The 144,179-nt window shown below is 39.6% G+C and overlaps 1 protein-coding gene across 2 annotated transcripts; it reads left to right on the top strand.

Annotated features, from left to right (window-relative positions):
• Window positions 1-53,343: 53,343 nt before the first annotated feature.
• SNCAIP (synuclein alpha interacting protein) lies at window positions 53,344-107,223 on the top strand (the record flags this gene model as incomplete). Of its 2 annotated transcripts, none has more annotated exons than XM_084305806.1 (11): window positions 53,344-53,400; window positions 60,884-60,956; window positions 75,104-75,966; window positions 77,703-77,882; window positions 80,393-80,506; window positions 84,907-85,032; window positions 88,458-88,627; window positions 96,290-96,382; window positions 98,897-99,963; window positions 101,492-101,538; window positions 106,943-107,223. In XM_084305806.1, 11 exons carry the CDS (start codon window positions 53,344-53,346, stop codon window positions 107,099-107,101), a joined length of 2,949 nt encoding a protein of 982 aa, XP_084161932.1. In that variant the 3' UTR covers window positions 107,102-107,223. The 2 variants fall into 2 exon arrangements, with proteins under 2 accessions (XP_084161932.1, XP_084161933.1); XM_084305807.1 differs by lacking the exon at window positions 101,492-101,538 and adding an exon at window positions 101,690-101,760 and having other exon boundaries at window positions 98,897-99,959; window positions 106,986-107,201.
• Window positions 107,224-144,179: the final 36,956 nt, after the last annotated feature.

The raw sequence follows: 144,179 nt of genomic DNA, 5'->3' as shown, positions 1-144,179 counted from the left end.
GTAAAATACAGTTCTGATTTCACAATTTATATTAGGCATTCTTGTTTTCCTAATTTACCAGCACATATAGAAACTTTGAAAACAATGAGACTTGTTTTCCTTCTATGCTCATGCAGTGTTTATGCTGCCTTAGAGTGTTTATCCAAAACGTACTTGTTTGCAAAGGATAATGGCACTGGTCCTCCTTTTCAGTGAAGTGGGCAAACTAAATATTGTTCAACTCAAAGAAGCAGCACCAAAAAAAAATAAAAATAAAAATATTTTAAGGAAAGTGCCTGGTTTCACTGTTTAGGCATCCTGACTCTTTAACTATCCCTCTCTCCTGATTTGAATTTATGCCCATTTATGCCTCAGCTCTGCAGCTCACTCTGTGTCCACACACTAACCCAAACCCAAATGTTATCACAATATAAGTCATAGCATCCCTTTTCTCTTTATGTAGCATTGTGCACCCACAGTAGTCTGTCATATTTGAAACTTTCTGCTCGTGGTGAAGGAATAAGAAGTTTTGTAACTGTGACTGATTTCTGCATTTTGCAAATTTTCAAAAGAATTTCACAAAAAGAAATGGGATTTTTTTTTTTTCTTTCTGCATTTGGAAACCATTTCCAAGTTTGCTGTATGAGAATTTTATATTATGGCCATATGACTCTCACTTAATCTGCAAGATACATGCTCTTACCTTTACTCCAAGTAGTGTTTTCCCCTAGCATTACAATGGCATTTTTGTGTGAGCAGAATCAGACTTAGTGTATTAAACAATAAAATGGGACAGTAAGACCTGTTCTGCAGCTCCTTTGTGTCTGTGTCCTGGTACAGAACAGCTCTAAAGCTCCTGCAGCTTGCTGCAGCCTGGCCTCTTGTAGTTCAGAATGATCAGTCAAGACTTAATATTACCATGGCCTGGAGGGAAGTAAAATAGATGAACCAAAAAAGACAAATACATTTTGAGCTTTTCTGAAAAACAAAACAAAACAAAAACACCTCCTACACAATGCTTAGTATTTAAGGTCTGTTTTGTTTAAAAGGTCTGTCAAAAATGTTTTGTTAAAGGCCTGTCTCTGTTTAAAAACAAAGAAACAGCAGCAACAACGAAGCCCTATAATTGTCAGAAACAATGAATTTCTGTTTCAGAGCACTTTCAAAAAAACAATAACAAAATAAGAAAAGAAATGGCAGATAAATTAATAGAATCTTTTTTGGATGACAACTCAGTTATCAGAAAATCCACCAAGATATGGCAGCTCCAGTCTCAGTCGCTTCCTTACAAGACTTCCAGCTGATACGAAGCACTGAAGAAGCTGATATGAAGCGCTGAAGAGCTGTTGGAAGACAAAGGTGCTTCCTCTCAAGAGACTGTCAAGGCACCCATCAACACAAACAGCTTTTGCAACCTCCTTTGTGAAGGGAGCACTTTACACAATGTGAATCCTCTCTCTCAGTACCTCCTTGTCTGGTTAATTCCTTTCTGAGCTGGAAGGCCCAACTGCAAGTCCATTCCCCACCTCAGTAGTGTCAAGATGGACTTGTCAGTCATTTCAGAATGGCATCTCCTGTCTGAGGGACAAGGACATTACTATTCACCTTGGAAGTGCTACCCAGTTTAAAGGCACAGTGATCCTTGGAAAAGGGGAGAGAACAAGGATGGGGAAGTATTCTGGGTTTTGTTGTTTCCTTTTGATTCTGCTTGACACCAAACATAGTAGAAAACCTATGATCTGCTCTTTTTATCAACACATTACCAAAGATGGAGCCAGAGAAGCCCAGGACAAGCTCTCTTTGTGGCCTCTCCTTTCTGGCTTCAGGGGCAGGAGAGCTCATGGTGAAGGACAGCCTCGGTGCATCTGCAGAAAGTCACTGCTGTTGCTGCGTGCTTCCCACCCCGTCCACCTCCTCTGCTGTCCCTCTCACCCTTCCTGCACTGACTCGTGTGGATCGCTGTCCCTGTGGCAGCTGCGCAGAGGTGTTTCTGGTCTCTGCTGGCTTGGAGGCACTGCAACATGGCAAATAATAACAATACATGTATGATAATGCACTGACTACCATAGAAAGGAAGTAAATGCTGCTTTAAGGTATTCTGAAGTAATCAGGTGCTGTAGAAATCCTACTTGTGAGAACCATAATAACTGGTATTAAAGCTATCTCAGCTAGCGTGTAGTTTTATACAGCATGTATGCTCAAATACTTAGCTAGCCAGAGCTGGGAGAATTATGGATATTATTATTATTATTATTATTTTAGTTTTCCCTTTCTTTTGAATACGGTCTCTACAGTAAAACAAACAAAATGAATAAACCTTCCCCTCCCCCCCGTATTGTAATTATGCCACTTCCAAAATCCAAGAGGATCAGTTATATGAAGCAAAACCCCTGCTGCTGACACTGTATCCTGCCTGCAGCCCTTTTGGATCTGTGGAGCCATTACAGTGAGTGCCTTTTATGAGACATTGCCTCTGATATTACTATCAGGCTCTCCAGACATGATACCACAAGAGAGCTGCCAGTGTGCTGCTGTTGCCTAGTGTGTCACTGAATTTTTCCATAGCATGGCTGAAACTGTCACAAGAAATAGCTTAGATTTGGGTGGTATGTGAGTGCACACAGCTTGTGTGCTGGGGGAGCTGCTTAAAGCAGGAAAAAGCACCGTTTCATAGTAAGAACTAAGGGACTTAGCCCACGTTTTTTTTTATTGTTGCCAATGACAGCTTCCCTTATCCAAAGAGAGTAAAATATGCTTTTAAGTGCTTGCAAAGCCCTGGAATGTGTGGTTTACAACAGTATTAAGAACTGACCTATAATTACAAATAGACGTGGCACTAGTAATTTATTTGGTAAGCTCCTGAAATGCTGACTATTTCATTCCTTCTTATAGATTGAATTTCGGTTGTACAAAACCAGGCAGAGCAGAGGGTCATGGTTTTCCCCTGCCTCCCCTTCTCTCAGGAATTCAAACAAACCATGTTTTCTTCTGGACATGGTCTGAATCTGAACATTTCCTTTACCTCAGAATCCATGGTACCGAAGCATCCTGGGCTCTGTCTGATCCAAGCTGATGCTTATGCTGGTCAGTTGTTCTTATATGGTATTTTTCCTGGCAGGGGTTATCCAGTTTGTAACAGTGGGTTCTGCAGATAAAGCAAGAGGTGAAGAAGGTGACCTTAAACAAGATCTGGAATAGCTTACAGGCACCATCTTGCTAGGTCAGTCTTGGTGGAAAACCCTACCATCTTTGCAAGGATAAGGAAAGTCCAGACACTGATTGCTTTCTCCATGGCATGCCAAAAGACTTTGCCAGACTAGTCAGTGGAAAACAGAGGCCTTTGTCTTCACAGTCTGCTAGATGTACTTGCTTGAGTGAGTCTGAAATATAGCCATCACCTATGCCCAGAGTACTAGCTCTACAATGTTTACAGAGCAAAACCGGGATTTCTCTCTTCTATGAATAAATTAGTAAATGATTTTGTTGTTACTGATAAAAAATAGCAGATTTACAAGTCAGATCATTTTTTGTTTGTTTGTTTGTTTGTTTTCTTTTTGGCTCTTGTTGAGCTTTTCGTCCACCAGAACCCCCAAGTCTCTCTCTGCAGAGCTGCTCTCCCAAGTTCTTCTCCCAATACACGTATGTGCTTGTGTCTGGGATTACCCCAACCCAGGTACAGAACCTTGCACTTGGACTTGTTGAACCTCATTAGGTTCAACATGGGCCCAGTTGTCCAGCTTGTCCAGGTCTTTTGAATGGCATCCCTTCCTTCTGTTGTTTTGACTGCACCACTCAGCTTGGTGTCATCTGCAAACGTGCTGAGGGTGCACTTGTTCCCACTGTCTATGTCGCTGATATTTGTCTATGTCATTTACTTATTCCAGTTCCACACATTAAAAACAAACAAACAAACAAAACAAAACAAACAAACAAACAAACAAAAAAAAACAGTGGGTGACAGAAATAGAAAATATACATACCTATTAAATTTCCATTCCTCCATCTAGACTTACATGCCAAAAGTAAGTGCACAGATAACAAAGTGGATATTTTTATTTGGTCTGAGTTTTTCTACAATACATTTCTTATTTGGTATCTTTTTCTTTATTTTATTTTCTGTTTTTCCTGTGTTCTGCTTATTTTGGCTGGTTATCCCTTTATTCTTCTGTACCATCTCGTGAATACAGAGCCCTTCTTCTTTAGTCTTTAATAACCTAGATGTGACTTCATACTTCATGAATCTTATTTTGAAACCAAGTTAATAGAGAATATAGCAAAAGATACAATAAGTAACTGTTTTTTTTGTTTATTTGTTTTTTGATAGCTTTACTGGATATTTTAAGTGTGTGATTTCCACCTTTACTTTCAGAAAAAGTAATCATGAAGGATAGGTGAACTTTCCATCATTGTGTTGTTGTTTTCCAAAGACACACCATTTTGTTGTGGTTGTTGCAGTGCCCCAAGGAGTATGTAAATACTGCTGTGCTTTCAGCACCTCAATACACTACAGACTATCAACGTTTCAGTAGGGGTACTGGTGGGAGGGAGTAGTTGTATTCCTTTTGCTTTGTCTCATTTCCCCCAGTAGCAATTTGTGCAATGCACACAACCAGCAGGGTCTTCAAATATTTCAGGTGACCAGACAGTACAAGCACTTGAATTTGATCTCCACATGTACATAATCTATTGAAGCAACATGGAATGTTTATGTGAAACTTTTCCTTTATTTACCACAACATTTTATTTAAAGAAAAAAGATAAATGTACTTGCATGCTGAATCATGAGCTGACAAATCTAACTCCTGCCCTAGTTTTCAGACTGTGCTAGTCTCCTTAGTGAAAATCTCATATGATAAACTTTTCATGAATTAGACTTCCAGGATTATAGCTGACAAGAACACTACTTATAAAGGTGTTCTTTCATGCGTTAGGGGAAAGTTTTATCCAGCTTGATCCTATTAAAGATTCTGTTAGCACAGCTTATGCTATTACCATGGCAGTGCTCCCTAACACTTCTGTAGCTAAAAGTCTGTCATTATTTCTTCAAACGGTAATCTCACTGAACAACACCCACCTCTTCTTTTCTCTCCTAGACTTCATAAGTGTACATGCTTTAAAAAAATTGCTTTGGCTAAACAAGCAACAGAGATATCTATAATCTAGTTGCATGAGTTCTTAGGTTGCAATGTGTACATTGGAAACGGGTAATAACATCAAAAGTGTGTGAACAAAAACAATAGAGTGGTGTTGGACTTACTGCTTGGAATTAAGAAAACAGTTTAATAAATGTCTATTTCCATCAAGTATCTGTATTTTTGTATAACCACATAACTTTCTATCTGAAGGTAAAAATATGAAATGAGAGCCTTGGCCTAAGTTCCACCGTAAGATTAAACACTAAGCCCTGTGTTTAAAGTGTTTTTGTTTGTTTGTTTGCTTTTTGTTTTGTTTGGTTTGGTTTGGTTGGTTGATTAGTTGGTTCTTTGTTTTAGTAGAATAGAGGAATTTGATACTTCAGCACTAATTTGCAACCCAACCCTGTCCCTACAAAGCTGTTTTTTTCTTCCTATTTTAAACAGTTTAATACAACAGTATAGAATTACATAAAATACAGTTTTCTTGTATTAGCAGTTGTTACACTCTCTGAGTCTCTCAAAAAGATTTGAACTCTAAGGGTCTACCTCACTGGATATGCAGAAGGAAAATAGGTCAAGTAGCAAATCCATTGACTACTATGGGATGAAAGTGTGGCGTCTTTTAAGTAAAACCCTGACCCTGGTGAAGCCAGGGGAGGTTTTTCTTTTTTCTTTTTGGTAGAGATAAAAATACTCTCTACATGAGAGCTTGCAATACTTTTGCAACACACTTTGAACCCTGTACATTTTTTTATTTTTTTTTCAAAAAAGAGAGACAGCACACTGAAAAAGATTTTTTCAACTTTGTTGGCCCACTTCTCTTTATCAGAATAAAAAGATGTATTGACAATACATAGTTTACTCCAAAGAGCTGTGCGAAAACAACAAGGCAAACAATTAACTCAAAATTAATGATAGGTTGTTCTTGAGAGGTTGAATTAATCCATACATTATTGAAAATGGAATTGCATTACTATGTGTTATTTGCAACAAATAGAAAAAAAAAAACAACTAATCTTACTCTTTGCTGTCAAAGTCTTCCATCATCTTGAAGCCCCAAAATATTCAGAAACAGCGAAATGAAATCCATTAACTGCAGATGAAGAGAACTCAAATAAACATAATAATATCTTTAGCAAACTTACTCTTTCCTTGAAATCTTAAATATAGTAGGGTTTCTGTAGCCAACCATAACTGATCATAAATGCCCATCCACGGGATAGTTTTTCTCTGTATCCCGAAGTTTACTTTATGTACAATACTTTCAGTATTTATGACTGATTATTTTGGAAATTTAGTTTGTCTCTAACTCAGAGAGAAATGGTGGAAAAGGATAGTGCTCTCAAAAGGACATATATACTTAAAATGTGAGAAATTTATGTTATTTATTGCTGATGTAATAGCTGAAATAGCATGTCAGGAATTAAATTCATTGCACATCAGCTTGTTCACCAAATGTTCTGTGTATCCCTAGTACATTTAACTTGAAGCCACTCTGCAATCAGACTGAAATAAAGATTCTACTCTAAGTAGCAAAAACTTTGTTGTTATTTCTTATAGCATCATGACATCATTATGATGCCACTAGAGAAAATGCAGGACAGATCTAGATTGCAAGTATGGAAATGTAGGTCTCCACAACTGAGGTATGAAAATACAAAGAGCTGAAGTAGTAGTAGGAGGAGAAAGGAGATGTGCAATGAATAGATCGTGGCCACCTAGGAGAAATTTTCAAGTAAATTTTTGTTTCCTTTGGGGAACAATTAACTATGTAGCCAAGATTTTAGTTCAGATGCAGTATTTTATTTTATTTTATTTTATTTTATTTTATTTTATTTTATTTTATTTTATTTTATTTTATTTTATTTTATTTTATTTTATTTTATTTATCTGTCGATTTATTTATTTATTTTCCTGATAATATTTTTCCTGATAATATCTGGTTGAGGTTCTTTGCTTATTGTTTATCCCTGGTTACTGTTACATATGGAAGAATGACATGAACTGAAAAAAAGAGGTAAACAGAGTAAATGAAAGGAATGGATGCATCAAGTCAATGATATTCAATCCAAAGTAGCAGCTGACTGAAAGAACACTTGTCAAGGCAAATAACCATGACAGAGATATGCATCTGGATGTTGTGTCAGAATTACTTCATATTCAACTGCATGAAATGTTTTACTATTTCCTTTAAGTCAATAAGGCTTTGAAAAGCCATCCCAGCAGTCCAGGGACGTATGCTATTTTTATGCAGTGTCAGACTAGATGGCTAACAATCAGCTGACCCTGGAAACAACACTGGACTTTCATATAAAAGACTAATGAAAATAATACATGGAAGAATTCCTTTACCTTATCAGTGTCACTTGGGCACTTGCTTGGGCACTACTCCTTGTTCTCACCAATTAAGGAACAATACGTTTTATACACGTGGACTGTAATTCCTTTAAGGTATTTATCTTGCATTTAACACTGGTCTGACCCATTTTCTGTGGATCTGCTGACAGTGTTCCCATTCTTCTCACATCTCATAATCAAGTTCTCATATAGACACGTTAGACCCTGTATAAACCCTTTTCTGGATTCTTGTTACAATGCTTCCTATTTTTCTGTATTTACTGTGCCTTCCTTTTCTGTTTTCAGGTTTGTACCCACTTAACATGTTCCAAAATACATCTGGAAAAATTTTGTGAAGTTGGGATGATTAATCTTGAGAGGTGCTGAGACTCCAAACTCCCCTGCCTTCCTTAACTTAGGTGGCTTCAAAGGGAGATGTAGGGTTCTGGTACCTGTCAATGTCAGATCACAATTACTCTTGCTTTGTCTAGGTTATCCTTAAAATTTATAAATCCGTTCCTAGCTGGTTAGTAATTACCTTCATGATCTCTCCAATGTTGAACTATTGCTTATACTTGCTTTTGCTAACATCATTCTTAAACAAAATAAGTGACCTCAAACTCTTAGATTCACTTGTGAACTTGGCCTTTTCAAGCACCTGGAATCTACACACCAGTCAGCCTCACCTCCATCCCTGGGAAGGTGATAGAACAGCTCGTCCTGGAGGTCATCTCCAAGCATATGGAGGATAAGATGATGGTCATGAATAGTCAGCATGGATTCACTAAGGGGAAATCGTTTAACCAGTCAGATACCTTTCTATGATGAGATGACCTGGTGGATGAGGGAAGAGTGGTGGATGCGGTCTACCTTGACTTCAGCAAGGCTTTTGAAGCTGTCTCCCATAACATACTCATAGACAAGCTCAGGAAGTGCAGCCTACATGACTGGCCAGTGAGGTGGGTTGTTAATTGGCTGGATGGCAGAGCTCAGAGGGTTGTTGCTTAGTGGTGTGGAGTCCAGTTGGAGGCCTGTAGCTAGTGGTGTCTTCCAAGGGTCAGTACTGGGTCCAATGTTCAACTTAGTCATCAGTGACCTGAACGATGGAACAGAGTGCACCTTCAGCAAGTTTGATGAGGACACAAAGCTGGGAAGAATGGCTGATACCCCAGAGGGCTGTGCTGCCGTTCAAAGGGACTTTCACAGACTGGAGGGTTGGGCCAAGAGGAACATCATGAAGTTCAACAAGGGCAAGTGCGGAGTCCTGTACCCAGGGAGGGATAACCTCAAGCACCAGTACAGGCCGGGGACTGACCTGCTGGAAAGCGGCTCTGCAGAGAGAGACCTGGGAGTCCTGGTGGACAGCAGGCTGACCATGAGCCAGCAGTGTGCCCTTGTGGCCAAGAAGGCTGACAGGATCGTGGGCTGCACTGGGAGGAGTGTTGCCAGCAGGCCAAGGGAGATGGTCCTCCCCTTCTACTCAGCCCCGGTGAGGCCACACCTGGAGCACTGTGTCCAGTTCTGGGCTCCCCAGTACAATAGGGACATGGAGCTACTGGAGCGAGTTCAGAGGAGGACTGCTAAGATGATTAGAGGGCTGGAGCACCTGTCTGTCATATCAGGACAGGCTGAGAGAGCTGGGCCTGTTTAGCCTGGAAAAGAGAAGGCTGAGGGGTGACTTCATCAATGTGTGTAAATATTTGAGGGGAGGGTGTCAAAAGATGGAGCCGGTCTCTTTTCAGTTGTGCCCAGCAATAGTACAAGAGGCAATGGGCACAAACTGAAGCACAGGAGGTTCTGGCTCAATATGATGGGGTACTTCTTTACTGTGAGGGTGACAGAGCACCAGGACAGGTTGCCCAGGGAGGTTTTGGAGTCTCCTTCTCTGGAGATATTCAAAACCCACCTACATGCCATCCTGCACAACGTGCTCTAGGTGCTCTTGCTCAGCAGGGGAATTGGACCAGGTGATCCGCAGAGGTCCCTTTCAACCTGCCCATTTTGTGATTCTGTGATTCATGCTTCGCCATTATAAGATATCCAAATAGCAATAGCTGGCAGAAGTGCCTTGACTATTGTGACTGGACAGGAGACAGCCTGTTTTGGCAGATGGAGACTTGGCTATGATTACCAATGAGCTTGTGAGCCTTCAGGCTTCATTATTGCAATGTACCATATCTATCCCAGAATAATTTCCTACAGGGTGAAGGAGGTGACAGCCTATCTCTGTACAAATTCTGGAGTACAGATACAGCATCTGATCCAATAGGTTAAACTCCAAGTTCTTGATGTAGATTCTCTGAAGCATTCAATTTCAACTTGGCAATCACATAAAGGGGGGTGTGGGGAGGAGGGCGGAATAGCTTGATCCTCATGCTGGTCCACTGCCAGCTGCCAAACAGTTTAAAGCAACCAAAAGGCATTTCTAAACTACACCAGCTGCTAGCAGCTCCGGAGGAAGCATCTGCCAGTTTAGCACATCCCAGCGCAGTCATGGCCTGATTATGCAGCTTCCAGTTCTTAGAAAGGGGTGATAAATTGCATGTAAGACACCAGCTAGATGTTAATGTAAGGCTTCCTTGGAAATTAGGAAATTTTGTCCTGGCAGCTGACAAGTTTCAAGCCCCTTTATACTGTTCTAGTATGGCAAAGAGAGTGGAAGAAGAGAGAGAAGATACAATTCCACATCTTGCTTTTCCAAGCTCTCAATAGGCTAAGTATTCTGGAGTTGTCCTCATTACTCTAGCACACCACAATAACAACAAATATCCAGAACAATGGAGTTGTCACTAAGGCTGGTACTTCCATGGTGGCCCAAGGGCATGCAACACGCTGCCAAGAAAGATTTAAATAAATCTGTTTTCTTCTGGAGAGAAATTAGGAACCAGTTTCTTTGCCAGTTTGAATAACAATAATAGCTCAAGGGGAAAGACACAAAAGAAAGAGGAGGAGAAAGGAAACTCTTCTAGAGAAGAAAGAAAAATAACTGTAACGTAGTACACAATACTAAAAAGACAAATACAAAGAAAATATGAACACTGTGTAAGCCAACGTGTTATCATTGGCTACTATTAAGATCCTTATTGACTTATTGGAAGGGAGAAAATGAAAGATCAGAGCTGGAATCTCCACGGGTGGAAATCAACATCATTCTTCCTTGACTGCAAAAAGCTAGGCCAATTTAGAACAGCTGTTATTTGGCTGGTATTTTTTTTACTTACTTTTATTTTTGTAAATCACAGTGATGATCATGGGACAGAAGATGGATTGACAATATGAGCTGTGAATCTCATGGGACATGTCTGCTGTTTTTAGTTTTTGTAGTCCTTTGAATGCCTAATGCAATGCTATTTGAATAACTAACAAGGTTTTCTTTGGCAGAAACCCTATTTGGTATCAGAAGAACTAAATGAGGACTTCAAATGATAATTAGCTAATTGTGTTATTGCTGGTTCATAATTACATGTTTGAGTGTTGTGAGAGAGAGAAATTAAATTCTGTATTATTGACCGTGTCAGGAGAATTGTTATTCTGAGTTCAGGGGGAGTTAGTTTAGACTTCAACTTCTGCTTTGAAAATATGTTGCTGTTTTTTTGTTTTGTTTTGTTTTGTTTCTTTGTTTGCTTTCCTTAGAGAAAATAACGTGTTGTTTCTTAATTTCCTTTTGGTCTATTTTGCCCCCAGTCCTTATCTGATTGTCAAGGATCCATACAGAGTACCATCATCCAACACATCTTTATAATTGTGATTCTTTTACAAATGAACTATTGCAAGCAAATAAAAGCTCATATTACTTAGTAACATTGGCAGAGTTGTAGAAAAAGAACACAAATAATTTCTTCTTTACTTCACAGTTCTTTAAATAGCTATACGCTAGACTTCATAGATGGCAAACAGATAAATAATTAGATTAGAGACAGAAAACAACAGTGAAATAAAACATACCATAGCCAAAAGAAAATGCTGTCTGAAACGACCTGTTTCTTATCCTCTGTGCAAGGGTAAGAAAGAGGGGCTTTCCCTACACAACTGTCAGATACCCTATACAACCCTTAGTCACGTTAAGTCAGTGCTAAGAGTCACAAAACAATTCACTTTATCCACCAAAAAATTACAACATTGCTTAAAAATCTTTGATTTGAAGTGTTAATTATGGTATCGGCTGCACCGATGGGCTGAGGTCAACTGCATGAAGTTCAACAAGGCCAAGTGTCGGGTCCTGCACCTGAGGCGCAATAACCCCAAGCAGACCTACAGGCTGGGAGAGGAATGGTTGGAGAGCTGCCAGGCAGAGAAGGACCTGGGAGTGATGGTGGATAGTTGGCTGAATATGAGCCAGCAGTGTGCGCAGGTGGCCAAGAAGGCCAACAGCATCCTGGCTTGCATAAGAAGCAGTGTGGCCAGCAGGGCTAGGGAGGTGATTATCCCCCTGTACTCGGCTCTAGTGAGGCTGCACCTCGAGTACTGTGTTCAGTTTTGGGCCCCTCAGTACAAGAAGGACATCGAGGTGCTTGAGCGGGTGCAGAGAAGAGCGACGAAGCTGGTGAGGGGCCTGGAGAACAAGTCCTACGAGGAGCGGCTGAGGGAGCTGGGCTTGTTCAGCCTAGAGAAGAGGAGGCTCAGGGGCGACCTTATCGCTCTCTATAGGTACCTTAAAGGAGGCTGTAGCGAGGTGGGGGTTGGCCTGTTCTCCCACGTGCCTGGTGACAGGACAAGGGGGAATGGGCTAAAGTTGCACCAGGGGAGTTTTAGGTTGGATCTTAGGAAGAACTTCTTCACTGAAAGGGTTGTGAGGCATTGGAACAGGCTGCCCAGGGAAGTGGTGGAGTCACCATCCCTGGAGGTCTTTAAAAGACGTTTAGATGTAGAGCTTAGGGATATGGTTTAGTGGGGACTGTTAGCGTTAGGTCAGAGGTTGGACTCGATGATCTTGAGGTCTCTTCCAACCTAGAAATTCTGTGATTCTGTGATTCTGTAAATGAAAGTATCATCCTCATTCTCCTGTGCTCTTCCTTGTTCACGTTACTGTTTCAAATCTTAGACCACATAGAAGAAAGGGAGTTGGTTTTAGCAAGTTCTGGTGAACAAAGATTTGCTAAATAAGTCGTTTGAATCAGAATTTCTGGGGCTTGATCAACCTGTAGAAGAGAAGACTCTGGGGAGACCTTATAGTGGCCTTCCAGTACCTAAAGGGGGCCTACAGGAAAGCTGGAGAGGGTCAGGAAATGTGGTGATAGGACAAAGGGGAATGGCTTTAAATTAAAAGAGGGGAGATTTAGAATAGATGTTTGGAAGAAATTATTTACTCTGAGGGTGGTCGGGCACTGGACCAAGTTGCCCAGATACATTCTGGATGCCCAGTCCCTGGAAGTGCTTAAGACCCACCACCTAGTATTCTCCATGGAGTAGGTGGGGGCGGTGGTATCATTCCATGATTTCATGATTCTATTAATGCAGCTTTAATGTTCAGTAGTATCTTGGTTGTGTCAGCCACATAAAAGGAAAACCACAGCACCTGATTACAGAAATGAGACTGTTTTTTCTTTGACACTACAGGTGAAGTGGCTGCTTTCTAGGACAAAGTAGCACATTTAGTAAAAGTTTCCATAAAGTTCTGCCAACACTCATCCATGAAATGCCTGTACTCTACTTCAGTGCTATTGCCCTTGATATCATCCTTCTCAATATATTGAAACTCAGTTATTTTTACCCAAAGTAGCATCTTTGACCTTTATAGGAGTATTTTGAAACATTGTCTAAGAGATCATCACAACGTGTGATCTGTGAAGTGACTATTAGCATCCTTACTGTTATTAGAAGCAAAGCAGACCTCGAAAGATGAATCTTACTGCATCCTATGTGATACATGGAGAAGCAAGAGAGAGAGAAAGAACTGGTGTTCTCTTCCAGGAATCAGTTTTCACAGCTAGTGTGTGTGTGTGTGTGTGTGTGTGTGTGTGTGTGTGTGTGTGTGTCTGTGTGTGTGTGTGTGTGTGTGTGTGTGCGTGCGTGCGTGCGCCCTCCAAGTTGCTTCCACCCAGAACAATTGTAGAGTTCTTCATTTTAGCAGGGATATACCAAACTCCAATGCAGGCATTTGGTCGACTCCCAGAGCTGAAGATGTTCCACCCTTAGATTTTTATAAGAAATGCACCTTCTTTCTCATGTAGAGCATCATTGTGAATTAGTGTGGAGTCCTCCTTTTTTTCCTTTTGTGCCTTTTTTACACAGTCAGCTGATTTCCCGAGATTTCTCCAGAAATGTTTTTCATGTCATTACTTTAGCAGTTACTTAAAAGATTGTTTGAAATGTCTTACTTTGACCTAATCCAGGAGATGGGACCTTCTGCCAAGAGACTGACAGTAAGCATAGGTTTGAAATTTCTCAGAGTCATGTTATTAATGGGGGCGTCTTCAAAACAGCTTAATTAGTAGCAATGTATTGGTTATAGCTGTAAAAAAATCATTACTTTGTAGAATTGCTGTGATCAGAATTCACTTACAGCTCTTACAACAAGTTTATGTGAGTACTTGCTTAAGGCTCAAGTGAAACATAATATTTGGCCATAATCCAATTCACAGTGTTGCACAGTCAGGATTTCCTCCAATGACTCATTCATACCCCTACTGAATTGAAAAGGATACATGTGTAAATCAACATTAAACTTAAACTCCAAGACTTTTGACTTTTTGTCTTATGTCTAAATTGGCAACACACAACATCTATCTGTATATTCTAATCACACAAAGAAATACCTCCTCCTTTTTATTTTCCTCTTTTTTTTTTTGTTTTTCTTTTTTCTTTCTTTCTTCTCCAGTGAAGTCACATCAAAGAATGCATATCTCACACACAAGAAGGGAGGAAAGCAGAATGTAACTCTGGACAGCCAGCTACATGTGTATTCCTCGTATGATACAGTAGCCAAGCAATCCCACAAGCAAGCTCCGATTATTATCCAAGTCTCAGGAAATTCAAGTAAATACTTGAATATTTTGAAAGGGGGGTTAAAAAAGTACTGGAAATACATGGATGGTAAGAAAACCTGTGAGAGTGGAGAGCTCTTTTTTTTTTTTTTTTTTTTTTTTTTACAGCTGGCAAAGGTAGAGCTAAAGACAGCATCAGAATTTGAACACACAAATAGACAAATGAGAAGCTGGACAAAGCACACAAAATTTAACAATGAAACTAATTATCTATTAAAACAATGTTGCAAGGAGTGTGATGATGGGGATTAGATCACTTTCTGAAAAATATTCTCCAGCTCAACCAGGAATGATGGGCTTTTATGCCAGAAGCTAGAGTAGCTGATTATGGTAATTTTTTTTTCTGACCTTTTAATCTGAAATGCCATGTACTAGCTTTCCAACCATATGTGTTATATTGAATTATTCTGCACAGTTCTGCTGAATTTGTGAATTTAGGACCTTGGATGTCCCATTGTGAATAATCTGACTGATTCACCCAACAGAACAGACCAAATCAGTAAGCATTTAATAAAGCCCAGGCTTGAGACTTTTCTCCCCTCATGATAGCTGCCAAGTAAATGGCCTCTGGAGACTGCAGAAAATACCTGCATGCACAATCCCAGAAACAGAGCCGAAAATGCCTTCAAATTAATTATTCAAGTTTTCTTAATCTCTTCTTGTCTTATGGGTGAGGATCCCATCTGCTTTCTTTTCAAGGCAACATTTTGCTTTCTGAAATTCATTGACAGCAGAGTGATCCAATGTGGGCTAACAGATCAGGTTCAGACATCTGAATGCTAAGGAGAGGAGCAGAAAAAGGGGAAGGGAAAAAGGGAAAAACTGAAAAAGGGGAAGGGAAAAAGGGAAAAAGGGGGAGGGGAGGGGAGGGGAGGGGAGGGGAGGGGAGGGGAGGGGAGGGGAGGGGAGGGGAGGGGAGGGGAGGGGAGGGGAGGGGAGGGGAGGGGAGGGGAGGGGAGGGGAGGGGAGGGGAGGGGAGGGGAGGGGAGGGGAGGGGAGGGGAGGGGAGGGGAGGGGAGGGGAGGGGAGGGGAGGGAAGGGAAGGGAAGGGAAGGGAAGGGAAGGGAAGGGAAGGGAAGGGAAGGGAAGGGAAGGGAAGGGAAGGGAAGGGAAGGGAAGGGAAGGGAAGGGAAGGGAAGGGAAGGGAAGGGAAGGGAAGGGAAGGGAAGGGAAGGGAAGGGAAGGGAAGGGAAGGGAAGGGAAGGGAAGGGAAGGGAAGGGAAGGGAAGGGAAGGGAAGGGAAGGGAAGGGAAGGGAAGGGAAGGGAAGGGAAGGGAAGGGAAGGGAAGGGAAGGGAAGGGAAGGGAAGGGAAGGGAAGTTCCAGGTACAGAGTGTTATGATTTTTTCAGATGTAGCCATTTCATAAATCTAAGGTGGTATATCTGGTACTCTTTGTTGTAATCTAAGCTGAACAGTAACTCAGTACTTTGAACAGTTTATGAAACATCATCATTCTCTCAAAGGGAATGCTTATATTTGCTACATGTTTGCATGGTTTTCAGAAGGAAAATACTTTCACAATTTGAGTAAAATGTAAGATATTGTAGGGCAAACTGAAGATTGGAAACCTAAGAATGATTTTTGGAACGCTAGAAGCAAGGTAAACTTGTTTGGTGTCCCATTTATCTCCACTTGGTAGGAACAAAGGTAGGAACAAAGCACCTGGTTTGGGCTCACTCTTTTGAAACGAGTACATAAATTCTGTCAAGCTCTAAAAATTGTCATTACCCTTGCCCCTTGTATATATATACATATATATATATATTTATATATATATATATTTTGAAGAGAACATTTAAGTGCCACAATGGCTGCTCTGAATGACTGTGATTCAACATGAGTCATCCTCTGACCAATCTAAAGCTTGTTCTTTGTTATTTCAGGAGATGCGCTTTCTCTGTAATTGCTAGTTTTTCCTTAACATGATACCGTCTGCGATGTTCTGTGGTGGGGATATCACACGCCAGCAGTCCTAGGTCACCATCTGGGAGTCCACTGGCTGCTTTTACATATGAAGTACTTAAACCCTAGAGCTTCACCAACTGTTAAAACATTTTGTACAGCAGAACACTGCTTCCCAGCCTTGCTGCCCTGGAGAAAAACAGGGATGTGCTGCACCTTCCTGGGCCCATCTCTCCCAGGTTCCTGCTTTCTCCTTGCTGTTCCTGCCCACTCTTCCCACCTCAGGAGGGCTGCACATTTCCTGAACAAACACAGAGAGCTGGTCCTGCACAGGGCAACAAAAGCTTGTGCAGGACAAGTCTCTATGGGCTTCACGCCTTAACTGGAACACAGCCACATCTTTGTGAGCAGTCTTATCAAACAGCACGCTTCTAAACCTGGCTGGAGGTCACCTCTCATAGAAGTGTCAAAACTGATGGAGAGTTTTTCTCATATCATCACAGAGACATAGAGCCACAGAACGGCGTGGGCTGAGTTGGCCTGCAGGCCCCTTTAGACACTGGCAGGCCGCTATGAGGTCTCTGTGGAGCCTTCTCTTCTCCAGGCTGAACAACCCCAACTCCCTCAGCCTGTCTTCATAGGAGAGGTGCTCCAGCCCTCTGGTCATCTTCGTGGCCCTCCTCTGGACCCACTCCAACACGTCTATGTCCTTCTGGTACTGGGGGCCCCAGAGCTGAACACAAGGCTCCAACTGGGGCCTCACGAGAGCAGTCACCGACATCACTGGATGTGACCAGCAATGGATGCTGTCATCGTCACAGACTTCCACAGACCGGTGATAACGGGCACAGGCTTCAGCTTTTCAAGATGCTGCTGTCCCACGCAGATCCAGCCTCTCCTGCATGCACCCAGCCGATGCTGCACAGCTCTTACCCAAGCACCAGCCTCCGCCTCACCGCGCAGTGAACCGTGAAACGATCCTGCAGAAACATGCTAGAAAAAACAACATGCAACACATTTCCAGTCCATCTTACTCCTTTGGGAACAGAGTGACCAGTAAGGAGAAGTTTCTTTTTTTTTTTTTTTTTTTTCCGCAGGCCTTGTGTCTGCAGGCATTGAATGAGCAGCCCTGAGCATGCCCTTATGCCAAAACCGGTGATTTAAGGCCTTTTTTTCCTGACTTTTCCCCCTTCCTGGGCAGTTTTGGGGTGTTTTAGGGCTGATCTGCACTGTGCTGGTGGGATGTGGCCCCCCCAGGGTGGCGGTGGAGGTGGTACCAGTGGGGGGGCTCAGAGGAGACTGAAAAAGAAAAAAAAAAAAAAAAAAAAAAGGAAAAAGGTGGTAAAGGTGGTGGGTGGAGGGAGGGGGATGAATTATCAAAAAAAAAGTTAAAGGAAAAAAAAGTGAAAAGAAAAAAAGATAAAAAGAAAAAAGATAAAAAGAAAAAAAGATTTAAAAAGATAAAAAGAAAAAAAAAAGATGAAAAGGAAAAAGCTAAAAAGAAAAAAATCTAAAAGGCTAAAAAGAAAAAGATAAAAAAAATGAAAAAAGCTACAAACAAGGTAAAAGCTAAAAATGAAGCTAAAAAGCTGAAAGAAGCTAAAAAAGGTAAAGAAGCTGAAAATGTAAAAACCTAAAAAAAAAGGTAAAAGAAGCAAAAGAAAACCTAAAGAAGCTAAAAATGCTACAAGAAGATTAAAAAAAAAAGCTAAAAGAAACTTTTTTTAAAAATAAGAAAAAGCTAAGAGAAGTTTACAAGGCTAAAAGAAACAACCTAAAAAAAGAAAAAAATAAATAAAAACCTTACAAAACGTAAAGACACCTGAAAATGTGTTAGAAAAGGCCAAAAATAATAATAATAAAAAAAAGCACAGAACAATTAAAAACGACTAATACATAAATAAAGCAAAGCCCCCCCAGTGCCCCCAGCCCCAGCCCCACCCCCCCCCCCCCCATTCCCGCAGCGCCCCCTCCTCTACGCCCCCCCCCTCCCCTCCCGCTCCCGCCGCCGGTCACGTGGCACCATCCCCGTGCCCCCTCCCCTCCCCTCCCCTCCCGCTCCCGCATTGTGACGCAGCGGCCGCCGCCCCGGGAGCCGCGGGCAGGGGCGTGGCCACGGGCGAGGAGGCGGCCGGGGGGGCGTGGCCAGCCCCGGGAGGGGGGCGTGGCCGGGTCCCCCCGCGCGCCGTGCCGCGGAGGCGTCACCTGGGCCCGGCGCCGTCCCCATCACCCGGCGGCGGCCGTTGCGCGGCCGTTTAACGGCGCGGCGGGGGTGAGGTGAGGCGAGGCGGGGCCGGGGCAGGGGCCGGGGCCGGGGCCGCCCTGTGCGGGCAGCGGGGAGGGGACGGCGCTGGCCGGGGGGCTCGGATCGGCACCGGCACCGGGAGCGGCACCGGGAGCTGAAGCTGAAGCTGAAGCTGAAGGAGGCGGCGGCCCCGCGTGGTTGTGGCGGGCGCTGCTGAGGGAGCTCCTCCCGCCGGGAGCCCTCAGCCGGGCACCGGGTCCGCAGGGACCCCGCGGTGGGTAGCGGGGGAAGGAGCGGGGCGGCTGATCCCGAGCAGCTGGGGTTTGACCCGCCCGCCTGTCAGCAAGAAACTTGGTCTCTCGCCGCTTGGTTCCACAACCAAATCGCGATATTTTTTTTTATTTTTTTTTTGCCTTTACAGATTCCTCCCCCCCCCCGGTTAACGCGCAGCATCCGTGCCTGGTGCGACAAGGAATGACTTTCAGCGCTCCTCGCAAGGCGTGGTATGTTTCTCCGTCTGCACATTCCCCGGTGTCAAAAAACTGGCTTACAGGCTGCTGCGTTTCACCCGGTCGCTGGTGATACCGTCAGCCAGCAGATCCGTGAGGGTGTTCGGGTCTTTGTGATTTCTGGTCTATGCCATTGGCTCAATGTGCAGCAAAAGGGGATGTGGCTTGCATCTGGTTGAGAGGGTGGGTAAAACAGGCATGTTTCAGGGGGCCAGTGAAGAGTTATCTCCCAATCTGGGAAGCCTCCAAGGGACTGGCCTGTCAGACAGTAGCTGGTTTCAGTGGGTAGCCCGGTGTGGGCTACTCAAAATATTGTAACTGGTATTTTGGCGTAAGGAGAAAGGTGGTCTTTCAGGTAAGGAGGTCATGTAGAAAGTGATAAACTAGGTAGGAATGGCTCCTGTCCTTAGCAGTGTTTTTTCTCTGAGGACACACAATGATGTGGTAAGTATGACTTGATTTCTCTGGGACACAATTCTGAGCCTACGAGCCACATGTGAAAGGTAGACCAGTTGGACGAGGTGATGAATGGTATCTTTGGAGATGCAGAACCTCCCCTGGGTACTGTGAAGAAGTGACGAGTAACTTCTCGTTTATTTTTTTTCATGATTGGGGAACAAGGATCTCAAATATCTACATTCTTTGTAATCATATTTGGCAAGGCATCAACAGAACTTCAAGGAGGTGTGAAGTCTCTCCTACTTCCCCTCTGCTTCCCAGTTGTCCAGCCTTACTGGGAGCTGAAACCTGTCCCCACACAAAACCCTGTAGTACAAGGTGGCCATGGTATTTTGGGATCACTTCTTCTTCCCAAGCAAACCTGATGTGGGATACTGCCTGCGGTGGTACCATTCACCATCTCACACAGGACATCCCTGTTCTGTCTGCGCTCATGGCAGCTTCATCCTGTGTGGATGTTTGCTTGATTAGAAGCAGGAAAGGGAAAGCGTGACAGCCTTGCTGCAGCTGCTTTAGTTTGTGTCCTCTGCAGCAGGGATGTTTGAGCAGCTCTGTCTGATGCTGTGGTGAGATGCCAGCAAGTTGCTGGAGTGCAGAGGCAGAAGCAGCCCTGCGTGGGACACACAACTGTGGTGGAGAACAGCACAGAAGATGTGTTGGGAATAGTGCGGGGGTGCTGGCACTCGTAGCAGTGGCATCATTTGGTGTTGCGTGTACTTGGAGTGGTGACACCAGTGTGGGCGTACTGCACTTCTCAGTGCACAAGCATAAAGACCAGTAGTTCCAGCAGTCCTTGGGGAATGCAGCGCGTTATCTCCCCTCACTCTGTTTTTGGGTGTTTCAGCTGACCAGAAGGAATGTGCAGCAGAGCTCTGTTCCCATGGTTGGCTGTCTCTGATTACCTGCCTGAAGCTCCAGAAGCCATCTGTGAATCACTAGCACGGTTACAGGAAGGAGGAGGGAAAGAGAGAGGAAAACCTACCATTTTGATTTCAGTTTTATTTACGGCTTGGTTTTTAAATCCAATTTAAATAAATAATTTTTGATTTATTTACCGAGAGAAAGTCTGTATCTTTTCTGGGTTACAGTTGAAACTGGCAGAATGGGAATCTTCTTCTCTTCCCTTATAAAGCCATGTTAATTGCTGTTAAGTAAAAGAATACTTCTCTTTTTTTTTTTTTGGGGGGGGGTGGTTAGAGTTTTTTGTAAGAAGCCAGTTTGCCAATGTTTCACTGTGTTTTACCTAGAAAATAGAGGTTTTATACAGTTGGTGTATATTTTCACTGTCAAGATGAAAAATATGGTAAGAAAGCATTGGGAATTAATAGATTTTGGAAGGGTGTGTAGCCATTCTTTTCACTCATCAGAATAGGCTCATAGCTAAACAAAGGGAAATAATCCTGAGATAACTGGCAAGAGGACTTGTAAGAAGGTTGTGTCCAGGCTTGCTCTTTTTCTGGCAGATATATCTGCTTCTCAAAGGAGGCAGAGAAGATAGGCTTACATGGAGCAGGTGCATAGTAACACAAGGGAATATCTCTTTCAATGCAAATGTAGCTGTGCAATGGACTTGTGTGCACAATGGAATGAACTGGGGAACCATGAGGATAAACACATACATCACATACCTTGTTGATTTAAGGTCCCAGGAGAGTTTTTAACCAATGGGGGAAAAATAATTAATTAATTGTTCCAGTAGAAATATCACCTGCTGCTTACCTGTCTGAGGCAGAACTGTAAGCTCATCTTCCAAAGTTATAAGTGATTCTGAGGTGTGGAAATCTGTCAGTTATTAAAGAGAAGAAAAGTACAAATTAGGTGTCCTAGCTTGGCAGCTGTGACAGTCATTCATTAGGTATATTTTCTTGTATATTAAGGAGCATTTATGAAAGCTTATTTTGAATATGAACTTGGCCTATTTGCACTTCATATAGAATTATTGAGTAACGCTTGAAAATGTATTTTTCTGGTTAAAATGCTGCATTAGCTGTGTAAGGTTTGCCCCAAGCATTTCCTTTCCAGTTCCGTTTCCTCCCCAGCTCTTGATTGCAGTTGAAATGCTGGCATTATTTTTCTTTGTTTATACCGCAGAAAAAGGCATTGTCTCACTTATCTTTTAAACTCAATACAATGTATTGCATGACCTCTCCTTGTGTATAAATCCCTCCCTCCCCATCTGCTCTATTGTTACTCTATCAGTTTGGAACTTGTCCTTTAAAATGAAATTATAGTCAGGAACTTAACACTTCCCTTCAACTCTACCATTTTAGCAATCTGTGTTTACATCTGTGCTGCATAGCTTTCTCACATGTGCATGACAACACTATGCACATGATTATAATTTGGAGTTATACTGCCCTGCTGGTTATTCATCCATAAGGTCTTTTGTGGGATCTGGCTGTAATGGTGGGCATTTTTCTTAAAAATGGGAAAAACCTTTAACTATCCAGACTAACAACATAAAACTGCTGGCATGTTTCAACATGCATGTACATATCTCATGTTCTCTTTCGTAAAATACAAACGTAAATATTCTGCCTTTTGTATGCTACACTGTCAGTTCCAGTTGTAGTCACAGTAGTAAATTTATAAAAAGCCTAAGAATTACTTTTGATTTGGCCCAAGATTTTGAATATTAAAGCTGTCACCATGATGAGAGATTTATGTGAATGTTTGTAAGTACTGTGTCCAAGATTTAATTAAAAAAAAAAAAAAGAGAGAGAGAGAACAAAGCACAACTGGGAAATACAGTGCACTCAGAAGCAGAAGAGTACTACCAAGGTAAATAGGCTGCATGTCATACTCTTTGACCCGCAATTCTGTTGTGCTTAGGCTAGACATTTAATTATTTTTTTTCCCCCATTTGTGCATTCAGGTAGTCCTAAGATGTATGTACTAATTGCATTGAATATTAGGAGATTGTCATTCTAGTAACTCACATGTTGAGCGCTGGATAGAGCACAATATTTGCGCTTGTTGCTAGGACATGGGCATAAATTTACCTTTAATTACAGAATGGAATCACTACGAAATGGAGTTATACTTAAAAAAAAATAATTATTTGCTTTTGATTAACCTAAACCAGACTTTAAATTAGGGGTGAAGGATTTTTATGATGGATAAATACAAGCAAATGTGAATACATTCTGCAATCTTGAGCTCTGTCAATGTTTTTTAGCTCTATATCTGTAGAACCCTGGACCCTCTGGCTAACATCACTGATGTCTAAATTAACGGGCAGTCTTTTGGCAGATGTGAACAAAGAGGAGCAATGTACCTAAGAAACAAGCAACAGGTTAGACAAAGGAGGATTCAGCTGTTCACTGCCCATTTGAATATGATACACTCTATAACATCTTGATGCAGTACTTCCTTACAGCAATTTGATAGCACAATTCTCAGAAGGCTGAGTTTGTTTTTATCACTCCATATACATGCTTCTATTAATTATTCGTGTATGGCATCTTAGGGCACCCTTAGGAAAGGGAGAACCACCTCTTAAAGTCTAATTATGATAACAGGAGTTTCTGTTTTGATTGAACAGGACAGATCTTGGAGAAAAAAAATGCTGGTACAGCAATTAGTCACAAGGTAAAATAGAACCAAATTTGTGATGCTCTGTTAGCGAGCATGTGGTGCTGTTCCAAAAATTAAATGTTGAAATCTGTGCATGTAGTTCAATATGTTCCTGTTAATGTTCATTTGTGTTAGTGTATCATGTTGTATCTTTGGTGAACGGTAATGATGCTACTTTTGGCATTAAATTCACTCTTTAGTTCTAGGTGCAGGAAGGCCTTGTTTACAAACAGCTCAATACAGCAGTTCTTCAGAAGAGTTTTGGGAGCACCATTATCTCAGAAATTAATATGAAATCATTACTTATTGTTCAGCATTTTGAATGTGCTGCAGGCATATGTGACACAAATTTAGCAGTTTGAAAAGCTTTAATAATGTGTTTCTGTTCATACCGCATGTGCCAACTTAAGGTGTCATCTCCAAGACTGAGGAGAGATAGGAATTAAACCCTCATCCACTTCCTCACAGTTGTTTTTGAAGGTCACAGATGAAGCACATGAGCAAATAACGCAGTGGGACTGTATTTCTGCTCTTTACTGTGGTGTTCCCATTGCAGAGGAGTTAACTCACTGCCTCTCTGCACTTCTTATTAAAGTTACCTCACAGAACAATCCTTAGATGCAATGGCTTGAGCAGTGCTGCCCAAGCGTCTGGAGTTTTAGTTGTGACCGTATGCTGTGGTGCCTGGGTCTGAACAGCGAAGTGGAGCGTGGCCATGTGTGTGCTCAGGGCTTCTGCAGACAGACAGCAGCACTGGATTCTTATCCGTGTGCCCAAAACTTTCTGCTTTTCACTACCTCACTTCTTCCTGTGGTAAATTAGCCCTGATGTAATCCCTGCTGCTGTGAGTTGATTCCAACCAGAAGTGCTATTATCTGAGGCAACACTAGCTTGTTTGTCTTTGCGCTCCACTCTTAAGGCAGCTAAGCATGCCTTAAGACTTAACACTTAAAAGTGTTCCTTCTTAACTCGTGTTCTGGCTGTGATTTAGCAAAATGGGCACAAAATCTCCCTGGAGTGTATCACTCAGTATACAGGTTATGAATGTGCATAAATCCTTCTGGTCACTTCTGGACAAACTGTCATGAGCAGTCCTTGAGTGGCCTCTGTCTCCTTAGTGTTTGCGGCTCCCCGTATGACAAACCACCATTTGAGGGGATAAGGTCCTGAACTTAAAGGACTTTATCAGCTGCTGGGTTCCTGCATTGCAGTAAGTTCTGCCTCTGTTAACAGCGGTTATGGTTGAAGGCGTTATTGATGTCTTGATATGCTTCTGAAATAACTGGCCTTGAAACAGCAGATAACGAAAGTGCCTCCCTAGATTAGGATTTAGGCATCTGGCATTAGTCCTTTATGAAGATGAGTGAGTGCCATTTACACGTAATACAGTTGCCTCCAGCTGCCTGGAGAGTATAATAGTATCTCTGCATTACACACTAAAACCGGCTGAGTCACTGTACCTGAACATTTGGATTAATCTGTCCTGACTCTGGCCAAGAAAGGCCAACCAGCAACTTCTCATGTCCTCCAGCAGTTCAAGGAAAGCAAGTCGTGTTAAGAGAGATCATGCCCTGCTGATACAATTTAGTAAAATGGACACTCTCTCAAGCATGTGTTCCTCATCAGGTCCCATATGCTTTACACTGTGTTCCCAGGCTTTTCTTTTTGCAAATGCAGTTTTTAGATGAATGTATCTACAGTAGCACATTTTCTGGATGTGTCTACGCTGCAAGTGACTAGCGTGACTACAGCTTCATGTGGACAAATCTGTACTACTTAGGAGCAGATGATGACAAAGCTGACAGTGACTACAAGAGTTCTCAGAAAAGGAAAAAAGCAAAACAAGCTGAAAAGGTCCAAGGTCCAAAAAAGGTCCTCCTCCACTGAAGAAGTTTAAATTGGACACTAAGAGGAATTTCTTCAAGAGGAGGGTTGTCAAGCATTGGAAGGTGCTGCCCGAGGGAGTGGTGGTGTCTCCATCCCTGGCAGTATTTGAGAGGCGTGTGGACAAGGCAGTAAGAGACATTGTTTAGTGGTGGGACTTGGTAGGTCATGCTGATGGTTGGACTTGATGATCTTTTCCAAACTAGATGATTTTGTAATTCTACCTTTAATGTATAAATGGTTTGAAGACATGCCAGCCTAGACGTAAGAGCAGGCTGTCCAGCCCTTCCAGACAGATCATTAAGCCATGCTGATGGCCGCTTTCATCTGTCTTCACTGCTATTTTTAACTGTGCTGTCTAGATTAGCACTACCATGGATACTCCTACACATGTTGAAATCAATTCATGACTTCATGCCCACTACTTCTCTGCTATGTTGTCTGTGGATGCTCTGCATCTGCATGTGTGTCCCTTACTCTTTGCATGGATACTGTCTAATTTTCTTTTCCACTGATTTTAGTTGTTTGTTTTGGAATTCCTTTGCAGGGAATTATAGGGAGGGCACCAAAAGATAGGAGATACTTCTGGCAATGTTCCACTACAAAATTCATGTTATAGTCCATTTTCCAAGTTAGATTATTTAGCTCAGCCTTAACCTCCAGTCCCAGGCCACAGGTTTTTCCAAGAGGTAAAATCAATACAAGAGACCGGATTGACAGAGCAATGTCAGAAAGTTATCATTGTATAATATTCTACATGAAAGCATTGAATTTAGAGCAGAGTTATATGAAAAAAAATAATAATTTTTGTGAAAAATATCAGTTACTACAGTAACGTGGCTACTTGTGAATCTACATAACACACATTTGTTACCATATATAAAACACTGTATGTCTTTTTTGAAAGGACTTGCATATTCAACAGAAGGTGTTGTTGTGTACGTATTTTTTTTATTTTTTTTAATATATATTTCAAGGAAGAGCCCTGCCCTGCTGAGCTTTCCTTGGAAATTTTATTTTATTTTATTATTTCTTTACTTTGTCAGATTAATTATTAAGTTAATCCACAGCCTTCTCAATGAAATGTGCTTCCACTTAAGGTAGAGAGAGCAAAGTTTGGCAGCAGCAAGTGTACTTCCACATTAAATTCTAGTAATTTTTATTCGGAAATATACTTCCCTTCTGACTTAAAAGCAAACAAACAAACAAAAAGCAACAGAAAACAACAAAAATGATCTGTATCTAGGGATATAGTCTGAAAAGATCTGCTGACTGTGTCAGTTTCTTTTTACTGTGTAATTTCCATATTATTTAACTAAGACCCTTAGAAAAGATGTCTTGAAAACTGAGGTTAGGACGTAAAAAGATGTTTTCATGCAAATTTTTTCATGCCATGAAAATATTTCACATTAAAGTGAGTATTGTCAGACAAAGAGGAGTACAAAATAGGCTCTAACAAGGCATATGTTTCTGTGACATGAGGCATGTTGTAGAAGAATAAGGTGAAGCTGAGCGTTTCAGCCTGGTGGAATGTTGCACTTACTTATCTGCCAAGAAAATATTTTGTCTCTGGATAAATGATTGTACTGAAATAAATACTCATCTTTCCTTAAATGGACATACTTTCCTTAAGTATTTTCCTTAATACTTATCTTTTCCTTAAAATATAAAAAAAGTATTATGGTCATACTTGATGCCCTCCAGAGGAAAATGCTTTGGTAGATTGGATGGAGCACAAGACGTAAGCATATACCTGCTAAGTCTGATTGTAGCACCAGGGGAGCTTGAATGAGTTATATTAAGCTTTTCACTTATCCTTCTGTAAAATGAGGAGAAAATGTATTCGGGAACCGGGGTAATAGAATTGTTTATGGCAGTATCATTTTGTAATATGGAAATCTAACATTACCTATTATTTTGCATTACGAAAAAGATTTAGCCCTTTCCTGAACAGCACCAGCACCTTCACGGTTTGAAGGTGCTACAGTTTGAGTACATCACCAGTGGGGTGCTTTGTCTTCTTCATTCCCCTTACTCATCCTGCATAATGCTACAGGAGCCCTCCTGCAGGACGGTGCTCTACACACAAAGCTGGCTATGTGCTGGTAGAAAACTCAGTGTTTCATTGCAGGTGAAGCTCCTGAGGAAAAAACAGCCATCATTGGAAATCACATAAATAGGTAGAAGATGTTGTGATAGTTACAAAATCGGGTGCTCTCAAATTAAAAACAAAACAAAACATGAGAGAGAGGGTTTACTGTGCCAGTTTGTGCTGCCCTCACTCTCCCTCCTTTTGGCAGGTTGCGTAGTGGTCAGGGATGTTTAACAGGTATCTTGACTCATTTGACAGGGGAGCTGGCAAGTGCACAGATAATGGGCAAGGAAACGCTGTGCAATAAAGAGATGTCATTGTAATTAATACAGACAAGGCAACATTGACCAGTCTGTGTCCCTGCCTCTGTGGTGGTGGTCTTGTATGATGCTAAGCAAGAAACCCAATTTATTATGTGGCAGATGGCCACAAAACCTGTAAGCTGTCACATTCAGGTTGCCTAAATTAAGTCTCTTGGGTGTTTGCTATGTAAAGGAAATGAACTGCAGTGAGAGCTGTCTCCCATTTCTGGCAGTGATCAACACGATCTGGAGATACAAACAGATACACAGGTAATGTTATATGCTGTTTCTGATCCTATCCCTTCTAGTGCACTATTCTGTGGCTTCGTATAAGTCCCTTTGTCTCTGTTTCTAGTTTCTAGATGGGGTCAATAATGCTTTACTGTCTTTTAATTGAGATTGTGGATGAATTAACAACTACAGGTGAGATAATTGGACAATACTGATGTGCATCCCTTAAAATGCTGTGAAGATGTAAATGATCTTCCATTCAGTTTAGGTCTTAGACAAACTAAAATAAACAAGACTTGGCTAGGTGAATGCTGGAAGAGGGAAAGAAGAAATGAAAATAGCTTCCTGATTTTCCGAATAGCTTTGGTTGTGCCCTGTATGAGGCAGGTATCCCTTTGAAAAACACTAAAGTGTGATAATTCTGTTAGACTATATCAAAGTCAATATGAGTAAAGGATTGTCCCAAATGCACACATTATATAATATGGTAGGTTTGGATGTAGTGACATTTATTAATTAAATTTCAGTTTTGAAACTGTGTTAAATTTTTAGAGGATTTTAAGAATCCGTAAAAGAAGACACTACTAAAGTACAGCTTAAAATAATAGCAATACTTCTACAGTTAGAATTTATTTTTGTTATAGTTCTAATGTCTGTACCTCTGAGTGTTAATATTATGTTGTACTTGCTGCCCATATGGTTTAAAACAAGTAGTATTCGTAGCCGTGTAGCAGTACTTTATCATAACACAGCACAGCATTGCAGAAGTGCAGTGGCAGTCTATTTCCAATTATTCTAATTAAAAAAGAGCCAGGACAGTTTAAGAAGACTACTTCCTGATCTCAGGGGCACACATATCTCTCAAGAATAATTTGGCTGTTCATTTCTGAATTTTCCAATTTCCATGAAACTACTGGTTTGACTTCTAATAATTTTAATCTGCAACATCATAGGCTCTGTTCAGGGAGTAGAATGTGAAAAAATGTTTATGTTTTTTGTCCTTTGTCCATTTTAATTTTATCAAAATGAAGACATTTGCATAGACGTTAATGGTCAAGTTCCAGGGTTAATTGTTGGAAATGAATGCCTTGATTTGTGGTAAAATTGTTAAACGGTTTTCAAAAGTACACGTTTATTTTAAAAGTATGTACCTGTAGTAATACATGCATACAACCAAATTTGTGTAATTCATTCTGTAGTCTCAAATGAAAGCGGGGTGGTCTAAGTAACAAGAAAAGTGAGTTTTTGTGGAAAAGCTTTCCACTTCAGGGTTTGGGTTGGTTTTCTGTTTGGTTTCTTTTTTTGTTTAGTTTTGTTTTGTTTTGGCTCTGGCCACAGTATACTTAGATACATGCTTTGCATAATGTGCCCTTCCTGAGGCTGACTCATTTACCAAATACAAGGGTATTGCTGGTTACTCACCAGTGCACCAGATCCCAGCTGAGAGCAAAGCCCACTTTACATCACTGGGACATTTCTCTTTGCATTTGGAGTACAGTCTGTATCTGCATGTACTCTTGGTTGGCAGAGTTTAACTGTTGAACATCCTGGTGAATTTCAGCATGCAAGTGATGGGGCAGTAGACATGATTCTCCAAAGGTTGTTGGTTTTGTTTGCTTGTTTTGTTGATTTTTTGTTGTTTTGTTTTTGTTTTTAAAAGGTATGTGTGTGTGAAGAATTGGTAGTAGAGTATAGAGAACAGAGTGGGAAAGTGGTTTGGCCTGGGCCAGGTAGCAGAGAAAAACTCCTTTTGCATGTGAGCAGTGCAGTGCATGGGCTTTGTACAAACGGTGGATACACTCCACATACTGTGACCATTGAATGGGATGTTACTTACATAGGAGTTTTCCCTTGAATTTATAATTAAAGCTTATATGAAGCAAAAAAAATGTCATGGAACTAAATTCAGGATATATATATATTGGCAGGCAAATATAAATGAGGCAAGCTCTAAATTACTGATTTTTAATACAGCGTTTGAATGTTATAAACTTAAGAGAGTACCATTTGGCATTAGAACTTTCCCAAGATATTTCTAAAAGTAATTGAACAGACCACTATGGGACTACAGGGTGTTGAAATTCTAATGGATGATTATTGAATTGAGCTGAGGAATTTTAATGAGAAAATGAAAGATGTAGGAAAGTGTTTGGAAAAAAAAAAAAAAAGCCTTTTTCTGATCTTAAAAATAATAATAGTAATGAAAAAAACATATCCTAAAGATGCTGTCAGCATTCAAAATATGTTGAGCAATGATATCTCACATTACTTGGTTTATTGAAACAACAGTTATAGATGAAATGTGTTCTTCAGTGAAAAAAGAAGCTTAGGAAGATTTATGGGGATAAAATTAGTTCCATATTTTTCTGTGATCAGGGCCACTGTGGAAGATAAGTTGAATAAGGGTGTTGCATGGCACTAAGGAGACAAACAAAAGTCGGGATGTGAATATCATGTCATGAAATGTCAGTGTCAGACACTATGACTTAGCTGAACTGATTTTACTGACTATAGAAATATCTTCCGTACAGTTGCTACTGCAGTGCTAGAGCCCCCAGTGCTTCTGCCATTGATTCAGTGGAAGAAGGAGAGACCTGAATTTCTGATTTTAAATGAGAGTGCAGTGAGTCACATCTGCTCTATAAAGCCATTGACACAGAATTCCCCACCTTCCCCCAGACCAACACATGGTTTGGAAAGACTGAGTTCTGCGATGCTTGATTTCATCCTAACGTGAGCCTACTTTAGCCGTGGTACTTGAAATAAGCCCTCTGCTGCTCCATCTTATTTTGGGGCCAAGTGTCTGATTCCTGGTGGATGCCATTGCTAGGGTGTATTATTTTTGGATTTTTGCACAAGAGCTAGGCTACCAAAAGAAGGCATCTTTTTTATTTCTGTAGCTCATGAACTTGCAACAGCTCTACAGATGGTAGATATTCATTACCTTTGCCAAATACTTTAGAAGTTACGAACGTTTTTACAGCACAGTACTTTTCAAATTGTACCTGGAGTACTATTAGACTACTGTTAAAACCAAATGTCATGCATATTTCTATGTATCCCTTTCTTCTGGAGTTGATTGGGAATGATGTGTCACCATTAATTTTCTCAGTGTTACGTTCAATTTTCCTGAAAGTTCATGCTTCTGAAGTTTTGCTCAAGGAAATATCGCCATGCTCACACACGCTTTCTCATGTAGTATCTCTTTACTTTGGTAAAGTTTTATGTTGTTGTGGAATGGTGATACATGGGCTATGCACTTCTAGCAGCTGTTGAGGGTGTAGTGGTTGAATTTTCATTTTCCTGTGTTTTCCATACAAGGAAGTCACATTTGTTGTCTTGACTAAAGGTCTATGGTGCATTATGGGACTTGATGTGGAATATGTAAGAGGAGCAAAGCAAGACTGTGTTGGCATTCAGATAGTTAACTCCCTCTTATTTGACACTGTTACTAAATAGCTGCCCAAAGCTCTGCTGTTTCTTTGCTTGCATTGGGAGAGTACCCATGGCATCAAACAACTCAGGAGTTCTGTCAGCTGATACCCGAATTGCCATTTAGTAGTTTGCTTCCTGAATTAAGGAAAATAAATAAGCATTATCTTTAATGTGGAGTGTGCTGTATTTCAGTCACTAGTGTTCTTTGAAATAATGAAGTGAACTGCAAATAGTCTTGACCTGAAATAGAACAACATTTTATGCCTCTGTTCCAGTGTTCCAAGCAACCATGACTTGATTCATATAAGTCTTTGGTTCAGTCTCAAATCTAAGTTTAATGGAGGATTTACAGAAATGTTGAACAGCACTAGTACTTGTACATGATTGATGCAGTGTTCTATATATATTTTACTGTTCTGTATTATAAATTATTTGGTGTTTTAGTATTAAAAACAGATGACAACCTATAGCTTTAGTACTATGTATGCATAGAAGATGGATAAATACCCATACATACTCTTTGTATTTGATTGTTGAACCCCTATACTATATTAAAATGTATTATTCATTTCTGCCAACAGCCATGAGTCAGTGGAAAATAATGAGTGCAATCATTTGAAAAATGCGCATTCGCAATTTGCTTGTATTCATCTCAAAGCTCAGACTGCAGATGTGTAACTATTCATTTTACCGTTCTCAGTGATGCGTGTAAGCCTCTAGAGTATTCACATTTATGAACTTCCTGCATTGCCATTGGTATTTAAAGTAGAGCAGATAGGTAACATGAAATAAAATTTATTTGTGCCATACACAGAATTTACTGATATAAGAGGTTGTTAGTTCAGCAACTATATTTTCACTTGTAAAGTCATAAATTCAATTTTTAGTAGGCTTTTTCTAGTAATCGCAAATGTGTTGGCTTCTCCCCCTCCCCAGCCTTCCCCCCTCAAAGGAGTCACACTTTGGAGGAGAAAGTGTTTGTGTTTTTTTTTTTTCTTTTTTTTTTTTTCCCTAAAATTGTGCAGGAATTGAAGAATAAAACAGATGGAATACCTTTTTTTTTTTTTCCTTCTTCAAATTTCACATTTCTAAAATGGAAGAATTGAATTGTTAATTCCTGATATTTCTGCTCAATCATGATTTTCCAGGGAAAGCTTTATTGTATGCAGTCATCCAATCTGTATGCAAATATGTGATTTCAACCTGGATTTATTGTTAGTATTAAATTATGGATATTCGGAACAAACGTTTTTGAAGACTACTTTGGGTAGCTCTGCTTACAAAAATACTTCTAAAGCACAGAGGATATACAATGAACTAGTTACTAGTTGCCCAATTGAAATGTGAGATTTTTTATATTCAATGCTCCTAAATTTATCAGTGGCAGATTTCTCACCCTTATGCGTGTTCTGCTTTATTACTGATTGATCCAGATTTTGCTTCTGGTCTAAATTATTCATAGCTTGACGGGAAATGTACTTTTTTTCCTTCAGTTCAGTTGTTTTTGTTTAGTTTTGCTCCATTCATTGACCTTACTGTTTTTATTCATCACTTCTGTAAGAAAAGAAAAAGCCATTCTATAGGCCTCCTTAACAGAACTGCTTTTTACATGTTATTGAAATCTTGCAATTTCAGAGGTTGTTTTGCTTGTAGGGATAGTGCAGTGTGATTAATCATAAATTTAATCTTATGAGAACCTGCAAAAGAAAATAGTGCAGTATCAACCGGTTGCTGTAATTTTGGCTCTTTAAGCAAGAGGTCGGGATCTAAGAAAAAAATAAATCCGTCTTTTATAATTTTTGTAACATGTTGAGATTGATGGCTGTGATGAGGAAGAATGTGAAACAATGTTTTAACTACAGGTATCATGTAATACTATGTTCCCTAAGTGTATTTTAGATTTCCAACTGCAACATGAAAAATGCAAGTTTCGCTAGGACCAACAGACTCAAAAATTCTTTTGCCCTATATGGAGAGGTTTAAAACAAACAGTATGCTTGAAAAATTATAGCACTTGCAAAATCTTTTAAAAATATTTGCAGATCACAAATTTTCCAAGACATGAGCCTCCTGGATGGCAGCATAATAAATAATTGGCTTTGAGGGAAATTACTTCCATAAAATTAAGAAAGTGAAAAACAAATTGCCAGTATTGTATTTACATCACTGTAATTCTGCAGAGAGAAGGAAGTTATTCTCTTTCTTGCTTTGAAGTCTAAATTTAGTTTATATTAAGAAAGCAATAGTTACCTTTTTTATTCCATACATCATTCTTGCCCTGTGGAATACTCTAAGGTGTCTTGTCCTGGCTGGGAGAGGTGGCGAAGCTGAACTGTCAGCCAATGCCAGAGCTGCTGTGTCCTTCACTGGTTGAAGCATGAGGATAATCAGAGGGAGCTTTTCAAAGTTCTGAACTGCAAAGCGGATGTATATCACCACATCTAGGGTCTCAGTTACCTTCCCCTGAGTTCAACTTTTGAGACTGGTTGATTTGGCATTTCTGTTTTGCAGGCTGGTAGGTGAATCTTGGTTATATTAGTGGCAAATCCTTACTGGTTGTTCAGTGTAAATCTGAATTCCAGGCTCTGTAGTACATTAGACATTGCATGATATTAAGTAAAATACTTGTCATGTGCACTCTTGGTTTCCATATATACACAAGTACACAACAGTGTGTTTTCTGTCCTAGTGGGCCTGCCAGCTGATTCTGAAAGAGCACATGGATCTTATTTAGATTCAGTTTCCACATCATGGAAATAACTGCTTAAAAGGTTCTGCTACATTTTTAGAGAATTTGTACAAGCTTTAACTAACTTGCAGGCAAATAGGATGTTCAGTCATCTTGCAGGAAAAAATGTGGTTTAGTAAGTGTTTTTGGTGATGGGCTCTGTCACCATTTGAATGGTGACAGGGGACATTACAATCTTTACAATCATTACAATCTTTACAATCTTTAGCAGTTACAGTTTTACAGAAGTGACCTTGTATTGAAACTGTCCCACAAGTCATAAGCTTAGTAATTTCTTTGTGTGAATCTCCAGCACACCCTATGGTTCTGCATGTGTGCAAAGCTCAGTTTCTCATCTGCATTTGCAAATGTGTTGGATCTTCAACTGTTTGAACAGCTGAAGAGGGTAAAATTCTTCATAAATGGTCAGAGCATTGAGAACTTGGCTGTTAGAGATGAACTCTATTTTGGGACCAGAATTTCTGTGGTGTGTGGAGGATGACTTCCTGACACAGGTGGTGATTGAGCCAACTAGGGAAATTTTCCCACCCGACCTATTATTGGCAATTAGTGAAGGACTTTTGGGTGTTGTGATGACTGGAGGTTGTCTTGGGCATGGCAATCCTGAAATGATAGTTTTCACTCTTTGGTGAAGTAAGGAAGGTGGTTAGCAGACTTCGGCCTATTTACAGACTTGGTTGACAGAGTCCCTTTGTGAGGTGGTTCAGGAAGGCCAGATCTTCTTCAAGAACAAAATCTTAATGGTAAAGGAGTAGGCTATCACAGTGCTCTGAAAGTCAAGCTGGCAGGGGAGAAGACCAGCCTGGATGAACAGAGAGCTTCCTCAGGAGCTCATGAAGAAAAAGAGTTTATGAATTGTAGAAAAAGGGGCAGGCAACTCAGGAGGACAATAGAGTTGTCATGAAGTTGTGTGGGGAGAAAACGAGAAGGGCCAAAGCCCACCTAGAACTCAGTTTAGCTAGTGCAATAAAAGACAACAAAAATGCATTTATAAATACATCAATAGCAAAGGAGAGATTAGGGTGAATGTCCATCCTTTATTGGATGTGAGGTGAAACAGTGATGGAGGCTGAGAAGGCTGAGGTCCTTAGTGCCTTTTTTGCCTCTACCCTTACTAGTAAGGCCAGTTGTTCTCAGGGGAAGAACTGTCTGGATAGCTGGACTCAGAGTGCTAGTGAAGGGAGTTCAATCCACTTGACAGCCGGTTACCAATGGCATCCCCTAGGGTTCAGTCTTGGAGCCAGCTTTGTTTAACATTTTAATCACAGTCTGGGTAAGGGCATCAATGGTATTCTCAGTAACGTTGTGGATGATAAGAACTGCAGGAGTGTCAATTTGCTAGAACTTAGGAAAGTTCTGCAGAAGGAGCCGGCTAGGCTAGAGTCTAATCACATGGCATTCAACAAGGTTAAGTGTTGAGTCCTGCACTTGGTGTGTAACAACCCCATGCAGTGGTATAGGCTTGGGGAAGAGTGGTTGGAAAATTGCCCAGGAGAAAAGGACTTTGGAGTGCTGGTTGATGACAGACAGCTGAACATGAGCCAGCAGTGAGCCCAGGTGGCCACGGAGGCCAACGGCATCCTGCCCTGCATCAGAAATAGTGTGGTCAGCAGGAACAGGGAGGTGATTGTTGCTCTGTACCCGGCACTGGTGAGACTACACCTTGAATACTGTATTCGGTTTTGGGCCCCTCACTACAAGAAGGACGTTGAGTTGTTCAAGCATATATAGAGAAAGGCAATGAAGCCAGTGAAGGGACAAGACAGCAAGAGTTAAGAGGAGTGGCTGAGGGAACTGGGGTTGTTTAATCTGGAGAAGAGGATGCTGACGGGATACATCATCTACAACTACCTGAAAGGAGGCTGCAGCCAGGAGGCTTTTGGTTTCTTCTCTCAGGTCACAAGTGATAGAAGACGAGGAAACAGCCTCAAGTTTTACCAGGGGAGCTTTAGGCTGAATATCATGAAGAACTTCTTCACAGAAAGAGTGGTTAGGCTTTGGAACACGCTGCCCAGGGAAGTGGAGTTGAGTGAAGTAGAGTTGCGGTCCCTGGAGGTATTTAAGAGACGTATGGACAGGGTGCTTAGCAACATGGTTTAGTGGTGGGTTGACAGTATTAGGTGGATGATCTTAAGGGTCTTTACCTACCTAAATTATTCTGTGATTTAGGGTCCACTTGTTTCTGTTATTCCACCTATAAATTCAGTATCATTTTAAGGCGGTAAAGGTACAAAATGTATACATCTACATAACTGCCTACTCAGCCCAGAATCTGTACTGTAGTTCACATATAGTATTATAACATTGTGACTATTCACAAAAAAAAAAAAAAAAAAAAAGGTGGTGGTAATATAAAGGACTTTCATATTTTACATGAGTTTGAATCACTGACAAGAAGAGTCTGACAGCTGCAGGTAATGTCTTTTTTTTTTTTTCCTTCTGCAATTTTAAAGACATCATCTTTCATCTCCTAAAAGCATTTGTAAGAGTTACAATTGACTTTTGAGTATCAAGAGTCCTTCTTGGAAGACAGATTTTTTTAGATAGCAAGCAACCTAAGATCGTATTCATCATTGGCAGTTAAATGCTGAATTGACATTGCGATGTAGAGTTCTCTTTCAGACTATGCAGCTATGATAAAAAGCAATGAATCATCTGTGTAATTGAAACACCATATGAACATTCTAGCCACATAAGATTCCCAAAGTCTACAGTACTCCACAATGCAAATTACGGGATTGGCAACACTTCCATTTGTGTAGTAGGATGTATGAAACAGGAAATCCATGTTTCTCCCTGCTTTCCAGATATAATGGTAATATACCTTTACGTTGTAACAAGTGAATGGAAGAAATTGGAGCTGGTGTAAAATGAATAATCTCTTAAAACAGTTGCAACTGGCACTGATTTGTTCTGAACGGTATTAAAGCTGTCTTTCCTGGAACTGGGACAGATCCTATCTGGAGTATTGTTGCTTGTTTCAGTGTATGTATATGTGGGAAAAAGATGTAGTAAAAGAAATTTTTCTTTTCTGGAAAACTGGAATAACTGTCTTACAACATTGCCTAGCCAACTGCATTTATTTCCAGTGAAGTGACTACACTTGCAGCTTGGTCACATGCCAAGGCTGATGATGTGCTTTATAGATGCAGAAAGTTATGTTAATAAAACTAGAAATTATAGTGCTACTACCCACACAAGCACAGACTTTCCTATGACAATATTGTTTACTTAAAAACTAAATATTATAACATTAGTGCTTTTTTTTTTTTTTTTTTTTTTTTTTTTTTTTTTTGCAAATCACTTGCCCAGATTTTTAACCAAATCTAACCAATCAGTGTTTCTGCTTACTTGTCAGTTGTGGATAACTGGATAACTAAATATTTGCTTATGAAGCTAAGCTGCTGTCTGCCAAACATTTTGAGTTAGGTTTTTTTTTTTTTTTTTTTTTTTTTTTTTTCTTGTCTTATTCTTTTACACCCTCCTAGAACTAGAAGTAGAAATATTGCTTGTTCTAATTTTTGGTGAAAAAACAAATATTATGGTATTTGGTCATGCATAGAATCATAGGACCATTCAGGCTGGAAAAGCCCTCCAAGATCATCTGGCCCAACCACCCCCCTGCCACCAGTGTCACCCACTAAACCATGTCCCCAAGCACCACGTCCAACCTCTCCTTGAACACCCGCAGGGACAGTGACTCCACCACCTCCCTGGGCAGCCCGTCCCAGTGCCTGACTGCTCTTTCTGAGAGGAAACGTCTGCTCATTTCCAACCTGACCCTCCTCTGGCACAACTCGAGGCCATTCCCTCTAGTCCTATCACTGGTTACCTGTGAGAAGAGACCGACCCCCAGCTCCCCACACCTTCCTTTCAGGCAGTTGCAGAGAGCAATAAGGTCTCCCCCGAGCTTTCTCTTCTCTGGACTAAACAGCCCCAGTTCCCTCAGCTGATCCTCACAGGACTCGTGCTCCAGGCCCTTCACCAACTCTGTAGCCTTTCTCTGGACATGCTTTCAACAATCACTGTTAACATTTTATACTAAACATAATCGTTGTTTTGGTAGGCCCAATGGTCATTACCACAGATGAGTGCAAGAGTGCCGTACGGATTATCTCAGTGGAGGTGGAGATGTTGGGGGAACTGGAAATGGTAGTTCAATAGTGATAGCTCAATCCTACTCTTGATATGATAAACAACTCAGACACATAGTTCCCGTGTCTTACAGTACAGCCTCTTTCAGAGGTTCTCCTAAGTGATATGGTTGCATAATTTGACTTGTGAAGGCTGGTGGCTAGGAATCAGAATTGGAAATTAGTTAAGGGCAATTTTAAGTTAATTTTTAGTTAAGGGTATTTTTATTTTCCTTTCTTTTTGCATTAAACAGAAATGTAGTTGGTATGGAGCAAAAGTGAAGCAACCAGTGAGTAAAAAACTTAGTTACAAATCAGTACAAATCAGATTTGTAACTGTATTACTGATTAGTACTGATAACAAATCAGTACTAATTTGTACCTATTCTGCTTTATCATTAAGCCATGTCTGCTCATTTTTATTAAACTGCCTAGTTCTCACTGTCTGTCTCACTACATAGTTTGATAGCTTTATGAATGATTTACACCTTGTTCAGTTTGAATAGACTATATAAATGGAAAGTAAAATATGTTTCAACAGTTTTGAAAGGATCGTCCTTTTTAATATTTTTAGGTTTTTTTTTCTTCATTACCTTTGAAACTCTGACATCATGGCCCCAATTTTTGATCCATTTGAGGATGACTTTTTAGTCATTCAGCTTCTTCATATGCTTCAGTAAGAGGCACTTGACTGTTTTTCTCAGCTGCAAACATTGCCTTATCTAGCACCAGTTTTTCCTACTGTTGTCACCCATATCCATGTATGCTGGTGATTTTTCCAGACAACAAGGCTGCTTTTTGGCTTCTTCATTTCCTTTCCATGTGTCCTTAATTAACAGTGACACCCACTGAAGTAGTTGGAGTCCTTTAGGCAGAGCAGTTAAAATCATGAGCTTTAAGAGTCATGTGTAATGGAGCAGGGGAGTCTGAATAGGAGTTTGGAGAGTAAAATCCTGTATGGAAAGTAACAAAAGTGCAAATGAAAAGTTTTTCTGTTTGTTTAAGTAATTTATAGCGTGGAGTCAAACCCAAGAGATAGATTTAAAATTTAGCAGTAGGACGTCTGTGGTCTAGTTTCCAACTCTAGTAGCAAGTCATTGTGGCCAACTGACATCCAAAAAGTTAAAAATACTGCTGCAATATCTTTGCCTGTGGTAAAGGAAAGCACAGTGGTTTAAAAACTAATCTTACCATCTGTGGTATTTCAACATGGAGGGCATAGGTTACAAATTTCTGTACATTCATTAAACGTCTTTTTTTTTTTTTTTTTTTTTTTTTTCCCCTGCATTTACTGCAGCTATTTCCATCAACATAGAGTAAGTGCAAGTAACAGTAAAATACTGGTAAGTCAGAATGTAGAAGTCCTAAATCCATGTACAAATGTAGTAAGTTACTCAAGACAGAAGTGCTCTCCCTCTCCCCCCAGTTACCTGTATTATCTGTGTAGTCTTTCAAACACATGATTGAAACATGCACAAATTGTAATGGTCAATGTTGCTCCAGTGAGTGGAAGACAATGAGGTATGCTTGTTTATCTCTCTGGTGAACAATTCTGAAAAAATATCAGTTGAGAAAGGATTTGATATATTCTTTCAGACAGAATATGCACAGTAGTCCTAGCAGAGTTCTGACTGATAGTGGTTCTAGTTTGGGGTAAAAATAGGTAATTACAGTAGATGATAGTGGATGCCAATGATGATAGTGACAGAGCTCTTCAGGAAGACTAATTGCTAGGTGTGTAATTTGAGATATGAAAGGAACACATTGAGAATAATTAAAAAAAAATGTATCAATATATTTTCTGCATATTAATTTTTCTCCAGTTGCATTTAGACTGTTTCCATGTCTTGTGTGATTCTTGTTTTCTTTCTTTAACTGAATTGTTTTGTTTGATGTGAGAGGATGAAAACTCAGAAAAGTAGCAAAGAGGAGAACAGCTGAGAGAATCATGCTGTCCATTTTAGATTATAAAGAGTGATCTGCATTGTTCAAATGGTGACTTTTTAAAAAAATTTCATTGATGTTATCATTTCCCATCTAGAAATTTGTGAATTTTCTATGTCCCTAATGGCTTATAGATATTTATCTGAATGACAATTAGTAAGGGAACTGTTGATCTGTTTGTGTTCTTTTTGATGTATCGGTCAATAGTAATAAAAAAAAAAAAAAAAAAAAAAAGTACAGTCAATTTCAAAACCTCTTCCTTCCAACCACATAAAAAATAATGTCTATATTGATTTCTCTGATAATTGTCCTGGAAAAATGGTGGGAGTTTAATGATATGAATGTATTGAAATGCATTGAAATATGAAATCAATAGACTATGTATTGGATATACTGCATTAGAAATAGGAGGTCTGGATGTGAACATTAATGGCCTCTTTCAAGTCTTATAAAAGTGCAGAAATCATGTAAATAGGAAAAAAAACAAACAACAACAACAACAAAAAAACACAACCAAACAGAATACCTGTAGGAAAAGGCAGACATTTCAGAGGAAATGCAAGAGCAAGGTCCTCTGTGTTAATCTAGCAAGTTCCTTAAAAGGACAGAAAACATAGTCTGTTGTACATATGTTCTAGATTTTATAGAAGAGACTTTGTGAGAAATATTTTCAGAGCCTGCTGGGATATAGTTGAGATTATGGCAATTTCTCATAAGAACATGTGTTTACCAGCTCCAGCTTCCTTTTGAAACACTATAAAGAATTGCTTTCATGACATTTTTATTTTTTTTTTGGGGGGGGGAGAGGAGGGGTAAGGGGTAGGGTGGAGTGGTGGTGGTTTTGTTTCTTTTTGAACAGGCAGAACAAACAGGATATCTTGGTCATAATGAGCAGCATAATGCAATGATAAGTGCATCCTAATTGCAGCTTGTTTATATAATGATTATGCCCACAATTATTTCAATGGGTATTCCTGTTTCTACACAACCTAAGAAGTTTTTAAGCATTATCGTCTCTCTTTTGTTCTTTTTTTTTTTTTTTTTTCAGTTGTAGACTTCCATCTAGGAGAAGGACACTAAAATTAGAAGTACTGAAACCATGTCAATCTGTAAAAATGTATATGGAAAGAAAAGTTGGTGTTTATCTCTGCCTTGGTTTTAGTTGTCAATGTTGGATATCCTACATTACTAGCATTATGATATCCAGTAAGCATTTGAAATCATAGAATCATTCATATTGGAAAAGACCTCTAAGATCATTTAGTCCAACCATTAAACCAGTACTAAAGTCTACCACTAAACCATGCTACTAAGTTCTACATCTACATGTTCCTTGAAGACATCGAGGGTTGATGACTCAACCATTTCTCTGAGCAGCTTATTCCAATGCCACAAAACTGTTTCAGTAAGGAAATTTCTCCTAATATCCAATCTAAACCTCCCCTGGCACAAATTGAAGTCATTTCCCTTCATCTTACCACTTGGTGCTTGGGAGAAGGGCCTGTACCTTATCCTGCTGTAGCCTCCTTTGTGGTCATCGTAGAGCACAATGAGGTCTCCCCTGAGCGGCTAAACAACCCTAGTTCCCTCAGCCACTCCTCATTGGATTTGTTCTGTAGACCCTTCACCAGTTTTGTTGCTCATCTTCGGACGTACTCTAGCACCTTGATATTCTTGTAGCCCAAAACTGAACACAGAGTTCAAGGTGCATCTGCACTAGAGCTGAGTACAGAGGGACAATCACTTCCTGAGTCCTGCTGGCCACACTATTCCTGGTACAAGCCAGGATGCTGTTGGCCTTCTAGCTACCTGAGCACACTGCTGGCTTATGTTCAGCTTGCTATTGACCAATAACCTCAGGTTCCTTTCCACCATGTCCATTTCCAGCCACTCTTTCCCCAGCCTGTAGCATTGCTAGGGGTTGTTGTGCCCCAGGTACAGGACCTGGCACTTGGCCTTGTTGAACCTCAGTTGGCGTTAACCCATTGGTCCAGCCTATCCAGGTCCCTTTGTAGAGTTTTTCTACCCTCAAGTAGATCAATGCTTGCTCCTAACTTAGTGCCATCTGCAAACTTACTGAGAGTGCACTTGATCCCCTCATCCAGATCATTGATGAAGATATTGAAGAGAACTGGCCCCAATACTGAGCTCCGGGAGACACCACTAGTGACTGTGGTGAATGGATTTAAATCCATTCACCACAACTCTTTGGGCCTGACCATGCAACCAATTTTTAACCCAATGAAGCCTACATCAGTCCAAGCCTTGAGCAGTCAGCTTTTTCAGGAGAATGCTGGGGGAAATGGTGTCAAAAGCCTTATTGAAGTCTAGGTAGACCACATCCACAGCCTTTCTCTCATCCACTAAGCACATCACCTTGTCATAGAAGGAGAGTAGGTTCATCTAGCAGGACCTGCCTTTGGTAAAACCATGCCGATTGGGCTTGATCACCTGGTTGTCCTGTAGGTGATGCGTGATGGTACTCAAGATAATCTGCTCTGTGAGCTTGCCCAGAACCAAAGTCAGACTGATAGGCTGGTAGTTTCCCAGACCCTCCTTCTGGCTCTTAATATAGATTGGCATCACCTTTGCTAGCTGCCAGTCAACTGGGACCTCCCCTCATAGGCAGGACTGCTGATAAATAATACTGCTTTTTATTTAATTTCACACAGATTTATATACCAGCAGAATAACGAAAAATAAATACTTGAAGAAGTAATTGTTAACAGAACAGCCTCCAATACTAATTTGTACACCTCTTCAGAGATCTGTTTGGAGGAATCCAGTGTTATGGCTCTGGAGAGGAGAGGGGTCCAAGAGTACTGGTCAGTACACAAGGATTACCTCCAAGCTCAAGTAATGAGCTCCCAACAATCAGGAGTTCAGGAAAAGGTGGCAGGAGGCCTACACAGTGCATAGATGAACCAGGAGCTCCTGAGTGAATTCTGACATGACAAACAAATGTAAAAGAGGTGGAAGCAGGGGCAAATAACCCAGGAGAAATGCTGAGCTGCTGTCTGAAATTGCAGAGGTAGGGCCAGGAAAGCCAAGTCTGACTTGGGGTTAATCTGACAAAGGATGTGAAAGGCAAGGAGAAAGGCTTCTGCAAATAAATAAGCAGCATAAGGAAGGATAGGGAAAATGTGAGGCCACTGCTGAATGAGATGGAGAACTGGTGACAAGTGACATGGACAATGCCAAGGTACTCAGTGCCTTCTTCATCTCAGTCTTCACCACCCTGGTTGGCTGCAGGAATCCCTGGCTACTGAGACCAGAGTGAAAGTCTGAAGCAAGGAAGACTTGGCCTTGGTGGAGCAGGACCAGGTTAGGGAGGACTTAAACTGGAAACACATAAGCCTACAGAGTCTGATGGTTTGCACCAGGGAGTGCTGAGTGAACTGGTTGATCCCAGTGTGAGGCCACTCTCTATTATCTTTGAAAGGTTATGGCAGCTGAGAGAGGCTCCTGATGACTGGAAGAGAGCAAATGTCGCTCTTGTCTCCAGGAATGGCAAGAAGGAAAATCTAGGAAACAGCACTGGTCAGCCTCACCTCAATGACTAGGAAGTCAATGGAGATAATCTTCCTGCAAAGCACTTCAAGAGAGATGAAGGCCAAGCAGGTGATCTACAGTAGTCAGCATGGATTTATGAAGGAGAAACCACGCTTAATCAACCTGATAGTGTCACCTACAGTGAGGTGACTGGCTTGTGGATGATGGGAGAGCAGTGCATGTTGTTTACTGAGACTTATTGACATTGTCTCCCATAACATCTGCACAGAAAAGCTTACAGAGGGTGTGTTAAATCAGTGGGCAGGAAAGTGGGTTCAAATCTGGCTCAATGGCGTGGTCCAGAGGGTTGTGATCAACTATGCATAGTCTAGTTGGAGGCAAGTGATTACTGGTGTGCTATCAGGGCTAGTACTTGTGCCAGTACTAAGTTTGCAGTTGATAGAAACTAGGAAGAGTGAGAGACACACTAGATGATTGTGATGCTGTTAAAATCGACTAAGGGACATGCGTATAGTTGAAGACAGCGCAGATAGGAATCTCCTGAAGTTCAGCAAACAGAAATGCAAAGTCCTATATCTAGGGAGGTATAACCCTACGCACCAATACACACTGGGAGCTGACCTGCAGGAAACACACTCTGCAGAGAAGGATCTTGTGGACACCAAGCTGGCCAAGAGCCAACAACACGCCCTTATGGGGGCAGAAGCCTTCTGAACTGCACTGGGACAAGTGCTACCAGTAAGTCAATAGAGGTGCTCCTTCCTCTTCGCTCAGCCCTGGCAAGGCCACACCTGGGGTACTGGGTCCAATTCTGGTCTCCCCAGTGCAAGAAGAACACAGACTTCCTTGAGCAAGTCCAGCACAGAGACAAAAAGACAGTTAAGGGACTGGAGCCTCTTTCATGTGAAGAGAAACCGAGAGAGCTGGGACCATTCAGCCTGCAGAAAAGGAGGTTCAGGAGAATCTTACCCACAGGTAAAAGACCAACCAACAAACCAACCAAAAAAATCCAGAACAACACTGGAACATTTCATATGAGAAAATCAAGTATATATTACGGTGAAGTGGCTGATCTTCTGAGGAAAAAGTGACCCTTTCATACTTGAATGATAAGAACTTGATAGTTTGAGTAGAATAGCTTTTTTTTTTTTTTTTTTAATATTATTATTTCTTGTGCCTCTACATGTCTGGATTTTAAATTTCCAAATAGATCATTTTCAACTGATATCAGTAGTTCACCTATAGCCTAGATTTGGTAACTAGTTCCCCGTTCATCTATCAGAAATGCTTCAGCATTTTAATGTCACACTGTCACAAAAAGTTTAGTGGGAAGACCCTAGAAAGAAATTTTGAGAATGAATCATAACTGAGGACAACATGAGGTTAAATACATATTCGTAGAACAGTTTAAAGGAAGAAGCAGAAGCTCATTACCATTTAAAGACCCTTTCTAAACAAGTGAAGGGAACAGATGTTGTGCCCAAATAGGGTCAGTGACTGGCAGGAAGTAGTTTTCTGAAGCTTAGGTGAATGGAATGAAAGCAGCACTGCAAATCAGCTAGGTAAAACTACAAGATGATTTCTACACTTGACTAGTTTAGTACCCTTTGACAAAAAAATGACTGAGATGAATGAACAGTGCATTGTTTCGTTCTATCCCCCATTATAGGTAAAATCTCGTTCTTTCCCTCCCCTTTCCCCCCTTCTTAATATGGAAAATTACTAAGGAAGGAAGGAACATGATTATTAGTTATAATTACTTTGTGGTCTCTGTGTACAAAACATGTAACAATATCTAACAGGGGGAGAGGAAAAGTATGCTGCTGCAGCGTGCTCAGTAGAAATTACACCTCTGTGCTTGGCACATCAGTGAAAGCACTGCTTTTCTTACTAGCACAAGTTGTCAGGTGGATAAGTGGCTGAGCCAGGCCAAGGTCAATTTCTAGTGCAAAAGTTAAGATTGTTAGAAACTGAAGTAAATCACACCACCTGCATTTCCTGCAGTATGGCTTTGGACTGCATCAAGGACAGCAACTGTACATTTTAACCCAAATGCACTCTGAGTTCAGTATATGCATTGTCCTACTATGGCCTCTGTTTTTACTTGATCACTGCAAACAGTGGCATTATAGAAATAAGTTATAGTAAAGGCTGTGGAATAGTGTAGCATGTAATATTGCTGTGTACTCTAGAGAGGTTTCTGTCTGGTCGTTCCCTCCATTTATAGGTACATGTGCAGATGTCATATAAAGAGGTGGGTTGTTGGATCTAGTTTTGATCTGCATATCAGTGAATCTTAAAGACGATAGAGTTAGCTGGTGGGAAATATCTGAAGCAATTGCCATATGAGCTAGAGTACCATGGAGTAAACATTAATATTGAACAACAGCATGGTATTTCATATTACGAGTAAATAGGCTTGTAGTAGTTCAAAGGGGAAAAAAAAACCACAACAACAATCAAATACAACTAACCAAACATCTCTTTTTAATAAGATCAGTTGACCTCTTATTTATTTTGATCTTTCTGTTAAGATTAAGCAGACAGTGCATTAGCTTTTGTACAGTGCTTGAATCACGTATGCTGTTTCAGTTTTAAAATAACAAATATTAATTTCCAACTCCAAAGGTTTCTTCTTCAAGGATAATTGAAACAAACATACTTATTTTTCTAGGCCTCATTCCAGAAAACTCAAGTGCATGCATTCTTGCTTAATGCCTGCAGTCCATTTTTCTTTCTGCTTGAATCTTGAAGGAAATATAAAACTGTATGCTGGAAAGGATGGTTTTATTATGAGAAATCTGGAGTGTTTCTCAGTGAAGAGATGAGATGCCTTCCAAGTTTTTTTAGAATACAAACAACTATTCAGTAAGTCATGTTGCTCAGTAGCCTGAATATTGACCTCATATTTGTTAAATTGCTGTTTACTTTTTCGTCACGCTGCGGATCCTGATACATATGTGCCTGGTACAGTGCCAGTCACTGTAACTGTTAAAAATACTTGATGTCAAAATACCTCAAGCTGTGAAGAATTTTCTGTTCAATTCATAATATGATAAAGCAAGTGAACCACACGCTATTACCTGTCTTCACATGACTTCTTTAAAATAGTTTCCTCTGAAACTCCATAAAATTGTTTTATATGCATTGTTGGATAAATTTCGAGATCTAGAAGTCTGGTTACATTTGACTAGAAAAAAATACATTTGTTCTCATCTAAAATCTGTGCTGAACATGCATTGACTGCATTAGGAACAGGACTGGGCTAAGTATCTGTGCCTCTTTAGGGTTGCGGGTGCATTGTTTCTGCATGTCTGGAATGCAGGGTTTTTCTGAAATTGTATTTTAAAAATAGCATCTTTTGCTTGTTGGAAAATCATTGTACTTTGCTGCATTCCTTCCTCCTGTACTATCAGCATAGCTTTTGCAATAATGGTACTTGCATGCTGATTAAAAGCAGCGCTTTTACTTTGACTTGCTGTAGAAGTACCATACTGTTATAAATTGCTGCTATGAACTTTTAAACTCAGGAAAACTTCTGAATAAACGTGATAAGGGATAAGGTAATCCCAGTCTCAGAATTCATTCCTTCACTGAAATAAATCACATCATTTTCAGCCTCACTGTTAACTTCTCATTTTTCTTACAAGATGTTCTTTAAAATTCATCTTTATTTTTTAAAATCTCCTCCTGCTCCTATTAAGCTTTCCCCTCTATATATTTTTTTATATTTTAAAGTTGACTAGACATATAATTTCCTTTGCATGATATATTTTTCTTGGCTTACATAGAATGAAGAAAAGTAAATAAAACAAACTAGTACAAAAGAGGTGCTCAGTCAGAGAGCGACAATCCAGACACTGAGCAGAACAAGTAATAGAAAAAATGTTATTTAACATAGTTAGAAAAAAAAAAAAACAAAACACTTTGGGAGCCCTAGAAGGTAACAAAAAGTGGCTAACACTTCAGACTGCATTGTGGATCACAAATCTTTGAATGACTTAATAGTGTTAACACAGTCTAACCATGCCAGGTTGTCATTTTATTTCAATGCATGAACCTGAAGTGATACCTTTCAGAAACAAATAAATCTCTGTTTGTGCTACAGCGTTTCCCTTTACATTCTTAGGTCTGCTTGAATTTTTACTGATCATATTCAAGTAATTTCCCCCTTAGTGTTATTGAAGAGAATGTTAGTATGAATGAGGGGTTTTCTAAAAGTGCATGTTTGTATACTATTTAAGGTTTTGCTCACACATATGACATAAAGATGAAGCTGCAAGCTTTTCATGTATTTGATGCTTTCTTCTTATGTTCTGCATTTATTACCTGCAGAGGTGCCATCTGTATTTAGTGAATAAGGATTTTCAGTTGTTCTGGGGAGCTCCTACACAACTTCATATAGAACCTCCGCCAAAGTCCATTGCACTGTGTTTGCATCATGTTCATTAGCTAATTGAATTACTCTTATACTGAGGGGCTCTGTTAATTGACAAGGACACAGACTATGCAAAAGGCCAGACAGACACAGAGAAATAGACCCAATACCTGTCCCAAAGAGTGTATAGTCTTTAACATAAGACAGCACGCAGCAGACAGCAGTAGCATAAAGCATTAAGACCGGTGTGATGGCTGGAGAGGCAGTGGTCTCAGCCAAGACTAGCTGTGCTAGGACCCAGTGACCAAGCTTTTTTGCTTTCATTCAGTAGTGCAGTTCCCATGTTCCCTAATTATGGCAGCGTTATAGTGCTTTCCTTGTGCTTTATAGTAAAATAGCTAATACAAGGCCAAGTTCATCTGGCTTCACTCACTGTTAAAGTGGAATACAAAGGTGGAGGGACTGAATTCAATATTTTTGGTTTTTTCTCCTGCTGTAAGATGTTGTGCCTTCCTGAACTGTGGGCTTTAATTGGGTGCTAGGCTTTTCCCTGTCATTCAACATAATGCAAAATTACACTGTTCTACTTTTTTGATGGGGGAAAAAAAAAAAAGTTTTTTTTCTTTCTTTCTTTTTTTTTTTTTTTTTTTTTAAGTTCTTCTGACATTTCTTAATGCTAGAGAATAAAGTTCAGACAGTTGAACATATTTCAAGTGTTATTTGAAACATGTACATTATTTTAAATATGTAAAGCCTTCATTTTCCTACCCATGAATCTTGAGTTACTATAGCATCCGATGCATGTGAAAGGGCAACATGTTTATTTCTTTATCTCAAACATATAATTGTAAAATGTAACAGTATCCTCTAATTAAAAAGCAACCATCATGGCATTCTAGGATTTAAAGTTCTAAGTCTTTAATATTAACTGTGCTTAAGGAAACAGCCTTTTCCAACCACTATAGAAGTATTTACATCTGATTTACTTTACATTTGATTGAAAATTTAAGTAAATCCCCAAATATTTTGGTATAGTTGTTCTGAGATGTGGAAAATAAAATCCCAAGTGGCATTCAGCGGGATTTCTTAGTTACAGCTGAAGTAGACATTTAATCAACAGCAAATCTTTATTGTTATTTGTTCTTGCTATTTATATATCCATAAATAATTAAAATGATACATTCTCAATTACCAGCGATCAGTTGTTTTGTTTTGGTTCAATAAAGAACATTTCCCTTGTGCACCCTCTTGGATTTAGTCTTTCATGAGCAACGCTGAGACTGTTCTTGGCTGAGGTACTGGGTCAGATTCCTTTCCGAAGCTACTGAATTCACTACAACCTTGTTACTCCACAGTTTCGCACTGAACAAACAGAAGAAGAAACTGAACCTGATGCTTATTTACTTTCTGCCTCCATACCCGTCTTTTCATTCACTCAGTTAATTGACAAACAGGCAACTGTTCATCTGTGTAGCCTTCTTCTTGCTTGATGTGTATCAGCATGGATAAGACAATGGCCATTGACTTTCCAGTGCAAAATCAGTGGCAGGACTGGCTTTTAAAGCATTCCCAGTGTTCCCACAGTGAGTCTTCTTCATCCTCATGTGGCAGTCCATACCAGTCCCTTGGGGCTGCTGTTGGTATGGCTGTTTTCTGAGTCTGTGAGCTGAGACAAATCCATGACTTGATCTGGGTTCAAGAAGAAGCATGAACAATGTAAATTTTCCACCTGTAGGCAATGTCTGCCATCAGCATAGGGTGGAGTTTTAGTGTTCGCAGAAATTATCAGATTTGTTTCCATTATCTATTACTTCATTGCTTTTTTGTTTTGTTTCATTTTTACTGTAAATTGCTTTCTTTGGTTTATTTATTTATTTTTATTTTCCTGATTCACCTAACTGTATTTAATGTTTGTAACAGGATTTGGGTTCAGACAAATAGTTTTAGCATAGAAGGACAACATCAGAGGAAATCTGTTTTGGAAAAACAGCTACAATTGCTGTTTGAAAAGGATAGTGGTTTTCCTATTTTGTTCTATTTTGCTACTTAATCACTGTTCAGTATCTGTTGCAATGCAACATATGCAAGATATTATTATGCCAATACAACTATTGCCACATTTCTGTGTGGTAATTTTTAGCTGTATGACTTCTCCTAATGGAAATGTCTCATGCAACAATAAAAAACACTTTTTCTTGAGTACTTTTAGATGATGTTTTATGCTGTTTTCTCCTATTTGCTTTGAATACATTGTGCAGACAGGATTTCTTTTACTTGTATAAGTATGTATGTGTATGTCTCTCTCCTGCAAGCCAAATTATCAGAAAGGAAATACCTTTTGGGGGTTAAAATTTTATAAAATGTTTAATGTACAGCTTCCAAAATACAGTTAGGAAATTTATTTTGGGAATAAATTATTCATCTGTTATCATCCATTGTTGGCAGGTGCAACTTTGTAATTATTTTTACCTTTAATTTCACCAGTTTGCTTATTGTCTGCTTGTGAATGCTATTCAAATTGTGTATACCTCTGATGATATGCTGGATTCAGCCATTGCAAAGGTCTCAAAACAGTCACAACCCTGGGTACTGTCTTTACCATGTGTTTTGCATTATATATGGTGTAGTTCCACCCTGTGAACTTATTTCAGAAAGTGCACCTCCTGAATAACACTCTAGGTACTGTCATGGAAAATCTTATTTAGTAATAGTATTTGTTCACCCAGTTGATGTCCAGTTTCACTGCATTGAGAAAAAACTGAAAATCTGTAAGTATAGCAAGCGAAGCATGAGTTTTGTTCCCTGTCTTTACACATAACCAAGCACCATCTTCAGAAAGAGAATCTTTCCACAGAGAAAATCTGTTTGTTTTGGTTACTGACTTTCTCTTCAACCCTTCTGTGTCTCATAGTCTTTTTCTTTCAAGGAGACAGAAGACACTATTTGGGGGAAATAATGTTACAAGACTGTGGACAGACATGATGAGGTTTATACATCTCCAGCTGAAATGCAGCCTTTTCATCAGCACATATGGATGCAGTGTGGTTTTTGTTTTGTTTTGTTTTCCTCTATGGCTTCTTGTAATTTAGGATTTAAAAAATTTCAAAAGGAGGAGATCTTTTCATTTGAGAATCTTGAGATATGTGGTAGCCAGGATTATAGTTATTTTATCAAAGTTATATCTTTTTCTTGTTTGGGCAGGTGTATTTTTCCAAAATAAATCAGTTTTAACAGTAAAAAATAAAAAGAAAAAGAAAGAAAAACATAATGTTGAGATTACACATTAGGATGGTTTATTATGTGGCATGTTTAGAGTAGCTTTATTTACCTCTTCCATTAATTTTTAAACATACTGGGATTAATTTTTTTTTAATCCATTTAATATTCATGAAAACTTGTAACTTTGTTCTGTGCTCCATACCACTGAGCACGTCATTGTAGCCTTGTTCCATACTAATTGTTTTGCCTCATTTCTTTGTCTTGTTCTGCACTATTACATTATAAGGGCGATTCTAGTAGCTCTGCAGAAGCTATTTTGGCTCTTAAATTGCTCACTTTAAAATGGTTAACAGTGGAGATTTTGTGTCATTTGGCCGAATCTAAATTGTGCCTATGCAACAGTGATCACCAAGTGTCCACATATATATGTACATAAACAAACAGAAATTGTTTTTCTGGGGTCTTGTGCTTGTACAAGCAACTTAGTTGTTAGTGTCCTGATGGTATATGTGATATACAGCACTTTGCCACAAGTAAGCTGTAATGTTGCCCAAATACATGCTAAAGCACAAACCTTAAAAAAAAATAAAATTAAATTAATTTAAAAAAGAGAAGTATTCTGAAATTCTATGCTTCTTTTAAGGAAGCAAAATTGGCAATGATAAGAAATATCTGTGTCACCGTTATTCACAGCTAGTTCCTTTCATTGCAAAGATGTTGTCTGATTTTAGTGATTCCCTCTAAGAATAAATTTAGCATTTTGGAAGTTTGAAAAATGAACACCTTCTGATTAGTTTTACGTTATAGCTCCATTTTCTCACATAAATTTGGAATGAGGGCTTTATACTGTGCTTACCTTTTGTAGCTATCTCATTTCCCTTGCTTCACTCAAGACTAACAGCCAGAGTAAGAGACAAAAATAGGTAGCTGAAGTTGTTCGTTCACAATTATAAAATTATACTGAATACTTTGCCTTCAGTAGTTCAGTGAAAAAATAAAAAAAAAATGTTTTCCAGCTCTTTCAGCTTAAAACTATAAATGTGCTTCTTGGTTCTTCTTTCAACAACTTTTCAACAACATCTGTCTTAGGATCAGCTTTGTGCTTGTCGAGGTTGTTATCAAGGAGAAGGAGACTCATGATTAAGATTTTGTCTGCCAGTAAGTTTAACACCTGCAGAAAAGTGGACAGTCTTACCCACATATAAGTGACTCATACAATGATTTTATTTAGACCTACACAGCTGACTTGTCAGTATTCATAAATGTATTTCTTGGCAATTGCCATATGGATAATCTGGGCTTGCATTTTTTTCTCTTCCTTCAGGCATTTCCTTTTGTTATGTACAAGTACTAACAGGATTAATTTCCTTCCATAATAATACTTAACACTTACGTAGTGTCTCACATCATGTAAAAAGATTATCACTTTTTTATCATCTTCTTCTAAAATAGCTTCCTCTTCCACTTTAACTTCTGCTTTTATACTTGTCTTTAGTGACAATGCAAGACTTCATTCTACTTGGGATTAAGAAAGTTATGAGTGTTTTATCTTTGATCTTCTGAATGCTTAAACTGCAATTTGTTCATAAATATGTATTGAATTTTCCGGCCAAATTTCTTGTTTTGGAAGAGAATTTTTTGCTTCCTTTTCCCCTTGCAGTGAGAAAAAGTTGAAGAGCCCTGAAAATCAGTGCACGTAGATATACTTCTGCTGTTGCCTTGGTTATTGTTCAGGAGGAAGTGAAGTTGCAGGCTGAGGACAGATAAACCACCAGTCTATAAAGCACTGTCTGCATTTTGTGTCTGTATGGAGAAGTGGAGATAAGGTGTGATAGGACTGTGGTTTCTGTGCACAGCATGCTGCTCAGTTCTTTTCTGCCTTCTTGAGCAGAGGAAAATTGTAATAGCAGAAGTTGCTGTGTTCTGGCCAGTAAAGTAACAACATCCTTAAGAGAAGATAGGTCATTAATGTCTGTGGTTAAAGGGTGGTGAGTATGCTCAACAGCTTAGGTGTTTATGCTTATATTGAACTTCTAGAAAGACAGAGTGATGCTGGATAAAGTATTTATGACTTCCATTTCAAGTACCACTTAGCTATCTTTTCTAAAAAATCAAATGACTTCTACCTGATATGCAGATTAGAGTTGAAAAAATGTTTAGCTTTTAGTATTAATTTATGGAAGATGTGTCTATGCACCCTATATGTTTTCAACAGTCTAGTAACTATATTAAACTATTTATGTGAAGTTTTGACTATTTAGTAGACAATCCATTTTTCTTTTCTTAATCAGGTCTTTACTACTATGCTGAGGCACGCAAGATGTCCATAGAAGAATAATGGAAGCCCCTGAATACCTTGATTTGGATGAAATAGATTTTAGTGATGATATATCAGTAAGTACATGCATTTTTATTTATTTATATTTATAATTTAATACAAATTGAGGGATTTTTAGGTATCTCATTCTGGATAAAACAAACAGAACTATCGTTGCAAGTCACATTTCTTTACACTTCATAGAAGGGGATGTTTAAACAGGTCGATTATTGAATAAAATAAGGTATTTTGTAAGGGAAACCTCTAATCAGCTTAAGGCCCTCTCCTTCAGGTGGTAAAAATGATTTGCAAGTCAAATTAATAAATGAGTTTTATTTCTGGATCGCTTATGTACTCTAATTGTCCTGAATGAATTACGCGCTAAGGTTAGCCATAGTCACTAAAATGATGTTTTACTTCTTTTTTTTCTTTCTTTTTTTTTTAATCAAATACATTTCCATTAAAAAAAACAACAAACAAACAAACAAACAAAAAACACCTCATACCTCTCATCTGTGAATTTCTCCTTCTTCACGTAAGTTGTTGTTTTGCCATTACTGACAGAAGCCAGCTCCAGTCCAGCAAGATTTTATCAGTAAGAGTCATACAGGTTCTTGTGACATGGGAGTGATGTCTGCAAGAAGCAGAAAGACTTCCATAGATTCAAAGTACTGATCTTTAATGTCACACCTAAAATAACTGCAACTGTAATTGCAAGCAAAAAGGCTGTTGTTCTAAATTATATTGTTAGTGGTTCTTAGAGAAAGCACTGATGTAGTGTATTCTGTTACTCATATAAATGTTGCTCCTGCCAATATTCCTGCTTTTTTGAGTTGCCAGTATGCTGAATGTCTGATAAACAAAGGACTCGAATACACAAATTAAATACACCGTAAGAAGAATTTATTAATTCAGTTTTCAGGTCAAAGAAAGTATGCTCCTGTCTCCTTCAACATTCTTCATAAATTTAGTTTGGGATAGTGTTGTAATGTTTTGTTTGACTTTTGTTGTTATTTTTTTTTAAAAACAAAACAATACGAAAGGCCTATTTTTTCCTTTAGTATTGGGGACTCTTGATTCATTTTAAAACATTCCAGATGCTTTATTCACAGACAGATTCCTTTTGGAGAGGATTTTACTTTTACCTATTGTAACATTGAAATTTATTAAAGAGGAATATGGCAAATGCCCAAAATATTACAAGACAATAAGCCAGTCTCGAAAGAATACCTTATTCAGGGCAACTTTCTTTTTATTACTGTTATATAGTAGATCATGTCCTGGTATCTGTTTCTATGCTCAGTTTTGCAGAACTGTAAAGCATAATAGATGTAACCTCTCCATGTCTCTCCCGTTGTGACTGTTGCTGCATACTGCTGGGTTAGGTTACTCACTTTTCCACTGAACAGCTCAGGCTGCCTGCTTTAATACGCTGTTCTGTCATTGGATGCTGAACAATGAATTAAAAAGCAGCACAAATTATAGAGGTAGTGGTTTTATTCCCACTTCAGCAGGTAAGGGAACAAAGGATTTGTTGCCAATAGCCAGATTAATAAGAGAATCTGGTTATTCTAGTACTCTACTCATTTGTTACTGTGTACAATTTAGAGATACCTGACCTTCACACTTTACCATTAGCCTGCCATGGAAAGAGCAGCTGCACAGTACTGGAGTTAGCAATTTAAATTGCTCCTTTTAGCCTCTGGTTTTAATCCAGAGCAGAGAAGTACTGGCTAAAAATAAGGGCAGCATGAAGGTTGTTAAATGATGCGCTCATAAAAGTACCTAAGTTAGAAAGCCACTGTGTTAGCAGAGGTCCTTGTAGACCATTTCAGCAAAAATGTAATAGGCATAGAAAATGGACTAGGATTTGTTTTAAAAGGCAAATGGACTTGTAAGTGTTCTTGCTTTGTTTTTTGATTAACATTGTAAGTAAGTAAATGAAACTACATTTCTCCAAAATAACATGTTTCTTTGGAAAACTAAGATGATAACATTTGCAGACCCATCTGGTATAGTATATTTGAGTGTAATTTAGACAACAGAATAGATTTATGGGACTCTTGCTTACATTAAACAAAAATAATATTCTGTTCACAGTGACATTAAAAACCAATCTTACTATTTTCTTTTATTACTTCATGAATAACTATTCACAAAAAAGTAAAAAAAAAAAAAGCTAAGACCTTTGTTGCATTAAATGACAGTATGTTTTAAACTTTCCTTTTTCCCCTTTACTAGTCCTGATTTTCCCCATAAATTCATCCCTGCTTCTAGGTTGTATACCATTGTTATAGCTACTTGAAGTTTTCCTCATCCTTTAATTAAAATGCAGAATTTCTATTGCATTGGCAAATTAAGCAAATTGAAACTAGTATAATAATTTCTTGGTTTACAGAAATAATACCAAATGACTATTCATAATATATATAAACCAGAGTTCCTGGTGCTAGATATTTGTAAGCTACCTGAAACTGAGTTTGTAGATCATTCAAATAGCTTTGTAAGGAAAAAAGCCTTGCTCCGTGGAGCCAATGCAGGACTGGGTCTAAAGTTTGTGAAATGTGAAAGCAGCAAAAACAATGAATGAGTTAAAACACAATGAAGAAGCTGCCTAGTTGCCAAATATTTCAAAATACTTTAAAAAACAACTCCACGTCCATCATCACTTGGCAGTGCATCAGTAAACTATTTATAGTCAGGATTATGGCCTATCTCCTGACTCCCCACCTACCAGGTGCAGGACACCTCCTGAGCTTGCTGTAACCTCACCTTGGCTATGGTCAGAGTTGGTGCACCCCTCAGACTTCCACAAATATGCAAGTGATGCACAGCCAGACTTCCTCTACCCAGCAATCAGGACTTCAGGGCTCAGCATGGAGAGTCCTACACAGCTGTGCAGAGACAGTCACTGACTGCAATGGCTTGATTTGTTTCCCAACCATGTGATTAACACCTACATAATTGTCTTTTTTCCACTCTCTTCCTTCTCAGAATTTAAAAAATGCAGATAGCAACTAAAATGTACTTAGAAGATATTAGATGCAGACAGACATTTTGTACCTTTAACAGAATTAGTGTCAATATAGGTATCCTTTGAAGTTAAAGCAAGAATAGCATTAAATATGTATATAAAATTGTATTGCATAGCCCAAATAACTGAACTGGTATTCTGAGGATGCTGATTGCAGATATGAAGTAAGAAACTTTTTGAAGGGGGGGGATCAACTATTGTAGCCTTACTTTTTCTTGATGTAGCTAGCTGCTCCCAAATAAGCATCTAGGACAAAGGTTAGTGTTACAGAGTTATAAATGATTAAGCTAAAGTAATATAAAGATATTAACTTAAGGGGATTTGAATATTAATTATAGAATCAATTAGGTTGGAAAATACCTCTAGGATCATCTATTTCAACCATTGACCTAGCACTACCAAGTCCACCGCTAGACCATGCTACTAAGCTCTTCATCTGCACGCTTCTTGAATACCTCCAGGGATAGTGACTCAACCACTTTCATGGGCAGCCTGTTCCAGTGCTGCAAAACACTTTCATTAAATACATTTCTCCTAATATCCAACCTAAACCTCCCCTGGTGCAACTTGAGGCCTTTTCCCTTCATCTTATCTCTTGACGGTTGGGAGAAGAGCCCGATCCCCACCCCACTATAGCCTTCTTTAAGGTTGTTGTAGAGCCCAATAAGGTTTCCCCTGAGCTTCCTTTTCTACATTCTAAACAACCCCCGTTCCCTCAGCCACTCCTCATTAGATTTGTTCTGTAGACCCTTCACTGGCTTTGTTTGCTCATCTTTGGACATATTCCAGCACCTCGATGTCCTTCTCGTAGTGAGTAGCCCCAGAATGAACACAGTGTTCAAGCTGCAGCCTCACCAGAGGTCAATCGTTTCCCTATTAATGAAGTGGTTTCTTTTCCACTATAGCAAATAAACTGAAATGAGGCTATTGGATGGCATACAGTAGTAACAGCACCTAGGAATGTTATGAAGAAGGAGGGTGTCTGTTTTCTCTATCTCAGTATAAACAAGGAGCTGTGAATTTCAAATCAGGACATAATCACAAGGGTCTTGATCCAGTGGAGGTAAATCAGATGAGCTTTGGTACTGACTCTAGCTGAACCAGGACATAGTGCGTAGTATTCTGGAGTTGTCATTGTTCCGATGACATGGTCTGAGGTTCGTGCTATCTGTCCAACTTTGCCATTTGACTCTGTTTCAGGAAATATTTAAGGTGTTCTCGACGACAGAAACTTAAAATGTCATTTTCACTTTTTTTTTTTTTTTGTTTTTTTTTTTTTGTTTTTTAACTCTCATACATGCATTTCTGTGCCACGATTCATGATCTGGTATTTCTTCTTTCTGCTACTTCACAGGTAAAAGTGAGTCTGCAAGTGGCAGACAAGTTGCACAGCCAGAACAGCCTTGCTAGAGATTAAAGTTTTCTTTCTCATATCTTGTTTTAAAATTCTTTGCATTAAAATTTGAGAACCAAGTGAAATGTAAAATGTTGACATTTTCCATTCATTCAAATTCTGTAGCCCAGTTTTACATGACTTATAAATATTTGTATGACAAGGGAGGTTCTGTTTTCCCTTGAATTGGTAGTGTCTGTTGAAGAAAATTGGGAATATGGGAATATTTTACATTTACATGGAATAGTTGTTACTGCCTCTTGACTTTTATTTCCTGTTAATACTTTTCCTCCATCTTGCAAAGTTCTTAAGGGTTTTCTAAAATTAACTATGTCAGGTTGGCCATAGGAATGCCTTAAAAGCAGGGGAAAAACAAACAACCCTCACACAGCAGTCAAAAAGGCCATTACGTGCATTAACCTGGGAAGAAGCCTGTTACTGAGTTTCACTCTGAACCACAACACACTTTTATAAAATAGCAAAGAGCACGGATACGTTAACTGGCAAAGCAGCCTGATGTGCTTACCTCTCACACTGTCACCTACGCCTTTAGTCATGGTCCTCAGCTCTTGGTTGACTTGGTTACTTTAGTGGGGAACTGTGAGAAATTAGGTTTATTTTTGTATGTAGAACAATTTAAGATTATGGAACAAGTGGGAAATGATGAATATTAAAAGCCATTGAATAGGCAGTGAATCTCAGTGATGTTCTGGGGGAGAGCTGCAGTCTCAGCCTCTTTTTCTGTCACTCTGGTACCCATAATAACCTTGAAATTCTGGTTGAAGAAAAGCTAATAGACATTACTGTTAGATCAGAGCTGGAACTAGAATATGTGAGAAAGTAGTTAGAGAAGGAAGAGCTGGCAATGTATTGCACTTATAGTTGGGAAAGATCCATTTTAAAGAGCAATTTTAGTTGCTTGCTAGACTGAAAGCCAGTTCTCCACAACTTGGCCACAAAATACAGATGGCAGAAATGTAAGTGTGCAAAGTCTTTGTGAGGACAGAGGTGAGTGGGAGGAAATCTGTTAATGAAATCAAACCAACATGATTAAAATGCATAATCAAATTTATAACATTAAATTTTGGTAGTGGGGAGGGTCAGACGTAATTGAATACATTTTAGTGCAGTATTGAAGCAGAAAAAAAAATATTTTTCCAGGACAGAACGGGAAAAAAAGACAGAAAGAGAAGAGGCTTTCTTTTTTTTTTTTTTTTTTTTTTTTTGAGGGTGCCTGACAAAACACATAGCAATGGAATACAAAAGGCCTCATTCTAATTGAATTACAAACTGTGTAATAGTTTAAACTGCACCAGCTGGTCTTATGAAGCTACCATATTCCTTGGAGACATGTTCCTTGGATTTTCTTAAGAATCTTACTAGACCAGTTCAACATTGCCTTCTGAATCTTTGTGCTGAAATAGCAAGATGTATAGCTTAACAGCTCAATCTTTATTAAACAATAACTACAGTGAAGCAAAGCACATGGTGTTTGTGAATGTGTGTGTTTAACTTGTATTAATTTGTATTTAGTAGCATCTTTCTCTGTCTCAGTTCTTCTGTTGTTTGTTGCTTTAAGTTGTCAGATCCTAGAGCAGTCACAGCCTTATAGTCAACCCCTTGTTTAATGGGGATTGGAGTCACCGAGTAGCTCTGCTACAAGTACTAATTAATAAGTTCAATGTTCATCCTGGGAATACTTATGAGAGATTCTTGTTGTAGCTGAGGTTTATCAATACATTTCTGAATCAGGCCAAAAAAGGAAAAAGTGAGGCATGGGAGGTTTTTGAGGCTTAATAAAGTATCTACAATCAAGTGAACAACAGCCTTACTTAAACTTCCACCAGAAAAGTAAATAACTTCTGCAATTGATAATGAAGTTAGCTTTAGATTATTTTGAAGTAGGGTGCCAGCTGTGCATTAGAAGCAAATCAAAGTCTGAATGACAAACTGTCAGCAAAAACTAGGACAATGTATGACCATTTATGTTTTGTGCAAAAAGCTGATGGGGTTGTGGTTGTATAAGTAGTTGTTTTGCTTCATTGGTCAATCACATACCAGCAAAAAAAATGTTTCCTCGAAAACATATGGTGTTTATGTATTCTTTAAATTTTTTCAGTTGTGCTTATCCTAAGTGCTTTTTTATGTCTTAGTTTCCAAAATACTGTTTTAATAGGCTTTTTTAATGGGCAAAGCCATTGATCTTTCACAGGCATAATGATTTCATTTGCTTAAGTGAAGATTCCTGTAACATTTAAGTATTAGGTTAAAGAAGGCAAAGAAGGCCTCGTATTAAGTAACTTAATTTTTGTTTGTTTGTTTGTTTGTTTTTGTTTTTGTTTTGTTTTGTTTTTCCCAGAGTTTATAGTTTTATAACTTTGGATCGTATGTATTACTGAGTAATGATCGTATGTGTTCCACAAGTTTATTAAAAAAATAAAAAATAAAAAATAAAAAATTCTGTTTTGTAAAATACCCTTTTAATGCTAAATTCAGAGACAAACATACTGATCATTATCAGTCATATACTGTCACATCACAGTAACAATGTAAGATTATTTCAGTAAAGCCTGAATGACATAAATTAGTTTGTTGTCTGATAATATGCATGTATAGTATCCATCTCTGAAAACAGATGTCTTAGCTGTAAATATTCTTCATTAATTTTATATATTTCTTTGTGAAAACTTGAATTCTAGTTTTTAATTATGAAGAATCTTGCAGTATAAATTCCATAATACATACCAAGATGGGCAAAGTCAGACCCTACATCTTTACTGTGAAGTCTAAATTTATTCTTACATTTGATATATCTGTGCATTCCATGGAAAGAATATGTAAAGTACATTTGTGACTTGAATAATGGTGATGTACAGGAAGGAGAACTCTCAGGTGGGTAGATGCTTTGCTGTGGTTTTGAAAGTCTCTTAGATCTCTTGAGGTGGGACACAGAGGCAAACGTCATCTGCTTTTTTCCAACAAAGATGAGAAACCATCAGGCCACCCAAAGTGCTCTCAGCTTGGTAGATATAGACAATGCCAATGGTATCAGGACCTCTTGGAAAGTCTTACTTTTTATCTTTTTAAAGAAATTACTTCTTATATTTTTTTTCTTTTTTTTTTTTTTTTACAGTATTCTATAACTTCTCTCAAGACCATCCCAGAATTATGTAGAAGGTGTGATTCACAAAATGAAGACAGATCAGGTATGATTCCTACTTCTGTCCACCCATCAGTTTCTAGGCTGCTTTTTATCATGTACAACTTGGCAACAATTGCTTCTTGGCAGTGTTCTGTTTTGTTTTCTCTCATTTTTGTACAGCTTTCTGGAAACATGACTTTTCTTTTTTTTTTTTTTTTTTTTTTTCAACAGATGTTAGTTCATTAGAAGGAGAAAAAAAAAAAAAAGTTCCAAAAAAGGATTTGGCTGTATACTGATAAATGTAGGGCTTCATCTCAGCAGCTCCAAACCACAGTATATGCAACAATTTACTTGAAAACCCGAGAAACCATTGGTGACAAGACGTAATAATGTAGGCGCCAATGAAAAAATGTTGGATACATTTACTACCCATATGGCCACGACCAGTTTGAGGGATGATGTTTTGCCAGAGTCTGAAACTGTATCAAGGATGCTACATGATAGAATCCACTCTAAGGCATACTGTACTAGTTAAGATTAAAGCAGAGTTTTTGAGTTTAATAGTGTAAACTAAATGAAGAATCATGGCATATAGATGAGAACCAGCTGGGGACCTTCCCCCTTCTTTCCCTCCCCCCCAACAAAAAGTGCATTCAGTGTTGTTTTTCACTCTGTAAATCAGATTAATCCCTTTTTGTTTTTCTCTTCCTGATGGAGGATAAATGAATTGGTGAGAGGAGCATTTTTGTTGAGCTATGAAAAAGTTTATTGTGCTTTCATCTGATGCTTTAATTGAATTTTCATTAATGTTGTTGAATCAAAGACTTTTTATAACAGAAACGGCAGACCTGGAATTTATGGGATGATAGAAGGCTTTAGGAACTGTGCTATGCTTTGGCAACTTTCATTTCTATATTTCCTTTCAGAGAATTGTAAATTTTCAAGGTGCGTAACTAAGTTGAAACTTTATATGAGCTAGTTTTTCTGCCAGAGTCATTAAAGACCAGGTCACCATAGCCCTGTGCCACTGCCCTTGACCAAAAGGGAAGTGAAGCTTTCCTTACCATATGTTCTTGCGGTGCTTTTGCCCACACAAGGCTCAGTGGTTATTGTGCAACCAGCATTACCTGCTGCAAGCAGAAAAGCAGGGAATAAGAGGAAAGGGAGAGGGTCCCCAGTCTCCCCACCACATCAGTTTTCTCTGTCCCATCCTCTCCCTGTCCTCTCTCATTCTCTGCCTTTACACCCTCCATCTTTGCAACCCCTTGCATGTGTCCTTGGCCCCTGTCCTCCCTCCTGTCCTCATTCCCAATCCATCCTCTACCCCATGCCTTTCTCACCTTGTCTCGTCTCTGCTGTTGTCTCCTCCCTGTTCTCCTCCAATTTCTCCCCCACATTCTCCCTCATATTCTTGCCCCTATACTCCCGTCTCTTTCCTCCCCTTTTCTCCTTCTTTCCCGACTTCTTTCCCAAATATTTTCCTTTCTAACACACATTTCCTCCCCAATATTTTGCCCTCCCAGTCCTTCCCCTGTCATCCCCGCCATCATCCCACCAAGTCTTTCCTAATATTCTTTCCGTTGTACTTCTAGACCATTCTTTTTCCCGTTCTTCTTACCACTATTCACCACTCTCATTCTTGCTCCCTTAATTCCATCCTCAATGCACTTTCTCCTTTCCCACCCCTCATTTCCCCCCTTCATTTTCTCCCACAGCGCAATTTTCCTCCCTCTCTCTGCCTATCAGAATTAAGAGGTGATCATGTGGCAGCAGGACATTGCCTCATCTTTTCACAAAAATAGACAGTCATTTATTCACTTTGTTGCTCCAAGAGTAAGAAAGATAGAGAAAGAAAGCAAGAATATCACGTAAGACATATTGTACTCCTAGGTCTATTCATGAGTACTGCTTAGCCAGAGTGACAGAATCAATGTCTGCTCTCAGGAATGAAAGAGTATTCTTTTAAAAATATAGATAGTAGTCTTAAAGGAAAATGCCCACAAATGGCAAGGATGGGGCGTTGGTCATGAGTTCTTCTTTAAGGCCCTAGGATATTGACAGCTTATTGTGTAGTCATGTTTCATGATCGCCTCTGCAATCAGCCATTTTTCAGTGATGACTTCAATTACATCTCCACTCATCCATTGGCTTGAAAAGGAGTTGACAGAAGTAAATACAGGCATTGCTGGAAGACAGTAGCAGCACTGGGGAGTCTGCCAGTGGAAGTTAATTCAGAGCTTTGTTTAAAATTCTTGAGTCAAAAAATAGGTCTTTAGTACTGATAATAATATCAGCAAGCTGGAAACAGTACTAAAATCTATTTTTTCACTCTATTTATCACTTAAGAGTTTTGGTGAATTGAAAATAGTACTAAAATCTATTTTTCTTTTTTTTTTCTCTTTATTTTCTTTTTACTCAGTCAATAAGTACACATACATAGTGTTGTACAGGAAAGTATCACTTTACATCCCTGCACAGACTTCGCTGAAATATCAATGAAACTGCAGCAGTCAATGCTGTTTAAGGCCCAATCTGCTAATTGATCATTGTTACTTCTGCTGCAGTCTTCTGCCTTCCTCATATCATAGAACATTAAAAATAGTTGCCCAAATTACTGTTGTTGTGTGCTATTTCTGATGAAGATATATTATATCCTGCACTGAAAGATATGTAAACATATATATATATGTGTGTGTGTGTGTGTGTCTGCACCAATATATATATTTTTTGAGACCCCACCTGGAGCACTGTGTTCATCTCTGGGATCCCCAAAACAAAAGGGACATGGGCCTATTAGGATGAGTCCAGCGGAGGGCCACAAGGATGGTCAAGGGGCTGGATCACCTCTCCACTGAAGACAGGCTGAAGGAATTAGGGTTGTTCAGCCTGCAGAAGAGAAGGCTCCGTGGAGACTTTGTAGGGATGGGCCTTACAGTACCTAAAGGGGGCCTGCAGGAAAGCTGGGGACGGACTCTGTCAGGTCGTGTAGTAATAGGACAAGGAGTAATGGCTTTAAACTAAAAGAGGGTGGGTTTAGGTTAGACACTAGGAGGAAATTCTTCACTGAAGGTGGTGGCACAGGCTGCCCAGAGAAGCTGTGGATGCCCCATCCCTGGAGGTGTTCAAGGCCAGGTTGGACGGGGCTTTGGGCAACCTGGTCTGGTGGGAGGTGTCCCTGCACACAGCAGGGGGTTGGAACTGGATGGCCCTTAGGGTCCCGTCCAACTTAAACCATTATCTGATTTTATGATATCATAAGTTATTAGTGTGCATGATGTTCCTCCTATGTTGTATCTGTAGTCCAGTAGCAATTTAAGTAATTGGGCATAGAAAAATTCAGAAGTGTTTCAAAGAGCTGGTATAGCTTTTTGCCTCATACTGACTCCTGTTTAGCTGAAGTAACATTTTTTCTCTAAAACAAAGAACGTGGAATTAGAACCATAGAAGAATTAAAACAAAACGAACAAACAAACAAACAAAAGTTAAGAGTAAGTTAACTGTCAGACTAGACATGTCAGTACCCTAATAATCTATAAAACAATTGTCTCTTTCAGCCTTGTCTTGGAAAAAATATTTAGTTCACTAAGACAGTTAAGACTGAGGTATAGAGAAAATAAGTTTCAACTTTAATATATATGTAAATATGCTGGCAAACATTTTCACCATGAGATTGTTAGAACAGATTTAAACCACAGTTCCTCTTTCTGGAATTACATTTTTTAATTACATGGCTGTTCTTACTGTTCATTGTTCACAGATAAGTTTAGTAAATAGCCTTGTAAGTCCCATTTTCTTTCCACATTTCATCTAAATGTTGAATAATATGTTAGTAATGTATGAAAGTGTTTGGTTACATTGTTTCAAATTGCTCTAAACACTTTCAACCCTAGGCAAACATACCAGTGTTTACCAGTCAGCACACTTTCTCATGCATTTCTCATAAACCTTTCACAAGATTTATTTTTTTAACTATTTCTTTCTGCCTATAACTTTTGCTCAAATTGTTCTTTTCCATGAGGAGAAATTAGAAAGTCTGAGAAAATGAACTGCTTATAGTTCTTCCTCCCCGAATTGATCAACTCCACACTGCCTGCTCTCTTCCTTAAACTGCAGTGGCCATGATCTGTCACTACGGGAAGGTGTTGTTTTTTTCCCTCAGTATCTTGAAAGATGTGTCTGAAAGTCATGCAGTTAATAGTCTCACTGCAACTCCTCCATGTTCGTCCTCAGATTGAGGGAATTCTGACTGGGGAAAATTCCAGGGGATTCCTGGAACCAAAGTATATCTGTCAGCAACCATGGGCTACAAGGTAAAATATTTACAGGACTGGAGAGAAGGTGTAGGCCAAATCCTGTTTTACCCACAATAATGTGAGAATAAGGATAATCATTTTTTCGTCCATCATCCTTCAAGAGAACAATCTTTTTAGTTAGCATAATAACCACTAAGAAGTGCATTGTTCTTCTTCAGGGACCGAGAATTAAAAAACATACTTTAAACAGGGATCTAGCAAACTAATTTTTCAGGAAAGAAGTGTTAGCCAGCCTGCCCACTGAATTCTGGCATCAGAAATCAGTCCTTTATGTTTTTGTTATTAAGCATGAAATTAGTTACTTTCTTTCTGGGCAGGTTTTCTAAGGCCGCTTGAGTAAATGGTTCAAGGGACCTCATAGGGTCATGGAATATCCTGAGTTGGAAGGGACCTGCAAAGGTCATCGAGTACCACATCTGTGTTCAACAGGCTTCTCTAAACCATATCATTGTGCTGAAGTATATCTGCCAGCTACAATGACTTTTGGTTGTCCTTAAATATTAGTCTCAAATAAGAAAAATATTCTGCTTTAGATCTTTATTTACATGTTGATAAAAGCAGGTTTATTTTTAGCATCCTTATGCAGTGCTTTATTAATTCCCCACAGAACCGTTACTCATGAAAGAATTCAGAAGATCAATTTTCTATTTGAGAAAACTAAATTAGTGCCTGTAAAATGTCAGGAAATATAAAATTGCAGACAATTTTTATCTCAAGCTCTTTGTAATTTTTTTAGCTATAACTGAAATTAAAATTTGATTTGGAGGCAGTGTCATATGGCATTTATTTCTAAGTGCCCACAGAGTTCCAGATACCTCCCAGGTAAATATGTCTGAAATAGTACCAAATTGATTGGGTAATCCTTGGTAGAATAGTGAAGAATTATCTCTAAATAAATAAATAAATGAATAAAGGAAAACAAAATTAGAATGATGACTATGCACTGACGCTGGTGATAGCTATTCAATTTCTTCTCCTACCTCATTTTCACATCCTTCCTCTTCCTGTTTTACATATTTGTGCCAGGAAAAGCTCTTCTGATTTTTCAGTAGAACTTGACTTGCTACCTCCCTTTTACATCCTTAGATCTGTCTCGACAAGGGTAAACCCAATTTGTTCATTTTGAAAATTTCCGTGCCTCTTCTATATTATTTACTTTAAAAATGACAGCTTTTATAGTGTTTTTCCTCAAGACAAGATATGAAAAATTATTCATTTACTGATGCTCATATTAAGGTTTGGATTACCTGGAAGTAACGTATCATTATTTAAAAGGATGAATTATTACTTTTCTTTCTTTCTATCATTTCCAGACCCTTTCTTTCTTCTTTACAATAGCTTCAAATTCCACTTCAGTGGGAACAAACCCACTCTGTTTGTGCCTGTGCAGGGTTGTTCTTTGATTCAGACTGTCATACATAGCACTCACATAAGAACCGTAAAATGTACTCTTGGAAGTTATTAATATATTAAAACTGTAAAACAGTGCCACCTTCAGTTACAATTGTTAAATATTATTTCAGTTATATTAATGAAACAATAAATAGCAAGTTACTCATAATTGCTTTTTATTATCCATTGGTATGTAAGGGACATCCCTTCCTCCCTTCTTTGGAGCTTCAGTATTGCTGCCTGTTTTGTAGACAAATCAGTGTTAAAAAGTGTGAGAAATTTTCTAAAAACTTCCCTAGTGTAGACAGCACCTTGTTGCTTGTATACAAAGTCAGAATTACAGTTCTCTAAATGGATCTGCAATGAGTCTTTAGTGATTTAAGACTATTTACTGAAGTTCTATCACGAAGATGATCAGGTGTTTATTTCAGAGGTTGAAGACAGTAAAACTCCAGATGTGAAACTTTATACATACTTAGTGATCCGAAATAATTACATAGTTCTTGAACAATATGGTGAAATACTGCATTTTAAAAAATATATGTATGGGCATTTGTAAATTGCCAGACTTCCTTAATGACAATGATGGAAAGTAAACTGCATAGTCACAGAGTTTGTAAAACATGGAGGAACTGTTTTGGATAAGACATTAGAATGCATTCATCCTTTGGTGGCAATAGAGCCAACTTAACAGAGTTTGTTCTCATAGAGTCTACATGGTAAAGAAGCTTGCTGTTATGTTCTCAGCAAGGGCGGAGAGTACCTTCCTGTATTTCGTACTGGAAGACTTCCAAATATGTAGTGACAAGTTGTTGAGGCGAAAGCCCACAAACCATCTCCTCTCTTGTCTCTTTGACAGTTTTTCACATTAATTCCAGTCTTGCTGCTATGTGCAAACAGATTGTGTTCTTTCAAGGTGGTTACATCTTCATCATGGGATAACTGAAGTCAGAAGGCACATATGAATCTGAATCGTCCAACTCCCTGCTCAGAGCAGGTCTAGTTGCACAAGATTGCTCGAGGATCTTTTCTCTAAATGACTGATTCATAGACCTTTAGGAAATCTACTAGGCATGGTAAAATCAGCAGATAAACCTGCCATACTGTAGGACTATCAGCTTCATTGCTCAAGCAGAATATTGTTCTTCATTACTCATAATTTTTCTGTGTTTTGTGACTGTGCAGATATAGATTTTATAGAAAACAAAGGTTGAAATACAGTGAATTTAGAGTTAGCACAGTCTGGATCAGGTCATTGGACAGAAGTAGCATTAATAGCATTTATGACTGATAGCTATTTGCATAAACGGATGTCAGGCAGTTTTTCTCCTGGACAATGGTTCAACACAGTTGACCATTAAGGTGTTGCTGTCTATCCAGAGAAAGAACAGCAACAGCAGGCTAAAAATGCTACGTAGTGATATAACAATGATGAGGGTCACCACTTTCCACCCACAGAAAGGGAATGAACTAATACTCTTTTTCAGTCATGTTAAACAGAGGTCTATCAGGTGATCTGCTAGAACAACATGGATTCAATGCCAGCTGATCTGCAACTGACTCATATCTTTTCAGCCATTTCCTGCTTGCCTATACCACTGCCTGTTGTATGTCCCAGCTGTTCAAGAGCAGCAGTCATGGCTACAGAAATCAGTCAAAGTATAAACTAAATGAGGCTGTGGTGATGGTGACAGAAACACACTTTTAGAAGTTTGGCCATTCCCCCCAGATCCTCAGACAGTCAGTGCTCTGAAAATGTGAGTTGTTCTGGGATCTTTGTTAGGTGTATCCATGAAGATCTTGCATGGCAGCATCTACAAATTACACTCTGCAGTATGTTCAGTTCATTTTGTCATGGTTCTGATGCTTGATATATAGCTCTTTGCCACCTCTTCCTTGTGTTGCAAGTGCTGTAAACTTCATGAAGCTATCAGCAGTTACAGAATGTAATTGTACCCTTGTGCTAGGGAGACGAACTCTTGCATGAACATCAGAAATGAATTTCAGCAGTAGTTTCCCTGAAATAAAAGCTGAGCTCTTTATTTTCATTTATTTTCATTTCAGCTCTTTATTTCAGTCAGGACAATTTAAACATAGTCTAATATCTGACATTGGGTTGCAAGAATCATGGAAAATGCCTGTCAGAATTCATCTGTTCATAGGGTAGTCTCAATGGCTGGACAAAACTCATATAATTACTATGTATTTCCATAGATGCTCATATACTAGATAAGATTCTTTCACACATCTCTCCCTGCCCTAGATACTTAGGTAACATTGAAAAAATGTCAGCAGATCCTGCAAATTGGAAACATGTTTTAAGGATCTCTCTCCCTCTCTCTCTCTCTCTCAAAGTTCAAGGTAAATTTTGATTCTTAAAATCAAATATGACAAAGTGATTGAATTGACCTATAAATTAATAAAACTGCAAATATGCCCACAGGCCTCTTTAATCAAGTTTTGTGCTTCTTCCTCACAAAGGTCACAGAGCATAATATATGGTAAAGAACTACTTTTTGCAAATCTGACTTTTGCAGATTTTCTTCAGATAATATTTTCTGCCAAGGAAATGCTTTGCTACTTCAGACGTGTCAGACCTACACATCTTAATTGATGGCAATGAAAAGCTTTCCTAGTTTTTATGTTATTCTTTCTTAGTACTGAAGCATCACAATAGTGAGATTGCCCAAGCCTCTCATATTTGTGATTAAAAGTTAAAGAAAGAATTTTGACTACACTGTTACAAAAAAAAAAAAAAAAAAAAAAAAAAAAAAGGTCTGGGAGAATGAAGAAACACCCACTGTACATGTAGGAGAAGGTCAGCTAAGGAACCTGAAGGTGAAAAAGTTCATGGGACCTGGTCAGATTCATTCATGGGTCCTGAGAAAACTGGCAGATGTAGTTCCTAAGTCACTGTTCACCATAGCTGAGAAGTTGTGGCAGTCTGGCAAAGTACACAATGACCAATGGAGGAGAAACATAACCCCCATTTTTAGAAAGGGAAAAAAGGAAGACCCAGAGAACTACAGGCCAGTCAGTCTCACCTCTGTGCCTGGCAAGATCATGGAACAGATCCTCCTGGAAACTGTGCATGGAAACAGGCACATGGAAAATAAGGAGGTGATTGGTGACAGCCAACATGGCTTTGCTAAGGGCATATCGTGCCTGACAAATGTGGAAGCCTTCTACAACGGAGTTACAGCATTGATGGATAGGGGAAGAGCGACTGACATTGTCTCTCTGGACTTGTGCAAAGCATTTGACGCTGTCCTCCATGATATCCTTGTCTCTAAATTGGAGATACATGGATGTGATGGTTGGGCCACTTGGTGGGTAAGGAATTGGCTGGATGACTGCTCTCAAAGGATTGTGGTCAACAGCTCCGTGTCCAGGTGGAGGTCAGTGATGAGCGGTGTTCCCCAGCAGTCAGTACTGGGACCTGTGCTGTGCAATGTCTTTGCTGGTGACGTGGACAGTGCGGGTTTTCCAATGCCACCAAGCTGTGTGCTGTGGTTGATGTGCTAGAGGGATGGGATAGCATCCAGAGAGACCTGGGCAGGCTTGAGAGGTGGGCCTGTGAGAACCTCATGAAGTTCAACAAAGCCAAATGAAAGATGCTGCACCTTGGTCGGAGCAATCCCCAGCACAAATACAGGCTGGGTGGAGGATGGAAGGAGAGCAGCCCTAAGGAGAAGGACCTGGGAGTGCTGGTTGATGAGAAGCTCAACATGAGCTAGCAATGTGTTCCTGCAACCCAGAAAGCCAACTGTGTCCTTGGCTGCATCAAAAGAGATGTAGCCAGCAGGGTGAGGGAGGGGATTCTCTCCCTCTTGTGAGACCTTACCTGGAGCACTGCATTCAGCTGCGGGGCCCCCAGCACAAGAAGGATGTGGACCTATTAGAATGAGTCTAGAGGAGAGCCATGAAGATAACCAGAGGGCTGGAGCACCTCTCCTATGAAGACAGGCTGAGGGAATTGGGGTTGTTCAGCCTGGAGGAGAGAAGACTCTGGGGAGACCTTATAGCGGCCTTCCAATATAAAAGGGGCCTACAGGAAAGCTGGGTAGTGAGTCTTTATCAGGTAATGTAGTGATAGGACAAGGAGTAATGGCTTTAAACTAAAAGAGGGGAGACTTAGATTAGGCATTAGGAAGAAATTCTTCCCTCAGAGGGTGGTAAGGCCTTGGCACAGGTTGCCCAGAGAAGCTGTGGCTGCCCCATCCCTGGTGGTGCTCAAGGCCAGGCTGGATGGGGCTTTGAGCAACCTGGTCTGGTGGGAGGTGTCCCTGCACATGGCAGTGAGGTTGGAATCAGATGGTCTTTAGGGTCCGTTCCAACACAAACCACTCTATGATTTTGTAAATACTGGTGCATGGAAGAGATCTGTTTTATCCAAGATTGCACCAGACTTATTTTTCAGATTTGGGAATCATTTTAGCTGTTCCACATTCTAGTCCACTGCCTTAAGCTTAAACCATCCTTTATTGTTGTTTATAAGAGAATAAAGCACTATTTATTTGACCCAGACTTTTAATGGCCCCTGCCTGCGTTCATAAGTATGGAGAAATGAGCAAGGCACTTATCCCCTGGAGCAGCTGTTGAAGACTACTTGCATAACTCCTGCTGTGCTGGTGTTTTGGAGGACATAGGCATTGCTTGCCTTTGCTTCTTCAGAGAACAAACGACTGAAAACAGAAGAGAGGAGATTCAAGCAATGCCCTGGACTATTCTGGCCAATGTACTCGGTGTTTTGTAGGAGGAAACCTGCTGTAACTGCCTAAGCAGTAATGCAGCCTATACAGCATCCAAGTGAATAATTGCACCAAGGATTGCATCTACCAATTTGATTAGCTTTCCTTCCTAGTGCTTCTGTGGTTAAACGCCATGTTCTAGTCCTTTATTAAATGCAGTGTGAATTCATCATCCCAATTAAGTAAAGAATATGTTCATAAGTCAGTAAAAATATTGCTAATTGTTCTTAGTGTCCCAGTTTGTTTTTCTGGAGCTAGTATTTGTAAAGAGATGCTCCACCAATATGTTGGGAAGGAAAACAATGAAGAATGCGATTACCTTACGCCACTCTAGATGTAATGAAAGAGAAATATATGACTGTGCAATGATCCAAGACAGATTTGTAACAAAGGTCATTGCTTCTTTGCGGTGTCCGATTTTACAGTTTTACCATCAGTGGTTTCTGTAAATACTTGTTGTTAAGGTTAGAAAGTAGAAAAAGCAAAGCAACAAAATAAATGAAAGCTTAAAGAAAGTGACGACAAACAAAATGTTGATGCCTTTTCCTCTGTCTAGACCCCTGTGTTGAAAGCAGTGTTTTCATAAAATGCAGACAGAATTCATTTCCATACTGAGTGCTTAATAGTTCCTGTCAGAACCAAACAGCTGGGAAACATATGGTATCCATTTCCCTGTATCACTTGGAAAAAATTTCACATGTAAATAAAACCAACATAAAAGTGTAGGCCTTTGAACCTAGAATCTTATACAACACATAAATAAGTCAGTACAGTGCGTTCTTTGTATTGGCCCACTAAGTTACATGCCTTCTGATTATTATTATTTTTATTTATTTTTCGGAAATGCATTCTTAAGCACTTCCAAAAGTATTAAGGTAATTTTCAGACATCCGTAACTACTAAGCTATACTAATCTTTCACTTCAAACACTAATGTTGCACTGAAAGTGTATATATCTGTTTCCTTAGGAAGGTGTTCATGGCAAATTGTGTGTTTTGACCACGAATTAGATCCCCCTGATATGCAGTTAGCATGTGTAATAAATCTGCTATGTTTAAACTGCATTCTTGAGTTTGAGAATGTATTAACTCTTAATGTACAGTAAGAGGAACATTGAAGGAGAAACTGCCTAAAGGCTTTAGTGTTTTTAGCACTGTGTCTCTAATGAAAATAAATAAATAAATAAAATTCTTTACCAGAGTTCACTGATTAATGAGAACATAAATATCACCAACTGGGACTGTAGGAAAGAATGCAGATCCAATAGGACTAAGAGCTCAGGTGTCTTAAGCTCCTTTTCTTCTCTGTAAGTCAGACTCACTGGTCAAGCTCCAATGTACTGAAATAATTTTCTGGAAGTTCCAGAGCTATAGGTATGTGTATGTGTGTGTGTATAAATGTATGCACATTAACAGATGGAAAGTTGGACCAAGAAGCCCAGCATACAGAGGAGAAATGGAAAAAGAAACATTGCAGCTGAATAAGTAGGCTTAATTTTCAGATCAGAGAATAGTTTAGGTTGGCAGGGACCTCTTGAAATCTGGCCCAACCTCTCTGCTCATGCGGGGTCAGTTAGAGCAGGTTACTCAGGACCATGTCCAGCTGAGTTTTGAGTATCTTCACAGACACAGAATTTACAGAGTCATATAATGTTTTGAGTTAGAAAGGACCTTAAAGACCATCCAATCCCAACCCCCTGCCACGGGCAGGGACACCTCCCACCAGACCAGGTTACCCAAAGCCCCATCCAGCCTGGCCTTGAACACCTCCAGGGATGGGACATCCACAGCTTCTCTGGGCAACCTGGTCTAGCTCTTCCAGCCCAGGACCACTCCTGCCCAGCTGCTGGGGCCCAGCCTGGTGCCTAGGGACCCAGGGTTTCTGCCCAGGCTGGGGGATATAGCTGCGGCTTTCCCTTTTGCAGGTTCAAAGAGTACCAAAGCTGAGCACATGTCCAAAACACACAGACGCATTTGTATCTCCTGGTTGTAGAGGAGATACAGGTTCACTGGTACAGGACTGCACACAGCACTCTGCAGCTTCACAACACGCACATTTGTGCAGCACACACACATTTGTGGATCCTTCAAACCCCTGGCACAGCCCCTTTGTCCACCCAGCACCCTGCCCCCTAGGCCTGCTACCTCCTTCATGGGTCACCTACTCGCTATCTGGTCCAGCTTGAGGCTCGCTGCAGACAGGCAGCACTCACACGCTTGCCATCATGCACACCACGCTCTCCACGGGCACACAGGCAGAGACCCCCGCCATGCCTGATACCCTAGCAAGGACCCAAGGGCCCCACTACTTGTCAGCAAGTCCAGCTGAAAGCTTGCAGGTGAATGCACATGCACACCCCAGGCACACCAGGTGATCAGGTGCACGGCCCAGCTAGAAAAGCACACCTACTTAATTTATACTGCACTCTTTTATACCCTTTTCTTCTTATTCTCTTTGTTCCTCTTGCTCCCCTTTCCTCTTACATACCCCCATGGATTTGCAGAGGTCTGAAGTCTCTGCAGCCTCCCAGTCGAGGCTCCCCTCACCCTCCGGTTCACAGTATTATCATCTGTAAAATCCAGGTTGATCTTCCTGGAAGCTGCACCTGTATTTAGATAGTCCATCCACTAGTGTGACTAGGAGGTTTATTTCTTGCTATTGTCCCAATTTTTGTTTGTCAGGTCTGTGTCTCAGCATTTTGCTCATGGTACTTTACTTCTTATCAACTCAGTCAACCTTGTTTAAATAACATTCCCACATTCCATCTTTCTTTATCAACTGTTAAAACTGACCAAGTTTTGGTTCCCACCACCTCCTCCCTTATCCCTTGTTGCATTGGAAAAGGTTCTTCGCCAAATGCCCTTAAATGCCCTCTGCTTCTATACAACCTTACACTTCCCTTCAGCTGGAATTTCGTGTGTTTCAGTTTGTGCCCATTGCCTCTTATCTGGTCAGTGGGTACCACTGAGAAGAGCCCAGCTCCCTCTTCTTCCTTACCTCCCAACATGCCTTCATACCTGTGGGTAAGATTCTCCTGACCCTTCTTTTCTGCAGGCTGAATGGTCCCAGCTCTCTCAGCCTCTCTTCGTATGAAAGAAGCTCCAGTCCTGTTGTGTCTTTGTGTCTCTGTGCTAGACTTGCTCTAGGAAGTCTGTGTTCTTCTTGCACCGGGGAGCCAGAACTGGATGCAGGACCGTAGGTGTGGCCTTGCTAGGGCTGAGCAGAGAGGAAGGATCACCTCTATTGACTTGCTGTTTTAATGAAAACATGATTTCCACTTCCTGTGTCAAAAATACATCTTCCAGAGATAACAAGCCTTAAAAGAATAAATTGTTGCTGTTACTAAAACAATCTCACTTAAAACAGTTTTAACCAGGGAGGTTGCCCTTCTCTTCTTATGTATCTCTGTTCAACTAGAAATGTGCAAAAAGTAGAGTTCCAACCAGCATAGCTGGGTAAGGCCACTGTGAATGCTACTGGACTCTTACAGGTTCCTATTACTTGATTAAAACTACTTTATTTGTAAATGATTTTAATGTATGTCCTGTTTGAAGATTTCTGTTCTAGAATGTGAAATTCTTCAGCTGTTTTCTTAGAGTTGCAGTTAAATCTGTTTAGATATGAATCTGGCAAGGTGTCATGTAATTCTGGCTACCAGTGCTTATCCAGGTATATCTTTGAAGCATGCTATATATATCATGTCACACATCTGGCAGTAATCAGCAGTTCTAAATCATATTCCTCTATTTCTTCAGTTTCCAGCAGCAGCTGGAACTGTGGAGTCTCAACTCTTATCGGAAATGCACAGAAACCAACAGGCATTGCAGATGTGTGCAATAAATTCAGACCAGTGAAGAGGGTTTCCCCACTAAAGCACCAGCCAGAGAGCTCTGAGAACAATGAAAGTGATGACCAAAAGAACCAGAAGGGAGAATACCAGAAGGGCAGCGAATCACAACCTGCACCTCCGAATGATGACCAGAGCCCAGGAGAAGGAGAGAACCTTAAAAGTAAAAACACTGAGCCTACTGTTCTGCTCGGGGAGCTGGAGCACTATGACCTGGATATGGATGAAATTTTGGATGTGCCTTATATTAAATCAAGCCAGCAACTCATTCCCTTCACAAAGGTAGCTCCTGAGAAAAAAATTTTGGGTGTATGTTCAACAGTCAATGGTGTTAGTGGCAAGACCTGCCCTACAGGGAGCACAGAGAACTCGCCTTCTGGGGTGACACAGTTCTGTGTTCTCTCTCCTGTGAAAGGCTCTCAGCTGAGAAAAACGCAGCCCATTGTCCTTGATCAGCACAAGCATATAACAGAAGAATTAGAGCTTTCCCAGCCTTTAGTTAAGTGTAGCTCAGTCCATGAATCTGAAGCCCAGGGCAAGGGTTTCCTCTGTAGGACATTTGTTGATCCTCAGGCTCACAAAACTGAGAAGACTATGCCTAACTGCCACCTGAGGACTTTTCACCTGCAGACAGCAGTGGCAGAAAACAAGCAGCTTGAGGAACTGAATATGAACTGGAGCAGTGCAGGGGGCCCAGAAGAGAGGAGTGAAGAGGTGAAAAAATTTAAGAGCATCTTAAACATTGTAAAGGAAGGCCAAATATCATTACTGGTAAGTATCATTTTTTTTCATAAACTGTGTAGAATAAGAGGGTTCTGTGGTGTGGTTCGTTACGTCAGCAAAATTTATGAAGTGTGTATTTTGCATCACCACCCTTTGTATCTTGTATGCTCCTTATAAATTGGGTAAATTATCTTCCAGGTAGAAAGTTTTCATCTTTAAAACAAGTAAGTAACAAAAACAGGATACTAGTTTTATGTGAGCATGGGCAAGATTGCTAGTTTATGCAGTAAACTGGAATAATATAGAAGGTAGGCATTTTAACTCTTGAGATCATTTGAATATCAAATTTAAATCTTAAATGGGCTTTGCCTTTCACAACATTTGTGGGTTGTTTTGTTCAGTTATTAATGGTTTACCTCAGTTGTTATTTAGAAGCTGACAGTGGGAACAGAGGGGCTTCTGTTGTATTCTGATTATTATTCAGGAGTGTTTATGCTGGCTTGTTGCAGCAGCATTCTCAGGCAGGGGCTTTCTCTAAAGCCTCAATGGCCTCTGACCCATATGAAGTTTTCAGTAAATTCTAGCACAGTGATCAGACACTATCAATGATGTTTTCCAAAGTAACTAGATGCAAGTGAACACAATGATGCAGAGCATGTGATCTGCAGTCAGAATGGCTGGTGGAGGCCCTGTGTATGTATAAGAACTGTTTTTGTTAGATTTTTGTTTAGCTTCTCTGTTTACCAGTCTAGCTCAAGCACAAAGGCATGCTATTAACATAGCAGTAAAAACAAAGACAGACATTCAAAGACTAGACAGAGGCAGAAGAGTATATTAGAATGCTCAGTAAGAAATAAAAGTAGATGGAATTCACCCAAAATAGGAATTGGTAAAAATAATACAAACAAACAAACAAAAAAAGGTCATAATAGGTAGGCAGGTGGGCAGAAAATATGTATTTATTTTCCAAACAGATCGAAATCTGTAAGTAAAGTATATTCATCAAACAGTACTCTGACAAGCCTGCACTACACGAGAAACTTGTCGTTGTTACTGCTTAACTCTGTGTTCCTTCTTCCATTTTCCTTCTGGGGTTTATCAGTCTAATTGTTTTGCCTGAAAATTAGACTTGGGCAGGAATAATGTATTAAGTCATTGTTATGAATTACTTTGTGTAAATATTCCAACAAATTATTTTTTTAACAGAAACAAGCTACTAAATAAGAGTCTTCTGCCTCATGTTTTAAGTACAATTTAGATTGTGCTGAACAATACAAGCTACCACTTTGTGATGAGCAAAATTAAACAGGAAGATTTTTAAGAGTTGTGGATGATTTCTCTTGAATTACACATTATTATAATGCCTTCTGTCCCTCCTCCCCTCCCTCTCCTCACCCCCATCCCTTCCAAAAAAAAAAAGAGAAAAGAAACCAATCACAAAATTGACAGAAATTATGAAAATGTATTTTCTTACATTGCACATTTGTTATTGTAGAACAAACTAGTACAAAGACTTAAAACTATTCAAGAACCTTGCACTTCTTTATGGCATTTAACCTAGATGGAGAGAAATTAAGCAGTGAATGAAGCCAATGAGCATACTGCCTCTATCCTTTCACTAATGGTAGCCAATTGCTGTACCAGGAAATTAAAAGCTGCTGGTTATGAGTTGTAAAAGAATGTGACTATGGGAAAATGTCTTTTGTCTTGTATCTTGGGTTCCGAGGCTTAGAGTTCTGTGTTCTTATCCCTAGTTGTAACTAACATAACGCCTTCTTTATCAGCCACATTTAGCAGCAGATAATCTGGATAAGATTCATGATGAATGTGACAACAATCTGTTGCATGTAGCAGCATCAAAGGGACATGCAGAATGCCTGCAGCATCTCACTTCTTTGATGGGCGAAGACTGTTTGAATGAAAGAAACATTGAGCAGCTAACTCCAGCTGGATTAGCAATAAAGGTAATTTAGTCTGTCTCTACTGTAATGTGGCATAAAGGTGATTTAGTTTCTTTCTGTGACAGCAGTAGGTATTACATCCATCAGGAAGTCATTTTCAAGCCTTTTGTTAAATGACATTTTTATCCATTGTTGTCAATGAATATATGTTCATTTTTAAATCTGTTAACTGTCTAAAAAATTGCTGTATTCTGAGGAACATTCATCAATCAGGCTCAGTTGTGTCTTCAGAAAAGTGTAAGAGAGTTAGAAAAAAAAGGTGTGAGACCATGTTTACAAAGCATGAAATAAATCTGATCCGCATCTGGAGATGAAACGTCTCGGTTGTCTACAACAATTGCATTGAAGTTAAAATGTACATATTGCAGAGCAACCAGTCAGAAAATGTGATAATTACTGTCAAAACTTACAGAAACAACTATTATATAGGGAAATGTGAGGATAATTGGTGTTGCTGCCCTAAAGTAAAATCTAGAGGTGTATAGGAAGGCTGATAATTTTGACAAACTGATTCTGGGTCTTCAATAAGATTGGATGGTTGAATGCCATTCATCTTAGTCATGGAGCACCTTAAGACAAAACAATGACAAGGGTTTCTGATTTTTCAGATATATTTTTATTCAATTGCTATTTACTTCTTGGGAAAACTTTAGAAACTGGCAGAGAACTGGTGGACTCCAACCTGCAGGTTTGCATTCTTCTCTTTGTGTAAAAACAAATCTGAAACTTGAAATTGATATTTATTTCCTTTCCAAAATAGCTTTTTCCTTTCTATGAATGCAGAGTATTTTATGTTTTCTCTTTTGTCCTGTATGAGGTTTTGACTGAGGGCTTGAAATGATTCTTTTAGCTATAAAGACTATAATAACGTTTATGAAAAAGACAGTTGAATAGTGAAATAGGAGCAGGTCATGCCTGCATGTAGTGAGGTATGATTTTTGAAAGAGAAGACACTGCAGCAAGAGAAGCTGCTAAAAGCTGTTGCTTTTAAACTGGGTCACAAACATGCTCTGAAGAAGATGTTCATCTGTCTTTCATAGAATCATGGAGCAGTTTGGGTTGGATGGGACCTTAAAGACCATCTGGTTCCACCCCCCTGCCATGGGCAGGGACACCTCCCACCAGCCCAGGCTGCCCAAAGCCCCATCCAGCCTGGCCTTGAGCATCTCCAGGGATGGGGCATCCACAGCTTCTCTGGACAGCCTGTGCCAGGGCCTTACCACGCTCTGAGGGAAGACTTTCTTCCTAGTGTCTAATCTAAACCCACCCTCTTTTAGTTTAAAACCATTACTCCTTGTCCTATCACTACATTACCTGACAGAGTCCCTCTCTTGCTCTCCTGAAGACCTCCTTTAGGTACTGGAAGGACCGCTCCTACAAGGTCTCCCCAGGTCCTTTTCTCCAGGCTGAACAACCCCATCTCCTTCAGTCTGTGTTCACAGGAGAGGTGCTCCAGCCCTCTGATCATCTTCATGGCCCTCCTCTGGACCCATTCTAACAGGTCCACATCTTTCTTGTTCTGGGGGCCCCGCAGCTGAATGCAGTGGTCCAGGTGGGGTCTCACAGGGGCAGTGTAGAGGGGGAGAATCCCCTCCCTCCCCCTGCTGGCCACACTTCTTTTGATGCAGCTCAGGATACAGTTGGCTTTCTGGGCTGCAAGCACACATTGCCAGCTCACGTTGAGCTTCTCATCAACCAACACCTCCAGGTCCTTCTCCTCAGGGCTGCTCTCAATCCATTCTCTGTCCAGCCTGTATTTGTAATTGGGATTGTCCCAGACTAGATGCAAGACTTTGCACTTGGATCAAGGTCTTTGCAGCATCTACATCCCACTTCATAGAAACTTGTAAACCTCCCTGAGTATGCATAGTAATTTGGAACACTTGAGAATGGGCTGTAAAAGGAGTTCAGGGCAAGAACCTCTCCTCGTTTGTGTTTGTACAATATTTATCACACGTCCTAATCTAAGAGGTTTAGGTGTTCAGATACTACATACTTAATAATAACTTAGGAAATATACACTTAATTATTGAGTTTGTAGGGAGAGTGATTGTTCACTCTGCTCCAGTAAATGATCTTATTAATTTTAAATATGGAGCCTTGTTGTATGCGTGATAAAAGCAGAGCTATGGTTTTGGTCTAAACAATTGAACAATAGGGATCAGACTGTGTATGTAGTACTCTTTCACTGCCTCTTGAGCTGGTGTCTGCTGTGACGCCATTCAGCAAACATTCTGTGCCAACACATTTGCTCAGCTGTAGTTTTAGGAGGGAAAAGATGGAAATTACAAGGTAAGCTTGAGGCGACTATAAGTTATAAGTAGCCAAATTATATTTGATACAGGACAGCAAGATAAACAAGTGCAATACGTGAGGACAGATAAAAGAAAAACTTCAAAAAAAAAGTGGAATTTTGTGACATACTGCATTTCTGATACACTTTTCCCTGTTTATTAGATGTGTTTGGAATGAAACAGCTGGAATTTAAATATTTTTTTTTGTTATTTGTTTAGAATGGTCAGCTGGAATGTGTTCGGTGGATGGTGAGCGAAACAGAAGCTATTGCAGAATTAAGTTGCTCCAAAGATCATCCGAGCCTTATTCATTATGCAGGTTGCTATGGTCAGGTATGGCTTTCATTTACTTTTCAAAGAGATTATTGTGATGCTTATACAGGAATTTTAATTTAAAGCATCTTTATTATTTTATGGCTTTTAAACACGGGGGTTCATAAACAGTTTAAATATTGAAAGATCTTTTTCCCATTTAATCCGTGTATTTTTTCAGTATTCTCCCTCTTAAGTCCTTTTTTTTTAAGCTTTAAATAATGCCTCAGAGAAGATTAGATGCCATATTATGCCAGCCTTATAATTCCCAAGAGCATCTTCTAAATTTAGCCTTTATGATCCCTTATGGGTCCCCTTGGATATTAGAAAATCATCAAACATTTTGAATAGCTCACATTCGTTTTCCAGGAGAGACTAATCTCAAAAAAATGGCAAACTGTGGCAATTTATTAATTCAGTATATTGGCAGTAAAATGAAGTGTGACAGAACTTAATCATCTGCCTAACTCTAGCCAGTCCTATTAAGAATTACATATAAAATATGTTGTAAACCAATCCTGTTCCACACCTAACTTATCTATAAATCTAATCTTGGGAAACCACAGAAGTACAGCATTTTGGTGTTTTGCTACTGTCTGGGGAAACATATACCGCTTGATTAGACCAGATTCTCCTCCCACAGTCTGTTTTTCCTAAATAGACCTTGCAATAACCCCTCTTCAAAGGACCTTCTCCAGGATTTACTATACAAGTAACAGTGATTGGTTATTCTTCTCTAATGCCTTTGGCAGATGGACTAGTTGTATCATCCAGTTTCTTCAACAAACATTAAGGATAAATGCAGAAAAAATACTATTTTTTGTGCTAATGCTGTTTTCTCTCTTCCTTGGTAAAAGAGAGGACAAGCAAAATGTATTCCCTAAGAAAATTTGCCTTTTCTTTCCTGTACAAACATGGTTATCTTATTCAATGCTTTACAAATATTGTGGCATGTTTTGGCTGTTAGTTGATTCTTTGCAAGGGTGGATTTGCTGTAGGGGGACGGAAGGAGAGGAGCAGATCTGGAAAGCTATGGAGCTGGAAGTCTACCCTTTCTCCTACTGTTACTAAGGCAACACAGACACCTTTGTTCTTGGCTGTACAAACACCTCCATTACTCTTCAGTCACCTGCTATGCAGATGTTACTGGTGCAAATTAGGAACCTGCTGGATATACTGATTGATTTTATTCTGCTTTCTATAACTATAAAGGCTTGTAAAGTTACAACTGATACAAGGAAGCTGGGAGCCCAATCAGTACTGGATTTGAGAAAGAAATGTTTACTACCGAGAAGAAACTTTGGAAGAGAAAGCTTCATATGAACTTATGTTAATGTCTTCTTTTCATTAGCCTAATTTTGTCCTCATCTCTAAAGATGTTTATACAAACTAAATCCAGTCAAGATTTATTTTTTTTTTTCAAGCTCTACTGTCTACTGCCAGGAGCAGATCTGGCACAGTTTATCTAGATATTATTTTCAGAGCAGGACGGAAGCTCCACCGGTTAAGAAACACCAGCTACAGTCAACCATGCATGAAATTTACAAAGGTGATATAAAAATTACTGCCAAATTTTCTTAGTTAGATGAATGCCAAAGAAAGTTCATATGTAATGTCAACTATCTTTTTTTTTTTATAATCTATAAATGTCTTACAAACACGAAGGAATGTTGAGGCTGAAGGGAAGCCAGACTATCTTGCCCAACTGTGTTAGGAAGAAAAAAGAGTTGAGATATTCCAAAGCGTAATTGGCACTATCCTCAAAGTTTTAATTTATTTTACCATTACTTACATGAGAGATAATCCATGTAAACACTGGTCTTGGCAGAATTACAAGAGTAATATTTTTACAAGGAAGACCTGTTATTGAATCATTTTGTATCAGAGTCAGCCCATCCATTGTTTCCCCAGGCATTAGGCATGCATACCATATTTGTCTTCAATAAATATCATTTAGAATGGGCAACAAAAGTGATTTCATAGCAAAGCTCCTAAGTTAAAGGTCATCAAACCACAGTCATGACCAGACTCCAAAAACATCTCAACAATACTGTATTTTGTCAAATGAGAGAGGAACCACATAAATTCATCTGATGAAAGAGAAGAAGAGCTTAAAGTCAACCAGTAGCCTGGTCTGCATACCTCCTACCTAGGGCTTCTTTAACCATGAGCTTTTGCAAGAAGCAACCGTGGTGGGCAGGTCTCTTCACACCACGTTGTTGGTGCATGGTAGATCATATACCAGCTGCTCCTGAACAACAGGAAGGAGTGATGGTGCAATCCCAGATGTACATAATAGGTCCTGACTAAGAGCTTCAAAGGGCTATAGCTTCTTTCCAACATGGATACTATCATAGCATGGGCCACACTGGTAACAGACAGAGGGTGAGGAATGCCAAGTGTTTGTTCCCTGCAGGCTCAAGAGAGTCAAGAGGGACTTTGGGGAACCAGAGCTACAGCATTACTGAGAGCCTCGGGGGGTTTCTGTGTGCCTCTCAGCAGTGGTGTAGTGCAAGAGACCACAATGTGGGCACAGTATGTGGCATTCAGATATGTAAATGCACATTTATGCACCTCAAGATGATTGTTTTTTTCGTTTGTAATGTCATTTTTGTGTTCCTTTCACACACCTTAGTCTTTTATTCAAAAAAACTGGTATCTATTTAATCAATTTCAAGTAATGGGGCAAAGATTGACTGTCGAGTCTGTACTCTTCACCATGCTAATCCTTCCATTTGTAGTATATTTAATCATTTAAATGGTCTTTGCTAACTGCTCTTTCTGTTTCAAAAGCTGATGGAGCCAGTCCCAAAACAGAAATTATGTATTGTGACATTTTCCCAGAATCTTTTTTTTAGAGAGGTTTGCATAGTTGTAGGTGTGGAATATGCCAGAGGGACAATAACCACTGCTACAACGTAAGTCCATTGAAGGTCTTAAAATTATCAGCTGTACTGAGTAATTTGTCAGTGTATATCAGGTCCTGTTACATAACAAGTATGTGACTATTTTCCATTATCTTAACCTTCTAAATAAATTTTATTATTCTTCATTTTGTCTGAGTAAATAGATGATTATAAACCTTTTCCTAGGAAGAATTTTCTTCCAGGTATATCATATGAGTGTTACGAAAGGGTTGTATAGTATATTTTGATAAACGATTTTTCATTTTTCCATATGAAAGTGAAGAAAACTGAAGTTATTTTACCTGTGTTTGTCATGTCAAGGATACATCTGTTAAAAAACATAGTCATCTGAGAGAAACACAAACTGTTTCAGTAGGTTTCTAATGTTGTGCCTGTGATGAGTTAATACACAGACACTTCTAAGTAGAGATGATGGCATTTAGTCGTACAGGTGCTTGATTTCTATGTTGATAACATAAATGACTGGAAAGCCTAATTTTCTCCGTGCTGATTGTGATCATAAAGTTATAGGCCATGCTCAGCGTTTTGGTCACTTTTACATTTTGAAGATATATATAATTTCACAGCTATAACTGTATTCCAGTTCCGCAGAGGAATGTCTCTAAAATATTTTTCTTGTTATTATTAAAACATAAGGGAAATTTACAGGAGTAGTGCAATCCTTCTCCACTGCTTGCCAACACCACAGGCATCTCCAGAAATTGCTCGAAAGCATTTTAAGAGTGATATGTGATCTTAAGTCATTCCTCCATGCTGGCTGTCATCTATATTTGGCATTCAGCCAAGTATAAATACCTATTCCTTCGCCCTGTAACAAAAAACAAAATTGCTGTTAAAATGGAAATGCAAAGAAGATAAGTTCCAGACAATTTGTCCCTATGAAGTAGAAAGCAGAGATCCTGAATGGATGGAATATTCTGGAGGAGACCTAAAGAATTCGAGGTTCCATCTCCTTTTCCTTGAAAAATCGGCGCACTGAGAGCTCAGGATGGACAGATTTCCTGAGTTTAGTTGCCTTGCTTCTCTTCTTGCACATCATGGAGCATGATGATAGATTTGAAGAATCTAACTGCTCATCTCTGTGATCTGTACGTATTCCTGTTGTAATTTTCCAAAGAAGCTTGTGAAGCTTTCAGAAAAAGATTTTCAGGCTGACACACAAGCTGTTGTACTTCAGGAGTCCTATGCAAGATATAGGCATGCATGCTTTCCAGTGTACAATTTGTCAGAATGTGTTACAGTGATGTAACGTCTTTTTATAAGGCAGATTAAAATACTTTGGTATATTTCCTTAAAAAAAAAAAAAAAAAAAAAACAGTCAGAGACAAACTCCTGATATACTATGTCCTACAAAGTTAAGAGAGGCTGAAAGCAAGGTCTTATGAAAGGAATTATTGATCATTATTGATGCCAGATGACAGTACCAGTATTCCTCCTGTACCTGTAGCTTTTCGTCATTTATCTTTTGTGGCATCTGTTTCCCCCTTCTCTTAGGAGAAAATACTTCTGTGGCTTCTTCAGTTTATGCAAGAACAAGGGATTTCACTGGATGAAGTTGACCAGGATGGAAATACTGCTGTTCATATAGCTGCTCAACATGGCTATCTAGGATGCATACAGGTAGAGTAATAGCTACATCAGAAACCTAATTTAAATCAAATTTGAATAACAACAACTATTAAAACATTTACAGGAGGTCTTACAAGTAGGAATAATTATTGATACCCTAAAATATACTGCAAGAAAGAACTTTCAAACAAGTAGGACTCAGACTAAAATACCAGAAAGTTCTACTTTCTCGATTCTATTCTGTTGGATGCTATTGTATTGGTGCTATTATAAATCTAAAGTAATCATACTGCAAGAAGAAAGCATGATTATATAGTACATAGTATATACACAAAAATACCTAATATATGTTTTTATGTTAAAAAAGAACATCCGGTGTAGATAAGCCTGCTCTTCTTACTGTTATGATATTTTCTTTCTGTTTCTTTTTCTGTTTAGCTGTAGCTCTTCATCTTTTCCGTATGAAAGTCTAACAGTTGCAGTTTGTTTTGCTTTGAAGGACTTACACTTTTAGCAAATCATCCCTTCCAGACTTCTAATCTTTAAACCTATCTATGCTAAACAAAATAGTGTGATGGTGATTTCTTAACCAGCTCTCAGTGAATCAGGTTGGCCACTGAGTGGCCAACATACAGTTCTGCTGTACAGAGCTGCTGTAAAGGATAGTTTGGCTTGCTGAAAAGGTTTACACAGCTATAGTGCTTTTGAGAGTCAGATCTAAATAAACCAGTTTAGATACCTTTGTACAGTACCAGTGTTCAGTGTAGACATAAAAAAGCTCTATGGTTGAACTTGATGGCAAGGTACAAGTATCTTGACTTGAGTTGAAGAACACGGATGTACCCTTTGTCCATCAGAGTCACTAGGACCATTAGTCATGGGAGTACATTCTAGTATTTGGGGTTTGTGATAACTTCAAGTGAAAGCTGTTTGGAGAAGAAATAATGGTAAAATTATTTCAGATGATTGCAGAAAGGTGTTTCATGAACAAATTAGGCATTGGGAAAGAACAGCTAAAAAAGTAGATGAAGCCAAGAAATAGAAATCAATAGAAATAGAAGTCAAGGTGATCAAGTCAACATGGGGAAGAAAATATGTCAAAGGAGGAGTATTTCTCAGAGTCTAAGCACTCAGCTTATATCAATAAACATGTTAGTCCTGTTACCACAGGTGAACTGACCCACAGCACCTCTTAGATCACTGCAAACACAGAAGATTTGTAATAGTTCAACCCTAAAAGAAATACACCTAGTTAATTCTTGTTAGCTAACCTCTCAGGGAGCTAAAAATATTTATGTACACTGTAACATTGAAGCTACAGATGCATAGCTTCTTATTATTACTATAACAGTTTATTTATATGTCTGGGCTCAGAGAAGACCTAACTACATACAAGCCAGTTTAAGAATCTGACACAATTAAGAAAAAAAAAAAAAAAGAGAGAGAGAAAGAGAACAAGGTAGCAATTGAGCTGAATGAATAGACTTGGGGAAAAAAAAAAAAAAAACAGTCAAGTAAATTTAGAGGACATGACCACCTCTGCATTTTCTTATTGATGGAACATGTTTTTTTCGTTTAAAGTTGTCAGGAATGGACTCTATACAGACTCTTATAAGAATCTAATAAATACATCATAACACCTGTGCAAAATTTAGTGTTTTTGTTATTGTGTTCCAGACAATTGCTATGATCAGCTGGAAAAAAAGTTGATAGAATAGATATTTGTGATTCACTAATGGAAGCTGTTGTTGTAGATCTAGGCTTACTGTTGTTAACCTCAACAAGTCCTCATCAACATGTACAATGTACTTAGGGGAGAAATGGAAGTAAGTTATTTTGAACAGAGTGGTGACATCTGCAGGCTGTTTTCATGGATGAAGCTGAACAAGAAAGAGAATTGCCTTGCTTCCTCTATGAAAAATGAACCTTAATAAATGGCTTAGAATTTCTAAAACTATTTTATTGTAGATAAATATGAAAATCAAATAGTGATTTCTGTTGATGTGAAGCCACAAGGAATAAATCATGAAAACATCTAATGACAACTAAAATAAACAATTTTAGTATATGTCACTTCATTAACACCTCACAGTGCTAAATGCAGTTCATGTTTTGCTGTGCTGTGAAACCAAATAAGGCCCCTGCCCAGTGAGATAACAGTTTAGTTTTAAACAGCGTGCAGTGTATGATTTGGTAAAAAGAAAGAAGCAATAAAGAAAGCAGAGGGAGAATGAGTACTAGTATAGAAAATTGAGTGTAATAGAGAGTCAGTGATTCCCTTTCTCTCTCATTCAAAGTTGTTATGAACAGGCAACATGCCTATCATTTTCCAGACTATATGATTGCTTTTTGCAGGTTCGTACCTCCTTATTATTGGTAAGTTAACCCCAAATTTTTGACATAAGATGCAGTGCAAGACTGTTCATAAGTTTCTTTCATTTATAGAGCTAGCAAATAAGATAGCCTACCATTCCTCTTTTCTGTCTGCAGGTGTAAATGTCTCTGTGCCTGTGATTCTGCATCAACAAGGCCATTCTAAACCCTGGTTGGCTTACCAGCTCTGCCTGAATAAATCAGCCAAGAGCTTAGCCACCCACTTCCTCTGATGATGCTCTAGTTTTTGGACACTTTATGGTTTTGTTCAGCACTTTTTTCAGACTGCTGTATGCAGTGTGTATCTGAACACTGCTGCAGGCACTTAAGTCTTACTGTAGGCATGAATAGTGTGTAACACTGATTATCACAAACAAACGACAAAGAGTGAAGGTTGGGTTTCAGTTCTTGCTTCAGTTATTGGATGTCTTGAAGTCAGCCTGACATAACTTCCTTTGTCTTTACAATGCTCTGGATTCAAGTTCCAGGGGTAACTGAGAGACCATACTCACAGCCTGGACAGTTCTCCAGCAACAAGCTAAGGTTCTGGGCTATTATAGTGAGTAGCACATCAGTATCCACAGAACAAGAGGCATTGTTTTTCCTAAAGACTAGGATCTGACAACTATTTCAGTATCTTAAAAAGGTAATAGGGGGTAACCAAGCAACTATAAAACGAGACTTTTTTCTGCATTAAAAAAAAAAAAAAAAAAAAAGATTGAAATTATCATCAAACAGGTTTCTTTCTGCAAAAAGAAATTTGTGCCTGCTCGACCTGAAGGATTTTTTGGAAAGTATCTACCGTAGTTTTCAGATACACATATTACATGTCTAAAGGCCATTGAAACTGCAGCAATGGGTGTAGTATAATTCTTCTGCACCACAGAATACTGTTCTGTTACCCTTGCCCCTGAATAATAGATTTTAGTAGTATGTATTTTGAATTCCAAGTGCATACAAACTTGTCAAAGTGATTGGTTTTTCAAATTTTTCAAGCATTTTATTCAGGAGTGGTTTGCACCCAGAAGTTTCTCGTGTTGATGAGAATTCACAGCAGAGATTTATGTTTACAAATGTCAATGTTTTCTTTTGTGTTTTTACAGACATTGGTTGAATATGGAGCAAATGTCACCATGCAAAACCATGTAGGAGAGAAACCTTCACAAAGTGCTGAGCGACACGGGCACACCATGTGTTCCCGCTACTTAGTGGTTGTGGAGACATGTATGTCATTGGCCTCTCAGGTTGTGAAGCTAACTAAACAACTAAAGGAGTAAGTGTTTAATTCTTAACAGAGGGTTCATTCTTAAAACAATATTGTTGTCTTCAGTTTAAGTGTCCATTTTATGCTTCTCATATGTGATCTTTTCAAATCATGTTTCTCCCTTATGTCAACACACTTTCTTGCCCCTTCACCTTTAGCAGCTAGTTTTTCAGGCAGTTTGCTGTGAACACAGATGAAGGGAGTGGGAGTGAAAAAAGGCATGCATGAGATACATACATGTATATAAGCAGTACTGTCCCTTTTCCCTTGAGTTAACATCTTTGCTGATCATAATTTCATTTCACACAGCATTGTTTTCTATATAGCGGGAGTCTCTTCACAGTTACAGTATTGTTTTCTGATGTTGTGAGGAAAAACAAAAATAGTAGTTTCAGGGTGTTTTTTCAACTCAGAAGACAACTAAGCCTACAGCGACCACGCAGGATATATTCTGTGCTCTGCTTTTTCTTCACAGAAACTGGCATGAATATTTTAGTGTGTTTTTTTACAAGTGCTCTGTAAAGAACCTATTATATTGAAACATTAATTTAGGCAATTGCTTGCTTTTATTATAGGTGCAGTAACTGTGATTTAGCATCTAAATAGTCTTGAGACTTTTAGAAAACACCAGCACTGATCTAGCTTAGTTCCAACTTAGATACATGACCAAGAGCTTCTCACTTAAAACAAGCCATGAAAATGCTGGTTGAAAATAACATGTTTAATGGGACTGTATCATATTATGCAAACAGCATGTGGACAATAGTACTAGCTGTAATCTACAAGGTTTTATTAGCATGTGATCTGCAGAGGTGGCCTCTGCGAGAAGAGGCTAGGGGCTGCTTGGCAGCAGACACAGATGGTTTCAGACAGCGCCACAGCAAACCAACTAGAGGACGCGGCTGAGTCTATCAGCCAAGCTGAGGGTGCTTCAGTGGAAACATTTTAATAAGGGCAGAAGATGACAGAGAGAGAGGAGGAGAGTACAAAAGAGGGACAAAAAGAGGGAACAGCAAGGTCAGAGGAGAGCAGGTGCTCCCCAGTGGAGCAGGCACACCCCCAAAGGGACTGTGACCCATGGAGCACTCCTGCTGGAGCAGGTACACTCCTGAAGGGACTGGAGCCCATGCATAAGCCTATGCCATATCAGTTACAGAATCACAGAATCATCTAAGTTGGAAGAGACCTCCAAGATCACCTAGTTCAGCTTCTAACCAAACTCTACCAAGTCCTCCACTAAACCATATCCCTAAGCTCTACATCTAAACATCTTTTAAAGACCTCCAGGGATGGTTACTCCACCACTTCCCTGAGCAGCCCATTCCAATGCCTAACAACCCTTTCGGTAAAGTTCTTCCTAATGTCCAACCTAAACCTCCCCTAGTGCAACTTTAGCTCATGTAAAGGACCCACACCAGAGCACAGGAAAGAGTGAGAAGGAAGAAGCAGCAGAAAGAAACTGCTACTCACTGACCCTGACCTGTGTCAGTCATTACATCACTGAAGGGGCCTGTATAACCTGCAACAATAACAAGAGGATAGGAGACCTGCCTGGAGGGAAGCCTGGCAATGAGGCAGGAGAGGGGCTTGGAGTGTAGATGAACCTGGGAGTGAAGCTGAACCTGGAATGGCGGAGGATAGGAGTTTTATATGCTTGTCTTTTTTGTTTGTTTGTTTATTTGTTTCCCAATACCTGAATCAATAATTAAAAATACATGTTGATTGGCAATAAATTTCCCAAGTCCAGTCTGTTTTACCTGTGATGATAACTGGTAAGTGATCTCCCTGGGTTTCTCTCAACCCATGAACCTTTTCACTTTTGTTCTTCCTATTTTCTACCCTTGTCCTACTGAGGGGGTGAGGGGGAAGGGAATAAGGAACTGGATATGTGGGTGCTTAGTTGCCAGCCAGAGCCAACATGCCACAGTGATACAGTTTTTATTAGAATAATAAAATATAAAATAAACTAGATAAAACTATTTTATTATAATCAACTCTCTGTTTTATCCTGTTTTTAGAGAGAGTGTGTAGTAGTAGTCCTTTGTCTTTGCAGAATAACTTACTGCACTTAAAGTATGCTTTTTATGTTTATGCCTCAAAGCTTTTATGCTATAAAGGCATTTTCTCTTCAATAAATCATCAGTCTTGTTTTACATTTATACTCTTGTAAACACAAACAGTGAATTCAGGAGTATCATAATTTTCATAATTTTACTTTCTGGCACTGTGTTCACTAGGCTTTTTGAAATAACAGGTGTTTTGTTGTTTGTTCATTTGCTAAGGAACACTAAAATATACAGATCAACTGATATAAAGAAGAAGAAAAAAATGTATTTCCTGAATAGCCTGCATTAACGCCTGAGTCATCTCAATATCTAATGATTTGTTTTCCCCATAACTCAATAGGAAAACAAACAACAAGCACAGGAAGTAGCAATGGCAACCATGGATTCTCCATGTTTCAGTCTCTTCAGTGCTCACTCAGTACGTGATACGTGTTACCTCTCATATGGAAAATAAACCTCTTATGTCAGATAGCAGGCTATTTACCCCCATAGACACAGTGTGGTTCTGACTTTCCTGACAAAAGCATTATCATTTTTCCAAGCATCCCCTCTGTCCTCCCACAGTCTACATGCACAGGAAGTCATTTAAATGATTCTTATCTGACTCCTGATGTGTTCCTTTGCTTGTCTCAGCTGGAGTTAAATCTGCTTCCCTTCAGCAGCCTATTTTTTCAGGCTTCTTATTTACATCCAGTAAGTGCCACAGCAGCTTTTTCTTCCTCTTCTACAAACACAAAGAGACGTGAATCTGCTGTGCTACCCTGCTACAGTTTACTGAGTCAGTGAAACACTCTATTTTCTGCTTGAAAGCAGAGGTACTGCATGGCTGTTTGGGCTGCATTCTTCAAGCTGTGAGTAGGCTCCTAAAGAAGCACTGCACCATGTTTAGAGGCCTGTTCTCAGGAGTCAGGGGAGATGATGGAAGAAGACTTTTACCATCGGTAGAGGATGTTTAAAAATCCAAGTACAGCGTGAAGCATGTGGCTGGGGCAGTTTCTTCACCTTCTCAAGGAACCTTACCTGTAACATAGCAAAGGAATTCATTGGTTGCAACAGCTCTGGAGAAACCAAAAGCATCAGATTAAAGTCCAGTTTACAGTCCAAGTCACTTTAAACTTCTTTTATGTGGGAAAGGTTCCCACAGCTGTGCTGGCTTTGCTATATTTTCTCCACCTACTTCTGCTGGTGTTAATTGTTTTAGATACAGCTGGATCATGATGAATCACTTGAACGGAAGGGTAGTAGTATCAACACACCAAGTGCTTATCTGCTGCTTTGCAACTTTCTCTCAGCTGCTGTAAACATGAGCTGATCATGAAAGCTGCTTTTATTCTGGGCTTCTTATCAACCAGAGCCTCTCTCTGCTATGTGCTCAACCACAGGAAGACTGGAATGGTTGACATTGTGCAAGAACAGCAGCACAGAAACTGTCTCAGACTGACACCTAGCAAGACCTATCTTCAAAAGTCTGAATCCAAAGAACAAACCTTCTTTTATTCTCTTCTGAGCTGTTCCAGTCAAGACCACACAGAGTAGTTCTAGACAGAAATTATCCCAATCCTTCACAAGCTTTGGAGCCATTCCTGAAAAGAAGGCAGAAAACAATAACATCACAGTCTGCCAGAGTTTTCACATCTTGCAGCTCTTCGATCCAAAGCAGTTCAGATTAAAGATACAAACATGAGAAGATAACAAAACCATCTAAGTTGGATCGAAGTCTTCATTCAGAAGGAAAAGCCTTGATATTTGAAAGAAGGAAATAAGTTTTAACTAGAAATTGTCCATCAAATCATTACAAGGGGATTAACTGAGATTGCCCCCAAAGAGCAAAGGAACCAAAAAGTCCTTTCCATAGCTAAAACAGGAAAGCAGACCACAAAAAAATAATAATAACAATAGTAAATAACAATAATAAATCAATGAATAAATAAATGAAATGCCATTACTAACTTGAAAATAAAATCTTTTATTTGCATCTTTTGTTAACTGTAGAGGTTTGGTCAAACCAGTAAGATTTTCTGAAGGAGAATACCCAATGTTGTCACAAGTTTTTCACAAATCCTATCAAAATACTGGTTTTCATTTTGCTTTCCAACATCTCTGCAGGCCTTACAATCTTACTTATTCTCTCACTGATTTCATGAGTCTATAAAAATGTCAGCTGCTAAAGTAGAAAATTTCTGCCTGCACAAGTGTATGGTTTCTATCACTGATGACTATAGCCGTAATGACTTGTATTGTTTGGGCTTTCCTGGCCTGAAGAGACCAGGTCAGAACCAATGACATAAAATTAATGCTTGCCTAGGCTTCTTTTGCAATGCTGTTTGATGACAGACCTGGATTCCTGAAGGGTCTATGAAAGGGTCTTCCTGTGTTTATGGACCTGGATTTACAAATCAAATAATGAATCAGACACTTACTAATAACTTACTGATACACTATCAAGCCAAAATCTCTGACAAGGCAAAGGTCAAAGCACACCATGAGACAAAAGAAGGTGAGAAAAGGTTGAATGCTCTCTGTTGACAACACTTTTCTGTGTTCTGTAGACAAAAGCCATACTTTTCCTGAAACTTCATAGGAATAGTTGTAAAAGTGATTGACAAAAAAATATTTTAGTGGTGGTAAAGTAAGGTGTGTACAAGTTGACGGGAGATTTTTGTGTGGTAATTCATGTTGTATAGAAGTATAATAACAGACGATATAAACTTTATAATGGTTGTCTGTTTTTGTTTGTTTGTTTTCTTTGGTTGTTTTTTTGTTTGTTTTAACTTAGTTAAGATGTTTTGGTTTTGCTATATAGGGTTGTCCTTGTTTGTTTTATTTGAAACAAAGGAGTAAAGCAACAAACCATGGAACCTTCATTAGAGCCTAATTCCTTAGCCTGTTCCCTGTTCAGTTACTGAATAACCTTGATTTCATTTGGAGGTAGATGTGGTCCACAGTTATTTAGGTATCCTAAAGTAAATAGAGCCTCTTACTGGGAGAAACTAAGTTTTCTGATTCTGAAACTGATTTTCAGTATTCCAAGGTAGTTGTGTAGTAATAATAAGGAGAAATGCTAAGCAAATAAGTGGACAGTAGAAGGCCTCACTGTTCCAAAATAAGGTGGAAGCTTGAGAAAAACAGGATGAGCAGTGTGAGAACAGTAAAACAAAGATCACATCTTCTCAAAACATAAGAAAGGAGAAATTAAATGGTTGGAAAAAAAGAAAAATTGTACATATATGGTATAGAGGAGAGTAGAGTAGCTTGTGAACCTGTAGTACTCAGCCAAAGAAGAAACAGGGGAGGTGATCAGGCGTTGGGTAATAGGGAATAAAAGGTTATGATTTGTTTACTAAAATGTGCTCCTGATTGACAGGACACCTGCCATTGCAATCGCAAAACATCTTCACAGAAAATCCTGTCTGAAGAAAATTATTTGAGATTTTTCTCACTTTACCTATAATGTTACAGTGGTCTTGTCTCCTGAATCAGCCCATTTTTAATACTTAGCAATATTGCTGTTCCAAGGAGCTGAGATCCCTTATTTTCAATGTTATCATAGATACATGTGTATGTTATACATCCTTAGGGATCCTACTGGCAAGATGTGTAGGTTTCCCTACTGTGAGGTATTTATTAACTAGCTGAACTGTGAAAATGGAGGAAACTTTAATTCTTTTATCACAATCAAATTTTTAAATGCAATGAGGATCTTAATCTGCAGAAGAGCTGTCAGACATTTCCATTAAAGCTAAAGGTTTAAGACATTAATTACATTATTTAGATATTCAGAAAATAGAAGTTGAAAAAATATAAAGGACAAGTAATCAGATAAACTGCATCACAATCAAATCTCAAATCAAAATTTCCCTATCTGTCAAAAGAGAGTGTCTCTGCAAAGAGTTGCAAGATAAGCCAGTGTTGACAGATGGTAGGAGTGATTTTAAAATAGTGTAAGGAAGTATGTAGGCAAGAGTAAGGAAGATGGAAAATTAAAGGAAGCCAAGATCTACCTAAAGCATGATTGTGCTGTAAAACATAATGGCAAGGCAGTATGTCAAGATCACTCTGTATTTCTCTAGTACTTTTAAGATTCATGTTGATATAAGTAAAACATTTAATTTTGTTAGCCCTGCAAGTACAAGCCCATAGTCTGAAAGTCATCTGGATTCTTTCTGGCTTTGACATTGCCAGTTATAAAGACTGCGTTTGGAACATAGTTAGATCTTCTGCTGTTGGTATGTGAGCTAGGAAAGAATCCAGCTCAGTGCTGGAGAACTGTGTTAGTTCTGCAGGTCTAATAAGAACAGAAGTACTGAAAACATATTACTTCTCCAGCAAGAGAAGTAGGGCTTGGAAGAAAAAGATAAGAAGTCACTTTCATATGTTCATTTTTTCTGATCAGGACCAGGGAATAAAAACAAATGTGCTGATTATATTCCAGGTGAAAGACAGTGTATATACGCTAATGAAAAGCTGGAAGTCTCTTCTTTTCCAGTAGTTTCCCAATAATTCTGTTTGTGCAGTGTTTAGAGGCACTGATTCCTACATATGTCACTAAACAAGATTGAATGTTATCTGTTTTGATAACAAGCTAAAAACATATTTTGATTTTAGAATAGAGGGTCAAAATTAGACAGGGGCAGGGACAGGGATAAGAACTTTTGTAACAAATTCATTTTGGTTGAACTTCTTGAAGATTTACAGTTTACTTATTAAACTAAATCCTATGGAAATAACCACGTTAGCAAGACAATAGAGAATGTTCTTACAGTTCTGTGGTAAATGGAGTTTCCAGTATGGATGTCACTTTCGTACCGCTGGTAATTTGCATCTACTACTCTAATTTTTTTTAACATTGGATTCTAAAATTATTTACAGAGTAATGTAGATCACAACACCACACTGAAAGTAATAGACTGCAGGATGTACAGCAGTACTGAATATAATGTGGGTGCAGAGCACAGGTAGGACTTTCAGGAAGGTTGGGCAGTAAGTAGATATGTTTTTATTGTACTCCCTTGGAATACGTAGCTCCATCCTGCAGCTGAGTAAACTTGGACTTGCCCTTCCCAGTAGTCAAAGACTCCTCCCTGAGTCCATTTGCAGGGAGAAAAGGAGAAAGCAGTTGTCTGAGCCATTGTCTGCTCAGCAAAGGCCATCCACCAAACATGGCAAGTGACTTCTTACTCTGTCCTTTTCCTTTCCACAAACAAACAAGAACCAAGTGGCCCTATTTTTGCTCTGATGGATCTTTGTTTCTGGAATATTACTTTCTGTGAGTGACTCAAATCCAGTGAACTGCTGCTTATGATCCCACTTTTGTCCTTATATGAAGTAAAATAAATAATCTTTCATAAAGGAACATCTTTATGTTGTACCTTTATATTGTACAGTGATCACAAAATGCCCTCAGGATTTCAGAGACAGCTTATAAAAGTACGGACTCTGCATATGTCATTATTTAAAATCTCCATCTTTATTTACTTTCTAAATTATAAGTTAACAAGGTTTCTCTGTGGAATGCACAGTTGAACAAATAGTATCATTTATCCTGTAGCTTACTAATGCTGACAGCTCTGAAATTCAAGGTAAACAGTCTTACATTTTCTTGCAGGCAGACATTAGAACGCGTGACATTACAGAACCAGCTCCAGCAGCTTTTAGAAGCCCAGCGGTCAGAGGGCAAGTCACTGCCCATGTCCTCAAGGTAATGTGACTGGAATTCTACTGTAGCATGGATTTACAGTTCGATGGTGTAACGCTTATCAGGAAAAGCTGTGACCTGTCAAATAGTAGATGTGTTCTGTCAAAGCAAATGTGTTTCTTTTACCTTGTGGGCTTGAAGCTGAGCTTTTAGAACTTGACAGTGTATAATACTGTATAAATATTGGACATTTTGAGTATGGTATTAATAGTCCCAGTTTCCCACCAGAGTAAAAATCAGATTTATAGTGGAATAGAATATATTTTGTATTAGATGAATTGCAGAGAATCCCAGAACCCCCTAGGAAAGTTGTAAAGTTTGACCTTATGGTGGTCCACCATACATTACTGCCAGCTGTGATTCATAAAGCCAGTTACCAGCAAAACCTGCTTTCAGATTAATAAGACTCCTTACACTTATTAAATCTTTTGCCTGCAGTAGCTTGTATAAAAAGTCAAAACTCCAGAAATTTTATATATTGTTTATACTCTGTCAGTGCAAGTCCTGGAAATAGATACAAAATGAGCAGCCTTAAAGAAGAGGAAAGAGGTCCTTCCAGTAGAGGCACATGTCTGGAGCCTATAGTCTCCTGACATTTCTCTCTGACTTTTGCCATAGATTTCCAATATGGTGCATGGTAATCAGGTAAGCACACAACTTCCCTCCAATAGCAATCTCAAGATGACATTGAAATAAATTAAGTAACTCATGTACAAATACAGCATGGTGTATCATGACCTTCTAATTCAGTTTCCTCTCTGGAAGATACATGCAGTGTTTCACAACATTTTTAGGGAATTAAATATATATTAAAACAGAAAGCCAGCACAAAACCTTCTTCCACTGGCATTGGTGGCCTGAACTTTGAGACATCATGTGTAGGAGCAGTGACTGCTTTCTGTTCTGTTTTTACAGAATCTCATGCACTGAGTAAGTACACCATGTCCGTGAAGTTCATGTCAGTGTTTCAGACAAGTTCAAACAGTTACAGCAGTAGATAAAGACACTGGGATTGGTGATGCATTTCTTTGAAAGAATTTTGGCTAGGAAAGGGCTGAAAAATCTGAACTCCTTCTGAAGTAGTTAAACCACACTGGAAAGAGTTGTTCTGTTCTTTTTTTTTTAATAGACTCATGGTCTTTGTATTCCATGTCTGCCAGCTCAGCAGGGGCAATGGGACCAAACGCTGTCTTCCAGCTCATTTGGTTTCTGTGATTTTTGCTGACTGGACTTCCCAAGTGGTCTTTCACCTGTGTGCTTGTGAGCACCAGGACTGTTTCACTTTCAGTATCAGATAAGATCAGGTGAGAGCAGACCTCTCATCATTCATTATTTCTGTAAAAGAGTAGGTTTCAACATCATTTTAGTTAAATGAGCAAGCCTGAAAATTATAAACTATTATTTTAAATTTGATTTCATAGTTGGCTACTACTTTTTCTTCCAACTATAAATCCCTTATGGATTTTATCATCTTCCAAGCAGCCAGAAGCTGATCTAAGAGAATGTAACCATCTTGATAGGATTATCTATTTTAGACATATGCATATTCTTCAGTGACTGTTTTGGTTTGCCTGTCTTCTGGCAGGGAGGAGAACTCAAAATGGATTGAAGATGAAATGGATAGTATATACACGTGAATTTTGTACACTGCCTATGGACTCAGCAGGGTAGAAGTTGCCTGCAAAAAAAAGAAACAGGATTTATAGAGTCACTGCCTTACACCAACCTTAATTTTGTCACTTTACCATTGCTTAGAGAAAAAGTTGCTTAAAATAAGAACTTGGATTATCAAGAGCTCTGACATATGTCATGGGGAAAGAAATAGCCTGTGTAATTTATGTTCTTTGCAAATGAGACTTAAGATAACTGTTTCATCACTATATAACATTTGGAGTTTTAAATTTAATTCGTCAATCTAATTGTTCTGAAATGAATCAATGTCACTGTTCACATGCTTTTCAGTATTTCATATCTGAGAAGGTTTTGAGTGTGAATGGATCTGATTTTTTATGAGGTCTTACATGGCTGTTACTAGTACCAGATGAAGTTTAGATTTATGAAATCATTGCTATCCAGAGAGATGATACCTTGTCCATATTTAGAATAACCTACTTTTGTATTATGATACGACTTCCAAGTAGGCATTTGTCCTTGTGGCTTTTTTTCACTTTCTAAACCATGTCAACTCCCACAAAGAGGAGACAGTAGTTTCTCAAAAGTTTTCCTGAGAAACTCATCTTTGGCATTGAAATAATGATCCTAAGTTTTTGTTTTAAGGAGTTTTCTTTGTAAAAGAAAGTAAAGAGGCTCAAATCCTCATTAGGAATGGAAGCAGGGTTGCATCCTTCTCTTTGTGTTCTTCACTGTAGCATCATAGTAATGAATTCCACGTGAGTAGCAAAAAAGAGGATAACTAACAATAAACTGAGACAGACTTGTAAACTGGAAATGGCAGTTTTGCATTTTATATGTGCATTAATTTGGCTGTGGTATTTCCTCCTCTTTTTTTTTTTTAAGCTCGCCATCATCCCCTGCCTCTGGCAAACCCCAGTGGAAACCATCTGAAGCAGATGAATTGTCTCCACCAAAAAGTAAATTGAACACCCAAGATGGGATTCAGATTCTTGGCAGCTTGGGAACTTCTAGTCGCACTCGAGCCAAGATAAAAGATGAGGACTCAGATAAAATCTTGCGCCAGTTGTTGGGAAAGGAAATCTCTGAAAATGTCTGCACGCAGGAAAAGCTGACTTTGGAATTTCAGGATGCTCATGCATCCTCCAAGAACGTGAAGAAGATTTTGCCAGAGAAAAGGGAGCTGAAGTTAGCCAGACTGAGGCAGCTTATGCAGAGGTCTCTCAGTGAGTCTGACACGGACTCAGCTATTTCTGAGGACCATAAGAACACCCCTGTGAAAAGAACTGACAAGCCAAGGCCTCAGCCCATAGTGGAAAGTGTTGAGAGCACAGAGAGTTTGCACCTGATGATTAAGAAACACACTTCAGCAGCAGGACGCCGCTTTCCTTTTGGCACCAGAGCTTCTAAGTCAGTGGATGGCCACAGTCCTTCCCCTACTTCAGAGAGCAGTGATCCAGATAATGAAGCCCAGTATCAGTCTGGTACTGTACCTCAGAGCCAGTTTTGTGGAGACAGCTCTCCGTCCAGCACAGACAGTGCCACTGCTCAAAAGGTTGCCACAAGCCCTAAGAGTGCTCTCAAGTCTCCATCTTCAAAGCGCAGAACCTCCCAGAATTTGAAACTCAGAGTAACTTTCGAGGAGCCAGTGGTGCAGGTGGAGCTAGCAGAGTCAGAACTAAATGAGGAAAAGGACAAAGATCGGGGCAAAGCACTCTTGCGGGCTCCACCCAGCACTGGGGAACCAGCAGGAGACCAGCTAAAAAGGCCTTTTGGAACCTTTAGATCCATAATGGAGACGCTGAGTGGTAACCAAAATAACAACAACAACTGCCAAACAGCAAACCTGATCAAAACCTCATCGACGCTGCCTTTTACGTCATTAGGAAGGAAGACAGCAGACAGCAAGGGAAATCCAGCAGCTTTCACAAAAGGAAGAAACAAGCCAGTGAGTGCACTGAAAGGAGGAAGGGCCCTTTTTTCTTTTATTTTTTTTCTCTTTTCTTTTAAAGTAATGAATGTTTGACATCTTCTTCTTCCTATCTTTCTATAGCAAAAGGATATACGCATGTAATTTATTTGAGCAATAGAAAGCCAGTCCACTGTTTTAATCTTTGAAGGCTTTCTCGGGGAATGGTAGACATTGCTAGTCCATCCTTTTAGTGCATGCATTCTGTGTTGAAAGCTCTCTACAGAGACATGATTCATCTGGAAATGATGTTTAATGTTGCTCTGAGTGACAAGTCATAAAAAGAGAATTCCATACTTGAATCCTTGGTATTTTCTGAGGAGTAAATTCCTGAAGGACTCGTCTGTTTTTGTCCAGTAGGCATGACTGACAAGGCCGACAGGATAAAAGTAAGTGTCAAAATATAAAGAGTAAAAATAGCAGAAGGGGTTCTCCCTGCTTCTGTTGCATTTACTGCCATCCTCTAAGTATCTAAGTTGCCAGTACCCACCCTCTCCTCAGAGCACATGGTCTTCTCTTTGCAGAGTGTATGTTTGGTCTGTAGCAAAACGTACTGGGTCCAGATCATCCCCTCTCTGTGAAGAACAGAATTCCCTTTTGTGGATCACAGCAGAAAAAGGAACATGTCCATCTAGTAGGCTGGCTCTCTTGCTCAAAAGAAGGGAGAAATATACTTGAACTAATGTGTCTTCCAAGAGAAAGAAAGAGGTATTGAATGAGAGAGACAGGTAGAAAATAGTGTGAGCATAGTGTGTGTGTGGAACAGAAAGAAGTTTGGATATCTGGAGATATAATAAAGGGTTGAGTGAAAGAGAACAGTAGATCATTTAATCTTCTGTGAAAGACAGGGTGAAAGGGGAGGAGTGGATGGAAAGACATTAGGCAAAAGGATAATTTCAAGATAAAAAAAAGAGAAAGAACATAAAACAGACTATGTGTAGGAGGAGGAATAGTGAATTATATACTGCAAAAAGTATGACGAGGTAATGGAAGAAAAACACAGGAAAATCTTAAGCACAGAGCAGGCAAAATGAGTATGGAAAAATCAGAAAGAGAGAACTGGGAAATAGTAAGCAGTCCGTATTAATGGGTACTGCTAAAACACTGTGATATTAGAACATGAAATGAAATTAAGAAGATCTAATGGGCCAAATTAAAGTGGAAGTTGATTTATTAAGGTTTAGTCAGAATCACAGTATGGACTGCTGATTTCAGCCTTTAAAGACACGCTGTCTAATCAAAGTGCTGATTTACCATGGAAACATTTTCATAACCCAATGGCACTTTATTTTTTTTTTTAAAGGGTGGTTCAGATTTTTTAGTGATAGAGGAAAAGACAATATTTCTTCAAAGATGTTCTGATAGATTGCAAGCTTATGAGTGTTTTTTATAGTTCCAGAACAAGTTTAAGGATTTAGATGAGGTAATTCTAACAGTATTGTTGCTTGCACTGTAACATGCATGTTATCTGTGAAAAGGTCATGTCTGCATGTCATTGTTATGAACATCAGAACACGGAAGGTATGCATTTTGGTATCAGCCCAAAGAGCCACAACTTGTATCTTGAAGAGGTAACAGATTCAGACCTTTTACTAACTTAAAAAGAAATCTGTTAAAATGTTACCATGGCTATTTTGATAGTGTTCCGTGTTATGCATGTGATAAGCTCAGTGCATGTTTCTAACTGATTTGATGTTGTACTTCCTTAGGGGCCTTACTGCAGCCACACCAGTTTTTCCTCTAGCACATTGAATGAAGAACATCTGTGTAACTATGCTTGGTATGTGCATGGTGATATTTAGCATCTCTGTCACTTTGTCTTCTCAAATTGCATGTATTTGCTAACATTATTCATAACTGAAATAGTAGAATTGATTGATGTAGAAGCAGGGAAATACATGAGTAGATGAACATCTTGATTCCTAGAAAAGCAGAAATTTATGATGGATTTTTGCTGATGTCACCATTGAACTGGCTACAAGATTTCAATTCCAAGTGAGTATAAAAAGTAGTCATAAATCCACCAGGGAGTATAGTTCACTTTGGCTGAGTATTCAGCCTCTGTTGAATGGAAGTGAAGTACCAGATGAGAATGGAAATTAAATTTCCTCTCACGAGGAGACCAGAAATGCCACAGTTCATCTCTAAATGGAGAGTACAGAGAACATGAGGCTTAATACTGCACTTTAAGTCTAGTGCTCTCCCGTTTTTACAGATTTTTCTTACTGTCCTTCAAACTTTGACATTAAGTCTGTTTTTAAAAGATAACTTTGACTCATTTGAACTGCTTAATGACGACGTATTCCAGGAAGACTAAAAAGGCAGATAGAGACAAGTTCCTCAAGGTCTGTAAAAGCAATGTGGAAAAAAACATTTGATAAAATGTATGTTCATTGTAAAAGCAAATGCTTTGTAAAGTTTACCTGTCATTGCTTTTCAACTGGTAAGTTCGAAATGTGATGATATGGGTTTTTTTTGGTTAGTTGGTTGATTTTTTGTTTGTTTGTTTGTTTTGTTTTGTTTTTGTTAAACTGAGATGTAAATCCTAGAATCATTAAGGTTGGAAAAAACCTCCAAGATCATCTGGTCCAACCACCCCCCTACCACCAATGTCACCCACTAAATCACATCCCTAAGCACCACGTCCAACCTCTCCTTGAACACTCACAGAGACGGTGACTCCACCATCTCCCTGGACAACCCGTTCCAATGCCTGACTGCTCTTTCTGAGCAGAAATGTCTCCTTATTTCCAACCTGAACCTCCCCTGGTGCAACTTGAGGCCATTCCCTCTGGTCCTATCATTGGTTATCTATGAGAAGAGGCTGACCCCCAGCTCCCCACACCTTTCAGGCAGTTGCAGAGAGCAATGAGGTCTCCCCTGAACCTCCTCTTCTCCAGACTAAACAGCCCCAGTTCCCTCAGCTGATCCTCACAGAACTTGTGCTCCAGGCCCTTCACCAGCCTTGTAGCCCTGCTCTGGACTTGCTCCAGGCATGTCCAGAGAAGGCATGTCTATGTAGTGAGGGGCCCAAAACTGAGCACAGCAGGCCAGGTGCAGCCTCACCAGAGCAGAGTACAGGGGGACGATCACCTCTCTGCTTCTGCTGGCTACAGCATTCCTGATACAAATCCTTTCATTGGGCCTGGAACTGTTTGTTATTCACACCAAAGTTACACATTTCAAGATCCTTCTGGGAAAACTATATATTAGTCATCCTGCAGTTCAGGAGCCTAAATTTCTTTCAAATTACTTTTTTCTAAATGTTTAATATTATTTTTTGTTCACTTGTTTTCTAATGCCAGGATCTTCCCATATTTAAAATGTCAATTCCAGTAACGCAAAGGAAAGTCTTCTTTTTTCTGAAATCATTGGCAAAGTGTATGTGAAACAAAGAACTGTAAAGTTTCCAAGAAGTTTCATTCTGTCTTGGAAACAGGGAAATTCCAGTGTAGAAAGCTGCCTGTACAGCAGCAGTTTGAGGTAACATCAGCGGGCAGTCTCCGGTCAAAATGCCCAGCTGTGTGTCCAGTCCTGGAGTAATGAAACAGCCATTAATCGCACACTTATGTTAGAGCCATCTCATGGATTTAGCTGGTTGCTGTAATTTGCTGTTGCCTTGTGTAAACGCTCTTGTGTGAGAAGTCCCTGGCAGGGTGGCATTTCCCCTGAGGCAGTAAAAGATGGTGCAGGTCTGGCTGCAGCTACTAGAGTCTCATGAGGACTGAGCTCTCACATCTCACCATCCACATGGGCACTGCTGATCCATGCACCATGTCCTGAAGCTGCTGTCCTTTTTCATGCTCTCATGGCAGTGGAGCATGTGAAAAATCAGAGCAGGAAACAAGGAGAAGAATGCACTTGGAGCAGAGCTTGAATGGGCTGTTACTGTACAGAGTAGGACAGAAGTGGGCAAATTGTATGCCAGATTAAGTGGCATGAGATTTACAAATTTCATGCAATATATTGTGCTTTTCACAAACCAGAACACAGGTATCTGGTCTCTCAAGAATTTCTGAGCCAACCCTTGATGTACATTTCAGCATGTGTTGTGATTTTTGAAAGGGCACAATGTGTGCCTGTCATTAGTCCACTGCATGCTGCTGTCTAGCCTGTGAAACTTAATTAATGGAAAATCATCACCATCAGGTGTGCTGTGTGTCTCTGTACATAGTCTGAACTCTTCCCTGGGTGTTCTGGGGAGGCTGTGTGATTACTGTTTCAGAGCAGTTTTGGAAAAATAACCTTTCTGGAAAACAATGCAGTCTTTGGTGTTTTAAACCTGTGTAGATAGTTTTATTCAGGGGCGCAGTCCTAAACCCATTTTAACTCTAGACCTTTATATAAGGGATAGTATTAGAATCTTCTCAAATCTGAAATCATTATACAAAATTTACCTGGAGTCAAATGACATTCTTTTCCACCCATTTCCTGTGATTTTTCTTCAGCTTCTATTGCATTTTTTTATTGTTTCATTAAAATACCCAGGTACATCCGGGCTGTGTAGTTTATATTTTCATATTGGTTACAGCTTAATCATAGAGAACTTTATTAAATTTCCTAGGGTCCTTATAAAATTTCAGACACATTATTTTTCTTAAGGTTCTAGCATAAATTTCAGATGTGTGGGCTATCTTGGGATATTTTTTCCCCTGTTGGAAAGATCAGCTAGTTTCTTGTGTATTACAATTCCAAGCAAATGCTTGTAGTTTTATCCGTCTTTCATGTAGGCCAATGAACTGTTCTTCCCCACACTTTAACTCATCTGAGATCTGCAGAACATTAAAGTAAGCACTAACTCACCGTATCAATACAAAGCCCTGTATTAGCTGCAGCTATCAACAGCTAAAATTGCTTCATACATCAGGGGCAATCAGCAGAATCTACCATCAGGTTTCTGTCAGATAGTAAACTGGGCATGCCTCTAAAATAGTAAGTGCCTCTAACCTAACAGATTTCCCACTGCCAGATACAGTGCGGGATAAATTGCAGCTTCATCCCAAATATGTGCTCTAGAAAAAGGATGTTTATCTGTATGTCTAATAAAACAGTTTTGAGTCAAACTAATACAATATAAAATCAATATAGAAATAATTTAGGTCTTGTTCCACAGAATTTACTGTTGTTCTCTTGTGAACTGTTATGATTATATATTGGTGCCTGTTGCATGAAGGGATGTTGGATAGTTCTGGGGATATTTCTGTTCCTACAGGCTCCAGAAGATACCAGAAATTTGGTTACTAGTTAGTAATATTACTAGTTAGTGATATAGTAATATTAGTAATATTACTAATAGCAATATGCATAATATTAGTAATATTGGTAATAGTAATATTAATAATATTAGTAATATTACTAGTTAGTAATATAAATGTGACCCTCTTTAAGATCACAGTGCAACCGTAGAATGGCAGAGTGAGGTCTTGAAATGCCTGGCTGCCTCTAAATGTGGGGACACAGTGTCTGTCACCACTGCAAACCCAAGCTGATTCAGTAGTTAATTGATCCAAATTATCTTAGCCTTAGAAAGCATCACTTCATAAAACTCCATATTTAACACTAAATGTATTTCTGACAAGTGTAACACATGCTAAGTGCCAAGACTTTATGGCAAAGAGTTAAGTGCTCCTCCTCCTCTCAGTCCTGCAAATTCTGCCTCCCCTAATTCTGTTCTAAGTCTTTTGCTCTTATGTTGGGTATGTAAGCCACAATATGTGTGGTGAATGCAGGGGACTCAAAGTAAAATGCTCCCTTCTACCCTCTTACCAGCATCTGCAAGGGTAGTCCCTCAGAAGGTCAGCCACTGCTGAATCCTGAAGTAACCAGAAGGATACCTAAGCATACTAAGAATCAGCCTTTTGGGGATGTTTGGTTCTTTGTAGTGATAGTAGACTGGAATAAATGAGAGTGAAATTCTGGTTTGCAAGAATCAGACTCACAGATCTGTAAGCCTAAAACAAAAATTGTATTTATTTATTTATTTATTTATTGCTGTTTGCTGTGGATTTTTAACCATCAGGATCTGTTCTTTGCAGCTACCAACCAGCTAGTCGTGATTATTGTAGGAGTTTCACCATTCAGCAGTAGTAACTAAAAATGAAAGCTTTCTGTGAAAGTTGCTGTGGGCTGGATGCTTAATCCAAAATTCTTCATCTTAAAGGTTAATTGACAGGAAGGGGAACCATCTGGGGATTCAGAATAAAGGCATATGAAAGGAACTGAAGAAACTTAACATTGCAAATGTTTAATGTTTAGTTTTTCTACCTTCAATTGGAAAGTAACATTTGGGTCAAATATAGACAGGTTTCTTTAATTAAATTTTACATAATGTGGAAAATAAGACATATTATAGAGAAACAATCCTTATCTATGCATTTGGTAAAAGTCTTAACCCTTACGATTAAGATATTACCTAATGACAATGTCCAATAAGGTATGGTGCCTGTCTTAGAAAGAAGCATAGTCCTTATCATTTTTCCTATTGCATGTGCCACCATCTTCTCCTGAAGTAGACACATAAAGTAAGTCCAGTGAACTACCTTGTGAAAATGCTTATTTCTCTCTGATGATTTTCGATGGAATCTAAAAGATTCCCTTTCAGGTAGAGTCAGGAACAAGCAGGATAAGTGTGATGGTTGTGGTAGTTGATCTTTTTATCACTGCAGTACTGTATTCTAAAGGATTTAGGGCATTTGGGACATTCTATCCATTATTACCAAAAATTTTTGACAATTTATTAATTATTGCTGTGTTTTTAAAAAAATTTCTAATCTTTTTATTGCTTTCCAGTTTTGATTGCAGAATAGGAACTATGGGAAAGTCAGTAGCAATCTACAGTATTAAGAAGTAATGTATGTAGTATCTGTGTAGAGAAATAAGTCCAAAGAAAAAGAGTAATTCAGACTTCAAAACTTGCAAATCAGATAAAACAGGGTAAATAAACACAAGACAAATCCCTTTAGTTGTCACTGTTACCAAGAGTAATTTTCTTCTTTTTCTCTCCAGGCATGATGACATCAGTAAGAAAAGCCAGAAATCCTACAGTCAAAAGAGTTCTGAAGAGCCAGAGCTGCAGGAATTTTTCCTCTAAACCACATCTCACGATGTCTCACTTTGTTTGAAATGCCTGAAATAAATCCTTTTGAAACACTAATACGAGACATATCCCTCACCAGCAAAACAGCAGCTGTTAGGATGCCTTAATTCGTAGCAGTTAGACCATATACAAGACTTTTTTTATGATATGTGTGTATATGTAACTTGTTTGTAAGCTGTACTGTGTAAAGGCATGGGTGAGCAAAAGTAACAATTTGAAAATTGTTATGACACAGGCAACCTCCAAATGTTTGTTGGGCCACAGAGCACGTTTTGTACTTTGTCTTTTGCATGGATATATTGTCATATATCTTTAGTTCCCTTTGTCAATGAAATATACTATCAAAGTTTCATCCAGGACTCTGCCTGCTCAGCTTTTCAATGAGACTGAGGCAAAAGCATTGATTTTTTTCAAGTAAGTTTTGTCTGTTGTTATTTCTACTTTTGTAAAAAGGAAATAAAACAGTGTTAATAGGACACACTGAGTGCAAATACTTCTCATATTTAACTCTTCTAAGCTTCAAGTGTTTTGTTTCTCTTTTCCATGTTCATTTGATAAGAAGGCAATGTCCAATATCAGAATTTCGGTACAGTCAGTTGAGTCAAGAATTGCTTGAATGTTCAATGGTTCTTTTCAATTTTAAAACACATAGATTATTTTTTTAATGCAATTTTAAATTACAGTTTACTGTTAACAAGCCAAACACTGGCAATTTGCTCAAGTCTGTTCAAATCACCAGGTGATCTGCTAAGACTCTGACCGTACGTTTTCAAAGTTGTTATGATCCTTGTACTAAATGCACTTGGAACCTTTGAGAGAAAGTGAATCTTCAGTGGCTTACTGAATTCACTTTGTTTCTCGTAAACTACAGTACTTTCTATAGATGTGTCACATACAGCATGGCATCCAAAAGCAGACTAGGAGGCAATCTTCACTTGAAGCATTTATTTATACCAAACAATTAGGTATGTATTTGTTTTATTTATATTGAGCCATTTCCATTTTGAAGACTGCTATGGCTTGATGAGAAAGATCCAGATACATGAGGATTTCTTTTAATGATTGTTATAATAAAACATATGGAAGACAGAGAAAGCTTGCCAAAGACATTTTTTCAAAAATGTTCCACAGAAGATGTACCACAATGCTGAAATTATGCAAATTAATTTCCTACAATTTCATAACTTGTCAGTGAATAATGTGGGCACCCAATAGGATTTTGATTATGGGAGTTACTTTTTTTTTTTTTTTTTTTTCAGTTTTTCTTGCCTGTTCTTTGCTGTGCACACCTTAACCTTTCGGCTTCCATTCCATGAAAATAGTTAAGAGGCATCCTGAATATGATTCATGTGAGCTTTTTTAGATGCCAGCACCTTCCTACTTACTGCAGGGGAAGTGGAGGTAGTAGAGCTGTTGGAAGAGTTACTTAGTAGTTGGATACCTATAATTAAGTGATATGAATGTACTTACTTGGTTCACTCTTCGGAGTGATGTCATGTTTGGCCATACAGCTGCCATACACCAAGATGACCGAATGCCCCAGACACCCTACTTAGGGGCTTTGGATAAGCACAGAATACTACTGGATAAAATGGAGCCAATTTAGAGATCAGAAAAAACTACAACTTGAAATAAGAAAGGCATCCACTTACAGAAATGAAATTCTGAGTTTCTTTCCACAGTTCTTATCTGTCACTTGGCAACACTCTGGTTTTTGAGCTAAAGTAATAAACTTAGCACTGTAGCTGACCTGAGCTGTGTTGTTTAAAGAAACAACCAAACCTCCAAAAATATCTGTCAGCCAGGAACAGCAGTACCTCTAACTGGGCCTCCCATCGTCTGTGTGTGCATGAAAAATCTAAATGCGAAGTGAGAAGAGACACATGTGCTGCAATTGCCTGTGTGCTGAAATAGAGCATTAGAAAGAGAAATCTGGTGTCAGTGGATGGGCTCAGGATGAATTTGTAATCTGCCGTTTTGAGAACATGAAGATCATTGACTGTGGTCATGGCAGAAGCATGAGTTAAATAAAGATTTGTGAAGGACAAATATTCAATTCGAAAAAGCAAATATACAATGTGCTTGAAAGGTCTTAACCCTCACAAATCACCATTAAAATGACTCACCTAATTTTTTTTTTTATTTTTTTTAATTTTGTGTGTGAGAGCAGTGAACAAAGGCTTGAAGGACAGTTTCAGTCTTAAGGGACACTGTGCAGGAAAAAAGATAAAAGCATGCCTGGTGATCTTGAGTTACTGGAGATTTGTGAAGTCCACCATAGCTATCTAATATCTAGGTGCAGCAGGGGATAAATCTGAACAACTGTGAAACGATCCGAAACAGGTTAAGGTGTAAATATTGTCAAATCCTGGAATAAATAAATTACCAGATGTGGAGAATGAGGATTTAAAAGTCACCTGCTTTCTGCTGGGTTTCAGTTTCTGTAGAGTGTATTCTTACACAGCACACATTAAAACAAATTACACAAGAAATTGTAGGGCAATAAGAGATTACTACATGAGATAGGATTGGGATGCCAGAAGACACTCAGGGTTTGTGGTTAAAGATATCTGCTAGGTAATCAATGTTGTGTCCCAGATAATTGGATAATTGCATACAGCTGGAAAGCCTGGGTGTTTTCGGTGAGAGCTGCACATGCTGCTTCTATGACTCCCCACTGTTCTGAGCACGCTGGGGCAGAAAGCAGTCGCCAACTTGATGCAAGCATGAAAAGTAGTGTCTGGAGGGTTTTATCCCTGGAGAAGGTGAACTCATGTATAAACTCCTGGTTTTATTGTTCCTAATTTGTAGTTTGTTTCCTACCTAGGGCCCCAAAGCCTACACGTGGTACACTCTGATGTCATTCCTATTAGAGAAATGCTGATTCTGTGATCTTCAGCTGGCTGAAGCGTGTGCTCTGTATATTTGTATCTTTAGTAGCTATAGAATCCAGGTGCCATAACTCCTTCTGTTTGGTTTATAATCCTCCAGGCAGATCCCCTTGGCATGGGTCTAAGTCAGGCTTCTGTCAACGAAGTATAAGCATTTCCCAGAAGAGCTGATCAGGGATTTTCCAACATCTTCAGAAAATATCAGTTGACCACAGCTTTCAACAGCAGCACAAAAGCTTTTAAATTACAGCCCTTGCCAGAAAAGGTCTTTGACTGCCCACTGGGAAATTTCTGGTCAAAAGGAGGCAGTGGAGTCATTTGCTAGTGAACCTCTCTGTGTCCTAGTAATGCTCTTATCTGTGAGCACCATGGACGTAAAGAACAGCTTTTCATGTTCACTGTCTCCCAGAGATTGCAGAATAAGACCTCTCTCTGTATGTCCTGCAGATCTGTATCAAAGCCAGTTGATAGGGCATTTGAGAGCCCTGAATTTACAGTTTCATATTGCATGGCTCTCCTAATTTTTGAAGAATGATACCATTCTTCAAAATGAGTGAAAGACATTTGCTGGGAGCTTTGTTTTTTGTGCTTGTCTGATTGTTTTGTTTGTTGCGGGTATTTGGGATGGACAACACCCAGATATGTGCAGTGTTAGGATGTGACTCTTTCTGTCATCAGTAGGATGGTGGGCTATGCTTTGTCCTGTATTAATAAAGAAGCATTTTAGTAATATTTTATTTATTTCCCTTTCAGTCTCCAGGATAGTTGGCACATACATTGGTGTACTAGGTTGCAAATGAAGAAAATAACTATATTCGGTAAAGTTGGTGTATGAAGGAGATGGAGACAAGTTAAGGAAACAGTTTAGATCTAATGTTCACTTCACTGAGACTGTCATTCAGAAACCTTCTTGTAGCATCAAGCTGGCATAAGATCAATAATGTGACAAAATATGATTGACAGCATAGCCGTAAAAAAAAAAAAATCCACTTATTTATAATAAAATGGCAACTGTCTCAAAATGTGTTGTCTGAGAGGCAATCCATTGCATGTTTTATCACCTACCATTACAACAATGTCAGAATACGGCCGTGCAACACAGTTGAAAGTAAAAATGTCAGCACGTCATCTGCTCAGTATGAATTAATGTATTAGTGAATGGATCTCATGGCACAATAACTTTTGTCTGCTTGTGGAATGAGATTCAGCTCCCTTGTACCACAGAAATATTCTTTTGCCTTTTAAAAACCTACTTGATGAAAATCTGACAGAATGGACTGTGAAAAAATATGGTCTCTGCATTCATAGTATCAAACTACTAGACTTAATTTTGTGCCATGAAGTAGTTTCTTAATGACATAGTAGGAATAATTTCTCAAATTATTGTGCATTTCCTATTGTAACATCAAAAATGTCTGACTGTACATCAGCTGTGACCAGGTGCAGCTTGTTACCTAACTGGATTTTGTGCAATCTTGTTTCATTGTTATAAATGAATTTTGAGGTACAAATACTAAGTTGCAAGTAAGTAGGTAATTGTGCATGAGGACCAAGTAATGTAGGTGAGCACTGGCTAACCTGCAGTTGTCATCCCCTGCTTCTGCACAGTATCACAGTTAAATCACCTCCTTGCATACACCAGACATTACCACTGTCTTTACTCATCTTTTCTTCATTATATTGACCAGTGAATGCATAACTTCGACGCAAGTATCAGAGACTGCAGCCAGGAGAAACAAGGTAGATCCTTAATATGCCACATAACCTCTTCAAAATAAAGAAGGGGTAGTACATAAACAGCATCCACCATCCAGCCCCCTAGTACACATTTATAAATGCCTTGCCAGCTTTCCAGATACTTCAGCTTTTGTACCATGGTCTGTTTTTGTCTAACATATATGGAGTGCTATAAATACCAGCTCAAGCCATCTGTTTCCTGAAGAGAACATTACTCTTTGTCTTTGACATCTGCACAGCCACTTCCTTTCCCACTCTAACTGCTAGGTGTTTTGGTATTGTGCTTACCAGCAAGCAGTGTAAGCAGGAAGGAAAGGATTTATTCTGGGTATATTTGGGAAACTGATAAGAAATCCAGAGGCTGTTAGAATACAGAGCTAGCTTTTATGTATCTCTTTTGTCAGAGTCAGTAGTACTGCTCCAAGAAAAGATGAAATAAAATCATCTGGGTCTGCAAGGGAAGCAAAGAGGCCTGGAATGAATTTAACCTGCTTCAAGTATAGATGTGAACGTAAATGTTGATGGTGTAGAGATTTCTGTTGTATCTCAAAAAACTGCAGTGTAGAGATCAAGTCACAGGTTTGGCAGTGACTATGGCCCTGCCGTGCTTATGTGTGTCTGTGCATGCATGCAGATAGATTAGATATCTATATGGAAGTGCTGTTAGTAGAATAAGACAATCTTTGCACTTTTTGTCACAGCTGTGGATATGGACAGCAAACTTTAAGAAATATATTTAATAAAGAAGCACATGTGAAACCCTAAGGAAGCAATGAAAACAGGTAATTTACTGGGGAAAATAAATACATAAATAAATTAATAATAAAAAGAGTGACGAAGGCAAAACAACTGTCTTCCAGGACATAACTAAAAGAGAGGTTGGGAATAAATTACCCCTCTTTGTTGCCCTACACATTGCCTGATATGTGTAGACCAAGCAGCAGTGAATATAGAAGTGTAATAAAGGGGAGAGAGGTCGTGTGTTAGTGAAACTTTCCACAAGTAATAATAGCACCATAATCAATAGTCTGGGGGAAGATGTGGGAGAGTCATAATTGGAGGATTTTAAGAACAGGTGGGAGAAAAAACTGTCAGAAATGTGATGGGGCAGGCAGCCGAACTTCAATGACCTCCTGAGATCCCTGTCAAGCTGCTCTCTTTTAATGGGTCTGTGATTCATCTGTGGCAGAATCAGCCTAAGAGAGGAGAAAACTGTTGTGGTCGTTACAGCTCGTGTCTTTTATAGCACTGTCAAGACAACCAGCAACTCTGCCAGAGGTCTGTGATATGGCATTTATTATCTGAGAGCATTGATCAAATAATATCCACATATGGGTTTGCTAAAGAATCTAATAGGTGGCATACATTTAGACTTCCTTGAAAATGTCTGTCTGAATTCTGGCAGGTTCTAAAATGTGTTTCTGGTCCATTAACAGATTGGATAAATTCCGTCTCTTCAGTGCAAGGTTGAACATTCGCTGGGTACCAGGTTTCTGAGCCATAAGAAAAGGTTGTTTTCCAGCATCCTCAGGTTTTGCTGTACACACAGTAGTGGTGCAGGAGAAAAGAGGAGAGAGATCGCTCACTGAGAGTGGTTCATGTTTAGTGAAAGAGCCTCCAGCAGCAGCTAAAGTTGGCCCAGTTTTCTGCCATTGCCATAAATGCAAGTGTGGGATTGGAAAGTGGCAGAGCTGAGAGTGATCCTGGCCCTGTATGGTGCCCACTTCCTTCAGCTCCCGCCCCTGTTGCTGAAATGTGTATGCTGTCTCTCCCTTGCTAGATGTACCTATCAAAAACCAAGCCAGAGATATCAAGAAGATAAATGTGGCTTCTACCAGCAGCAAAGGAAAAAGTTGCTTTTGCCATTCCGGTGAGAAAGGGTTGGGCTCTTGGCATGGAAAGGCCGCAGTGGCAAAGGGCCCTTGAAAAGCAGACTTGCTGCTGCTGCTGCCAGGTTCTGGGTGGAAAAGAGGAGAGGTGAGCTGCTTCCTCAGCCACAGCTGCTGCCCTGAGCACTCCTGCCTCACCGCTAGCAATAGCCACTATCACTTCTGCTGCCCAGACACCTGCAATGGGAGCGAGGCCTGTGCAGAGAATGAGAGCTGCACTGACAGAGAAAGTGTGTGCAAAACAGGCTGGTGGTGAGCCTCTCCCTCTGCTTCAGAGGAAAATGCCTGTGGGATGCTGTTGGGTAAGTCTGTTACAGGTACTGCCAGCTCCCTTGGGACCTTGTTTCGTGGTACATGCTGTACCTCTCACTGCCTGCTGCCGGAGTCGGGGCTGACTTGCTGGCATTGCTCAAGGACCCACTTGGCATTACACACGAGATTGCTGGCTGCACCTCTATCACTCCAGGCCCTTTATGTACCTGAACAAACCAGCCAAGTTCTTTTGTTTTCTGAAGCAGGATGCCTGGCAGTTCCCCTAGGAGAGATGATAAGCTTCACCTTGGGATGAAGATCTGTTCCCCAGGACAGCACCTGAGGCAGCTGCGTTTGTAGAAAATACTTTCTCAAGTGCTTAATAATGAGAATATGCTTCAGGCCACTCTTTTCAGATGATGTTTCAGTTCACAGTTGTACTTGAACTTTATTAAATCTTACCAGTAATAAGAAGTATCCTCAAAATACTTACCTAACATTTTCCATGTCAATGGTTTCATAAGAAAGCGTTTCTCAATGCATGGCGTTTAAATAAAGTTCAAGTGCTTCTGGGTGCAATGTTCTGACTGTTCTCAACTAAAGGGCACTCGGAAGTCTCAATCTCTTAAAAGTGTTTGTCTAGCATTTTCCCAGGCATCCCCTCCTAAGCTTCGTCTCAGAAGCTATTTTCCCAACGTACTCTGAAGTAGTTAGGAGACAGACAAACATATTTATGGGCAACACTAATTATCTGATGAAAAATTCACCATTTTCAGTAGAACTGTGCTTTCTTTGTGAATGTAGTGGTGGTGAAGGTAGATACTATCAAGCATACATCAAAGCTTTAAAAGACAACATGTACAAAGAAAACTCATAAAGCTGAGCAAATGCAGCAGCAGACATCACAGTAGAAGAAACAAGGAGCAAATCATTTTCATTCTGGGGGGGGGGGGGGGGGGGGGAAAGAAAAGAAAAAGAAAAAGCATTCTCCTTCTTTTCATTTTATTATACTTTTACAACAAACATCAAAGATGCACATATTTCAGGCAACGTTAAATAGGCAGAACATCCATATGGAGATCAAATGCTTATGTGTGCTCCAATTTGTTTTGGAGTTTTATTTATAAAAGTCTGCTACTAGAAAACAAGTAATTCTCTTTCTTTAAATTTGATTTCTTCTGGTGCAAAAATTTGCCACAATTTGGGAGAGAAAAAAAAAAAAATCCTCTATAATGAGGTGTTATTCATCACTTTCTAGCCCTTTTCAATAGAAAGAAAGGAAAGATTTCTGCTTCAACATAGGATTTTCAGGGGAGAAGTTGTGTGGTTGTGTGTGCTCAACAGATGTGTTGTGTGCTCTGAAAAGGCTTTAAAATAGGGACAGAACATATCCAGCAGAGACTGAGGAGGAGAAAGCTTAGTGTTGATTGAAACCAAAGAAGCTATGGTACTTGGAGATCTCTGTTGCTCTCTCTTAGAGAAGTGCTGGGCTGTCAGGAGACCACTTCATGCTTCTCCTGTAACAGCACCTTTTGAAGCTGCTGGAAGTCACCATCTCTTGGGCAGGTAAGTCAGACACGGGAACAGAACAAATTTATTCTGGGAGCAGAGAGAGCACAAGCATCCAGGAACAGGGGAACTCCACTTCTGACAGGGAGAGATTTTTGCTCCTCCATCCTTGTCCCACAGATGGATAGGTTGGTAGGAAGGTGGGCATTCTTTCATGTGTATATACAAATGTGTATATACCAAAAGAATTTAACATGTTGCATAGGTCTAAGACACAACTTGGCAGTTACCTGTTAAACTAATGGGTGTTCTCTGGCATTTTGTGCTCTTTATATATATTTGTGTAGTAAAGCTTGTGTCAGTCAGCTGCTGCGCATTCAGAGTAATGGCACCTTCAAAGCAGTGAAGGTGTGCTGTGCAAGACACCGGTGAGCTGTACAGGAAATATTTCAGATGAAAGCCTTCTTAGGAGTCAGAATTTTCCTGATGGTATATTTAGGTCTTGATTCAATATCAGTTTTGAAAGAATTTACTTACAAACTTCTTAAAAGTTAAGTTCAAACTACATTTAAAACTCAGAAATCACAAAATCATGTCAGTGGTATGAGCACCCAATTATCCTTAGTGCATTCATTTCTCTTTCCAGGCACTTTTTGCGTGCCTCTTCCAGGGCAGCCAGGTCCAGGATTCAGAGCATAGCTCTCACATGGTCTCCAGCTCCTGTCACTATGGTGTTACGGGAGCATCTCTCAGCAACCTGCTGACAAAATGGTTACTGCAGGGGCTGAGCTGTCAGCACGTCATGCTTGCAGGCGAGAAGGCAGGCACCGTTTGCATTCGGCCACGCGCTTTTTAATCTGCAAACGAGCTGTGTCCCGCGTGTAAAGCGCAGGTGGCAGCGAAACTGCAGCTGCAGTCGGCGGTCGGGGATGCTCCGGGCCGTGCAGCCGCCAGGCGGAGATAGAGCAGGGCTCGGCACGATGCTGGGGACCTTGCCTCAAGGCAGGGGGAAACTGTTGCTACTAAAAAAGGCACGTCTGCATTAATATGTAGTTGCCGCGATACCTTTTTATCTAATAACAACATAAATTCTGGGGGACAGAGTACTGCATGTTCCCTTTTATAACCATGATTCTCGCAATTAGTGTGTGCTACAGCACAGCTGGGGAGACAGCAGGGATCACCTCCAGGGCCTGACGCCTCCCCAGCTGTGAGACCTGCCTGTGAATGTTGGACTCAAACCTTCCCTGCCAAAATAACCAGCCAAAATAACGATTTAGTGGTCCACAGTGGCAATGACTGCTGGAGGAAAAAAAAAATAATAATAATCTGGCATTATTAATCTAAAAATCATGGTGTTGTTCCAGGCAATAGACCTACAGATCTCAGAGGTGTCGTAATTACCTGGACGAGATGGGTTCACACAGCTACCAAAGCTAATCAGCATCCTCTGCTCTCAGGAAGCTAGATTTGCTAACTGCCTAGCTGGCTGAATGTCCCTGCTCTGGTTTCTATCACACCTTATTGATAGGAAAGGAAAAATTGGCAGCTTATTGATTTGCGAGTAGCTGGGCTGTCAGACTCTGTTTTTCACTGCAAGTCCACTCTGACATCTCTCAGAGCAGAACCATCCCTTAATGGCCAAGATAACGTGGAGGCTCAAGTGCTCTGTGCTACAAAACACACGCAGAAAGTCTGTCATTTCTCAAGTGTGCCTGCCCATGATTGTGGGAGGAAAAGACTGCTTTGTGCTCACTTTAAATTAGCAGGTGCAGTACAGTTTTCAGCTATTCAAACATAGAGATACGAAGATTTCTTCAAAATACGGGGGAGAAAGACAGCTCTCACAGCACTCGGATGTTCTCCAAGGTAACAAAAATCATTCAATCAGGAATTTTGTTCTGTTAAGAAAAGTGTCTTTGTGTACGGCTCTGGCTTTGACTCATTTTGGCTATTGCAACTCCTTTAGTTTGAGCTTGGAAAAAGTGTTCCATATGCTGGTTTTATGAACCATTTATTTTGCAGCATTGAAGTGAATGCCATTTCTGGATCATTCAAGCCAACGGGATTACCTGGTTATTAATTGGTTGGGTTTGGCTTTCATGGAAGTTTTTCATGTTTAAGAATAAGCCTACACAGCAGGCACATACTATTCTTTTGTTACTTTATTTCCTCTCAGATTCCAAGTTTCTAAGATTATTTCTAATAAATTTTCTCTTTCTGATTCTAATAAAAATAAAAGAAATAAAAATATTTCTAATATTATTTCTTATGTAGCTAAGCTTCTGCTAGTTTTTACATGGATTCTACTTAGCAGGTAAGGAGAAGCAGCTGTATGTGTTTTTTCAGGAAGTTCACGTATTCATCTCAATATGATGTGAGCTGGATGTTTGTGTGTCAGCATTAGCTTAATGTGCTTTAGGAAATCTCTGCGTTAGAGCAAACAGGAAGTTAAACTGAGGACAAAAAGTTTCTGAAGAAGGAAAAAGCTTAATGTTATACCTCTTTCGAACATCCATTCCAAGATTTCTTTAGAAAACATACATTACTCTTGCTTTTACTTTTTTTTTGTTGTTGTTATTTTGCTCTCTTATTTAGTCATTTACACTGTACCCATCCTGAAGAAATTTAGCCATCTGTACTATGTCATATGAGCCAAATACTCCTTCAAATGAAGTCCATGGGAATTTTGTCATTAATTTTCAGCAACACTGGGAATTTTTCCCAGTGTTCTGCAATTAAGTAATGCCTTTCATTTCCAGAGACCCTCAGCACTTCCCACTTGATGCAGACCTGCCCCCAGGGTCCCCACTCCTTCAGGGAGCTCATTTCCAACTATGGGCTTCAGGCTGTCGTTCAGCCCCCGGGGTGTTGGGTGCGCATATATTTAATGTTTTTATATCAAAAGCAGTTTTGCAAGGGTGCTTGTGTCTGCATATGCTCGGGCAGGCTGTGAGCTTTGACCAGCAGAGGCTGGTCTGCAGTGACGGAGGCACTGAGATCTTTGGGAGTCAGGGAGACAGCTGAGATCCGAAGAAGCAGTTCAATGCTTTCTCATCATCTGCAAAAACATTTTCTTGGCAGGTTGGCGTAGCCTGCTGGGGGTGTGCGTGTGTCTGTCTCACAGCTCCCTGCTGCTGGAGAGGCTGTTTCTTCTCCAGACTTTCAGGCAACTTCAGTGAGGAAAGACCTCTGGCAGCATGAAGGTGGAATACACGAGCCCTTCCTACGAGAGGCCAACTTCAGAGAATTATTTTTCTTTCTTTCTTTCCTTATTTAGTCTTTTGATTTGAAAGCTAATATACATTCTTATACAAACTGCTAATAACCCCTCTTAGGTCTGCATGGATCGTGTTGGAGCCTGTGCCGCCACAGCCACTGATTGCTGCGCAAACTCCTCTGTACCTTCCTCTGTGCTCTTTCTCCTTTCCCCAAATTATGGAGGGAAGGAAGGGTTAAATCCATGTCCTCACAGAGGAGTAATAGTTCTTCCCAACAGACAAGTCACAAGCAAACTATTTAATTGTAAATGTCTCGCTGAAGGATTGGTACACGAGTGAGACATGACTTCATCCTTTAACCCACATGCTTCACTGGTCTAGGGAACCCTGGTGGGCTTGGCCCGTTTTAGTCATAGTTGTCATGGGAGATCCTTAATGACTTAGTAAGGTAGCTTAAAAAATCTCCATACAGAATCCAGCATATGGTATATTTATTGGCAAATGCTAATCCCCCTAGGAACGAGTTCTGTAGTAACAAATGATGAATTATGTGGCTTCATAAGCACTCATGTCATCAAATGCACCATTGACCTTTTTACATTTTCAGGGGGATTTTCTGCTCTGTGCAGTTTCTCTGGTTTGGAAGTGAAGCAGTTTAACAATGTGTCCTGAAGGAAACAGGTAATCAATAATTTCATTTTTGGTTACCGTAAAAGGTAAATGAGACCCATATATTTGTTGGGCAAGTAAGCAATCCAGGGGTTAGTGAAGCTGAAGCAGGAGCTAACAAAGAACACAAATGCTTGCAGTACAGGAACACAAAGTAGAATTCCTTGTTGGAGGAAAGAAGTACGAGTAGGTCAAATATATCTTGCAATGACAAAGAGAAAAATGTTTGTTTTAAGCATGCTTTTGGGGCAAGAAGCAGAGCTGGGAAAGCACCTAACTCCAGTGAATAAATCTGTTATGAATTTTAGCAGAAGATGCTTATACGGTAGCCTGCTGCTAGCAACCAGGAGGGTGGACCCCGTTCAGATTAATCTGGTAGGTGATCAGAAACAGTTGCCTGGATCCTATGAATAAAATTTTGGTCCTGGGCTTGTTAAGACATGGGAAATCTAAGATCTGTCTTGGGAATGGGAGAAGGGCTTTGTGCAGTGAGCAGACAGAGAAATGGAGCAGAGAGCAGGATGCAGGCATGCCTGCCAGTACTCCTAGCTGGACACTAACCTGGCTTCAAGATGTCATTGAACCACTTATTCAGCAAAGCAGTAAGGCAGCTGCCGGTCCAGAGCACCATCCCCAGCAGAGCGGTCTTCTCAAATGAGTGTTTTAAGGTCTGTTAGCAAAGATCAGATCTCAGTACCCGTCTGTAATACAGACAGACCTGCGTGCACAGTGCACAGTCTGTGCTGGTCAGGCACCCACACACAGTGGTGCAGGCAGAGCTGGGACAAAGAAAGCCTTATTTTTTCTCGTTGACCCTTATAGGTGTTAAATTCAAAGCTACACCCTGCGTGGAGCCAGCTGACAACTTTGAGCTGTTCAGTCCTTGCCTTAATCACCGCCACAGCCTGCTGCGCCCAGGGCTGTTTCTGAAGGCTGGTGCCAGAGCTGGTGCCAGGTCAGGCAGCCCAGCTGGGGGAAACCAAGCCGGGGCTTCACAGGCTGCCTCCGCTGCCAAGTGAAACTGAGGCACCCACGGCTGCTGGGTGAAGCATTTATTTCTGTGCTGGTCTCTCCCTGCACACCATGTAGCAGCTGAGATGGACTAAGACGAGGTGGTGGTGCCAAGTTTGTGCTGCCCAGCTGTGGGTGGGCAGATAGCTGTGGGTACCACCTCTTCTCCTTGTGCCCAAGACTGTGAAAGGCAAGCGAGTAAACAATGGGTTATCTTGGTTGTACTTGTGAAGTTGATGTGAGCAGAGTCTTGCAAAACAGCTCATATTTATTTGCCATGTGTTGCACCGGCACACCAAGTGCCTCTAAAACCAGTGCTAGGGATCAGTGACTAGCCAGAGGGAATGGGTGAGCTCTCATGGATTGCCACCCACATTTCTTCATGTTGCCATGTTTTCTATGGGGCTTTCAGTCCATGGCCTGACTGAGCTGGGCCATACATCACTGCAGAAGCTGAGCAGGCGACGGTGAGCTACAAGTGCCACTTTCATTCCAGTCATGAAAACTGCCCATGACCACAATGAGGGTGCCTCTCCATCACACATCAGGCTGCCCATTCGTGCCCACAGCAGAGCTGACCCTCTTCTCTCCTGTCCCTGCTGATCACCTTTTTGATCCTCAGGTCCCAAGGTGTATAAACACCTTCTCAGCACCACAGAAACCTCTCTTGAGGTCCCACTCGCCCTAGAAGTATGAGGCAAACCACTCCAGACCAGTGCAGGCACACTGAAAAACAGTAATTTAAGCAGACTGAATTGCTCAGGGCTTGGGCTGCCAAGGGAATTTTTGGGCCCTGAGAACGTTTATACGCCTCGGGCCTGGGACGTTTTCTCCATCCCATCATGACTAATGGTCCTAATTGATCGGAACTGCCAAGCCCAGCTGCCAAGCAGAATATTTTTACAATCCCGGGTCTATTTATTCACTGACAAATACAAAACTCAGTGTCAGAAAGGAAAGTGCAAAGCAGAACTGCAGGAAAAGAAACACATCTGCAGAGAGGGCCATGAAAGAGTGGAGGCCGTCACAGCACGATGGGGTGGGACCGGCTGAGAACCTGGTGCCACCATGGGTAGGCTCCCCCAGGGCTTCAGGCAGCATGTGGGACATGATTTCAGAAGTGGTCCTAATCTGAAACATCCACTGGCCTCTGCTGGAGATAGATGAAACATTTGCCTGTCTGATTTTAGTCCATTTCTGGGACAAGTGCCACCCAAATATGTCACTTGCACCAAAGTGCATCAAGACAAAGAACCAAAGCTATTACAAAATGACAAAGAAGCTCAGTAAGAACAGATTGTTTTTACTGTTCATGACCGGGAAAGAAAATACTTAAAATAAAAATAAAAATAAAAATAAAAATAAAAATAAAAATAAAAATAAAAATAAAAATAAAAATAAATCCCTCTGAGACAGGACTGCAACTTGTTCAGGGAGGCAGAGGAGAAGGTGGGTTTCCTGGTTTGACCTCTTCTGTTTGCTGGACTCACCAGCGCACCTCTGCTTGCCAGAGGAATCACCTTGGAGTGACTAGGTACACTAGCACACGAGAGCCAAGCTCGTCCAAACTGAAATATCTTTTCTCTCCCTGTGCTGCCTGCAAAGGGCAAGAGCACAGTGATGACGGTGGAGATGGGTGCCCCTGCTCATGCATGAAGTAGGTGACCCGGTCTTTTAAGTGATCCTCCATAAGCAGAACTGCTGCAGTCATTTGTCACCCTAGGGCTGGGACAATGGCTGTTGAGTTTTGCCCTTCTGTCTGCCTCCGGATGTGAAAATTGATTCCGTACAGACTGCATGGCACCTTGGCTTCCCGCTAACAGCATGAATTAGGGCTTGCCCACACAGGCTGGGGCGAGGGGCTGCCCACACACAGTACGCCCTGCCACTGTCCCCATCCTGGCACCGCTGAGAGCAGCAAGCCGGGGGCAGAAAATCGCCACTTGTCCCCTGTGAGGGGACACGAAGCTGTGGCACGGCCCGGCAGCAGCGGGCACGGTGGAAAAAAGGCGTTTTTAGGGTGGTCGCATCGCCCCTGGGGGAGAGGGGCGGCCAAACCTTCTCGGCATCTCTGCAGCAGGAGGGATGCTGGGCTTTAATGTTCCCCCAAAAAACAAACACGGCTGAGCCCAAGTGCGCCGGCGGCTGCCGAAAAAGCCTGTTTTTCTCAGGAAACTCGTTTCCTGTAGAAGAGCAGCAGAGGGGGCTCTTGCCCTGCCGTGCGGCACCGGCGCTGCCGGAGGGGAGGGAGGAAACCAGGACCCTGTTGCCTCTCGGGGAATGAGAGCCTGAATTTAATTAATGCCCAGCAGCGGCTCTAGGGAGGGTGGGCAGCACTGTCTTTTGCTGTTCCCTGCTCCAGACCCCTTTTCCTGCGAGGGGCAACCCGAGAAAACGCTCTTCCCCCTCACCACCCAGTGCAGGTCCGGGTGTTTGCACCCCCCTCGCTGAGGCACCAGCGTGGGCATGGGTGTTTTGGGCATGGGCAGGCTTCTAAAGAAAAGAGAAATCTGGTCAGAGCACATTGTTACCTTCATTTTCAGGAGAATCAGCCACAAAGCATGGCATGCTCTCAGTATTATTTGACTTTCTGTGGAAGTAACTGTGAGCAGCACACATTTGCACCTCTCATGAGGCAGCAGCCACAGTCCGCAACGTGAGAATTTTCCAACTTATTTTCCCGGTGTATCAAGTGCACTGTATGAAACTCATTACAAGTATGGAATGAGTTTTCACTAAGAAGGCTTCAGTTTTGAGTCACATATAGGATTAAAGAACAGATTGTTAAGAACTGATGTAGCACTCACCCATCATCAGATTTTGTCTTATCTCTGTGCCTGAGCCAACGACGCAGCATGTATGGTGATGGGGTAGTGCACAGAAATGCTCATGATGGAACCTGCTTGTGAGACCCTGTGTAAAGTCTCAAAGTGTAACTGTGTTGGCAGCTATCGCTGCAGAAAGGTTTGTTTCAGTAAATACTGTTTCCTGAGGGCTCATGTTCTCTACAGGAGTAAGAGTGAAGAATTGTCATGTATGATTCACGTTTATTCCAACAGTATTTGTTAAGCAAGAATCATGTATCTCAGCATAAAAGACAACCAATCTATGCTGCACCAGCCTACAATTTAGGCAGAAGACAGAAACAGAAGGAAAAAGAACAGTACAATAAAAATATACTTTTTTAGAATCACAGAAGGGCTGAGGCTGGCAGGGACCTTGAGAGGCACTGCTCTAGCCCCTGGTCCAGCAGGGCCACCAAGAGCAGGGTGCCCAGGACTGCGTCTAGGCAGATTTTGGAGGTCCTCAAGGGAGGGAGGCTCAAAAACAATTCTGGGCAGCCTGTGGCAGTGCTTCTCACCTGCACAGCAAAACAGCACTCCTGGTGTTCAGAGGGAGCCTCCTGTGTCCAGTCTGTGTCCAGTGCCTCTTGTCCTGGCATTGGGCACTCCTGAGAAGAGCCTGGCTCCATCCTTTGCCCTCCCTTCAGGTATTCATACACATTGGTAAGACTACCCTGTGCCTTCTCTTCTCCAGGCTGAACAGCTCCTACTCTCAGCCTTTCCTCACAGAAGAGATTCTCCAGTCCCTTCATCATATCCATGGTCCTTCCCCTGGGCTCTCCCCAGGATGTCCATGCTCCTGTCATATTAGGGAGGCGAGAACTGGACCCAGCACTTCTGGTGTAGCCTCAACAGAGTTGAGTAGAGGGGCAGGATCACTTCTCTCTGCCTGATGGCAACTCTGCTCCTAATACAGCCCAGGTTACCATTGTCCTTCTTGGGGAAAGGGCATGTTGCTGTCTCATGTTCACCTTGACATCCACCAGGATGCCAGGTCCTTTCCTGCAGAGCTGCTTTCCTGCTGGCTCCCCCTCCACCTATACTGGTTTTTCCTCCCAAAGTGCAGGATGCTGTACGTCCCCTTGATGAACTGCATGAGATTCCTGTCAGCCCATTTCTCCAGCCTGTCGAGGTCATTTTGGATGGCAGCACCGCTCTCTGGCATATCAGCCACACCTCCTAGTTTTGTGTCATCAGCAATGTTGCTGAGGGTGCAGTCTGTCTCATTGTCCGGGTTGTTAATGGAGATGTTAAACAGGATTTGAGCTGGTACTGGACCCCTGGGGTACACTGTTACTGGTTCCAACTAGACTTTATGCCACCCTCTGGCCCTCTGGGCCATTCAGACAGTTCTCAGCCCATCTCAGTGAGACATAGAATCACTGAATCGTTAAGGTTGGAAGCGACCTCCAAGATCAACCGGTCCAATCATCACCCTACCACCACTGTCACCCACTAAACCATGTCCCTAAGCACCACGTCCAGCCTTTCCTTGAACACTCCCAAGGACAGTGACTCCATCACTTCCTTGGCAACCTGTTCCAATGCCTGACTGCTCTTTTCTGACAGGCCCGTAGTTCCCCAGGTCCTCCCTACAACCCTTTTTATAGATGGGTGTCTCATTAGCAAGTCTGCAGTCATCTGGGATCTCTCTGGATGACCATGACTGATGACAGATGATGGAGAGCAGCCCAGCAATCACATACACCAACTCCTTCAGAACCTTCTGGTGGATCCCATTTGGCATCATGGACTTGTGACTGTCCAGATGGAGCAGCAGGTCTCTGTTTCCACCTGAACTGTGGGGGGTTTCTTCTGCTCCCCATCCACGACTTCCATGTTGGGAGGCCGAGTACCCTGAGGATAAGTGGTCTGGTTAGTAAAGACAGATGTAAAGAAGGCGTTAAGAACCTCAGCCTTTCCCTTATCTTCAGTAGTCATGTTCCCCCCTGCGTCCAGTAAAGGATGGAGATTCTCCTTGCCCCTCTTCTTATTGTTAAGAAGGAGGGTATTTGTAAAATGTTATTTGTAAAAACATTTTTTGTTATCTTTTACCGTAGCAGCCAGGTTAAGCTCGTGCTCAACAGCTTGTCTATGAGGACCTTAAGGAAGAAAATGAAATGTTTGAGTCCTCAAATGGGCATTTTTTATGATGATCTGACAAAGAATTTGTGTAGAAATTGTAAAGTACATCACCATTTATATATATATATGTGTGTGTGTGTATATATATATATTTAAGTGTCTGGACAGGAAGACAGACTGAGGGGGGAATAAAGAGATTAGAGCACTAAGTTATACTCTAATTTTAATACTGATTTAGAGTTTTTATGCATAAAGGAGAACATAATTTTCCTTCATGTTGTTTTGAAAAAATAGTCAAGAGGAAACATGTACAAAAGGTGTGGAAAATGGGCAACAATTTGATAATTTGAAATAAAAGCAACCTGTCATTTCTACAGCTAAGCAGCATATATGGCTCTGTGAAGGCTTCACAGGGTAGCACCAAGCTGGGCTTGCCTGGGACCAAACATCAGGGCAGTGTGAGGGCACTTGCACACCTCCGTGATCTTGTGCAACCCCAACACCGGCTGAGAGCCTTGAAGCTGTCTGATGTCCATGCCTGCACATGGGTAGCCAAAAGCATGAAAAGGCTGGTGCTTGGGCTAGCAGTTATCATCCAGTGATGCTACAGCACTGAGCACATTTCTATGGACCTTCGGTGAGCTTTCACCACAAGCAGTCGCTGCTTCCATCAGCTGGGCAAGGATGCACGGCTGCTCCTGGCTTCCTGCTGAGCAGGGGCAGAATAGTTACACAGCTCTCACCACCTCGAAGCATCACATCATTACTGTGTCTCCTCCCTGTTCATGTCTCAGCGCCGTGCTGAGGTGTTCCTCCCACCACATTCACATGGGACCATGGGCTGGAGGTGCTAGGTCCCTGTTATAATGCACATCTACCTGGAGATCCAAGTCTGCCTTGGTGTTCACTGTGTCACCTCTATCTTTGTGCATTAGTGCTGCTGCTTCTTGCTGTATCTTGGTTTTACAAGAAGTCTTCTGACAATAATAATAGGAATAATATTTGAGTATAAATAATGTGCAGTAATAATTATTCCTGGGGACCTGGTCCTCCACATTAACCCAGAAAACCATCCCTTACTGGCTTGCATTACACTGCTGAGGTGCTGCTAACCTGATACTACTTCTTGTACATCTTGACTAAAAAGTTAGCATTTGATTTGGAAACAGTACATTTTTTATTTTAAATGGAATAGAAAAAAATTGATTTTAAGCCCTAATTGCATACATGTCAAATAACACGTCACATTTAAAGGCTGTCATGGGAGCCAAACAGTGTAATTGTATATGGACAGTGTTATCTAATTTACCCTGGTTTGTATGATTTAGTGGCATGTTTTGCTGTGGGCTGCATTATTTAGTTGTTTGATAATCTCTTTTTACTTTCTATTGTGATTTATGAGATGGAATTTCTGTTTGTTTTATATCAGTGTGTTATTTTGTCAATCACAATATCTCTGTGCAACAGTGATGTACCCCAAAAAAATGACACTGGAGAACAACCCATAGAGTGTATGTAATGTGTGTTTTAAGCATTATTTATGGAGAAACATATCAGAGGAACCAATTTGGAAAGCAACGGTTGGTTATATGTAAAGAACAAATGCTGCAATCAGCACTCTGTGGGTTTGCTTGCATATGTTTGTGGATCTGTACAGTTGTCTACATGATTAATGAGCACAAAATGAAAATTTCTTTTTTCCTTTTGAGCCTTTGTACTTTTCCCTTCTCTCTCCTGATGGTGGAGTCATATCCTCTGTCTTTGCTGCACCGCATTTCCTCCTCACCTTCCCAGCCGTATTGGGACTGAGCACAGGGACAGTGTGGCTGTCACAGTTCCCCACCAGCAGATGCAGACTGGGGGAACTTGGAAATTTTTGTGAGATTTGGACACTTTGGGCTGGTGCAAGAAAAAGGGGATGGCACACATGCTGAGTGGTCAAGGCACTGTGAATACATGATAAAGGCTGAGTGTAGAAAAATATCTTTATAGTGGTTCTTAATATCTCCTAGTGAGATGAGGGAGCAGTACTCTGATCGATCTCTTTCTACATTGCTATCAGATTTAGCATTTCATGGTATGCATAATTTTAAAAGCTCTTTAATGACTGTTAAATTAGGTTTTTATCTGGGAAAAACACTAAAAGAAAGCACTTACTGAAATAAAGTAAAATAAAATAAAATATACTTTAGACCTGTGAAATATATGGTTTACTATGAACTCTCCCTATTTCTGCTGAAACAGATAGCCATTCATATAATCATCCCGAGTCCCCAGCTGTTGTATGATGATGGATGCAGTACATGCAGGCAGCCTTCCTGTGTTCTTACAGAGGCATAAACACTCTGCCAAATTGATGCTGTTCAGTTTTGTACCTCTGACTTCATAGTTCTGTTCCTGGCAACAGAAAAAATCAAATTGGCTTCTCTACAAGACAAAAATTCACCCACTATATTAATTTATGAGCTGAAGTCTTCAGTCTCTAATTATGACCTCAAGTACTTAGTATAAATATGATCTGTGTAACATACAGATATGTCAGCATGATGTAATTGGGAATTTGCATTAATATAAAGAAAATAAATATAAAGGAAAAATGAAATTACCTCTCCTGACAGGGAGCAAGTGCATGAGTCTGAAATAACTTGGGAAGCTGGGGCCGGTTTGCTGATTTCAAAGAGCTTTGAGGGGCATGCAGACCGTTTAGTGCAGCATTGGTATAAGGTGTGCTTATACCTTTAACGCACTTTACATACTTGTTGGGGAGAAAAAGTGAACCTATTTTTAGAAACAAACTTTGCCAGAGAAAAGGGAGCATGAGAAAGTGCAGCTCCCACCTTAGCTGTGAACTGGTATTTCCAGGTTAAGAGACCAGCAGCCCCATGTCCCATGTGCAGTCCCTACGCACAACTATAGTTTTACTTTTTTTTTTTTTTTTTTTTTTTTTCCCCCTGCCTTTATCTCTGCTTTTACACACTCACTGGGTGTGAGGTATTTGGCCAGAAGATGATGAGCTATTTCCTCAGAACAAGAAAACCTCACAGGTCTGGGTGACTTCAAAATTTTCAAAGCAAAGGTGGAAAGATGGAAAATGAAATAACTTAATTCTTTAACATCAGAAAGGCTGCTCAGAAAAATCCAGGAGTATTCTTACTTTATTGTTACTGTTATTGTTGTTGTTATTATTATTGTTATTATTATTTCTAGGCACCCAAAGAGCATTTCCAAGGAAGATATAAGACAAGCAGGATTCTAATTTAGATGGAGGAAATAAGAAACAGATATGGTATTTTGTTATCTTTCTGCCAAAAAGTAAAAATTCAAAAAATTAACTGCAGAGGCAGCGTTCACAGTGTGTATAAACCAAAGGCTTTCCTTTAATCTATTACTAATCCCTTATTTATCTCTCCTGCTGTACAGGCATTGTTAACAAAGATACAAATGGAGCAGAGACACGCAGGCACTCTAAGGGAGTTAAATTCCAATATTTCAAGTCCAAAATGCAGAACACCTTCTACTGAAAACAACATTATTTAATTATTAATACACATCACATTTAATTATTAAGATCTATAAAACATTTTCACATTAGTTAATAGCTCCCATATGTACATTTGTAGATTACTGAAATGTTTTTTTTTTTTCTTTCCCTTTTTTTTTTTTTTCTTTTTTTTTTTGACTATGTTATATATGGGAGATTTTTAAAGATAATGTAATAATCACCTTTGATCTATACCAAAGTACTAAATTCTCATTATTTTTTAGGAATAAAATATAGGAAAGTAATTAAACCTCCATTTTTTCATGTATCTTTTATGAGAGCTATTGAGTTAAAATATTTACCTTTTGCTAGAAAAATACTTCTTGTGAAAGAAAAACAGAAGTTGGTCCCTAAATGATATTTCAGTCCTTTTCTGAAAGTTAGTCCAAAATGAAGGTAGGTGGAAATAGTGTAAATTATTGACAGGGAATGCGCTGCTTGTATCTGAAGAACAGACCATTCATAGTGATAATGAATTTGGCATTTGAGTGTTCCAGAGACCTGCACGCTTTTGTTAAAGGATACCATGCAACAGGAATTTTCAATCTGCTTTATTTCAGACAATTTAAAAGAGACATGGCTACAAAAATGAAACGCAACTTTGACTGTTTAGGTTAATCTTTGTTTTGTTTGATTCTGTTACATATATCATTTTGATTGTAAAGTTGCAGTGAAGGGGAAAACCTTTGCAGATATAATTTGTATAATCAAGTGTTGTTAATTCCACATCCCTCAGTGTGTATTTTAATGGCGAAATGTGAAGGATTATCAAGTCATCGAGTGTGGAGGTGTCTGTGACTATATTTTTTAATACTAGATACTTTATGAGAAATCTACACCATTGTTCATTTCACACATGATGTTGCTCGTGGAGGTGTGAAGCAAAGTTACAAACAAACTGGGAAAAAAAAAAAAAAGAAAAAAAAAGGAAAAAAAAAAAAGAAAAAACTCTTTAGAGACTGGATAAATAGTAAGAAGCATGTTTAATACAACTAATTTATAGATGAATGTGGTGCCAAGCCAGAATACATTAACAAGGTAAGGCTGCAGGGTCTCTAGGTAAGATAATATATTGCTTTCATTAAAAAGCAATCTGCATGGACCATATCCACTAACACTGGAAACTCTGCAGCTGTCACCTTTATCAGGGGAACAAGAGCAAGCCACTACATTTTAATCACTGGAGTTTGTCAGGAACGAAAAACAGCCAGCTTCCCACAAATCAACAGACATGTATCCTGATAAGGAGAGTGAATTGGAAAAGGACAGCTACACCCCGCACTACACCACCTATTCTGGAGTGATCAAAGCGCTGTAATTGTAGCAGATAAATCTACTGAATTAGGCTCTGGGATAAAACACCCGTCTTTTCACAAAACAAACGCGTGCTTTCTTGGGTCATCCATGACACAATTCACTTTTTAGTTTGAGTATTTCCAGTAGCTCGCAAAAGCAGTGGCAGAGAAAAATAGGATGCTTGTATCCAAAATCTGGCAGCATTTTTCCAGAGTCTCTTTCCTGATCATTACACAATAATTAATATCTGCACTGCAGCTACTGAGTTATTCTTTTGTGTAGCTCTGCCAATAAAAGTAAACATTTTATTTTTAAATACTCCTAGTCTTTAAATTTTGTCATATCTGACATATAGAACAACAGATAGCATTTTACTTTGATAATTATTCTTCAAAAAGACAGAAATAGGGAATTAGGAGGAGCCATGCCTGAGACGAGAACTTGAATATTCTTGAAGAATACATATTGTGAGAGAAAAATTTTAACCTTTAGTGTAATCATAGTTATATGATAGCTATAGCTATTTAGCTATACCTACTGTGTATACCTACCATAGTTATGTGGTAGGCAGTGATAGTAGATGTGACCCCTGTAGAGATAACTTACTTATAATAAGGATTTCCTTTAATGAACAAAGAATTAACCACAACAATGTCATAGAAAAATCTGTTGTACAGGGCAAATATGGAAATATTTGCTTGTTTGTGGATGGATGACTTAAGTTTTTTTTAAGGCAGGACAAGGACAAGGACAAGGTTTTTTAAGGATGGACAAGTTTTGTTGTGGGGTGTTTGTTTGTTTCTTTAATGAACCAGCACATGAAAAGAGGATTAGTTTTTGGGGAAAGGTACTTTCATTTGTAAGAACTTTGGAATACTGACTAAAATGAGTATCATGTAAAAGATGTCTTCTAAAAAGAAGTAATTCTTATACCATGTAATCAAAACTTGGAGGGAATTAAATACATTGGTTTCATAGGATTCACAGTTCTAGTCCCCACTAACCTATTAAATTGGCTGGGATTAGCCCATTTCCATGTGCTTATATAGGCCATGCTGGCACTCCAACTGAGAGCATTTAGCTAAACAGCTTATTTGTACCTGCAGATCGGGTCCTTCATCAGCAGTGAGAGGTGAATAAAATAATTCTTCACAGGGCAGCAGTACTAATTTTGAGAAATACAATGCACTGAGGATCATTACTGTGATCTGTTATTTGCTTCTCATTAGAAGATCAAATTTAGATGGCACATTTCTTCTTATTTATAGTAAGTACTACACAGCTTTTTAGCATTCAGAAAACACTCCAAATAAATAAAGTATATAGAATGTTGGAGACCTTCAAAGCAGTGCATATGTAAGATATATTCTCCATTGCTTATATGCTTACAGTTAGCAATCATCAAATGATAAGGCCACAGATCTCAGAATTTCATTTGATTTCATGATTATAGAATTAGGTTGCTGCATAAACTTAGGAAGTGCCTGGGCATTTGTGCAGTTCATATACCCAAGCTCCCACCAAAGGCTCGTAAGCTGGGACTCTAATTTCTAGGGGCAATTTCATATGTTCATATGATTTTTAGCTGCATGGCTGCTTCCCCCCACCCATTCCCCACCCTCATATGGCCATGCCAGTGCACACAGAGGTCACAGGACTGTTTCTCATTTCTTTTGTATGCCTGTAGACCTGGCCAGCTATGCCTGAAAAGGGTGCGAGGCAATTGCAATGGTGCCATGCTAAGCAGGTAGCTACACAAAAGAGACCCCAATGTAGTACCGGTTGTACCAGAAGCCGTGACATCCAGGCATCCCCCCTAAAGCCCCACAAACACAGAAGCAGAAACTTGAATGCCCATGTGGTCAGCTGCACTGTGGGATGCATCCACAAATACAAGATTTTGCCTGGTTTCACTAAGGGATATACATTTATTTATTTATTTATCTATTTTTTTTTTTACTGCTACAGAGGTAGGGATGACAAAATGTGTTCTCCTAGGCTCACTAGATCAGCAAAGAAGAGCCACCTACATCTATTTTCAGGCTCTGTTTAATTTTACCAATTATCTCAAAGTATGAGAGAATGATGTTACTAAAGTATTTTGGAAAACAAAACAAAAACAAAAACAAAACAAACAAAAAATCATGTTTCTATCTTCTATATCCTCCAAAGGCTTATGTATGAGGAAATCCCAGACAGAATTTTATAATATCCTTGAAACCTGTTGGTTAGCTGATGACCAGAAAATCAAATATAAGTCAGTATATTGTTATGTTTCACGCTTCAGAATCAATTATTTTTATTTCTTCTGCATTTCAACAGTCTTTTTAAGGGTAAAATAACATCCAGAATGGAATGAAATCAAAGATTTCTTTTCAGCTATCATTTTCCTTTGGAATAAAAATTCATGTAATCCATCATCCAGAGAGCTACTGAAATAAAATCACCAATAGTCTGTCAACCCTACTAAGAAAGTCCCATTGTCTTTCTGTTTTCTTGTACTTTACAAGAGAAGATCTGAGTATTTCATGTTGATAGCTTGATTGGCTGCACTGGGACTCTTTAAAAATACTAAAAAAATCAACAGTCTGGTACAAATCAAACACAGGCCTCTATCAATCACGTGCTTGGAGTATTATCTGAGGTTTTTACCCAGAAAGATGTCATTAAAAGTTGCAGAAATTAATTGGTGCCATTGGCTGTAATGGCCTTTCCTGACACAGTTTCTCAAATGTAAAGAAAATTATGGATAAGGCAAATTCCTCATGGGATTTTTATAGATGTCTGCTTTGTTCTGTTATTGTTTATTGCAAATGTTATTACTGTGATCTATTGCCCCATCATGCTTTGTCTGTAATGCTTATGCCATTTTGCAGCCCTCAACAACTGAGGGCTTCCGTCACTGACCAAGAGAGCATTTATTTTTAAATTCTATGTTTTATATATTCCTGTAGCAATCTCTAGGTGTTAATTCTGTATGTTTAAAATTTCATACTCAAACAGATCTTGTTATTTGGTTGATTGATTAAATGTTGCCAACACTCTTCCTAGCACAATTGTGAACCTTTTCTCACTATGTACATCTTCTACAGTTGGTTTAATTGCTGTACAAAGCAACATTATTTCAGTTGATGTGTTCTGAATATCTATGAAATATGTTTGTTACAAGGCTGTTTTCACTCTCTTCATTTTATAATTTATTAATTATAAGATTAACTTCTTAACTACAGGTTAGATTATCCTGAGAGCTGATCTTCAAGAAAGGTAAAACTTCTAGGAACAGAAAACTGTAAAAATTTAGCCTATGTCTTGCAGCAGTGCAAATATAGCAGTAAGTGAATCCAGAATTTTTGATTTGAGATTCATAAAAGGTTTCATATTTCATATCAGAAGGTCTTCAACCCGTGAATTGGATCATGCCATTATATAACACTGCATTTTTCATTCTGGGGCTTGAAAGACCCATTTAAATTTGGGAGCATAAGTTTTGCTTTATAAAAACTTAAGTGAATTAAACTTTAAAGCATACTTTCTTCATTAAGCATCCTCAGAATAATCTGTGTGTAATTTATCGGACCTTTACGTTAACTTGTTCACAGTGCTTTCTGCAGAATGCCATAAATTGAGTATGAAATGATCTGGCAATGTAACCAAAACACAACAGATTCAGGGAAAGAGGAATACCTACTGCTATATTATAATTTCACCTGTGTAAGAGTGTTGTTTCTGTTTGTTTGTTTGTTTGTTTCCCTAATCTGGGCTTCAGGCTCATCATACACAAATGTACTTGAAGTAACATAAAAGGATCAGAGTTTCTTACCATCTGCCCAGTCCTTGATCACTGAAAGAGTGATGTTTAGCCTGTTGTCTTCCAGTATTAATCTGCTCTTGTGGTGTACATTAGTAGCCTCTCTTCTGCCTTTCTATTTTAACTTTGCGTCTGGTGGTGCAATGACATTACTTTATCTAGTTCTAACTTCAGCATATGGCTTTTGAATGCACATTTTCTCTTTGTGACTGTCGGTTTGTTTTTGTTTGGATAGCTTCAGAGCTGTGTTTCATTATTTGAATTGATTATCCTGTGCTAAAGTTGTAAATCCTTTCAGAGCCTCAGCAAGGGTTCACTGAAAATGGGAACAATGGGCTGCATGGCTCCAGAGATCAGTAGTAAAGTGCTTTTCTTCTGCACAGCTTTTTGTGGTGCATGTTTCCTCATAACTGATAGCCTTACCATAAGGTAGGCCTTTGATGCTTATTTTATGCAGCATTGCAGTTGCATCATGGTTCTAAAGTCAGGCATAGCCATGGTGAAAATGTGGCTATTGTCATGTACACTTTTGTTGTGAGTCTCAGGAAAAAAAAAGGGGTCTGCATTTTAAAAGTTTAAGAGGCCTAACATGGCCTCTGTCATGAGGGCAGTCCTTGCCAGGCTGCGTTGTTGAGCTGGAGAGGCTGACAAGTCCCATCCTGAGGATCTCTCTGACCAGTGGGAAAGGAATGTCCCTACCTTTTGCTGGTGATTTCCAAGACTACGGCTCTGCCACCTTCCTTTCTTCATGTTTATGGTTTCATTCCCAGCTCTCTGTTACAGGCTGGATGTCCCATACCCTTTAATGGCCCTTCTTGGGTCTAATAGGGAACCACGGCTGTACGTCTGGTGTGACATTGGGTCTTAGGGACACTCTGTCAGAGTGGCACAAATCTAAGCTGGAGCTCCCAGTGACACTGCTCCTGTTGGAACTACTGGCCATGTTGCTTTTGGGACATCCCTGCAGAGAGCAGGGCTGCTTTGCCATCTTCACTGCAGGACAGACCATGCTCCCACCCAGTTTGGGTGTCTTGGCAGAAGGACTCCTGTCCTGCCCTGTCACAGGTCATGTACTTCCAAAACACGTTCTTGCTTGAGAAGTGGGGCAGAAAAAGGAAAATATGTCCCTGCATTGCTTGAGTCATTTAAGTCCTGTGTTTCTTTCTCAGGGCTCAGCTACCACATAACTTGATGAGTGCTTGCTTTTGCTGTCCCACACAGGCAAATATGGAACAATCCACCCTCTGGAGACTGCTTGCCATTAAAGCAGCCAGCACACATGTATTTCTGCAGCACCTGGGACTTAAACCAGTGCTTAAGGCATGCTGAGATCCTGCCTCCCTTTGTCTGAGCATCTGTGAGCTCCATATAGTTTTCCAGGTGCTCATTATAAATATGCTGATGTCATTCTGTGAAGGTGTGACATAGACATCAGGTGATATGGCATATATTTGGCAGTTGCAGGAAAAGCTGGAAGTGCTCATAGGCAGGCACATTTTTAAAGCCAACTGTTCATCATATGATTTAGATTACCCATTATTTTATAAAGTTGAAATCTCTTACCAAGCAGATCACGAAAAGCTATGTTTGCCAGACTGTTTTCAACACCCTATTCAATTCCCTGTAATTCACGCCTAGAAAGCTAAAATGACATGTCTGAGGTCTCATAACCACTGTGTGTCCTTGTTTGTACTGAAAAGAGAGACTGGGATGTAAGTCAAGTCCCTTGCTTGTATTTGTTTAAATTCATAGGAAGAGAGACCCTTGGACAGTGTTCTATTTTTAATTTCTCATTCAGATACACTTGTACATATGCACCCAGAAGCAAGGCATTAGAAAGGTCCTGGGTGCCCATGCTAACCACCCATATCTGGCACCCTCCCTTGGCTGCCAGCTCCCATGTTAAGACCTTGAGCTGATGTGAGGAGCACCACCAGGGAGGGTGGGCAGTCATTTCTTCCACACATTATCCTCCCTGCACTTCAAAGGCTAATGGAGCAGGCTGCTCTCACCCACATCTGATTTCCACCAAGGGCTGGTCAAATGATATCAGACAGATGCAAGGACATCAGCTTGCCAGATTTCAACCCCTTGCTCTGCTTTGCACAAGTTTGCAGGAGCAGCAACCAACAGGTCTCAGAGTGGTATTTCCAATCTGGGCAGTGTAGCACAGGCTAATTATGCTCTCTATATTGCTTTTCTGACCACCACCACCCTTACAAAGAAGAGCTGTCAGCCTGCCAAAGTGCTTTGGGAATGGAGTTAAGTTCTCTTGGAGGATATAATTCTGGTTTATGGAACCCAATCTGTTGACAAAGTAACTAGAGAGAAACTATTTTTTCTGGTCATCCATGTAGTCAGGCTAAAAGCCTCTTTGTAAAGATCCTATAACATACAGGAAAAACAAACAAACAAACAAACAAACAAAAACCTACTGTGCTTCTAGTAATGTTGAAGAGGACCTTCTGATTTCTCACTGTGTAATTATGATGCTCCCAGAGGTACAGAAACAGTACATAAGAGCATTGTGTGGTCCATTTAAAGCCCTAGAACAAGAGAATGCAGACCTGGCCAGCACTTTTTCAGAAATGAGCATGTGCTGGATCCTTAATTTGTGTAAATTGGCACAATTGTGTCTAGCTCTAGTAGGGAACTGAAGCGATTTAAAACAATTGAGAGTCTGGTTCCCTACGCAGAGCAATGAGAAATGTAGGACAGCTAAAAAGAGAAACAGACCATTAAAAGCATATAATGACTATAGAGGCTTTATATATGTATATATATATATATATATACACACACACACACACATATATGCACACACATTAAGTTTGTCTTTAACCTTTAAAGTTTTAATTTTTGCTGTCTGAGTCAGAACATGATGAATTTTTGATGTATTTTCAAAGGTCAGGCCCAAAGCCATGCTCCTTTAGAGGCCTTATGACTATTTGTGCTTTTTTTTTGATGTTTGTACCATCATCCAGACCTGATAAGTAGATGAATGACCATGATAAATGTGCATAATGAGAAAGTGATAAGAATTCCAGCATCTGACATGAGTTATGTCTCTCTTGTCCAGAAATGGAGATGCTCTACTTTTATCTTTACTTTCTAATTTCTTAATTAGAAAGAAAGCATATTTTCCACCCAGTGCATATGTATTTGGCAAGCATGTTGTCTAATAACAAGACATCTCAGCCAATGACCTTATTATAGATACTGCTGTAATTTTGTGTTTAAAAATGTCTCTCCTCCCTGTAGAGAATGAGCCACAGGACAAAGCTTTATGCAGTGATACATAACAAAAATTGCTAGACATAAAATCTGATGGGATCCTGATGATTTGAAGAAAAAGAAAAAAAAAAAAAGAAAAAAAAAAGAAAGAAAAAAAAAAAAGGAAAGAAAGAAAATAAAAATAAAAATAATAAAAAAGGGGTGGGGGGGGGTGGGGGGTGGGGAAAGGGTTAGGGCCCAATCCCAAAAGCTTTTGAAAATACATGCTCATTTACTCACATATATGGTCTGATTCAAGTTGCTGGGATTAGTTATATGAGTAATGACACACACATGTATTTAGAAAACCTAGCTATGCAGATCAGATTTTAATCTCAGATGCCCAGAAAGTCTGGATCCTGAAAACCTTATATGGTCAAAATTCCCTTTAATGAGATTTCTCCCATTGATAGCACTCTGGCTTTAGAGAGGCAACAAAATCAGAGCCATTAAAATATTTTTCTTAAATGAGCCACTGCATGTTGCTGGAGAATTAGAGCTGTGGATTTTTTTAGCAGAGTCTGTATCTAGGAACCTTAGTTTCCCAGAAATAAAATGAATGGTCTGAATTAATTTATAGCAGGGATGCTTTTAATCCAGTGATGGTTCATAGTCTTATGTCTCTGCTCTGCAAAGATTGACACACTTGCATGCTTTTTTTGTGACATGTATTTCAGCTAGAAAAAAAAAATACATTTGTGGAAGCACAGCTTAATGGATTGAACCTACTTCTCTCCTAGTGAGTGGCAAAACTGTTCACTTGAGTGAGAGGAAGATAAGATTAACCGCAATAAAGCTATACTAAGTTAAGAAATTCTGCATGCTGAAAGCTGCAAAACTGTATTGGCTTCAAAGGCACAGAAAGAGAAACTCAGTCATCTCTTTTGATTAACTACTGCACAATATCTGTAATACAGTATTTTATTCTGACATTTAATTATTTGCATCACTTTACTGTAATAACATCAGATTACTTGTGCTTAAAAGCTATCATGAACTGGTAAAAGCAACTATCCCAGGTGGCTTTAATAGTATGTTGTACATTACTTTTTTGTTTGTTTGCATAAAAATGCAAAGTTTATAAACATTGCCAATACAATGTGTAGCAAGCAAGAGAGAAACATTTTGTAGAGGATGTTTATTTAGATTTTCTTGGTTTCCTTTCAAGCTAAGATTTGTTTACTAGAGGCATTACAATTTAGTGAGACAAATTAGGCTAAACTTTTTATCTCTGGTGGTTTGCACATGCACTGATTGAACTAGTATTTCTTCTAAAGATTGCCTAGGAAGATAAATGAACAAGAGGAGCAATTAGAGTAAGGAAAAACTAAAGATTGGCTGACATGATTTAAGTTTACCGCTAAGGCAGTTTGTCATTTTGTCTCTATAATCTCTATCAGAATTGACTAAAACCGTAAACATAAATCATTATACTAATTTATTTCAACACACTGTGGTCTGGGAGAAGAAGATTTCATTTTTTTCCACAGACTTTGGGGGATTCAAGCATTTGCAGAACTTTTTTTTAATATAGTAAAAAAAAAAAAAAATAGCCTAAAGGATCATTGATTAGTATTTCAGCTTCTTTAAAATCTAATTTTTTTGGTGGTAAGCCAAGAAATGCCCTATTACTGTTGCTAAAATAACTATTAAGAATTCAGAATAAATGGGCATGGATTTGATTTTTTAAGTGACTATATAAAGCTTAATGCATGACGAAATGTAATGCAAGGCCATCAGTTAATACTTCACACTAGACCAGTTAATAAGCAACCTTCTCTCCTGAGATGCATCAGAACAAAGTCTGTGGGATGGTGGGATACCTTTGTGGGAGAGAAATCAGTAGATATCTGAGGACATCCTGCAGTATAAATCTCCATTGGCTGTCACTAGGCCTGTTATAGACTCTCCAAAAATAGAGCTCTGTATATCTTCATTAGGAACTGTACTAACAACACTGCCTGCCTGCATTTTATTCAGAAGCTACAGCAGAGCAAGGATTATATTATGTTGTTCTCGTCAAGTGAAATATTCCTTATCAGGGATTTAAGGGAATGATTTTCCAATGCCATTGACACATCTAAGCGCTGACCTCTCCGGTTGAGAATGGTCCATTCGACTCATTGGAGCTCCTTGCAGATGCCCATGGCAGTAGGACTGCCACCTGCATTGTTCCCCCAAAAGAAGATGTCGAGAGATTTAGCTTCCCCCATGCCTGCACTCCTTCAGACCTCTGGCAGCATTGCCTAATTTCACTGCCCACCAACCCTACAAAACCAAGACAAATCCAGATCAGTTCTGGTACCTAGATCCAATAAAGGAAGGAGGTAGAGGCTACCTCATGGTCTGGGAGGCAGTTAAATCAGGTTAACTAAATTGCAAATATTCAGAGTATGTTTCTAAACATGGGCCAGGGGTAACATTTCCTACAGAAACCTTACTTAACAATAGGTAGTTCAGTAATCACTGGAACTGGAAGAGGCTGGTTTCCTGTGGATTTGTGCTTCCTGGCTAACATGCTTCATAGCCAAGAATGTCTGGCACAGCCATGTCTTCTGTCAGATTATCTATAGGTCCTGTGCTCATCTTTGGCAATTATTTTCATGAAACCTTATGGAGTTTCACTCTCTCTTGGACCATTTCACCTCCTACAGCTCCATGTAATCAAGAGTTCAAATGATATTATGACAGACAAACAAATGGAGTTATATACAGACAAATATTACACATACCTAGAGGGCATGATTGCACAAGCCATAGGAAATTTTACTAAACCAGGATCCATCAGTATTTTCAAGCAGAAAGTTTCAGGGTTTTCAGAAGTTCAGCTTGCCTTGATAAAAGTTTCAGTTATCAGTCTGTGTCTGTACTCAGTTTAATTTACACTAAATTCAGCACAACAAAAATATGGCAAAAGAGTATGTCTTTCATTACTATACTGCTGCTTAACCTAATGCACACACCACAGATATGCACATTTCATTGAGAATTGTGTATAGGATTTAATATTCCATTGGTTTCAGAGGTACATCCATTGCAGGTGGCAGTTCAGAAAGGGAATTTTCCTATGAGGCAAACTGATCCTCCGTAGTCCCTGCAAAACCCTGAAGCAGCCAAAGGGGTAGGGTGTAAGCAGTGGGATAAACTCTGCTATCTTTGTTTTCTTTTCCTTCCATTTCATGAGTTTCTTCCCTTTTTCACTGGAATGTATATGCAACTAAAATCCTACTCTTTTTTGATTTTATATCTAGAACAGAGCTTTTACCAATTAAGTTTTGTGAACTTTCTTTCTTTCTTTCTCTATTTCTTTCTTTCTTTTTCTTTCTTTCTTTCTTTTTCTTTCTTTCTTTCTTTCTTTCTTTCTTTCTTTCTTTCTTTCTTTCTTTCTTTCTTTCTTTCTTTCTTTCTTTCTTTTTCTTTCTTTCTTTCTTTCTTTCTTTCTTTCTTTCTTTCTTTCTTTCTTTCTTTCTTTCTTTCTTTCTTTCTTTCTTTCTTTCTTTTTCTTTCTTTCTTTCCTCTCTCTCTCTCTCTCTCTCTCTTTCTCTCTTTCTCTCTTTCTCTCTTTCTCTTTCTTTCTCTCTCTCTTTCTCTTTCTCTCTTTCTCTCTTTCTTTCTCTCTTTCCTTCCTTCCTTCCTTCCTTCCTTCCTTCCTTCCTTCCTTCCTTCCTTCCTTCCTTCCTTCCTTCCTTCCTTCCTTCCTTCCTTCCTTCCTTCCCTCCCTCCGTCCCTCCTTCCTTCCTTCCTTCCTTCCTTCCTTCCTTCCTTCCTTCCTTCCTTCCTTCCTTCCTTCCTTCCTTCCTTCCTTCCTTCCTTCCTTCCTTCCTTCCTTCCTTCCTTCCTTCCTTCCTTCCTTCCTTCCTTCCTTCCTTCCTTCCTTCCTTCCTTCCTTCCTTCCCTCCTTCCTTCCTTCCTTCCTTCCTTCCTTCCTTCCTTCCTTCCTTCCTTCCTTCCTTCCTTCCTTCCTTCCTTCCTTCCTTCCTTCCTTCCTTCCTTCCCTCCTTCCTTCCTTCCTTCCTTCCTTTCTTTTTCTTTTTTATTTTTAAAGTGGCTCTCAACAGCCAAATTCCCACAGAAGACAATAGAACCACAGGGACCATTGCTTGTTTTCAACTTGATTTCCTATGGTACTTTTTAAAAAACTTGCTGCAAAATATGTTAGCTGAGCTTTTCATCTGTTTTTTTTTTTTTTTTTTTTTTTTTTTTTTTTTCTCTTCTGTGATGGCTGTTAGATCTGGAACATTAATTTCCATAATTAATGGTAATGTGTGGGAACAAGAAAATGCTGATGCCCAGAAACGCTAAAGACTTCTAAGCTTCTTTGAAACTTTGTTCTAAAGTCAAGATAAGCATTAGTAATGTAATGAACCAAGATTAGCAGCACTGCTGGCTTGGCCCTAAAGCAAAAAGTGCATTTTCAAGGAAAAATATTTCAGTGCTCTCTATACCAGCAGGCCAAAGAAGGCAAGCTGACTGAAAGCCAGAAAAATTCCTGCTCTGTTGAAAACTCCGGAAGGAAACAAAGAGACTAAAAGTGACAAGTCTTCTGCCTGCTCGGGAAAGACATTGCATGTTGAGAAAACGCTCATCCCAGCGTTGAACTCCAGAGGGCAATAGTCCACAGCACGACCGGTATGCAAGTGTCTACTGGAAAAAAAAAAAAAAAAAGTACCTTTCATGATACTACCAGCAGAATTGGGGTCATACCAATACTCATATGATAAGGATTGCCAGAACCACAACTGGTAACAGAATGTGGGACTAATAGGAAAAAAAGAGAGTTCACTTGGCTCTTAAAACTATCAAAGAGAAGTTCAGTAGTGCACTGCAGGAAAAGCAGGGCTTTATTACATAGTGGGGTGGAAGTCAAGTTGTAGGAGCTTGTCAGAAAGGTCATGTAATTTGGATAAGTCCTTGTGTGTGCTTATTAACAACTTTAATCCAAACAATACAATGTATAAAAACGTATGATTATTTATTCTGATTATACTTACAAAGTCACATTTTTCACATCCTTAACAGGGTAAATTCATATAGCACAGGGCTTAAAACTTCCATGCTTGCCTGTAACTAAATCCAGAATCTGTTCTATCACTGCCTTCGTACTGAAAGCACTACATTTGCCTGTTTTAGATACCTGAGGGTCACATTTCCTTCTGCAGAGATAACCTCTTGGGGCAGCTGCATTCCACTCTACCCAGGAAGTTACCATGCAGTGAAGCTAAGGAGGATTTTGTTTCCTTCTTATTCCTTCTGACTGAGAACAAAGTTTAGAATGGAAGTATGCACACAATACAACGTGACACTGAGGGAGGTGATCCTATCCAGTATAGAAGTAAAACTCAAATCTGCATTTAACTCTTTGAGTTCAATGTGAGTTTAAAATAGGAGTGGCGATTGTGAAAGCTCCAGTACATGAGGTCACGAGTCAGGCAGAAAGGCTCATAAGAAAACCGTGATAATGTACTCAACTTTACACGTTGGTAAACAGCTCATAGCTAACAGAAAACAAGTGATTGAAGCAACTTAATCTTACAAGGTTCAGTACATTTCCTCAGTAACTGATCTTGTGGAGAAAAACAGAGCTTCCTGGAGTCCAATAAAAAAAAAAAAAAAAAAAAAAAGATACACTCTAACATGGAAAATTATCACTTAAGGTAGAGATTAATATAAGAATTGTGAAGCTAGTAGGTAACAGGATAAAAATGAGGTGACAGCAGGTTCTTTTGAATATGAGGTTAAATACCTGTTACCATGTTACAAAGTGTCTGAGTGGGCAGTTATGTACTCAGCAATCTTTGCACAAAAAGTGCAGAAGTGCATTTATGACAACTGTCTCAGGTGCAGAGAGAAGAAAAGCTGTCAGTAGAAGGGGCTCCAAGCGTCCTAAAGGAGTAGCCAAACAAACATGATGTTACAGTATCAGAACCAAAATGGACTTAATCATAAAAAGTGCTAGATTAATAGCATAGGCACTGGTAAAAATCTCCACTTTGAGTGACCAGCTTTGTACTTGAAAATGAGAGAGGGAGGGGAAGAGCAGCAATCATTGATCACAATATAGTCCTCAATCATGTATGAGAAGGCAAACAAACGATGATATAATAAACCAGAAATACTGTAAAACACTGACAAAGACTTGCTGAGACTGCATGGGGATGTATGAAACATAAAATTTTGGTGTCTGTTAAACATAAAAAAAGTCTGCAGGTGTTGAGAAAGATGTTCAGGGACAAAAAATATATTACAAGGTATTTCCCTCTACCTGTGTTACTTCAATGTGTACTCAAGGTGAAGAGTGTTCTTGTTCTCTAAGAGGACAGTTCCTTATATGTGGATTTGTAATTGTTGTAAATCTTGTAACTCACTTCCTGTTCTTTCACTGTCACCCTGACCCTCAATGATCTTGTTTGGAGAGGTCTTTCAGAGCTCTTTTCCAATGGTGTCTTCTTTCTGAAAGTGGAAATTCAGTGTCCTTGGCATTTGCCTGACTGTTTCTTGTGCTGTTTCTAACTTTGGAGTCTAAAATATTTCCTGTGTACCAGGTAAATGTGAGTGATATCAACAACCTCAAATTTAAATTAAGGTTCTGCAGTTATTTAAGAAGAAGATTTCAGGTTAAGACTAGGTGTGATGCTGAAATCTTTGGATCAAAACAAAGACAGGCCAATTAAAAAAGTTACATGAAAAATACACTAATCCACTACCTATAGTATGACCAGTGGTGTGGGGCGTGTGTGTGTGTGCGTGTGTGTGTATTTGCAGTGCAAGAAAAAGACATTCATTAGATTTCAAATCCTGTATTGGGTAGGAAAGGAAAAAAATTGCATTGAAACAGAAGCTTACATGGGGAAGTCTTTGCCTCACAGAGCGTCTCACTATTAGCATTAAAAAAATTCAAAACATTGAAGTAGCTCTTCAACATTACTCAAATATGCAGCTAAGGCTGCCATGTGTGAATGTTATACCAAGAATTTCCATTACTACTGTTGTATATTAATCTTAATTTATGTGAAAACAATAGCTTCATTCCTAGCATAAACTTCATCTGTATTAAAAGCATATTGTACCTTACAGTGAC

This window comes from Netta rufina (genome assembly GCF_964035555.1).
Source record: "Netta rufina genome assembly, chromosome: Z".
Taxonomy (NCBI): domain Eukaryota; kingdom Metazoa; phylum Chordata; class Aves; order Anseriformes; family Anatidae; genus Netta; species Netta rufina.
The sequence above is the reverse complement of the archived record's forward strand: the minus strand, read 5'-3'. Positions and strand labels throughout refer to the sequence as shown.